At 47.8% G+C, this 143,482-nt stretch overlaps 2 protein-coding genes across 8 annotated transcripts; both read right to left on the reverse strand.

Moving 5' to 3' along the window:
• Positions 1–20,520: 20,520 nt before the first annotated feature.
• On the reverse strand, positions 20,521–36,531 carry LOC128902760 (endoplasmic reticulum aminopeptidase 1-like). Its single transcript, XM_054186259.1, has 18 exons — positions 35,882–36,531; positions 35,178–35,316; positions 33,542–33,676; positions 32,842–32,962; positions 32,334–32,488; positions 30,151–30,264; positions 29,256–29,387; positions 28,583–28,714; positions 28,351–28,434; positions 27,754–27,911; positions 27,187–27,266; positions 26,718–26,901; positions 25,127–25,283; positions 24,852–25,036; positions 23,971–24,132; positions 22,944–23,084; positions 22,755–22,836; positions 20,521–20,910 (listed from the first exon to the last, which is right to left on the reverse strand). Exons 1-18 carry the CDS (start codon positions 36,370–36,372, stop codon positions 20,764–20,766), a joined length of 2,799 nt encoding a protein of 932 aa, XP_054042234.1. The 5' UTR covers positions 36,373–36,531; the 3' UTR covers positions 20,521–20,763.
• Positions 36,532–38,253: 1,722 nt separating this feature from the next.
• CAST (calpastatin) lies at positions 38,254–105,281 on the reverse strand. Of its 7 annotated transcripts, none has more exons than XM_054185011.1 (30): positions 104,923–104,967; positions 97,773–97,838; positions 87,863–87,934; positions 68,042–68,101; positions 63,489–63,539; positions 63,095–63,151; positions 62,792–62,908; positions 61,247–61,342; positions 60,670–60,771; positions 59,807–59,887; positions 59,657–59,710; positions 58,992–59,087; positions 58,767–58,862; positions 57,998–58,096; positions 56,775–56,858; positions 55,752–55,799; positions 53,163–53,267; positions 52,724–52,825; positions 51,940–52,041; positions 50,812–50,895; positions 49,984–50,031; positions 49,723–49,818; positions 49,055–49,153; positions 47,789–47,890; positions 45,961–46,053; positions 45,059–45,112; positions 44,550–44,639; positions 42,536–42,610; positions 40,533–40,599; positions 39,374–39,512 (listed from the first exon to the last, which is right to left on the reverse strand). In XM_054185011.1, the coding sequence occupies exons 1-29, from the start codon at positions 104,950–104,952 to the stop codon at positions 40,549–40,551; spliced, it is 2,310 nt and encodes a 769-aa protein (XP_054040986.1). In that variant the 5' UTR covers positions 104,953–104,967; the 3' UTR covers positions 39,374–39,512; positions 40,533–40,548. The 7 variants fall into 7 exon arrangements, with proteins under 7 accessions (XP_054040983.1, XP_054040982.1, XP_054040987.1 ...); XM_054185010.1 differs by having other exon boundaries at positions 42,536–42,615; XM_054185008.1 differs by lacking the exons at positions 40,533–40,599; positions 104,923–104,967 and adding an exon at positions 105,129–105,281 and having other exon boundaries at positions 38,254–39,512.
• Between the last annotated feature and the right edge of the window lie 38,201 nt (positions 105,282–143,482).

Genomic DNA, 143,482 nt, shown 5'->3' on the forward strand with positions numbered 1-143,482 from the left:
TCAGCAAGCCTTCCACCTGGAGAGGCATCCAGTACACCTGGAACTGACTGCCCCAGGGGTGCAAACACAGCCCTGCTGTTAGCAAAGCACATCCCTGAAATGTTATTAGTAGCTAGGGTTGGAAGGCCTTATGGGAGTTCTCACAAATAATGAAGATTCTATCCCCGACTTTATCAGGCATGAGCTAATTAAAAGAACTCCTCATCAAGGGAGGCAAGTCGTGCATCATTCTCCAGGAAGCACGTGGAGCGTAAGGACCTTGAGGATGGTACTAATCTACGTGTTTTGAGACGTTTAGCCGACTTGTCAGGAAAGTGAAAATTCTTAGTGTCCCAAGCTGAACTACCTTCATTAGAATACTAAAAATCACGCCCATAGGTCAAGACAACCCTTGCCCAGGTGAAGACCCTTCCCTTGAGCATGTGTGGTAGCTGTAACTTGACGGTGTAACTGTATGTGAGTTACTAACCAATCAAATAGGGGTGGGAGGTACTAACGTTATAGCGATGTTGTAAAACGTGTATAAAAATCACACGGAGAGTTCTGATGGCTGTGCATGACAGGAGGAGGTATCCCCCATGCACCCGGTGCTGTAAATAAACTAATGTCGGCTTTCTAAACCCCAGAGCTGGTTTAGAGAGCGATAATTTCGTTATGGATGTAGATAACCCACTATTTGCCATGGCCCGATCCAGACGGCACTGGGGAAGGGGGGAGCTGCAGAACACCGGCAGTACGTCGATGACATCATTGTGTGGGGTAATACAGCAGAAGAGGTTTTTAAGAAAGGTAAGAAGGTAGTCAAGATTATTTTGAAAGCAAGTTTTGCTACACAAAGAGCCTGAAGTAGCCAGTTCTTAGGAATCGGGTGGCAGGATGGGTGTCGCCAGATCCCAAGGGATGCGATTAACAAAATAACATCTATGTCCCCACCTACGAACAAAAAGGAAGCACAAGCCTTTTTAGGTGTGGTGGGTTTCTGGAGAATGCACATGCCAGGTTGTAGTCAGATTGTGAAACCTCTCTGTGAAGCGACTCAAAAGAAAAAGGAGTTTACGTGGGCTCCTGAGCAACGACAGGCCTTGGAGGCAAATTCAACAAGAGACTGTGCGTGCAGTAGCCCTTGGAGCACTCCAAACAGGATGGGATGTTAAAAATGTGCTCTGTACAACAGCCAGGAACAATGGCCCTGCCTGCAGCCTCTGGCAGAAAGCACCAGGGGAGACTGGAGGTCGACCCCTAGGATTCTGGAGTCGGGGATGCAGAGGATCCGAGGCCAACCGTACCCCAACTGATGAAGAAATCTTGGCGGCATATGAAGGAGTTGGAGCTGCTTGAGGGGTAACTGGTACCGCTCCTCCTGGTGCCCCGATGATCAGTGCTGGGCTGGATGTTCAAGGCTAAAGTTCCTTCTGCTCGTCAGGCCGCTGATGCTACCTGGAGTAAGTGGGTTGCCTTAATCGCTCAGCGAGCTTGAATAGGAAACCCAAATCGCCCAGGAATCGTAGAAGTGATCACAAACTGTCCCGAAGGCAGAGACTTTGGAATGCCACCAGAGGAGGTGGTGACCCGTGCTGAGGAAGCCCCACCGTACAATGCGCTCTCAGCTAATGAGAAGGCAAGTACGCCTTGTTCACTGATGGGTCTTGTGTATTGTAGGAAAGCATCGAAGGTGGAAAGCTGCTGTGCGGAGTCCTACACGACAAGTCGCAGGAGCTGCTGAAGGACAAGGTGAATGGAGTCAATTTGCAGAGGTAAAAGCCGTCCAGCTGGCCTTAGACATTGCTGAACGAGAAAAGTGGCCGACACTCTATCTCTATGCCGACCCATAGATGGTGGCCAGTGCTCTGTGGGGACGGCTGAAACAGTGGAAGCAGAGCAACTGGCGGCGCAGAGGTAAACCCCTCTGGGCTGCTGAAGTATGGCAAGATATTGCTGACCAGCTGGGGAAACTAGTGGTGAAGGTACGTCATGTAGATGCCCATGTACCCATGAGGCGAGCCACTGAAGAACATCGAAATAATCAGCAAGTGGATCAGGCTGCTAAGATTTTCCAGACACGTTTGGACTGGGAACGTAAAGGTGAACTGTTTTTAGCTCGGTGGGCCCATGACACTTCAGGTCACCAAGGGATGCAACATACAAATGGGCTCGTGACCGAGGGGTGGATTTAACCACGGATGCTATCGCGCAGGTTACCCCTGACTGCGAAACATGCGCTGACGTCAAGCAAGCTAAACGGTTGAAGCCTTGGGGGTGTGGGGGATGATGGGTGAAATATAAATACGGGGAGGCCTGGCAAATAGACTACATCACACTCCCTCAGACCCGTCAGGGTAAGCGTTACGTGCTTCCAATGGTGGAAGCAAGCACCAGATGGTTGGAAAGCTACGCCGTGCGCCACGCCACTGCCCGCGATACCATCCTGGGCCTTGAAAGGCAAGTCTCGTGGCGACATGGTGCTCCAGAAGGAACCGAGTCAGCCAATGGGACTCATTTCAAACACAGTCTTATAAGTACTTGGGCCAAAGAACGTGGCGTTGAGTGGGTATGTCATATCCCCTGTCACGCACCAGCTTCCAGGGAAGTTGAGCGATACGATGGATTGTTAAAAACTACCTGAATGCAATGGGTGGTGGATCCTTTAAAAATTGGGACAAGCCTTTAGCACAAGCCACCTGGTTAGTTAACACCAGGGGATCCATCAATCGAGCTGCTCCAGCTCAATCAGGCCTTTTACGTATAGTAGAAGGGGATAAAGTCCCTGTGGTGCGTGAAAGGAATACGTTAGGGAAAACTGTTTGGGTTTTTCCTGCCTCAGGCCAAGGCAAACCCGTTTGTGGGACTCTTTTTGCTCAAGGACCTGGTTGCACTTGGTGGGGGATGCTGAAGAACGGAGAGGATCAATGTGTACCCCAAGGAAATTTGACCCCGGGTGGGAATACTTAATTCTGAATCGCATGATATTGTCATATGACACTAACGGTGTTCTATCAGTGTTTTTCAGGGTAACGTAGTAGTAATGAACCTGAACCAACTTCATCAAGTGTCATCCAGCAAAACTCTTTGAGATGGACATGCTACCCAGGGGCATGGCCCACAATGAATTTCATTCATCTTTCCTACCCTGAGAGTCTACTATGGTAGACGAAACGCTACAGTTATGAACTAAATGGACTCAGTGAACTTTTCTGTATAAAGTCAAGATATAACTGAGTAACCTCCGTCTGTCTGTCTGTCTATCGATCGATCTACGCGTGCGTGTAGGTTTGATAGATAAACGTATCAGTGATCTGAGCACGACGCAAATGGTATGGAATAAGGAGTGGAATGTCCTGGTTTGAGGTAAAACCAAACCAACTGTGCGTTCAGTCATTTTACTTCTGAGCTAGGCCTCTTCTCACTCTGAAATTAACAGCACGTTGTGCCGAAAACGGTTCGTTCTCGGTGCGATAAGACCAACGTTTGCAGCTTGTGCCGAGGAGCGGCACGCAGGGAGGCTCTTGCTTATACTTACTGCCGTAACACCCAAGCTCAGCTCATTTCGTTATTTGCCCCGTTGGAGGGTGGGAAGCGGAAAAGCGCAGAGGGGTCCCACCTGCGGGGAGGGGAGGAGCGGACGGGACAGGGGACCCCAAACTGGCCAACAGGGTATTCCAGCCCACCTGTCCCATGCTCAGTATGAAAGCTGAGGGATCAAAGGGTCAGCTCGCTCTCTTCAATGGGCAGCGTCCCAGCAGGGCCCTGTCTGTTCGTCGGCCTGGGATCCCCACCCGCGTGCTCCCGGCTCCGGCTCTGGAATCCAGCTCCCACCCGTCTCCGAGTCCAGTCTGGGACTTCCCCAGTGCCTGCCGGTGACGGCATCCTGGGAGCTTGGTACGGCTTTGTATATGCTGTGTCTATTTCATTATTTCCTTTTTATTTTATTATTAATATCACATTAAAGTGGTTTACTTTCTTCTAAACTCGTAAGTCTCTTTATGTCTCCTCCTCCTCTCCCTGTGCAAGACGTGGGGGGAGAGCATCTGTCGCCGGCCATCGGCCAATGTGGCCAAAACTGTGAGAGTTACCGACACCATTCCCATCCCAAACCCAAAGCACAGCGCTGCGCCAGCTGCCGCAAGAAGGTCGATTCCATCCCAAACGAAACCAGCACCCAGTAACTCGGGATATCAATAATAATAATCAGTAATTTTAATATCAGTAAACATCTAGGTATGCTCGGGTTCCTCAGGCAGTCTCGGACCTGATCCTCCCCAACGATGGGAAGGATTCATGCTCCTGGCAGAGGTCTGGACGTATTTCTGCAGGTGGGTGGTGGCAGGATGCCCTTTGACCACACAGCCGGGTTTCAGGCCTCAGGCCAAAGGGGCCGCAGAGTACTGCCTGCGGCAGGGGACGTGCGCAGAGGGACCGCAGGCTGCGGCCAGAGCCAGCGGTGGGCTGACTCCCCTGGGAGAGCCCAGGTCCCAGCGGGGGGCAGGATGGGCTGCCCCTCCCGGCAGGGGTGGCGGGTCACAATGGGCCCTTGGTGACCTACCCTTGTGACAGCTGGTGATGTCCAGCAGCATGCGCATGGCAGCCCCACAGTGTCCTGGACACTCGTGAAGAGTGGACATGGGTGATCCGGCACGTGCGAGAGTCCCTGTGCGCAGAACGCGTGTTTCCCTGCGACCCCTGCCACGTTCCCCCCCCAGGGCCAGGGTGTCCCGCAGCAGGTAGGAGTGCGGCTCTGGGCCGGGCCAGGGCCACAGGGACCCCAGGGCACCCGGGCCCGGCAGGCCCTTCCGCAGGGGCTGGGGGCAGGAGAGCCGGCGCCAGGGCCGGCTGGGCGAGGGGGGACTGCCCGCTGGAAAACGGCGTCCTGCAGGAGTTCCCCCCAGCCCTGCCCAGCCCCTGCCACCCACCACCTCCCTGCTCGGGCCAGGCCGCACCGCGCTGGGGCCGCTCGCCGTGGGCAGCCCCCTCCCCACCCTCAGCCCTCTCCTCTGTCCCGCAGGACGGCGAGCGGTTGCCCTCGGAGCAGCCCTGCACCTGAGGCGGCAGAGGACCAAAGGGCCGGGGTGGCCGCCGAGGACCATCAGCGGCCAGAAAGCCCCAGGCAACGCCGGGTGCAGAGCGAGGACTTGGGCTGCGCCAGCCTCCTCATGCTCCAAGCGGAGGAGGAGAAGAGCCCCGGCATCCCCGCCATGAGTGAGTAGCGAGAGGACCCCAGGGGACCACCTCCAGCCTCGGGGCAGAGAGCAGGGCAGGGAGAGGCCGCTGGGCCGGCGGGAGGCAGCGGTGCTGCCGGGCTGGGGCCTTTCCCGCCCTGCTGCCAGCACCATCCCGGGGGAGACGGGGCATCAGCACCCCGGGCCAGGGCTCACTGGGAGCAGGGCAGCGGGCGCAGGGCTGGAGAGGGGGCCCCTCTCTTCCCTCTGCCTCCTGCCGCGGCTACAGCTCTCCCCGCGCTTGTTCCTCATCAGGTGGAGCTGCTTCTGCCGCCAGCTGCTGGCTGAAGGGCGAGGAGAAGGAAGGCCACACCTACGTCTTGGCCTTCCTCGACGGCACCCAAAGGGTAACGGCAGCCTTTGCCAGGCAGGCTCTGCCCGCGGCTGCCGGCCGCGTGCTGCCGTGCCTGCTGCCTGCGCGCGGGCCCTAGGGGGACTGCTGGCTGTGCAGGGCTGCTCCCCCCCCCGGCCCCCTGCGCCATCGCTGCACCCCTCGAGGCCCCGCTCCTGCTGGCCCTGCTCTGGCCCTCATCCTCCCTCTCTGTCTCTCTGCTGCCTGGCTGTCAGGAAGAGGCCTCCAAGGTGAGGTTCCTGGTCTCCATCCGCATGCTCTGCACAGCCTGGCTGCAGGGCAGGTACCGGCCCAACCTCAGATCAGTGCATGAGCTGGTGGAGAAAATGGAGGTGAGGGCACCCAGCGGGGCCGAGGGAGGGGGCAGCGCTGGCTGAGCGCTGGCTGAGCGCCAGCCCAGCGGTAAAGACAGCACACGTGCCCTTGGGCACAGGGGAGGGCGAGACGGGCCTCCCTGGGCACAGCCCTGCCTGCCACGGGGCCAGTGCCACGCGAGGGGCTGCCCTGGGGGCCAGTGCCCGCCCTGCAGACTGGTGCTGGCCGCTGGCAGCCCTGCTGCTCCATCCTGCCCGTGCTCTCCCTCTCCAGGCCCTTTGGAAAAAGGAGTCTCCTCACAGCACGGATGCCGTGATGTGGCAGGAAGCCATGCTTGCCATCGCCGCAATGAGGTACCTGCCCCAGACCCTGACCTGGCCAGGGCCCCCCACGGCGTGGGCCTGCTGGCAGCAGGCATCTCCCATCCCGGCAAGACCCTGGCACCACTGCCTTTGGGCCTCTGCTCTCCCTCACGCTTGGCCCCCCATGGGTGCGCCAGATGGGAGGGCAGAGGCTGCCCGGGGGCTCCCCGCTACCTCTTAGCTCTTCCCCAGAAGGGAGAGGCAGGAGGCGGAAAGGGGCTCGGGCTCCCCCGGCCAGGACCGCCCTCTGTCCCTGCCTCAGCGGCACCGGGGAAGGAGGACGTGCCTCCAGGCATCCCTTCCCCACCTCGTACGGGTACCACCCTGGGGACTGCCAGCCCCGACGCCTGCGACCACCTTCCCGACGTGGAAACCCCGGCATCCAACCGGCACCTTCTCTCCTTGCAGCGAAGACACTGAGGGCCTGGTGCACGAGAACTTCTGCCCCTGCATCCGTGACATCTGCTGTCTTGACCCAGCAGAGAACGGGGACGGCCAAGGCGCTTCCCTGGATGCTGCGGTAAGCCCGGGTTTGAGCTACGGGGAGATCCTGCCACTCAGTCCCCGCACACGTTTTCCTAGCCGCCTCTGGCTGCAGGAAGACAACAGGGGAAGAAGGAAGAGCAGGGAGAGCCTGAGGCCTCTCCCGGGCGCAGCGGGCAGCTGAAGCCCGCCTCGGGTGGAAGGCGTTCAAGCCAGCTCCCTGCAAGGAAGAAGGGCCAGGGCAAGCGTGCCACCTGCTCTGTCCTCTTGCAGATCCTGAAGACTCTGAACGGAGTGCTGGAGGTGGTGATGTCTGGTGCTTCGCCGAGTTCCACCCTGTTGAGATTGGAGATGATCTTGCAGGTGAGGCATTTGCCAAGAGCGGGGCTCTCGGGGTCCCTTCCTTGCCCTACCCGAAAGAGAGGTGGCCTTCTGGAGTGTGCACGGCCCAGCCTGGAACCGGAGCAGTAGAAGGAGTCCCAGCATCCTTCCCCGCTCCCCTGCTCTGGCAGCTGGCGCTGCTGAGCCACTGCCCTTGCCGCCCGCCCCGTGCCTGCTCTCCTCCCCAGAGGGCAGCAGGGCAGAGAGCTGCTGGGACGTGGCCTGGTGCGAGGGGAGTCCAGCCCTGAAGCTGCGGGGGCAGAGGTGCTGGCACCTGCCTGGGGCAGGCCCCCCTGGGGGTTCCTGTCCTCCCGCAGAGGGGACACGTGGCCATCTCTGGAGGGGCGTGTGGGAAGGGGCAGAGGTGGTTGGGAGGGTGGGATCCGGCTACCTCCCTGACTGCCGCAGGTCACCAGCTGTTGGCAATGGTCCCCGAGGCTGTGAGGTGGCCGGACCCTGATCCAGGCTTCCCCCTGTGCAGGGGAAGCCTCAGCAGCACATGGTGTTAACCCAGCAGGCGCGCGGCAGAGCCACCGCTCTGGCTCGTTTCCCAAGGATGACCGTCCGCTTTTGCCTTCCCAGGTCCTGATGCCCCTCATGACATCCCCGGAGGTGGCTAGGCGCCAGAGGGCTGTGCGGAGGATTGTCAACCTCACCCAGTTCCTGACACTCTCTTGCATGCGGGAGGTAAGGGGCCTGCAGTGCAGGCGACCTCTCGGCACCCCTCACCGCGTCCTGCTGCCCCAGCGTAGCCGGTAGCGCTGGGCTCCCCGCAAGGGAAGCCTGGCCTGAGGGCAGGGTATTTGGCAATGCTCAGCCCTGCGCCAGCATCTTTGCCCTTCCCTCTGGGAGCTGCTCCCTCCCGTGCCTTTTTTCCGGGAGCCAGCTCCGTCCCAGGGCGCAGAAGCGTTTTGCAGGCCCGGCCCTGGCAGCCCTCCCTGCCTCCCTGCCTCCCCTGGGCTTCTGCCCAGCACGCTGCTCGCCCTGAGACGGCTGCCGCAGGCTGGGTCTCCACGGGGCACAGCACAGGGCAGAGCCCTCCAAAGCTCTGGCTACTGCTCCGTCCTCTCTCCCACAGGACTTGCCCTGCGGAGACAGAAGGAGGTCCTTCTTCCATAGGAAGCCTCTGCCATTCCTGGGGCAGCTGATGGGGCTCCTCACCCTGTGCTGCGCTGAGGAGGACCAGGAGATCAGCGATGGGGCTGCGCAGGCGCTGCGTGCCTTCCACAGGTTCTTCCTGCTGCGAAATGGTAAGAGAGGCCGGGGCGGGCTGGGGCCTCCCAGCCACAAGGACCCAGGCATGGCGCCACACTGCCTCGGCGCACCCCCTCTGCTAGAGGAAGGGGCAGCGAACTCCTGCGAGGCTGGAGCAGGGCAGCAGCTGGGGGCCTGTCCCGAGAACCCTTGGGCTGGAGAGCCTGTGGCAGCGGCACGCCCGGCCTTCTCTCCTCCTCCCGAGCAGAACACCAGACCCCACGCTCCTGCCCTTCTGCAGCCTAAGAGGTGGTTTCCCCTCCTCCCCTGCCACCCCGGCACACCTCCGGCTCCCCACAGAATGGAGAGCCAGGCACAGAGCTCTCCTTCAGGCCCTCGCCTGCTGTCCCCAGCTCTGCCTTGTTCTGGCCACTCATGCTCTGTTTTGCCTCCTTCCCAGCCTACCAGGCAGGAAACCTGAGCCAGAACCTGGTGCTACACGTGGAGCAGGCAACTGATGTCGCCCGCTGGGCCCCGGAGCACGTTGCCAAGGTGGTAACAAGCTCCTTCCTTGCTGGGGGTCTTGGCTGTGGGGCTGGCGGGAGGCTTGGGATGAACCCGTGCATCAGCCGCGGCGAGGGATGGCACGGCCTCCTGCCCATCAGGCTGCAGGGAGCCACCACCTCTCCGCAGGGAGCAGTCCAAGGCTTTAGCCCAGCGTCAGTGCCGCAGCTCTGGCCATTCTGGCCACCGGCGAGCTCTGGTTGCTGGCAGAGCCCACGGTCCCTGCCGCCAGGGCAGTCGGTGTGACGCCTTTCCCCTCCCTCTCTCCCTCAGCTACTTCGGAGACGCTTCCTCCCATCTGAGAAGAGCGACTTTGTCCTCACCATCTTGAAAAACATGGCGGACCCCAGGGTCTCTGACACCCTGCTGGTTGCCAGGTTTCTGGAGCTGGTCTTGAGAGGCTCGTGTTTGGATCTACTCGGGGTAGGCAGTGTGCAGCCGGGTTGCCCTGTGCGCGTGCCCTGCGGGGGCCGTTCCTTCCGCCCCGAGGCCAGGGCTTGCCGTGCCTGACAGGCGTCCCTTGAGGCCAGCAAAGGGTGGCGGGAGGGAAGCAGGTCTTGGTGGCAGTGGGGGCCATGGCTGTGCTCCAGCCCGCTGTCTCCGGCAGGTGGACGACCTTGTGGAGATCATCTATAGGCACCTGGTCTGCGTCAGCAGGCTGCTGCTCCAGGAGATCTTGACGTTCACCCTTCTCCGGCTGGCCGACATCGACAGTTATGAGGTGGTCACTGGCCTGCTGAGGGTTTCCTGGCCCTGTGACAAGTACGTGGCCCATCAGCCTCGGGGGCAGCTCAGGACCTCTGGGGCCTGCCCAGGCAGAAGGGGTGGTGGCCAAGGTGGCTCCGCTGACAGTGTGCTCTGGCTCTGCAGCACTGCCAGGGCCATGTGGAGCACGCTGGCCCATGAGCCCAGCCTCGTGGCCGACCTGCTGAGGGTGCTGATAGAGGTCAGTCACCAATGCAGCAGGCAGTACAGCATCGGGGGACACTACAGCTGCCAAGAACTCCTGGCCGTGAGTGTCTGGACGAGGCTTGCCCCGTCCCACCCAGGGCTGCACGCCCCTCTCCAGCCCCTCCGGCCCTCTCCACCCGCCCCCAAACCCGGCCCTCTCCAGGGCGTCTGGCCCAGGGCCCTCGGGCCACAGCCGGGCAGGGCAGCGCGTGCCGCTCGGCCCCGTGGTGCGCCGGCAGGCCGCCTGTCCCGGCCCTGCTGCCCGGACACCTCTGCAGTGAGAGCCGTCCCGGGCTGTTTCTGCAGGTGGCCAGTGCCATGCGCGAGATCTTCCTGGTGCCCGACAGCCAACGCCACGTGCGGCTACTTTTTGAGGAGCTCTTCATGGCAGTGCTCTTCCAGATCTCCTGCAGCCTGAACAGCTCACGGAAGGGCTGCTGCTGCATTGTCAGTGGGAGCGGGACACATCCTTCAGTGCTCAGGTGCTCCGGCACTCCTCCGGTGCCCCGACCCTGTCCCTGGTCTCTCCCCGGGCCCAGAGCCGGGACGGGGCTCCACGTGTGACCGCGCTTTGCTCTGCCCGCAGGAGCGCAGTGAGCACCATGCAAGCGCTCTTCCAGTGCCTGGGCGGTGCCTCCCTGGTTGAAGTCATCGGGAGTCAGGGGGCCTGGGACATGCTCGAGAGTGCTGAGACCTACCACAGCGGTGTCGCCATGCTGACGAGGTGAGAGCCTGCTCAGCCGCCCTTGCCTGCCCGGGCGTTTCTCCCCTGGTTGGGAAGGGCCGCCTGCACGATCCCCGTCCTCATGGGCAGTGGGACGCCCACCTCTCAGCGCGGTCCCAGAGAGGTTGCCCTGCCCAGCTCGGTGCCACCAATGCCTTCTTCCCCGGGCCAGGGTGCTGCGGCATCAAGTACCGGACTGCTGCGCCACCTTGTCTGAGCAGGCGGTCAAAGGCCTCCTCCAGAGACGGGCCGTGCAGGACGTCGGCGCCATGGTGGTCTTCGTGGAGGTGGGCCTGCTGGCACGCGCTGCCTCTCTGAGGGCAGGCGGGGGGAAGGCAGGCTGCCTGCGTGCGGCAGAGGGCAGAGGGGAGGCGGCCAGGGCCCTCTGCGGACCCTGCTGCCTCCCGCCTGGGCTGTGTCCGGCCCTGGCGCCTTGCCCCGAGCCGTCCGGGAGCTCTGCTGGCTGTGCCGGGCTCTCACTCTGCTGCCGATTGCCTTTCAGCTCCTGGAGTACACCGACTTTGAGCACGTCAATGCCCGGGTCCTGTCCCTCCTCCAGGCCCACCTGAGCAGCGAGGAGGTGCTGCTGCGCAGGCTGGCAGTCAGCAGCCTCGTCACGCTGTCCGGGAGACCCAAGAAGGTGGGCAGGGGCCGCCGGGCACAGTGCGGGTGTCCGCCTGGGGCTGGGCTGCAGGCGCGGTGCGCGCAGCGGCTTGCTCGGGCTTTGCCAGGAATCGGGAGCGGCGGGAGCGCTGCCCGCTGTCCCTGCTGCCCCGTTCAGCGGCCCGTGAGCGCTTCAGGCCAGGCCCTGGGCTGCTCCGCACGCGCAGAGACCTCTGCCCGACTGGCCCCGCACCCTCCACACGCAGCGTGGGTCGGCCGGTGCGGTCCTCGATTGCGTCACACAACACAACCACAGAATCACCGAATGATAGGGGTTGGAAGGGACCTCTGGAGACCACGTAGGCCAACCCCCCTGCCAGAGCAGGTTCACCTAGAGTGAAACGGTGTGTTTCTCGTAGGCAGCGACACTGCAAGGCCTCCTGCCAGAGGTCACACAGCGACTGCAGGACGGTGACAGCGACGTCAGGACAGGGGCTCTGACTGTCCTCGGCAACATGCTCCGCGTGCTGGACAGGCAGACGGCTGGCCCCATCGCTCTGCAGCTGCTCAGGACGCTCCCGCCCCTCTTTGAAAACGTAAGGCGGCGGGAGAGCGGAGGCTTGGATAGCATGCCCGGGGGCGCACGTGTGCCTGGCCCGGGGTGGCGCGTCCCTCTGCGCGCGTGCCCACTGGCCCGAGAGGTGTTCTCCTCACTGCAGAGGGAGAGCCACAAGCATTCGTCTCCTCACCGTGGGCTTGGAGGAGCGGGACTGAGGTCCTCCCCTCTTCCTTCTCTCCTCCTAGGAGTCCAGCGACGTGCGAGAGCACTCCATCCTCCTCTGCAGAGATGCGATGGGGGTGGCAGTCAGCAGCCACAAAAAGCAGACGAGGAAGGACGTGGGGAGGAGCCTGATGATGCCCCTGTTCTTCCACCTGCACGACAGGGACCAGAGCGTGGCTCAGGTGGGGATTTCTAAGCCCTTTGCATGTGCCGCACCTGGGGCCCTGAGGAGGGCTCCGACCCATCCCCGCCTGCAGCCGCAGAGCTGGCAGCAGCTGAGGAGGTGGGCAGGGACGTGTCCTACCCCTGCCCTGCTCGGTCCAGCGGAGCAGAGCAGCAGTGCGCGGCCACGAAGACCGAAGCACTGGAGCCCCCCTGGGCTTCCCAGGGGCGCCTGCAGGTGTCTGAGGCCAGGCCTTGGACCCCCAACCCTTGCCACCCCCCTGTCCTGCCCAGGGACCCCCTGGCAGTCCTGTCCCCTGGGCGGCAGGGCCATCTCCCACTCTCTGCTGCTCTGCAGGCCTCTCGGGAAGCCCTGCTCGGAGCGGCCAAGCTCCTGAAGCGCAGGCAGCTCAGGAAGCTGCTGGAGACGGAGCAGCCATGGAGGCTCGGCGAGTGCCTGGTAAGGGCGGCCTCGAAGCCCCACAGCCAGACTGGAGAAGCCCCTCTCCCCCCACGCGTTGGAGCTCCCAGCTGGGCCCCTGCCCGCTGCGGCGTCCTGGGCGCGCGAGCAGGGGAAGGCAGGGAAGGCCAGCCCCGGGCGCAGGGGGAGGCTCTGGGCCAACCCTGTCCCCTCCTGCTCTCTCCAGCTGGCGGAAAGCAGCCGCGGCGCGGGGGATTACCTGCGGCAGAGCCTGCCGTACCTGCGGAGCCCACAGCAGCCCTTGCGCGAGGCGGCCGTCAGATTCATCGGTGAGCCACAACCCCGCCGCGGGTCCCTCCCTGCCCCGTGGCAGCTGAGCCCCAGCCACGGCTGCTGCCGAATGCACCGGGCGCCTGCAGAGCCCCGACTGCCCCACGCGGGGCCGGGCGCCCACGGGGCTCCCTGCCGCCCTCTCCCACCCCTGCCCACGCAGGGGCAGCTGCTGGCAGCCTTGCGGGGTCCCTGGCCGCCGCCTTGGGCTTCACCCTCAGGGCACCGGCCTGGGCTCAGCCGGGCCCGAGGGCAGGCGGGCGCGTGGCCAGGCCCGTGGGGTCGGTGGGGGGCAGTTGGGCTGCTGGGGCGGGCAGGCCAGCGGGGTCTGTGACGGGCTGTGTGTGCCTAGGGCTCGCCGGGCGGCAGCTGAGGGATGGGCGCCAGGAGGAGCTCCAGGTCATCTGCGACGGTGAGCGAGGGCAGTGGGGTGTCTGCCGGGGCTGGCGGGGAGCAGGAGAGCCCCTGGTAGGGAGCTCCGGTCCCTGCCCCGGCCGGGGAGGGCTCTGCTCCCTGTGCGGGCAGAGCACTGAGACATTTCGGGGGCACGTGGGGCGCTGGTGTCCAGCACCTTCTGGCTGATGCCAGCGCCTCTGGCTCCCTCCTGGCCGTGGGAAGAGCCGGGGGGCCAAGGGGGGCCCTGGCCGGAGGGGTCCAGAGGTCTCTGTGCACCTGGGCTCTGACCTCGGCTCTCTTCCTTTCCACCCCAGCCCTTGAAGGCGCGGTGAACGACGGCAGCGCTTTCGTGTCTTCCCTGGCGGCTCAAACCCTGATGATTATGAAGGCAGTCGTGAGAGAGCCTCCCTCCAGGTTCCGCCTGCAAGCGCCGTGCTCCTGGCTCCGGAGGGCGTGGAGGAGGAGGAGCACAGCCGGCCTGCCTGCGTCTCCCAGCCATTAATAAAAAGACTGTGGAATTTCATGTGGTGTTTGGGCTCTTCTTCCCCGTCCCGCACTGCCCTGCTGCCCCCCAGGCACCCACGGGGACCTACTCTGCCGGGCCACCCCTGCACCGTGTGGAGCCCCAGCCCCCCCGAGAGCTGGAGGGGCCACATCGGGGGTGTCCAGGTGTGGAATTGGCCATGCCGGAGCCCGTTGCTTCTCCACCACGTGCTGAGCAGAGCGGCAGTTCCTGGCCCAGGCACGCTCGGGGCGCCGGGAGGGGTGGAGAGTGGCCCCACCAGTGGTGGCAGCCCCACAGGAAGGCCAGAGGTGCTGGACGTGGCGACATCCACGTGTATGTGGGCTCGCGGGTCATGTCTCTATGGATTGGCCAAGCCTGAGATAGGAGGGTGTTAATTAAAGCTTCCGCGCTGCAGTGGAATTGCTTTCTCTGAATAGAGGAATGAAAGACAAGTAAGGCCTTGACGCGTTTTAGGTCTCCATGTTCTTGGCAAGGCTAGAGCAGCATGTCGTGGTTTCACCCCGGCCAGCGACCAGGACCACGCAGCCGCTCACTCACTCCCCCCTGCTGGGGTGGGGCCCAGAATCCCAGAATCCCAGACTGGACAGGGTCGGCAGGGGCCTCTGGAGATCACCCAGTCCAACCCCTGCCAGAGCAGGGTCACCCACAGCAGGTGGCACAGGATGGCGTCTCCAGGCGGGTTTGGAGTGTCTCCGGAGCAGAGACTCCACACCTCTCTGGGCAGCCTGTGCCAGGGCTCTGCCACCCTCAAAGTAAGGAGGTTCCTCCTCATGTTGAGATGGAACTTCCCATGCTCAAGTCTGTGCCCGTTACCTCTTGTCCTGTCCCTGGGCACCACTGAGAAGAGCCTGGCCCCATCCTCCTGACACCCACCCTTTCAGTATTTGTAAGTGTTGATAAGGTCCCCCCTCAGCCGTCCTGTTTCCAGACTGAAGAGACCCAAATCCCTCAGCCTTTCCTCATCAGAGAGATGTTCCAGTCCCCTCAGCATCTTGGTAGCCCTTTGCTGTCCCCTCTCCAGCACGTTGTTCTTGAACCAGGGAGCCCAGAACTGGACCCAGCACTCCAGGTGCAGCCTCCCCAGGGCAGAGCAGAGGGGGAGGATGACCTCCCTCCACCTGCTGGCCACGCTCTGCCCAACTCTCCAGCCTGGCCAGGTCTCTCTGGATGGCGGCACGGCCTTCCGGTGTGTCAGCCACCCCCCCCAGCTTTGTGTCGTCAGCGAACCCGCTGAGGGTGCCCTCTGTCCCCTCCTCCAGGTTACTGATGAATGTATTGAAGTGACCCCTGGGGACCACCACTCGTCACTGACCTCCAACTAGACTCTGTGCCCCTAATCACAACCCTCTGAGCTCTGTCTTGCATTGCATCCAGATGCACGTTGCAATGCATCTGGATACACACGGGCTAAGAGATGGTTCCTCAATTAAAAAAAAAAAAAAAAGCCAGGGGGGTGTGTGTGTGTGTTAGAGCAAGAAGGGGCTGTGGTAGATGAGGAATAGAACTTGATTTCCCCGCAGTTGAGAAACTGAAGATGAAGCAGTAAAGGCAGAAACCAGAAACACAAATTGCTGCTTACAACAGGAAAAGAAAGGAATGTGCAAAATGACACTAATGAGGTACTTTATCTAGGCTCACGTCAACAAATTTTATTTATTATTAAATTACCTTTTCAGCTCTGAAAACATTTTAAAGCGAGCAACAGTCAACGATACCTGAAATAACAGCAGGAAATGTACGTGCGATGCACAGCCTGCTCAGAATCCCCGTTTCCTTCAATGAGCCCAGAGGCAAAAGGTGCTGGGTACATAAAGGGGTACCCTCTATATAAGGTGAGTGAGAGGAATGGTATTTTCTGTAGCATTGTGACACAGCTTTTTGCCCTCAACAGCAGAACTCGGCAGCGTTTCTGAGCTCTGATGAAGGAAGTTTCAACTGCTTGGGCAGGTCTAATTTCTAGCTGAGAGAAGAGCAAGCAAGGCACGGTCAAAAGTTCATGATGAGTTCCAGGTTATGCATTTTTCCCCCCCAAGTTTTTATCTCTGTAAAGTTTCTGTCTGCTTCAGCGTGTTCGTGAGGAAACAGACAGCTCAGAGCTGCAGAGGAAACAAACACCGTGGAATCACGGCAAGGGCACAGTTGCAAGAGCAAAGAAATCAAGTGTATTTAAAGACACGTGGTAATTAGTTGAATATTTTTTCTTTTTAAAGTTTAGCACAGAAATAAGAGTTTCCTGCAGGTAAACAGAGAAGGCCATTCCCAACTTCCTGTTAAAAACAACCCTCCACCAGAAAACCACCCACCTCCAAGATTTCAGCTTCGCTTTCTTGACTAACTGTCCCTTCTGAGCACACAGTAGTAATAATTTCTCTCCTTAGAGCAACTGGCTTACGCTGCTTAGCATAGAATCATAGGATCACAGAATCTTCATGGTTGGAAAGGACCTTTGAGATCATCGAGTCCAACCATATACACAGAAAAAACCCCTACAGTCTCTGCCACTAGAGCATGCCCTGAAGTGCCACATCTGGTCGTTTCTTAAACACCTCTAGGGATGGTGACTCAACCCCCTCCCTGGGCAGGCTGTTCCAGTGCCTGACCGCTCTTTCGGTAAAGCAATTCTTCCTAATCTCTAATCTAAACCTCCCCTGCCGCAGCTTCAGACCATTTCCTCTGGTCCTGTCATTATTCCCCTGGGAGAAGAGCCCAACACCCACCTCTCTGCACCCTCCTTTCAGGGAGCTGTAGAGGGCAATGAGGTCTCCCCTCAGCCTCCTCTTCTCCAAGCTAAACATGCCCAGCTCCCTCAGCCTCTCCTCATATGCCCTGGTCTCCAGACCCCTCACCAGCCTGGTCGCTCTCCTCTGGACACGCTCCAGCACCTCAATGTCCCTCTTGTACAGCAGGGCCCAGAGCTGAACACAGCACTCGAGGTGAGGCCTCACCAGTGCCGAGTACAGAGGCATCATCGCTTCCCTGCTCCTGCTGGCCACGCTATTCCTGATACAAGCCAGAATGCTGTTGGCCTTCTTGGCCACCTGGGCACACTGCTGGCTCGTGTTAAGCTGGCTCCACCAGCACCCTCAGGTCCTTTTCTGCCGGGCAGCTTTCCAGCCACTCTGCCCCAAGCCTGTAGCGTTGCTTGGGGTTGTTGTGACCGAAATGCAGGACCCGGCACGTGGCCTTATTAAACCTCATATGGTTGGCCTTGGCCCATGGATCCAGCCTGTCCAGGTCCCTCTGTAGAGCCTTTCCTACCCTCCAGCAGATCAACGCTCCCACCTGGTTTGGTGTCATCTGCAAACTGACTGAGGGTGCACTCAATCCCCTCATCCAGATCATTGATAAAGATATTAAACAAAACCAGCCCCAAAACTGAGCCCTGAGGGACACCACTGGTGAGCGGCCGCTGAGAGGATTTCACCCCATTAATCCCAACTCTCTGGGCACGGCCATCCAGCCAGTTTTTAACCCAGCGAAGAGTACGCTTGTCTGTGCCAGGATTCGCCAGCTTCTCCAGGAGAATGCTGTGGGGAACGGTGTCAAAGGCCTTACCAAAGTCCAGATAGACAACGTCCACAGCCTTCCCCGCATCCAGAAGGTGGGTCACATGGTCATAGGAAGAGATCAGGTTGGTTCAGCAGGACCTCCCTTTCCTAGAGCCATGCTGGCTGGCCCTGACCCCTTGGCTGCCCTGCACTTGCCGTGAGAGCTCACTCAAGATGATCCTCTCCATGATCTTCCCTGGTACTGAGGTCAGGCCGACAGGCCTGTAGTTCCCCGGATCCTCCTTCCGACCCTTCTTGTAGATGGGTGTCCCATTAGCCACCCTCCAGTCATCTGGTACCTCCCCTGTTGACCAAGACTGTTGATAACTGATGGAGAGGGGCTTGGTGAGCTCTCCCGCCAGCTCCCTGAGTACTCTTGGGTGAAGCCCATCCAGCCCCATCGACTTGTGTGCGTCTAGGTGCAGAAGCAGATCACTGACTGCTTCCTCCTGGATTATGGGTGGGCTGTTCTGCTCCCCATCCTTATCTCCCAGCTCAGGAGGCTGAGCACCCTGGGGATAGCTGGTCTGACTGTTGAAGACGGAGGCAAAGAAGCCATTAAGGATCTCAGCCTTCTCCTCATCCTTGGTTGCAACTTCCCCCCCGTTGAGCTCCAGCTGGGCTTTTGCCTTCCTAATTTTCTCTCTGTATAACCTAATGAGATCTCTGTGGTCCTCCTGAGTTGCCTGTCCCTTCTTCCAAAGGTGGTAAACCCTCCTTTTATTCCTAAGTCCCAGCAGAAGTTCCTTATTCATCCAGGCTGGCCATTTTCCCCGCCCTTTAGACTTGCGACGCTTGGGGACAGCCTGCTCCTGGGCCTTTAAGATTTCCTTCTTGAAGAGCGTCCAGCCTTCCTGGACCCCTTTGCCCTTCAGGACAAAGTCCTGAGTCCCCCAGGGGACTCTCTCAACCAGTGTCCTGAACAAGTCAAAGTCCGCCCTCCGGAAGTCCAAGGTGGAGGTTTTGCTAACCCCCCTCCTTACATCGCTACGAATTGAAAACGTGACCATTTCATGATCACTAAACCCCAGACGACCTCCGACCACCACATCTCCCACTAGTCCTTCTCTCTTTGTGAGCAGTAGGTCTAGCGAGACACCTCCCCTGGGAGGCTCCCCTACCAGTTGTGTCAGGAAGTTCTCTTCCATGCACTCGAGGAACCTCCGAGCCTGCCTGCTCTCTGCTGTGTTGTATTTCCAGCAGATACCCGGCAGGTTGAGGTCCCCAACCAGAACAAGGGCTGGCGATGGCGAGACTTCAGCCAGCTGCTTACAGAAGACTTCATCTGTCTCCTCATGCTCGTTGGGTGGTCTGTAGCATACTCCCAGCACAACATCTCCCTTATTTGCCTTCCCCTTCGTCCTTACCCATAAACACTCGACTTTACCATCGCTGGAATCTAGCTCCATACAATCAAAACATTCCCTAATGCACAGAGCCACACCCCCGCCTCTCCCTCCTTGCCTGGCCCTTCTGAAGAGCTTATAGCCATCCATCGCAGCATTCCAGTCGTGACAGTCATCCCACCACGTTTCCGTGATGGCCGCTACCTCATAGCTGTCCTGCTGCACAACGGCTTCCAGCTCATCCCGTTTGTTGCCCATGCTGCGTGCATTCGTGTAGGCGCACTTGAGCTGGGCTACCGACTTCACCCCCACCCTTGGCCCTTTATCCCTAGGCTCGTTACTAGCGGGCCTGGTTTTATCCCCTTCCCCCTTCGTTTCTAGTTTAAAGCCCCGTCCATGAGCCTTGCTAACTCTCAGCCTAGTGCCCTTTTCCCCTTTCGGGATCGGCTTTTCCCATTCTTAGCGAGCAGGCCCGGCGTCCTGCAGATCAAACTACGATCACAGAACCCAAAGCCCTGCTCGTAGCACCAGTTTCGGAGCCGGGTGTTGATCTGTCCGATTTTCTTGTTTACCCATTCGTCAGTCCCCAAACAGGAGGGACAGAGGAGAACACAGTTTGTGCTCCCGAACCCTTGACAAGCCGTCCCAAGGCCCTGAGATCTTTCTCCATTGCCCTCGGACTTCTGCTCTCCAGCTCCTCACCGTCTGCCTGTACGATCAAAAGAGGGTAATAATCGGAGGGACGTTTCAGGCCAGGAAGCTTCCCGGCGGTATCCCTAACACGGGCCCCAGGGAGGCAGCAGACCTCCCTGTGGGAAGGGTCCGGCCTGCATACGGGACCCTCCGTTCCCCTCAGAATGGACCCCCCTACGACTGTTGCCCTCCTCCTGCTCTTCACAGCAGCAGTCTTAATGCGTGGAGCTGGCTGCTTTGGCGACTCCCCGGATGGGGCTCTATCAGCATCCTTAGTTCCCTCATGGTCCGTCTCCAGAGGCCCGTATCTGTTCTGTACGGGCAGCTGGGGGGGCATGGGGGGTCTGGAGGGGACCTCCTGCTGCCCCCAGCAAGTACCCGCTTCCATTCCCCGCCTCCATTCCCCGCCCTCCTCTCCTAGTTCCCCTCCTTCTGCCTGGTGACAAGAGGGCAGGGGATCATGACCTACAGGCAAGACGTAAGGAGCGCAATGCCCGTCTGTCCTGTTGAGTGTCAATGGGTACGTGTGACAACAGTTGCATTTCGATTAGGTGAAAAAGGGATAATGAAAAGCAAAAATTCCTGCTGAAACAAACTGCTGGTTAATCATCTGAAGTATAATCCACCAACTGGTTTTTTTTTATTTTTGCACAGAAAATGTACGTACTTGTTACCTAAAAGCACAAGATATTTCCAGTGCGGGCAAAGCATCCACACCGGCAGCAGGAGGAGCCGGGCAGGACTCGGCGAGAGGGTGGCGTTACGGGCACCTCGGCAGCGTGCAGCCACCGCAATGTCCCCAGCCCTGAGACACCGCCAGAGAGCTCGCAGGGATGGGCCTCGTCGTATTTACTTTGATTGAGGCAATTTTAACTACACTTGGTACTTGGGGGTTTTTTAATTACCTGACGCTTGATCCAAGGTACAGGCTTGTCAAAATTACTCCCCTGGGAACACAAACCCTAAGGATAAAGACGCGTCCGCAACGCGGTAGGGCTGTAGCGCGTGTCAGTGTCGAGTAGCGCGGCCCATTGTACCTTTGCAGGAACGACAGCGAAGGGTCAGCACCTGCAGGTGGGAAGTTCCTCTGGGTTGTTCATCTCACAGTACCTTCGGCTTTTTCAGAAGCAATGCATTTTGCATTTCTAGCAGTCACACAACCCCCGCCCCCCCCCGCCTTAATTCACGCCACAGCATCCCCCTTCTCTCAGAAGTGTCACCTGGGGAGACACCAGCGAAAGGACCGGGTCTGTTCCCAGCAAGCCGCAACCGTGAGACAGACAAATCCTGAGCAGCAGCAGCATTAGCCCGCCTTACAGTGCCTCCCAAACAAATCTATCCAATTGAGCTGTCCCTCCAGCCCTCCTTTTTCATGCCTTTTCAGTTACTTCTGACAAAAATAAGCAAGGTGCCTTAATTTACAGATGGTTGTTTTGCAGCCATGTCTTGACTTTCTCCAAATTTCTATCCATCCATTGTATGTTGTCTTCAATGGTTTCGATAGCTTGCTGGACACAGCGAAGCTGTGCGCTTCTTTCATCCAGAGAACTGAAGAATTCTTTCACCTGTTGACAAAAAAGTGAAAGAACAGTCGATGAAGAGGCGGCCACCTCTCCGTTGCGCAGGAAGACCAGAAGAAACTTGTGATCCTCGAACCTGGCCTTGGCTCTGCCCCGCCTCCCTTCCTCCCTGCTCCCCGGCCCGCCATCCCAAGAAGAGTTTTTTGAAACGGTTTCGTAGCGGCTCGATCTCACAAGCCCGGCAAGATCACATTTCAAATTCGACCATAAAAAAACGCAGCTGCAGGAGCTGTCGTCTGGTTCCTGCTCGTTCAATAAACCCGTGTGGCCGTTTCAGCCGTGGCAGCTGCAGTGTTTCAGCGCAGACATCACCGGGGAGACTGAGCGTCCCCTGCTCTGCCCGGTGGCTGCTCTGCTCCCGAACACACCTTCCCCCGAAGCTCGGCCGGGTGCTCCTGCTGGTACGGGCGGGACAACGGTGTGGGACAGACAAGAGACCGTGCGGCTGTTACTAGAGTGGCTCAAGGAGAGCCACTGACCTTTGCCTGCCGGCAGCTCCAGACCATTTGGAGGCGCAGCAGAAGCGTAAGTGTTGATGGCAAAGCACTTTCGGAAGTTTTCCCTACACAGGGACGTCTGCACCTCCTTTCATTTTTCTAAAAAAAACCCTCCAACCTCCTCCAGTGCTTGGGGAAGCCGCTGCTCTCACCCTTGAAGCACTTGGGAAGGCAGCCACTGGAAACCTGGAGGCTGCTTCTGCTCCTTGAATTCACTGCATTCCCCGCGGCTGCTGCAAGTATTGGCAGCTGCCTCTTTCACTTTTTTTCTTTTTTTTTTTCTCTTGTTTTTTTCCCCAAGGAGGCAGTCCTGATCACAAGGCTCAGGCTTGAGCTGGCGTTAATGGCAGACGCTTTTAAAAGATACAGTGACTGTACATACTGTACAAATTAAAGACATCATTTTCTGATAATTTACCTTGATGAGTGTGATACAAGACGCAAATACTTGTACAAAGTACCACAGAGACACAAATAGGATACAAGGAAGGGAGCTGCTGGATTTTCTCCCTCAGCCTCAGAGTGACTTTGCCTGGATTCAGAGACTCGTGCCTGAGTCCCACGGATCCCCAGGGAGACACAGCCACATTTCTGGGTAGGACACGGAAATGTCCCTGCAGCCCCTGCCACTGGCCAAGATGCTGCTCGTGACAGACTGGGAGAGTCCGCTCAGATTTAAAATGAAGACCGAAGACCGTATTCTATATTCTCTCCTTTTATATTTAATATGGTTGCATTACTTAGGCCTGTGTTTTGCCGTAAAGCAGAAAAGTCTAAACTGGCAACAAAAATTGCAGCTTCTGAAAAGGCATTGTCAGGAATGCCATTATATCTGCACGTGGGCCAGTCTGGGTTTTTTACCATCGACAGGGATTGTGGATTAAGTCGACAAAATCATTATCCTCTGTGACACCCAGGAGCGTGGAGAATTTTCCCCAGAATAGAGGATACAGAACAGCGGTGTATTTCTCACTGGCCTTCAGCATTTGTCTTCTGTACAATCAGTGAACAGACCTAACGGTTTTTTCTCACTGTTCTCCAGAGTCGGCAGAAAAAACAGAGGCAGGTAAAGCACGAACGGCAGACAAACGTTGACACGCTGCACCCAGGCCCGCTGCTTAAACAAAGAACATCCTCCTCCTGGGCATTGGCTTAATGCTCTCCCTTCAGTAACCTAACTCATCACCAACACCATCGTTTCGCAAGGAAAACGCAGGGTCTTACCCTGACGCTTCATAACTGGCCGTGCTTTTACCATGTTAAGATTTAATCCCAATTTTAATTTCAGCTATACTACAGCTATGTTTTAAAACCAGAATCTGAATGGCTCACCTGTGCAAGCTGTGACCTTGTAGAGTACCGACTTGTCACTCCAGTGACGATGGTGGCTATGGAATTCGAACCAAGTTCAAATCTGGCAAAAAGAACCACCGATACTCAGAAAATGCCTATTTTTGGAGCCAGTAGAGTTTTAAAGTATCATTGGATAGAGAGAGCAGTAAAACAACTTCTGTTCCTTACTTTTCTACGAATTTCTCCCAATTTGCTTTCAAAAACGTCCAAGCCAGATGATAGCCGGCTGGGTTTTTGGAAACAAATACAATAATATGTGGAAGATCCTGAGTTCTTACGATGTCACCACGCAGACCTTGATCCATTAACCTAAGAATCAATAGCAGAGACGGAAGTTGTTTAGACCAGGAGATAAACCTGGCAAATTACTCATTTGGTACCGAGTTTTTGGTTGGAAGTTCCTTTTTCTAAAGGTCCTGACGCGTCATTTCTGCCGGGTCACTTCCGACTTCTCACAACAAACTCCTCGGCCACATCCATCTTTCCCATCGCTGTTATTTTCACAGTTACAGCTACTTGGCAGACCTGTATTCTAAATACCAAGCATAAAATCGGGGCTACAGTTTGCTCCTACTCAAAATCTCCAAATTAATGACAGTCCATCCGCCCCCTGAAAGAAAGGTATTTGTTCTACACTACGTGCCAGTGGAAAATTCGGACCTGCAAGTGCCCGAACAGCAATGCAATGCAGAGAATAAATAATGACATTACAGAAGAGCTAAAGCACGTCTCCAGTGATACGGGGACACAGCTCCATCGGTGTCGCATGCTGTCACCCCCATCAAACGGCGGAAGTCACAAAACGCGTGGTTTGCAGTTAACCCCTGAAAACCTCAGTGGTGCTCAGCTCGCTTAAAAGCAGGAAACCTCAAATTTTTATAAGAAACGTACAGCATGTGTGCCTGTAATCACAGTCACTAGTAAGGTAAATGAAGAAGTGTCTATCAAGCAAAGATCAGGTATCTTGCATTTTGTCCTAATTTGCTGCTGCAAATTCTGAGCGCGTTGACTCCTGGCACCAGAACACAGAAATGAAAAGGTGCAGCCACTTCCTCTGACCATATTACCTCTACAAAGCGTTTGATACGCCATGAAATGCAAAAGCTCTGAAACGAGACTCTGAATAATTCTATTTCCCGTTTCAATGGTCGTAAAGTTTCTCCAAACACCTTGCTCTTCCTGTGTGACTACTTACCACTGAAGCTTGTCCTTACTTCTGCTGAGGCTGAGAGCCCATTCGATGTCGTCTCTCTCTACGCTGAAGGAGTGCAGTCTGTATTTACTGAGCAGGAAATCCCAGCCTTCGGATGTTTGCGCTCCGACAGCATACACTGCTGCCTTCACGTCTGCTGGCAAGCTACAACGAGTTGAAGACCACGTTACTCTCCACGGCGTATTTAGGACCACGGGTAGAGACATAACCACGTCACCGTCGCACGTCCACTCGCACGGCGGACAACTTATTCAAAAATACTGGTCCCTGGGGGGTATCAGACAGGGACCCCTGCCGCTGTGAAACACTTAAGCGTATCAGGCTGTATCTCAGTGTTGCTCCTGCCTTGGAAACAACTCCCAGAAATTCTGGACTCATCTTTTTTTTTTTTGTCCTTTATTTTTGTATGCTCCTTTCATGGCTATGGCCAGTGAGATACCGATACGGTCCCCTTTGGCCTGCCCAGGACAATCTCTCAGAGGTACTTTGGAGGGTGTTTTAGGGAGTTCTTCCACCATGAGGAGAAACAAACATCAGGTGAAGTTCATGAACAGTAGGGAACTGGTTTTACAGCGGCTATAGGTCAGTCTTCAGACATGTAAATCGGGGAATACATGTTATCTTCGCTTTCCAGAACATCTTTACCAAGCCAAGTTGTGGAGTTCCACATGATGTATGCGCTAGTTTGGGCACATATCATGCACCAAACTGCGAAGGCGCTGGGAACGTGAAGTCTAAGTTAGAAAACCACGAAGGCTCAACTTCAGCGCACGGAAAGGACTGAAGTTTAGCTCTTTTTGTAAATTAACTCTACTGGTATTAAACAGAGTATCAGAAAAGGCAGTAATAGTTACAGAACAGACCTCAAGGTCCCGTTGGATTTCTGCCATTCTGTAAAATATCCTTTGGCTTTGTCCACGCACGGCTGGTACCTGTGCACGCAGGCGAACAGCAGCAGCGAGTGCCTAAGAAATCTCTCAGACACTGAGCCTTCATCGCTCCAAGACTGCTTGTCAATCAGGTCTTTAAACAGATTGACTATATACTCCTAAGACACGGAAACAACACAGATATATTTTAAAGTGCGTTTTATAGGGTACAGGCAGAGTTAGAACATTCTCGATTTTTAAAACCTTACCTTTAACTGTTTCTCTGTACCACCCGTATCCCTCCTCTCCACAAGCCTGTATATAGGAATCAGCTCGCTCATACCCTGGAGTACAGGCATGATTTGTCTTTCGTGTTTCAGGTACAAACTCAAATCAAAAGCTTTGGAAATCGACAATTTGTTTACGCTAAGGAAGCAGACGACAGGGGATAAAACAAGTTATAATTAAAACTTAAAAGCAAAAGCTAAGTCAAATGTTTTGCGGAAAACTATACAAATAGGAATGCCTTAAGAGTATTTTCAAATCTCTTTTTAACTCTGCTTTTGGAAGTGAAATGTTGCTCAGCAGCTACCCAAGCTATGAAACCTAACATTTAACCTTTGAACTAAGAAATGGACTGTAAGAGAATGACCTCGGAAGATCGACTTTTTCCCCGCCTCTCTCACGCGCCGAGGTTATCCCAGCAGAGCCTCTCCCTCCTGCCCTCTCCCACTATTGCTTTTGCTCTGCAAACCACACACGTACAGAAGGAATCCCACCACTGAGATGACCTCCTCGGCAAAACACCCTTCCAGCTCAACATGTAGATATTTGGCCTGCAGTAAGCCTCGAAGCTACAACGCCAACTGCTCCTTCACTGTCTTTACCTGACTCGGCAAACTCTCTCCTACCCCTGCCAGACACCTCTCAACGGTTTCTTCCAAGAGCAAATAGAGAACACCCAAGAGGTCTTTGCTCACTCCCCCTGCTCGTTTGTTCATCCTTCTGTGAATCCTTTTCTTCGGACTCCTTTCCATGTCAGCTCCCTGCACACGTTCTCATTTTGTCCTTATTCACCCGTCTCTTCTGCCTCAAAATACAAGTATGCTCTAGTCCCGCATCACAAAATGAACTCTGCTTAACTCAATTTGCATCTCTAGCTGTCCCTTCCTCCTTCGCTCTCGAAGCTCCTCGAACGTGCTGAAAATCTCGCTTCACTCTCCTCTTTCCAAACGAGAAAGACCTTTCCTCTGCTGTCCAAATGAACATCGCAACTAGGCCTGCTGACATCCCCTTCAGCTGCCAGCTCAAATTCATACGATCTTAATTATCGCCCATCTCCCTGCCACTGCCCTCTTTCTCAAACACCGGGAGCTCAGACCGGGAATTACTTCGGCCGGTTCCTTAGTTCTCTGAGCTGCGCACAAACGTTGGGAAAGCGCCTCTAGGACACAGCCTTTCCTAATGCATCCCCGGGAACCAAGATTAAGCCCGATCAGAATCACATCACGTCTTTATGACTGTAACAGCCTTGTTTCTAAACAACAAATGGCACCGGGATCTTTCCAGGTGCAAAAACATTATCCTAGTCCTTCACGCTTCACGCTTCACACTGGCATCCTTCCCTTAGCCAACAACAAATATTGAACACAACATGTTTCGCTAAATAGGGTTAGATAAATCCACTGCAACCAAGAAAAATCCTGGGCTTACACTGCTGTAAGCAGGAAAAGAATACGCTCTCCACCTTCTTAACAGATTTAAGGAATACTACGTACTTATCGGCACTTCCTTCCCCAGTGGTATATATGCAGAAACACAGAGTTTGTATTTTCTTCAGACTTGGGCAGGCGGCCATACCTCACGAGCTGGAATACGTTGTTAACCAGACTGGCTCTGTCGTTGCTGCTAATTGCTGTGTGGTTCTCTTTCAAAAGGTTAATCAGGCGATCCCATCCGTCATCTTCGTAGTGCACAATGTAATACCCATTCATGTCCACGTTGAATTTAACCCACTCCACCTCTTCCGGGAGGATAATGACATCTGGAAACGAAAATGGAACTCCTTTTTTTTTTCTTATTGATTCAAACACATCCTCGTACTACACCCAATGACAGTGTTATTCTCATTTCAGGCATTTAAAGAACACAGGAACACGGTTTCTAAATACATGAACAGATTGACGTCGTGGTATTACGGGGCTGACAAAAAATTGCTTCTCCGGTACCAGTAGTTCCAGTTCCCCGGTCCGAAAAAAACTGTGCAAAACTAAAAGGCTTGCAAACAAACGTTGAATACATTAATCTCCTATTTCGTCAAAGAAATTACCTGCTTTAGTTGTCATCAAAAATCTCTCCACCGTGTCAGATTTACTGGTAATGTAGGTTAGAGGAACGTGCCACGAGTACCTATTGCAAAACAGAAGTGCTTTGTTTAATGAAAGAACTTCACAAAAGCTTCTCCAACTTGTCCCACTCCAACCGCTGAGTAATACCTTTGCCCGCGCGGTAACGGCAACGCGCTGCACTCGCACCTCTGCGCTCAGCGCAGAGCCAGAGGCACCTAGCCAGCTTTCGTTTTGTTTGCTTGGGGGATGACTGACACTGAAGCCGCAACACTACAAACTTTCCAGCCTGGTCCCGCTGGCACGTCTCCAGCGTGGGCTCGCCCAGAGGCGCAGACACGGCAGCTCTGCAGCTTCTGCCACCGTGGCCAGGCGTGCGGGGTCCAAGGACAGGAGTGCTACCGATCCCGAGCTACACCGGGAAAGCCTCCCAGCCAAACAGCTCAGGGAGCGCTCCTCGAGAAGCAATTGTAAGAGCTCTTACTGGACATCACTGTCTGCCATAGGACAGTATTTCGGTTTGTGTGCTGAGATTGCCCCATTTTGTTTACCCTGTGGACAAGGCAGCGTCTACTCCCTTCACGTAGCGCTCCTGCTGCAGGTGGACGTTCTTTCCTCTCACTGTGACAGTTACCAGGGGAAAGCCTTTTTGCAGTGTCCAGGTGTCCATCATTGCCCTCACGTCAGGAGGTTCTCTGTTAGTCCAGTGCTGGTTTTTAGTGAGGGAAAAAGACAACACGGAGGAAGAGGAAGAAGACAGGAGTACACTGACAGTGAAACAGAAGCGGGTATGTCAGAACTCTAAAAGGCCCTCGGTATTGGTAAGCTCTACATAGGTGCGGTTAGACTGGATGACATCTCCAGCTGTTTATTTTGTGGGCGGTCTCATATAGTTAATGACATCTCATTAAGTTCTGCTGCTTTGCAATCAGCCCTGGGCACAGGAGTAGGATTTCTGTCCGATGTCAGAGAAAACAGATCTCCCGTGGAACTGAGGAAACTTTACACTCCCTAGGACCGTGCTCAAGCGGTAAAGGATGCTTTTGGAAGGGGCACGGATCAATGCCACGGCACGGAACAGTAACATCAGAGGGCACAGACACGTGCCAAACTCCTAAGCACTGGCAGGTGGAAAACCAGATACTTACTGCACTTGAAGATGACTGTTGGCTGCTTCTGCAAAAACCATCACCTTGTAGTCCATTTTTATCGTTACCTATTGTAGGGCAAATCTGAAAGGAAAAAACCCCAAAGTTTTGGGTCATCTCGCTTTGATGTCATAATCGTAAGTACTGGCCACAGTCCTCAGTAATATATTAGAGACAAAACACCAGAAGTTACGAAATTTGAAAAAAAAAAAAGAGAATAAGGAATACTTGCATTTGTCATGCTGTTCCACAAATCTTCATTTTTTGTATTCTGATAGCTGTATTTCTGCAGGTACTGGACAAGTCCAGCTTTAAACACATCAGCAGTCAGGTAGTCCCTCAGCATATTTAATACGCAAGATCCCTGAAAAAAAGAGTCACAAAGTGTTTACACAACTACCCCTTTAGCTGGCAAGGTGCTTGTTTCAGAAGAGTTCCAGCATACCACTAATCTACATAGCAGTTCACTTTTCTACGTCCCTCTGAATAAAAAAATACCCAGGTTTTATGCATATTGAAACAGTACTTTGGTCTTTTTGTGACGATTGCTCTTAAAAATATCACCGATTGAGCAAGTGATGTTATTGGTTTTTTTAATTACTATACATGCCAGCACCACACGATGCTCCAGTGAAAAACACTCCTTGGGTTAAGACCCTAAAAAAGTGGTTTAAGACTAAATTGATACAGAAGAGGTAGAAGAAGCAAAGGCTTCCTCATTTGAGAAACCGAAAACGCAACTGCCCTTTGAATCCACCCAGGTGTTTCCAACAAGGCATTATTCCAGTCATAAAACAATTAACACCGTGACTCAGGGACATCTTGTATGTAGGGGTAAAATCAGTAAAATACAATTGACTAGTACAAGCAGCACAACTGAAATCAGCAGCAGTTATGTACTTTACCTTCTCATAGGAAACGCTATCAAACATTTCTAAAATTTGAGCTGGATCTTCCACAGAAGTAGATATAGCGTGTGAGGAATTTAAGGCATCCACTGCCATGGCATCAAAACATCTCCGTAAGAAATAGTCTTCCTGATGGGAGGCAGAACCAAATATTACTACTAAATTTTGCTCGGTGACTACTGAATCCCTACGCGTTCACTTCTCAGTCCGTTCCCCATGATCTTTTAAGCCACACAAAGAAAAGACGACTCAGCTTCCTTTTTCTTCCAGAGCATAAAAATAACCTCCAACCAGCAGAACAGACAGCCAAGTGACTTCTGGTGTTTTAAACTAACTTAAATAGTTGAGCTAGTGAGACTTCAAAATAACTCCAAAAAGACACCTGCACATTCCAACAGTTTGATGACAGAGTGGTCAGTAAGCGTAAAAAAAAATTAAAAAAAAAGAAAAAAAAGGAAAAATGTGAATTTCCCTATTATCGTAGCCACGTAGGCTATGGCAAAATTCTGCCCAGATGCACCGTCCATCTGACTTCGGCAGAAAATGTCACGTATCGGGCCTCTGCTAGAGCTAGTGGAAGGATTTTGGTGTTTTCAAATCTGACCCTCTTGGAAGAAATCAGACAAAAGAATTTTTTTACATTTTTGGAAGTCTAAGTCTCTTTAAAAAAAGAATACTTTTGCACCGCAATCGTTAACTTCCGTCATCAGTTCACGAAAACATTTACATATAGTTAAATCCATATTCCTATCCTTCCCAGTTAACGTCAGATCATCCTATCAAACAGAAATTTAAAAGTGGTTCACAGCACTAATCTGTTTCATCTTTGTCCTTACTCAGTAGTGGATTTAGAAGGCAGTTATAAAACAAAAATACAGTAACAGCTGCTTACAACTCTCAGTTCTGGATGGGTAACGCTGACTGAGACGAACTCCATAAACTTCGCAAACCCTTCATTTAACCACAGGTCATTCCACCACTCCATGGTAACAAGGTTGCCAAACCACTGGGGGAAAAAAAAAAGGACTTCTGACATTAAATACACAATTTCTCACAAAGGTTGCATTGCATTGAGAGGGCTGGCAGATGTTATTGCTAGACCACTCTCCATCGTCTTTGAAAGGTCGTGGGGAACAGGAGAGGTGCCTGAGGACTGGAGGAAGGCTGACATCGCTCCAATCTTTAAAAAAGGCAAGAAGGAGGAGCCAGGGAACTACAGACCGGTTAGTCTCACCTCTGTCCCCGGGAAGGTAATGGAGCGACTCATTCTGGATGTCGTCTCCAAACACGTTGAGGAACAGGAAGTCATTGGAAGTGGTCAACATGGATTTACCAAGGGTAAATCATGCCTGACCAATCTGATAGCTTTCTATGATGTTATAACGGGTTGGCTGGATGAGGGGAGAGCCGTAGATGTCATCTACCTTGACTTTAGCAAGGCTTTTGACACTGTCTCCCACAACATCCTCATTAGGAAGCTGAGGAAGTATGGGCTAGATGAGGTGACGGTGAGGTGGATCGAGAGCTGGCTGCGCGACAGAGCTCAGAGGGTTGTGATCAGCGGCACAGAGTCCAGTTGGAGGCCTGTAACCAGTGGTGTCTCCCAGGGGTCAATACTCGGTCCAGTTTTGTTCAGTATATTCACTAATGACCGGGATGATGGGACAGAGTGTATCCTCAGCAAGTTTGCTGATGATACCAAGCTGGGAGGGGTGGCTGACACTCCAGAGGGCCGTGCTGCCATCCAGCGTGACCTGGACAGGCTGGAGAGCTGGGCAGAGAAGAACCAAATGAGGTTCAACAAAAGCAAGTGCAAGGTCCTCCACCTGGGGAGGAAGAATGCTAAGCACCAGTATAGGTTAGGGGTGGACCTGCTGGGAAGTAGTTCTGAGGAGAAGGATCTGGGGGTCCTGGTAGACAGTAAATTATCCACGAGCCAACAATGTGCCCTTGTTGCCAAAAAGGCCAACGGAATCCTGGGCTGCATAGGGAAGAGTGTGGCCAGTGGGTCGAAGGAGGTCATTCTCCCCCTCTACTCTGCACTGGTGAGGCCACAACTGGAGTACTGTGTCCAGTTTTGGGCTCCCCGGTTCAAGAGGGACAGGGAACTACTGGAGCGGGTCCAGCGCAGGGCACCTAAGATGATTGAGGGACTGGAGCATCTCCCTTATGAGGAAAGGCTGAGAGAGCTGGGACTCTTTAGCCTGGAGAAGAGAAGGCCGAGGGGAGACCTTATTATGGCATATAAGTATCTAAAGGGTGGGTTGAAGGAGGATGGTGCCAGCCTCTTTTCATTGGTTCCCAGTGACAGCACGAGGGGCAACGGGCACAAGTTAGAACACAGGAAGTTCCGTTCAAATACACGGAAAAACTTCTTTACGGTGAGGGTGACAGAGCACTGGAACAGGCTGCCCAGGGAGGCTGTGGAGTCCCCTTCTCTGGAGATTTTCAAGACCCGCCTGGATGCAGCCCTGAGGGATGTGCTCTGGGCAATCCTGCTTTGGCAGGGGAGTGGGACTAGATGATCTCTAGAGGTCCCGTCCAACTCTGAAGTTTCTGTGATTCTGTGATTTATGAAGCTGCATTTAGGGTATGTTATTGACCGCTACGGAACCTTTTGCTAGTGATACAGCTTGCTCTGGCCTCTTCCCATTGCATTCTCCTTTTAGCAGTAATACAGCAAAACATGGGCTTCTACTCACATTCCACTCACAAGAAACCTTGCAAAGAAACCCCGTTTGGCAGGGAAGCCACGTACGAAATGGCGCACCTTTCCAAACTTCCATGTTCCCATTTTGGCGGCCTAAAATTAATTTCAAGGGCTGTCAACGGTGCAAAGGCCCCACAGTGCTGGAGCTGCTGGACTGAACGCAATTGTACCTCCAGCCCTGCGCGTCGGTGCAGCCTGCCAGCACTCCTTCCCCAAAAGCAGTCCTCCTCGTTCACAGACGAGCCCTCAAGCAGAGGCCGCTTTTTTCAGCTTCCAGCTCCAAGACCCTCCTCCCCGCACAGCATCCATCAACCCTGACCCCTCTGCAGGCCCTTCTGAACTCCTTATTCTTCCCCAGATCTCACCTGATGAGCCAGCTCATGGGCTATTATCATAGTAATCCGAAGTTTAGAAGACGCCGAGGACTTTTCAGGGTCATACAACAATGCGGATTCCCGGTATGTGGTCAGTCCCCAGTTTTCCATAGCACCAGACTGAAAATCAGGAAGAGCTGCTAAATCTAGAAAAAAACATTAAAATACTACTGGTATCGTTTTCCTCAATAAAGAACTCGCTTACCTGCTCCTCCCACTTCATGACTGCTCCCACATAAGCACAGGTATCACACACACTTCTAAAGGCTCTCTTTAATGTAATTGCAAAAACATACTTTCAAAAAAAGCTCTACACAGAAGACAAGGATCTTCAGCTCCCAGTGGAGCTTTTCCTCAAGTTCTGGCAAGCAGACACTTACTCCAAAAGCCTCTGAGCCAATCTGGGCCCTGTCTTAATACTCTAAATTTCTGGTTTTGTGGTATTTTACTGTCGGTGCTTAATAATGTTCTTGAATGCATGAAATTATTTAACACTTACCTTGTTTCGGTAAAGGATATGGAATGCTGAAGTAATCCTCATAGAAGTCTAAAAGTTTCACCGCAGCATCCAACGCGTAATCAGCTTGCTTGATCTTGTCTGGCACCGTATACACAGAAATCTACGGCAGACAAGCAGGCAGCACTTCAACCCCAACATCAAAAGCTTACAGAAGTTGCTCTTTACCACAGTTACTTCGATGACCATAAAAAGGGACACTAGAGCACATGCCTATCACGTCTCGCACACGGGCTACTGAAACATTTGCAGAAAAACATTATCGGAATTAGGAAAACAAGTGTTAAAACTCACCCACGAGAACCACCACACCCCTCCAAAGACTTCGACTATTTCCAGCCCTACCACGATAGAGTCACTCAACTGACACAGGTTTCCATTAGTGCTGATACTCCATGAAAACTGGAGTTCATTTGTGTTTAATTATACAATCTTAGATGAAACAAGCTGTCACCAATGCATGTAACTGTCTAAGAAGTAAGCCCGTTACCAAAAACCCGTGAAACTCACAAAGCCCAGAATGCAAATTGATCACCCAAGTACAGAATCAATTCCTTTCTCTCTTTTCCCTCCTGTAAAACGTCGAGACATATAAATCAGATGATCTAACTGCAAAGTAAAACATTATGTATTCATACAGACTTAAATACAAAAAAGCTCTTAGAAAATGAGACAGAGTTACCTTAACTCCGCGACTGGTTATTTTGCTGACGGATTTAAAGTCCGAAACGATAAAGGCCACGAGGTACGTACTCATCTTGACAGTGGTATCAAAATGGTCCTCAACAAGCCAGGGAGTTAGATTCACAGACTTCACCTAAAAAACGAGCACAGCGCATCACCCAGTGTACTACCTGCGAGGACCCTGGCACCAGCAGTTGCTGTCTTTCTTCTCACTTTACAGATACTGCATTTTAAAGATAGATACTACGTTACAGTTTAAAGATATTACATTACTTTACAAAGACATACTGGAAAAAAGCCATCCCCGTGCCCACCCTTCCCCACAGCGAGAACGGAACTGCGCATACGTATAGACATAGGGGCACTTCCATTCAGAAGCGTTACTTACTTCTACACCGGTAAAACCAGAAAAACAAAAACGCTGTTGAGCCCACCGATGGAATTAATCTCTGCTCACACCGATGGAATTAATTAATCTCACACCGATGGAATTAATCTCACACAACTTTAGCTGATCAGCAGCTGTATAAATCTCAGCAGCCGCTGTTACACGCGAGAGAAGCGAGCTCCTCCAAATCGTGACTCAGCTACCTCGGGTGTGTGGTTTCGCATAAAATGAGGCACTGTTGGAGGTATCCATTTCCCCTCTTGGTTACAGAGAGCCCTAGCTGACCAACTTGACCGGCAACACGTTTAGCCCCACTGAACTGTAACACTGGCACTCACTCCTTAGTCATTTTTTTATCTGTTTCTCTACAAAAGAATTGATTTTTGTTACACCAACTTTCCAGACTTTTCATTTTTGAAAGGTACTTGGGTGAGGGGTGGGAAGTGCCGTTCCCTCGTATAAAGGTTAGTTTCCTTGCAAACCAGCAACTAATAGAACAGAAGAACTTACGGAGAATCTCTTACGCCCAAAGGAAGATCCAATGTACAAAACACAGTTAAGCCCATATATGCATACGTATTTATAATCACAAACAATATCTGTAGCTACTACATGTACAGCACTTTCACTCTGAGATGTTTTTTTAGAAGTCCAAAGGTTATTTTTTTTTTTCACAGAGAAAGTCCTGTTTATCTGACAATTAAGTTAAGACACATGCATCATGTATTTATTCACACACATTTCATCATTCATCTTAAAATCTAAGATCAACATGGAAAGCATTGTGTGAGTAAAAGAAAGATTTTGGAGGCTGCGCTGTGCTGATCATTCTCACACTTCTGCTGAGAAGCAGGAACCCATACGATGCATTATTTTCTTCATTCTGTTTTAACCTTGTGTCAAGACTACCAGCAATAGCACACACACGCTAATGGGAAGGGGAGGGGAGGGGAGGGGAGGGAAGCTTGGAAAGGACCTTTAAAGGCCATCTAGTCCAACCCCCCTGCCATGAGCAGGGACCTCTTCAACTAGGTCAGGTTGCTCAGAGCCCTGCCCAGCATGGCCTGGAATGTCTCCAGGGATGGAGTGTCTACCACGCCCCTGGGCAACCTGGGCCAGTGTCTCACCAAACATGTTCAGGTCATCATTCCCAATAAAAGCAACTGCCTGAATATTCTGTTCTCCTTTTGCTTTTGTGTTTCAAAGATCATCAGTCAACAGCACATCATTAAAAGTATCCACCTACAATTGGCATATTGGACAGCGCAAGGTGCTTTGGTTCCCTCCTGATCTTAATTGAGAACCTGGCTTTGAAGGCTGGTTCATCAAAACATGGGAAGGCCATTCGCGCAGCTGTCGGCTCAAACTGTGTTGCTGCAAGCACTCTAAGTGGGGGGAAAAAAAAGGGTTACGGTCAAACACCTTCATACACACAGCGATGTCTGAAAACAGAGTAATTTCACATTTACACAGTACCTACAGGTACTACCAAAAGCTTTTGCATATCACAGAATCATAGAATCACAGAATGTTTAGAGTTGGAGGGGACCTTAAAGCCCACCCAGTGGCACCCCCTGCCCTGGGCAGGGACACCTCCCACCAGCCCAGGTTGCTCCAAGCCCCGGCCAACCTGGCCTTGAACCCCTCCAGGGATGGGGCAGCCACAGCTGCTCTGGGCACCCTGGGCCAGGGGCTCACCACCTTCACAGCCAAGAACTTCTTCCTCAGATCTCACCTAAATCTCCCCTCTTCCAGTTTAAACCTGCTCCCCCTCGTCCCATGGCTCCCCTCCCTGCTCCAGAGTCCCTCCCCAGCTTTCCTGGAGCCCCTTTAGGGCCTGGAAGGGGCTGGAAGGTCTCCCCGGAGCCTTCTCTTCTCCAGGCTGAACCCCCCCAGCTCTCTCAGCCTGTCCTCACAGCAGAGGGGCTCCAGCCCTCCAAAAAGGGTTACCTGAGTTCTCCTTCCCGGGTCCTGTAGGTGCTTTTATAAAAGCCATGGAAGGACTCGGAGAGATTTGCCCGGTACTGGATGCGGAGGGTGTAGTTGTGCCCAGCCCGCAGGGGCTCAGCGGTGAGGAGTGCCACCTGCTCCAGGGCCTGGTGCTCCACCACCCGCGCCTCCTGCGCCGGGCGGCCGTGGCCAGCCTCGACGGTGGCCCTGGCGATCCCCAGGTGCTTGCTGTGCAGGACTACCGCACTGGTCTGCCAGGTGACTGTAACCTCGATGGCGGCGCTGCCGGCGAAGGTCAGGGTGGTGAGGTTGGGATGGATGACGAGGTGGTAACGCAGTGGGACAACATCCTTGGGGAGTCTCACCCCCTGCCAGGGGAAGGGCGTGCTGTCACCGCCGAGAGCCAGAGCCGCGCTCAGCAGCCCCACCAGCCCCGCCGCCACGGCCAACGACGGCCATGGGGGCGGCCCGGCCCGCCGCCGCGGCGCCATTTTACACCCGCCGCCTGAGGGAGCCGGGAAGGAACGGCGGGAATTCCCCCGCTGGGCACAGCCCTGGGGCGCGTGGCGCGGCACCGCACCGCACCGCGCCGCACCGCACCGCGCCGCGCCGCAGCCCCGGCAGCCCCCAGACTGCCTGCCGCGGCCGCCGGCCCCCGGCGCCGCCGCTGCCGCCCGTCGCGATGGCGGGAGGCAAAGCGAAAGCGAAAGCGGGGGGCCGGGCACTCCGCGCTGCCCGCCCCGGCCCGGCCTCCGCCGTGGGTGGCTGATGCCGGCGCCGCCGGGGAAGGGGAGTGGCTGAGGCGCTGCGGGTCGGTTACTGAACGGGAGCCGCCTGGGGAGAGGCTGAGAGGCGCTGGAGGCGGAGACACCCGTAGGGGACCTGCTCTGCCGGGCCCCCCCTCGCACCCCTGCGGAGCCCCGCCGCCCCCGACAGCTGGAGGGACTGCATTGGATCCCGCTTGCGGCCCCGGGGAGCCCTGCTGTTCCCCAGGCAGCTGGAGGGGCTCTGCCGGGCCCCGCGGGGAGTCCCAGGGAGCCCCGCGGCTCCCCAGGCCCCACTGGGCCTTCCGTGGGGCCCTGCGAGGCCGGGAGAAGCCCTGGGGCTCTTGGCGGGGACTGCTTGGCCCAGCTCATGCATCAAGAGGAGTGTGGCCAGCAGGTGGAGGGAGGTCATCCTTCCCCTCTAATCTGCCTTGGTGAGGCCACATCTGGAGCGCCGTGTCCAGTTCTGGGCTCCCCGGTTCAAGAAGGACGGGGAACTGCTGGAGAGGGGACAGCAAAGGGCTACCAAGATGCTGAGGGCACTGGAACACCTCTCTGATGAAGGAAGGCTGAGGGATTTGGGTCTCTTCAGTCTGGAAAAGGACGGCTGAGGGGGGAATCTCATCAACACTTACAAATACTGAAAGGGTGGGTGTCAGGAGGATGGGGCCAGGCTCTTCTCAGTGATGCCTGGGGACAGGACAAGGGGCAACGGGCACAAACTGGAACACGGGAAATCCCATCTCGACGTGAGGGAAAACTCCTTTCCTGTGAGGGTGGCAGAGCCCTGGCACAGGCTGCCCAGAGAGGTGTGGAGTCTCTGTCTCTGGAGATACTCCAAACCCGCCTGGAGACGCCATCCTGTGCCACCTGCTCTGGGTGACCCTGCTCTGGCAGGGGTTGGACTGGGTGATCTCCAGAGGCCCCTGCCGACCCCGGCCAGTCTGGGATTCTGGGATTGCAGCCCTCTCAGCAGAACAGAGCAAGCATCACTAGCAGGTACATTTTTATGTCATTTATCTCAACACAACAAATTACATTGATGGAGCTGCGTGACCTGACACTAATAAACATTTGGGCTTTTGTGCACAGAGAATCACGCGGGACTGAGGTGCTGCTGCCACAGTCCAGGAGACCCCGGCCAGGCCCAGGGACGCCGCACAGGGCTCACACGCGCCATCGCAACAGCGTTCCTTCTGTCGCCTGAACCACCGCCACTCACTCGTGTATCAGACCTGTCAACCGAAATCCTAACTGCAGTTTTTCAGCAAAACAGTAACTTCGTTTCTGAAAATCCTTGTGATTATGTCTTCATCTTTTGAATGCTTCCTGCACAGTGGGAGCCCACAAGTTAAGTTTGGTCCCTGTTAACTGCGGCAGAGCTTTGAAAACCAAAGGAAAGGGGGAAAAACAACTGTAGGCGGACCTTCATCAGACTGTGAGGGCCTTCATGAAGCATCATGGACAAGTATTTTACAGGTTTTTTAAAAGACATTCTATTCAGTTTTAATACACCAATGCTTTTTTAATTAGTTGTAGGGTTTCTTTTGTCTTTCAATAGCTATTCAGGTAACATTAGGAATAAATGAGAAGTAACAAACATCACAATGCATTCTTAAAAACTTTATTAGTGTGACACAGGTTCTCAATACAGACTGCGAAGTACAGTCAAAAGTCTAAATATCCCCAATTTAAATCTCCCGTCTGTCTCTGCCTGCGGCGCTACATACTAGAGTCAGCTTTTGGTATCAGTACAAGTGTTGGAATGACCTTCCTCCGCGAGCTAATGCTGAAGCAGTGCAAGTGTAAGGATGTGCAGAAAGATGCTCTGCGAGTCACGGAGACAGAGGAAAACACGCGGCGGCCCCTGGCACAGCTCCATTGCGACAGCGAACCTGGGAGCAGCGCCCGCTCCTGCAGAGCAGCTGAACGTGACGTTGTTCCTCGCAGCATTAACTTCTGCCCTATTTCCGCATCCCCTCCTGGGGCGTGAGGAACAGAAGCAAGGACTACAAACAGTGCAAAATTAAAAAAAAGGTCCGCCTGTTGACCTGAACTTCTCTTTGATCTCTGCTAAAGGCTCGTGCACCTTCTGTATTGACTCTTCTGTGATGGTAACGGCGTCATTGTCACACCAGGATTTGTATTTGTTCAGTCCAAGAGACTCCTGACATTACCAGATAACAGTACAGATGATTGGAAATAGGAAAAAAACCCCAAACTAAAATCCGTATCTGGTGTGTTTTTGCTGTTTTAACTACAGGTAAGGCAGCATCCGAAATACCTGTTTTATTACTAGATGCAATTGATGAAGCGGTTAATCCCCAGTTTCTCATTCTTTAGCTACCCACAGCTTATCTACAGTTTCCTACCAGGAACTGGCTTGAGGTAAGACTGCGCAGCCAGGCTGAGGTGGGCTGAGGATAACTAAAGCTCACGGCATTCCAGAATACTTAATGCATTCACTGCAATGCTAAAAATGCTAGCACATACAAATTCTTCTGAGATTTACAGGCACTATGTGGAGATTATGTGCAAAAGTCTGCAGATATTTTTTTTTGGCATTGCTATTCATTTATGAAATATATTTCTTGCAAATATAAAGCATTCTTTCCCTCTGAAAACTGAAGAAAATTACAAAAAAAGTCAAAGTATATGAGTATAATAAAATGAATCGCTAGGGGGGAAAAAAAAACCAAACCACCTTAGTCTACTACTGGGAAAAAAGAAAATATGAAAAAAGTCCAACAAGTATCACTGTACAAAAACCACCCAGAATAACCACATGGGTTTTGCATCAGCTTTTGTTCTTCAGGAATAATTATCCACCAACAGAAAGACGATGTTTTACGTGATGCACCAAGATCCTGGGAGGGAAGAAAAAGAAATTTAAAAAAAAGGTTAGAGTGCTTACCTTCTTTAACTTGGGAAAAATATTCACAAAATAAATCTGGGAAGAATTATCATAGAGATTTAAGTCTCTAGTGACAGCAAGAAACCCAGGAAGGCTAAACACCAAGAGATTAGGCACTGTTTGAAAGTGACACTGCCGTGAGCGCGGCGCTCCCCGGCACACGCAGTGATGACGCCTTCGGCCTGTGCGAGGCCGGCGGGCGGATCGTCACATGGGATTTCGCCGGGTACCGTCACTCACCCCCGCAGCGGAGCCAGGGCTGACGCTGCCGTCAGAGGGGAGAGGCTCCTCCGCCGTTTGGAATGCCAGTGCTCGGACCCTCCCGGCTGGAGCGGCCAGCGCAGGATGAGCCGCTGCCTCTTCCCTCCGCACCTAGCACTTGTGCCACGCTCCATAGCGCAGCGACCGAACATTCCATGGACTAACGATGACGGTCGCAGACCCCAATTACTCTAACGTTAAGAGCGTGCTCAAGCCAAGCACAAACAAGTACACGGTGGCAGCAGAACACGTGCACAGAGCAGAGCACCAAAACCTGCTGCAGTGGCCAGCTTCACTGCGGGAATATTTATCTGTTCTGCATGCCGTTCCAAAATTAGCCTGGTGCAGAAATAATGACATAATCTCACTGTCCTAACGACAGGAACAACCAGTTGAGATGTGCTTGGTCTTCATTTCTCTGTAACAAGGTCTTACTAGGGAAGCAGTACGTCACGTCTTGGAATCCTTAGTTACACAAACCTAAAGGAATTCCGCTACATGAAGTCATTCTGTATGAACTATATGGACAAAGGGTGCGGGGAAAAAGAAAGTAAGGCCTTTCCTGCCTAGGACAGTGAAGTTCAAGGTCATTCCAAGTGTCTGTAACCATCTCTTGCTTCAGTTAAAATTCCGTCAACGAAACCCAGCTTTAATAACACCAGCATGAGTTGTCCTTGTGGTAGTTCAGGGAATAGAGAGGAAGAAATCTCACCCAATGATGTTAACGCTTAGCTTGTTTTCTGCTTCTCAGATTTGCTGCTGGAGGACTGTCCCTTTGCCTACAGAGCAAGAGGAGCATGAGACAGTAAGAAACCGTGAAAAGCGAAAATCTGAAATAAAACAGTGAGTCATGAGGAGTCACAGTTCAGACATAAGTACGATCTGTGCTTGAAATACGGACAGTTTAGCAACGGTATTCGTAACTTGCGCTGTGTATGTATATTTTCATTTTCCCACCATCACTGACTCAGTTTCAGCTACAGAGGGCTGTGGCTGACCTGTTCATACCCTATTTCTCAACATCCTTCCACCCATGCTACTGAGCTTGTCACAACTCAGAACATTAAAAAATACATCGTTTTGAAGAGGAGTTAAAGACCGCCCCACTCCCCAGTTTTATGTTGAAAATTCTAAGTGTTGAGCAATATTAGTTGTTCAGCTTACGTAAGTTTTAATTAAACTGAATTACTTATGGTTATAACAGGGTGTGCTTATTCTGTTTGCCTAGCTTTACTTAGCACGAACGGCCAGCTTTGCTGAAGCCTTTAGGCTGCAACAGAGCTATTTGTCTTAGTAATGTTCCTAGCAGCTGGTGCAGTGCTGCGTTTAGTTTGTCACTGTAAGAAAAATGCTGGTATCACACCGAAGTGTTGGCAGTGTTTTTCCCTAAGTCTGGGACTTTTCAGGTCCCCACGTTCTGGTGGCGAGCGCAGGTGCACAAGAAGCATAAAGCAGAAGATCGGGAGGCGACAACCCCCCGCAGAAGCTGCAAATCAACAAGATCAGAGCAGCCAACGGCCGGCCTGGACACAGAAAAAGAATCCCAGAAGGTGTCAGAAGACCCCAGACCAAACACCACCACTGGGCTCAAAGACGCGCGAAGAGCGCCTGAGGGGTGGGTGGAGATCCAGGGGTATAAATGCCCGGGGGCTTCTTTGTTCAACGTCCCTCTCCGGCGGCACCAGCCCGGGCTGACCTCGCTGCTGGACCTGTCAATTCCATTACTCGTTTTTATAAAGTCAGCGTCTGAGACTCTGCTGCAGGAAACCTTGGGTGGCGCCTGAAGAACGAGGGAGCGCCTGAGAGCGTCTGTCTGTGTGTGGAGTGGGAAGGGGCCGCCCAGCAGCTATTGCGGGTTCCCTGCCGCGCAGGGACCTGGTCCCGGCAGTGACAGCCTTGGAGGGGTGACACTCTTGGGACGGGTGTCAATGCTCAGGCAGTGGCTTCTCTAACAGACAGTTCTGATGTTAGACAAAAGGCATGTGTGGCAATTTCATAATGAAGAAAAATCCCATCACTTGAAACACGAAACATGAAATTTCCAGAGCAGATGTTACCATCTGATTCATGCATCTACCGGCACGTATCCTGTGGGAGAACAACATGCTGGGGAAAGCTTCACCCTTACCTACATCCATTCTGGATGACAAAAGCAACACAACCTTTTCTAATTATTATTTTTTTAAATATAGAACGAACTGCCTTCCTTTTCTCACCAGATTAATTCTACATGCTTATTTATGTAGTATTATATGTAGGTCTTCATTCATTTTTTTAAAATGAGTTGCAATAGTAACTTGAGAAATGGACGTGTGGCTGAAGGAATACGTTCTAATCACTTTCAGAACGTTGTTACTTAAAATTGTCAAGGAAAAAGAGGTGTGATGGGGATCCCGAGGCAGCTACAGGATGTGAAGTGTGACTCAGACCAGCAAATATGGGAATGAGAAGCCTGTGGAGCACGCACTGAGCGCCCTGTAGAAGACCACACTCTCTCTGAAAGAAACATATTTTAGCCCCCAATATTGAAAATTTCCCTTGAAACAGACAGGTGCTTTTCTCCTATGTATACACTTATGAAAATGGACCAAGTTCAACATATTGATGTAAAGTTCTCCTCGAAGAAACATCCATGTAATACAAATCCAAAACCCAGTTGCCCACCTTTTGTGTTTATAGTGGTAACTATCCATACTATAATGTGTATGTTTCTACCTTTTTAGGGTCTTTGGGTTTTCCTTTATCTTTTGGGGTTGGTTTAGTGGTGATGGTTTCCTTTCCGCTTTTGTCCTACACTCCAAAGAAAAAAAAATAATTACAGTTACAAACAGAACAGAGAACTGGTGGCTCCTACTTTGACATCTGCCATAACATTATTCTAAACGTGGTTGGTAAGGTGGGAGAGAAGTCAACGCAGGACACGTGCATGTAATTACTGCCCTCAATCCACGGCAAGCTGCAATCTGGAGCCTTGCTTAATGCTGGGGAGACTAGGACACCGGAAAGCCTGCACAGATGAATACGCTGGTATAACGGGGCACATCTTGTATTTACTACAAAGTAATAATGTTGCAGCAGAAGATCTAGCTCCAAAGCTCATAACCAAATAAAACAGCACATAAAACACCAACAGTTTGTCCAAGCTGTTTGAGGATCTGGCGTCAAGGCAAGCGCTTGGGAACCAGCGCAACGGTTCAGAAGAGCTGCTTGTAAACACGGCTATTTCCTCCCAGGAATTACATCTGATTTGAACTTTAGTTTCAAACCTGCTTCTTCTCTTCCCCCCAGGAGAAGAACAAACACAGCAAAAAAGCACAATCATAGTCAACACTCTAAGTATGGACAAACTCATAATCCACTCTTGCTAACCAGGTGCCCTGCAGTATAAACTCAGGGAAGCTAATGCAGAATTCCACTTGGGAGCTGGTTATGCTTCCACAGCTGTGTCTGTCCAAGGGATTTAATCTTTCACTGCTAATACCTGGTTTGGTCAAAGATCAAAGATCTAGTACATTCAAGCTTTGTTTTTTCTTTCTCCTTGCAGGAAGCGGGCAGGACGCAACTGCAGGAGAAAGGCAGGGATGGGCCGGCAGGAGTCCGTGGCAGATGAGAGACAACGGTTCCTGCTTTCCCAGCTGAGTACAAAAGCTATTCCCCATTCAAAAAAATGTTTACGCTTCCCGCTGTCTGCAGGTGAGGCACCAGGGCATAGGATAGAACATGTCAGATACAGGATAAGAGAGCAAACAGGTAACAGGAGGGAGTTACTGGTTCTTAACCAGTTTGAGCTCTTGTAGAAAACAAAAGGAGTCCAGGATTTTCACACCAATATCCCACCAGCTGCTTCAGATGGCTCCTCTGCCAAGGAAGTGGGTAATGTGACTGCAGTGTCACAGTGGATGTCTCAAAGCCATACAAGACCTCTCCCTCTGCACAAGCTCAAGGTAACAAACTCCGGGTTCAGAGCAAGCAGAAAGCTCGTCTGACAGGGATGCTTCTCACATGTGGACTAAACCTCAGCCCCCTTCTTCACACTCCTTTCCAGCACAACCATCCTTTCTCAAACACTGTCCTCATGTTGGTGACCTCCAAATCTATGCTGCTTCCACTGCTAGTTCATTTCATATAGCCTTGCATGTGCAGCACTTTGCTGGGAAAAGTCCGACAGCTGTTTGCCAGTTGTGGTCAAGACGATATGTGACAAATAAATGCTCCATTTCTCATTACAGGACCTCTCCAGTCCATTCCTCCTTCGTCTTTCTTGTCAGCTCTACTACTTTCCCTAACACACCTAGAAATCTTTTCTACTCCTAGCGTTTCTCTCTGCAAAACAGTCCTGAACTGTTTTCTCAGTTCCAGCCTACAACTATTGCTAGGTAGCGCATGCAGTCATTGCAGAAATTCTTCTCTGCCTCTCTACATTTTTTGGACACTCAAATCTGTACAAAAACTGTCACCACAATTCTCTGCTCAACTTACTTGTCCAAGCCCATCTTACCTGTGTAAAAGACCCTATACTCCACAAACCCTCCTTCTTCCAAATATTTAGTACAAAGCAAGATACATCAAACTTCCATTACAGTCGTAAGACAACCACTGCAGCTGAACAGCATCTTCCAAAGAGGCTAGCTCTAAACCTAAACTGAGCTACTGCAAACAAAAGCGAGGAACTTTCACGAAGTAGTAAAAAACTGTTTATTTTGCAAGTTATTAGCGGAAAATGTCCTACCTTTGAGTGCTGTGGTGTGGCAGGAGCCTTTGCACAAGTATCGAAGTCACCTGATAGGGCATCGATAGCTGCAGAGTCATCAGTAGGCTTCTGCAATAACGTTAATTCTGAAGTCACACAATACGCAACACCTCCCACTGCCAAACTAATGTTTCAGAATTTATGTCTGCTTTAGTTATCCCTTTCTTAAAAAAACCCACCATAACTGAGTTCTACACATATGTTAGAACATAGAAGTCTGTTCGAAGTTTCCAAGATGGACAATTTCTTTGAATACTGGACCTGAACATTCACAGTGTAGTTGTGCATAAAAAATGGATTGACTATGAAGAGTTACTCTTCACAAAAGTTTTACTGTCCACACTGTTACTATTCCTACTGCGTTCATTAGCATTTACAAGAATTTGCAAATGAATATGAGAATGAATCGTGACTTGATACCACTTAGAAAACAAGATCAGAGCACCCAGCATGAAACCAACACAGAACAAAAATATCATAAATATTACCTTTTGTTCTTTGCGTTTCGCATCATCCTTTGCTGTTGGCTTCACTGGTTTACCCTTGGGAAGAAGAAAGATTGCATCCACGTTTTGAACTGGTCAGATTAGTTGTAAGATACAAACATGTCACTGAGAGTCTACAGGCTACAAAGATACCTGAACCATTCTGAACTGATTTCTCTATTCCTCATGCTACTTATGCAAAGTCAGTTCATGATGTACTTTCAAGCTCTGTTACTTTCACTACATCTGCGATATCATCTTTTGACCCTTGTAGTCTATTGGAAAAACAGTTTCCTGATCCAGAAAAGATGAAATCACTGTCAGAGCAGTCACTTGCTTCAGTGCAAGGCAGTTTCCCAGGCTTTAGGTATACCACCAAGGTTAAGACTTGTATATACCCTTTGTCCCCAAACTTGGAACGGAACTGCTTGGCATGAACACGCATTATTATTCACAGTTTGCAAGGATCTCCTGTTTAAAAGGAGACTATAAAGCCAAGCTTCTTCAAGGGAGACTCCCTGTTTTCCCACCTGGTTTTCTGGAGCACCTAAAATACTGAGCCAGTGTAGCTGGAATCTACACTGCTAAATTTACAGGATGTTGACTACTACTGTGTGGTTCAATGTGATTTATTTACTCAGGTTGCCCAGTTTAAAAAAAGAAAAACAAACCAATTGTTTGTTTGTCTTTTGAATTAAATGCATGCAAGGATACGCATAGCTACTCTTAAGTATATGATATTCACATGTTTAACCCTAACACATAAATAGAGCGCACACATTTACTCACTTATTCAGCTTCCCTGTTCTCCCCATAATTCCGAATTGGACAGACTGGCTCATGTGCACAAGTTTCTGGTGTTGCTACAAGACAGCTAAATAAAAAATAACAAAGCTTTTCCTTACCTGCCCACCTGACTCCAGAAGTTTTCGATAGTCAGGTGGGATAGTATCATCTCTTTCTCCAAGTTTGTCTCTGTGTTCAGATTTAGCTTTCTCCTGAAAGCATTTAACAACTTTAGTACTTATGTTAGAAACATTAGCAAACAGCAAGTCAGAGTGCTCATTGAACTTAGGACAGCTGCCTTTTTAGAATTTAAAATTTCAAAACTACCAGGAAAAAACCCATTATTCCATTATGAAGTGTGTTTCATGCCTGAAAGTTCTAAATTTAATAGCTCTCAACAAGTGTACACAGGTACTAAGTTAAATATATATATATATATATATATATACACGCACAGCAGCAGAAAAAAACCAGTTACGTCAACTTTCAGTTCTGCTTTTCAACAATACAACTAAAAGGAGTCATTCCATACTTCTTTATTTGTGATACAGTGATTTGCTTCGATACAGTGCACCAAATCTCATCCATGCACTGTATCATTGACACAAAACTGATGTTTTTGCAATGTCTCACCTGTGAATGCATCCAAGTGCCTTTAGCAAAACCCAGGACACTTCTCCACCTCACACCCAAACTGATCAAGAGTGGCCTACGCGTCCCATCAGACTTAGGAGCCAGAGTCAGTTTCAATTCCAACACAACTAGAAGGCAGAGCACCACAAGCTCCTCAAAACCACCTCAAGAAGGGATGCGTTCCTTCCACTATGTTTATTTTTCCATTTATGCTGCTTTGATTTCTCACAAAAATACCAGAAACATGCCAAATACAAGAGCTGGTTTAGATCCAAGTAGGTTTCTGAGCATATTATTGAAGAGTATTTTTGTATTTGTTAACGCAGACAGTTTGAGGCACTCTCATTTCTTTTTGAAATTTCTTCATGCGGCGTAAGCATTTTCAATGCCTTTGTAAAGACCACCACGCCACAAAGGCAGGGCTCCTACAGCTCCACTGAAGCACAGGAGCTCTGCAGATCTCGCAGTCAAGCGTTTGCTCCCTTGCTATGGCGAGGGACAACTACCCAGACTGCAGGAACCTGTTCTACAGGTTCCAGCAACCTCCGCACCCGAGCCTGGTCTGACAGTAGGAACCTCCTTCTAGATTCCAGCCTGAAGCTATTCATGGGCAGCTTATGGTGGTTTTTTTCCCCAGTAACATCCTTTACCGTAAGTATTTCAGTTTACAACTTGCTATTACTACTACTATTATGCAAAAATGCGTCTGATTTTCTTATTAGTAGAAAGGTCTTCATACAATTACACGAAGAAAGACTGAATGAAGGAAAAAAAAGTGGAAACACGCAAGTAAAAAACGGACTGATTAAATGAACGTTGTCTGTTGATGAACTTGGTACCTCTGGGGTTATAAAAGTTAAAGTCTGACAAAAAAGAAGGCCACAAAATTAATTTTAGAAAGAGGCCAGAGAAGACGCCTGAAAAATAATTAGAATAATGACAATAAAAGGTAATGAAATCGAAGTATTGCAAATTACCTGTGGTATTTCAACACCTCCAAACAGCTAAACTATCTTAAATAATTCAACATTTTTCTCCAAAACCACAAGTAATCCAGTCGACTGAAGAGTACACACTTAGAAGCAATATGCCAACATGCCATGCAACAAGTATGTTGTTTTTTTCTCATAACCTTACACCTACATCTGAAAATCACATACTGTGTACTTCTACAAGTACATAAGAAGTATGGCAGTGTACCATTTAAAAGAAATCTGCAAGAAGTTAGGCAAGTATCTCAGTTTTTGTCTGGTTTTTGTTGTGTTTTCCCCACCCCCCCCCAGACTGCACAACTTTCATAATGTCTTTTGTTACCTTTACTTTATCCACAACTGGTTTGTTCTCATCAGGGTCGGGTTCCCTCTGTCCCAGGGAATCAGACAGGAGATCCAAGGCTTCATCCATCTCTTTTCCTCCCTAACAAAGTATAAACACAGTCGTGAATGAAATCAGCTCTAAAAATAATTTAATTCATCAAGCTAATATAAGTAGTGACTAATGAACTGTCAACCTCAGTGAACAACGAACGATCAGCTCTCGCTCTGTAATTACAATGTAGTGCAATAGGTGGGGAAACATAATTTCAAGAAGGGGTTATGGAATTTTTTTTAATAGCTCTCTTTTGTTACACAGAAGCCTACTTGATCTAACGAGAACAGCTCTATGAAAAGATTGTTTTTTAGTAATTGCCATTCATTTTGCAAACATCATTATCGCTGCAGATTAGCTGCTAAGGAAGCGTCAACTTGAATTAAAACTTATTAACATTTTATCTCCACAATACGTATGGTCTTTTGCTAATTCACATCAGTTATATTCAAACACTGGTTAGAAAAAAAGCCCTTCAACCCAACTAAAACCCAGGTGGGAGGAGCTGTATGTTCCCCTCTCCAGCCAGGCTGGAAACACCAGAGGGAGCTCCCTCCGCACAGATGGAAATGGGGAAGGAGGGACACACCACCACCACGACGTGGTGCGAAGGGAAGTCCTCCTGGTACTAAAAGGAGGTCACGGCACTGCCCACTCCTCCACTAACCTTGAACTCCTCCTTTTATAGCCTTAACAGATGACTTTGCCACTATGGTAATGACTACAGTATTATTATTTTAAATGTTCTCATTGCCTAAGCAGGAAAAGAAAAGGTGTGGTTCGGTTACAGGCCCAACCCTAAAAACAAAACCATCGGCACGCAGGTAACTACCCGCATTGACCCACAGGAGGGAAACGAACCCATCCCCCGATGCCCTCAGCGACTCCGGAGCAATGGGCACCGGACGGGGCAGTTCCTCTCCCCAGCGCGGGTGAGGCCGTTCCAAAGGCAGCTGGGATACGCACTTGGACAAAGCGGGCAGACCAGTCTTCGCAGCTAGCCAAACACACAGTGCCCAGAAACTCATACTTTTTTTTTTCCCAGATGGAACACTTTCTTACCCCCCAGTAGCCTGAATTAGCAATACATTAGTTAACTTTTCAACAGTCTATATCAGACTACATTGTTACAGTAAAACTGGCCACGCTCCCACCTCTCTCCATCAGGCAGTCCTTAGTTTGAGATAAGGATGTACAGAAGAGGTTGCTTACTGAGGTAGAAGCTGGAGGAGCTGATGAGTGCACTGAAGAAACTGTAGCAGCAGAGATAACGTCTGCGGAATCTGCGGGCTTTTCACCCTCCTTAGTTTTCTGCAACAAGACACAGCATTGTTATAACACAGAGGATTAAGGGAAAAATTCGCATCAAATTCCATGCATCAAAAAGGCAATGCCCATTCAGTTTGCTTCTAGGACTTTATTTTTCTTGGAAGCTCTACCTATTTCAGATTGAAGCCCCTTCCTGAGAAGCACTGGCAACACTTTTGCGTCTCAGTTTGTTCACGTTCCATCTTCCATCTCAACTGCTGGGTTAAACCCTGGCATAGCTTAAGTCACGGGCAGGTTCAATGTGCCTTCAGAGGAGCTAAGATTTCACCAAGCCCACCTATATTCCCAAGTAACACCTAATACTCTCAACTGCAAAGCATTACTTATGCAAGTAATTGGTAAAAAGCTATGACAACTAACTTACCTAGTTTTTTTTCTTATTATTAAAGTCTTGCTCTTCTATTAATTTATTGCAAAAAATATTTTAAAATTTTAGTTATTGAATTTTATTTAAGAAAGTTTACATAAACTTTAAGGGAAACAAATTACATATCAAGATTATTGAAACAATTTGAAAATAAAACAGATCTTCAGAAATCAAATATAATCACCTTTATTACAGTTGGTGTAGGTAATGGTGCAGATGGGGATGGAGAACAGGAAAATCCTTCTGTCAAACCCTCTAAAAGATCATTTTCACTCATAGGCTATAATTAACAAGAAAAAAAGAGGCTTATGTAAGCTTTTCATCTATTAAAAAGTGATCAGGTAACACAATAAATCTCCATTTTTAAACTGAAGAATGAAACCTTACCGACATTTGAGTAATTAATTAATGAATGGAACATTCATCTGAATATTGACTTTTTTACCTGAGACTTTTCTTCAGGTTTTGGTAAGAGTGGTTTTCCATCTGTAGCCTACAACAGAAAAAGCCCCTTATATTAAACCAAACTGTCCTTAAATGACCGTGCAATACAAGTACTCTCAGAGGATTTGCTGAGCAACAGGCAGTATTACACAAGAAAATGATCCAACTAGTTACCTCTAGCCTCTACTGCTGTTACTCAGGGTGTCATTTAAAAATCCAGGTCCTGTCACTCAGAAACATCCGAGTGCTGAGAAGTGATTCAGTGTGTGGGATTCTGAGCTTCCCTATTTCATGTTTCAGTTTCCATGGAAACAGCACAATTAACAGATAAAATCCCAAGTTCCAGGCGGGTAACAATGTTCCTGGATGCAGCGTCTACAGAGGCTGCACCTTTTCACACTGGCAGCTGTGGCAGGTGTTGTGCAAGTCCTGGCTATACCTAATCAACCCGTTTCTGTCAAATGAGTTGTCTGGTGATGTCTATAAAAATACCACCTTGCAGTGTTTGGGCTTTTTAACAGGTTTGACCAATAACAATTTATTAAAGTTCTAAAATACAAAAAGCTAATGAAAGACTGCAGTGCACTGAACTCAGCCAAAATTATTCATGTGTAGGTAGCTGTCTCTAAACCACTTCTGTGCCTACGCAGGCATCTAATGACAGGCATCTAATGACAGATTCAGGAACTACAAACTGGAATTTTTATACACTATAAGAATGTCTGAATTAAACATCAACATTTCAAAATGAAATGGGGCTTCAGTTTCATCCATGTACTCTGAGGAATGAAAGGACAGTAGGTCTGAAACGGCACATTAAATAAATTACTTTTGCTTCTGTTAATCTGTACTCTGGAGGAATTGTTTCTTCGTCTTCACCCAGTTTTTTGCGTTCTTCCTGTTTGGTTTTCTCCTACAAAGGCAAAATAAAAATAATATTAATAAAACCAAGTAACTACATCCCAACAGAAATGCATTTGAGCAAGCTCTCAGGTCTTCAGTCTAGTGAAGTCTTTCAATACAACTAGCAGATAAAAACCTCATGCAAATTAAAAGAAAGCCTCTTCTCTTGAGAAAGCCTTAATTTCTCTGCCTGTTTCTTCCTGTGTGTATCAGAAGTAGCTCTAACTGTTTCGATGAAGATCAACAGACTTAAGTAAAGAGACAAGCATGGACCAACAACAAAATAGCATTATACCTCCAGGTCTTAGTTCTTGACTTTTTCTTGACATCCACTCAACAGCTATCTGGGCTGCATGCAAAGGAAGGCTGAACGCAGAAATCAGTGGCCAACTTCAAAAAGGACCTCCCCCCATACAAGTTATGTTGGAAGATGACAACTAAGAAAAGGTAGTAAAGCCAGCCCTGATAAGTTTTGTTTGGTAAAAGCTCCAGCACACCAGAAGAGGTGTCCTCTCTATTTTTGGCTCCAGTCAACAGTCAGTACCATCTGGGCCATGGTTTGGGGTGGCAAATGGGGGCATTCAGACTGTGACGATGAACAGCATTCCCTTAGGCAGAACACACGTTTCAGTGACTTACTTAAGGCTCCCTGTTAAAATAAGATCAGCGACAACCCCCAAAGTTTTATGTATCATTTATTTAAACAACTCATCATAAATTTGGTTCCTTTTGAAAAATGATCATACTGGATGCCACCTCTGATGTGCATGTTAGTTCAGCTTTGGCTCAGCAGTAACACACTAAGGTAATGCGGTTTTCAGAAGCTGAGGGAACTACTGTACTGTAATACGCAAAATGATTAAGAAAGTGTACTTACCGTGTTGAAATCCTACTAGTGCTTCCTAAGCAGAACACAACTGGTTTCACAAGTAAATTTTGTTTTTAAAAAAAGTGAAAATATTATCTCAAAATTGTTTCTAGCCTGAGGAAATACAATCATGCTGAAGATAATTATATCAACAGTCCATTTTTTGAGGTCTGATTGTTTCTCTACCTTAACTTTGTCCACCACAGGTTTCTTTTCATCTGGGTCAGGCTCTCTCTTTCCTAGGCTACTGGACAAGGCTTCCAGTGCTTCATCTGCCACATGACCAACCTGTAAGGGTATCAGTACAGTGAAGCACAGTCCATAGTTTGGAGGTCAGCTGCAACTGAAGAAACCTCTTCATATACTACCACAACCAGCCACATATTACTTAAAGGAAAAATTGAGAAGTAAACTAAAAAGACGTAACGCCTTTCTCCCTAATTGTCTTCCCATACTTGGGATCTGCTGCGTTCAAGGCGTAAGGAAACTTTGACAGAGGTTGCGCTGTAAGCAGGCTTCTCCTTTCCAAAGACTTATTCACAGATAAAATGTTCCACAGGGAGGGTTGTTTGTTTTGGTTTATAATAGAAGCACATGTATTCTGATAAGAGGTGCAAGAATGTCAGCCATTAACGCATATCTTCTGAATTATTCAGTAGGATGATTATGACTTTTTGTAGAATTTGTCTTTTCCCGCACTATCTACTAAGTTCACAAGCAGCATCCCCTTTAGAGCATTAAGTGCCAGAGTAGAACACAAGAACTGTCAGTTTGATTTCCTCTATTAAGAAGGTCACTGGGCTGAGAAGAAGGTTTGTGCTTCACTTGATTTTATTTTTTTTTTGAAAGCACTTAGCCTTTGCGGCTTACCTCTACAGAGGAAGAATATGCCATAGTGAAGTATGCATCTGGGCAATATGCTATACCACCGCTTAAATGAAGCACTTTAGCTTCAGCCGACACTACTCACTGAAGACACAGCTGATGGAGCTGAAGACTGCACAGTGCACGCTGTTGCACGAGGGACTGCTTCCTCCTCAGTAGTTTTTGCAGACACAGGAGCTGACGGCTTCTGAAACAGAACAATTACACCGCGTTTCACCCAAGATGCTCGGAAACCCAAAATGTACCTCTTAAGTGGCCTAAGTGGCCTTTTTTTTTTTTTTTTTAAATGAAGTGCAAAACAAGAAAGAAAATTCTAAATTTAAAGGTAGGAGTCAGGAGTCCTTTAGTTAAGGATTAAGTGCCAATAGTGCATGTTCCACTGAAGGCAACAGGGGGAGAGGGAGAAGCTGGGGGGGGGGGGGGAATGGGCGGGCAACAGAACAGTATTTTTCTTGAAAGAACAACAGCATTGTCCAGTCTTAGCAAAACTATCAGAGTCACTTCAGAGAACTGGAAAGACATACTTTGGATGTAGTGCTGGGCTTCGATGGTTTGGATTGTACTGCAGGCTGCACAGGGCAGGCAAAGTCTTTTGAAAATTCGTCAACAAGATCAGATTCACTCAAAGGCTGCAAAAAAGACATAAATGCTACAGGTGACTCACTGCCTGTTTTTATTTTTTCAAGAATTATATTTCAGCTACTCAAAAAGCAGAGAAACTTTTGTAGCCTACATTGAAATAACCTTTCACATTCACGTGCAACAAAACGGCATGAATTTCACAGCACACAAAATTCAGAAAACCACTTCTCAGAGTGAGTCAGTTGCTTTGTTATCAAAAGTCAACATAATGTAGAGAACGTTACGTTTAATACTGCTTACGGGGCTACTGAAAAGGAAAGTGCAACTTCTTAATTAGAAAAAAAAAGAATGCTAATATTTACTAGATTGTGTTTAATATAACCGCATCATGTTGTTATACTACTTCAAGTATAAATTACATATAGGTAGTGGAAAGCAGCGCTGTCAGATTATGATTCTTTTTTCTTTTTTCCCCGGCAGCAGGAGAGCTCCCTCAGCAGCAGTGCCACCTGGAGCTTCTCTTGGCTTGGGCACTGACTGCTGACACCCACTGGCGTTCACTGCTCACGTTTTAGGGAAAAGTGAATAAAATGCAGTTTTAGTTCCCCACCATGTGATCTGTTACAATCTGCTGATACTACGTGATCTAGTACTATGTGACCTATATACTTCTGTGACCTATTACTAATGCTCCTGGGATCCTTCAAACTACTGCTTAGACCTAAATGTTTAAATCTTTGCTAGCAGCGATCACCATTCACGTGCTATGCCCAGCCTAATTGGTTAGGGCTCATTTGGTCAAGTTCATCATATGTAAAATGAAATTTCTCAAGAACAGTTCTTATTTTCCCTCCCACTTTCCTTCCTTTGTGGATCAGTGACCCTAAGCCTATAAAATGCCTCATTGCATAAGGCCCCACTTTCCACAACAACTGAATTCCTCTTTCAATCACGAAATCACAAAAACACCTAGGCAATAGCAACGTTTTTCACAAAGGTAATGCCACTACTTATGCCTACGGGTATGCAGAACAGAAGCACAAAGTAACAGAAGCTCTAGCTGAAATCATGAAGGAAGAAGAACTTCACATTCACCAGGAATCGAGGAAGAACTGTAAGTGACTGAAGGTTTTTCAGATACTGACATAACTTTTTTGATTTGCTGGTTTTGGTTTCACAGGTCTAAATTACCGATAATACCACAGGAATACTGGTGAGCACGTGTTGCTCAAAATCGCCTTCTTTAAATTACAAAGAGTGAAATAGTGCCGAGAAAAATATGGCAACGTACGACTTCGATACCTGTGTGATTCACTTAGAGAACAACTAGTCAATCATATTTGTGTCTCTGACTGATAGCGGTGGAGGAGCATAGGAATTCTTATTCTTCTACTAAACCACTTAATTCTTTTGGCATAAGACCTCATGATTGTGAGCTCACCTTCTGCTTTGGTTTTGTACTGGACTTTAGACAAGCTATGAACCAACCTCCCTTAACTCACGCCATGTTCCTTTCCCGGAGCTTTTCTTTTTTTGGTGTGCCACCTCTTTTGTGCTCCCTGTGAGGCAGGAAGGCTTGTCTCCTAACATCAATGCCTGGTCCCCTCAGACCATGGCTGCTCTCTTTTTTTCCTTATGGCATCTCAGCAGGTGTTCCTTCTGTGCAGCTCTCGCACATCTCCCTCTGAAGACGATTACATGTCTAAGACCTGACATGAAAATTTTTACAGATGTGAAGTCTTTTCATTGCTGCCTTTGCGTTCCTCCATAATTCAAGCTCGAATAATACAAATGACTTCACATTTCAGCTAAAAAGGCACAGTGTCACTCTTGTTTAGATTGGTCCTGACTTTCACACTCATTTCAGAAGAATGGAGTTTCCTGTACTTTTCCAATTTTGGCAGCACTCCTCAACTCACAGTATTTCCAAAGTGAAGCCCTCAGTGTCTTCAGTGCTCAGTTCCTTTGCTCTTCCTAATCTTTCCTTTCTTCCTGGTCATTTTAAATTAACCTTTGTAACTTTCAGTCTTTTTGTTCTATCTTGCGCTTTCTAGGACACAATGGATGCTTTTTCACAAAGTACAAGTTGTTCTTTGTGATTAGGAAAACGTCCACAGCAGCTTTTTCCTTCTTCCCAGTCATGTTCCTTTATATTTGATGACCAGTGAGAGGAAACTGTCAAGAAAACACAAGATTTTCCTGCCTCGCCCCTCTCTGTCATTTAAGAGCTCCAACAGACTTCTGCAGAATCCCTTACACTAACTCCCCATACAGTTTTCCTTTGTGTCAGCAGTTATTTCTGTAACTCTCTCCTATCTTCATAATCTCTAAACCTTTTTCTTGCTATGAGCTCTACATCTAGAGCCAGTGAATTTCAATAAAACCAACATTCACTTGACAAGGTTTTGTGCAAGGAAGTAAACACGCAAGCAGACCAAGAGACTTACATAATGGCACAGGGAGAAGTGATGACAGAGGGGGAGAAAACAGGGTATCTATTCACACTCCTACAATATTGTCAGTTTTCTAACCTTAGGTTTTTCTTCAGGCTTTGGCAATATTGGTTTTCCATCTTTATCCTAAAAGTAAAACAAGTATTATTGACATTTTCTATCATTATAACAAGTGCCATCCTCCATAATCACCAGCAAAATAAATGATACACAACAAGATGAAATCAGTGACACAGCAACAGGAATTCCCCTAGACAGGGGGAATTCTTACATGGCCAGGTAAGTGGATAAAAAAAGCAAATGTGTTGTCAGCAGAATACAAATGGGCCAAGACACTGAAAAGTGCTCCTTCCTATCAATATGCGGCAGGAATTAACTCCACAGTAAACCATCAGGAATTCATCCAGTAACAAAACAACCATTGAGTGCAGAAGACAAACTTTTGCACTTGAACAAATAGGGAGTTTAATCCCGGGTCTGTAGTCAATCAGTCTTTTAATCCCTTAAAAGAAGGGTAAAACTGCTCCACTGCTCCTTTCAAAAGAGAAACGTTACCATTCAGCTCCAGCAAGGCCAGTTTATACAGCAACCTCATTAACACCAGTTATACCACTAATCATCACAAGAACTTTAAATTCAGAACTTTATGGCAAACACATCTCAGTTCTAGTGTTATTTTCCTTAACCTTGAACAAATCTCAATCAGCTGAAGTAACAATCTGAAAGACTGAGTTAATTTTCATACCACTTTAAAATAGTGTTTTCAAGGTTACCTTACAGAAGGATACGCACGAGCACTTCTGTAAAGGGATGGAATTTACAGCACTGCGGTTTAGTATCAGAAACAAGTAAGACCACTCTTGGAGAAGGAATGAGTGACCTGGGAAGATCAGATCTTTGCTCAGAATGCCTGAAAAACCCAGTCATGCTGGGCAAAGGAAGGGAAGGAAACTATAGATAACAGAAATCACCAACAGGAGAAAGTCATCGACTGAATACTACTATTGCTTGTTTTCCCCATGTTTTTTCCCTATCTGTGATGAAAGAAAGTGTCAGAGGCAGTGCCCTATTTACAAAGCAATAAAGAGATGACAAGCTTACCAACTCTGGTGTTAGCCTGTATTCTGGAGGTATCGTATCATCACGTTCTCCAGCCTTTTTTTCTTTTTTCTCTTTAGCTTTTACCTTAAAAAGAAAGAACAAAAGTGTCACTAATAGAAATTAATGTAAAAAACCAAAGTACACTAAACTTCACTATCATGATTCTTCAGTGTACTGTTTGAAGAAGTACTAGCATCAGATAGAGTTATTCCATGTATCAAGATAGTAAAATTCCTCAATTTATTCCTATCAAATTTCTGTGGTAAAATTGTCATGGCTTAAGAATCAATGTCATATGTGAATATGGCTATATTATTTTAATTCCTAAAAAACTTCAGACACTATTCAGAGCCGTCACTTTGTGAATTTTAGAATCTTTGGGGCGTACAAAATCCTCATGTTTCCTTGGATTTCATCACTCTGATTATACAAGCCATATTCTGTATCTTTTCTCATCACTGTTACTGAAACACAGCTTTTAATTCTCTGGACCTCCTTCATGAAGCAATGCATCCACTAAGTTATTTGAGTGAATCTGCAATACGGCATGCTCTTTTTTGCCAAAATTGAGTTCCAACATCTTCTCTCAGCAACAAAGGATTTTCTGCACCTTCCCTGTCATTTGTTTGCTCTGAGCTGTAAGTGAAGACAGCGGAAAATAATTGATACTAGTAGGCTTAGAGGCAGAGTTTGCAAAACTAAATTAAGAAGTCAAAGTTTAACGTGCAAACACAGGGCTACTGTTAAAATCTAACTGTTGAAGAAAAACAAGATTAGAAGACACAGTGAAAGGCAAGACCCAAATCAGAAAGACAATGGAGTCTGATGGAAAAAGGAGTACCTGCACCAAAACGCCAAAAAGTTAATTAAAAATTGAACAGCAAATACATGCAGAACAAAAGCTTGCTACAAATTGTACCCAGTGCTTGGGGAAAAAACAGAGCAACTATAGCTAATACAGGGAAAAGTGTATGTATGGAGGCTTCTACAGCCAAATGATACCATTCTGCAGGCCATCCTACTATATTGTATTCTACCTGAATCCACTCAGGATTTCGTCATTTCTTACTTTTCTTAATCATGTAAGACTCAGACATTGCTTAGGCCTTTGATATGAAGCCCACTTTGTTGCTGTTCTACACATTTGTACAGTATCTAACACAGAGGACTTTGGATTCCACTGCAGCGTCTGAAAGCTGTTGTAAAAAGGAGTAAGATCATACCTCTGACACCTCTACAACAGGGGTAAGATCTTTTTCAGGCTCAGGTTCAGGTCCACCAAGAGTATCAAGAAGAGCTTCCATTGCATCATCTTTAATTTCCTGTATTTAAGAAAATATGCAAATCACTTCTTTATTTCTTTAAATTGGCACAGGTTTTATCTTGCGTATCTTTTATGCTGTATATAAAGCAAACACCCAGCACCGGACCGCTCGTTTCTGTTTGGCTTTACCTGGTGGTAAGATTAGCACAGCCTAATCAACACGTATCTCCTCTTAAGGAGGGGGGAAAGTTAAAAAAAAAAAAAAAAAAGGGAAAGCAAAAAAAAGCCAGTATCACGTAACACAATTGCCATATGCTTTGACATGGCAAACCCAGAAAGTGTAAGGTCACACTTCCTCTCTACAGAAGGAAAGAAAAATTTGTAAAACATGAGGAAATTACATCATATTCAAGTTTTAAACACACCTCACATAGCTAAGAAAAAACATACACTTTTCTAGTCCATTGCCTCTAGTCAGAAGAACCGCAGTTATTTTGTAGAAGAATCCAAAAGGAAAATCATCCGACCTACTTGTGCCAGATCTTTAAGGTACAGTAAAGTCTGAGCAATGGCAATTCATATTATTCCTAAACTTTCTATGACAGACTGAATCTACAACTGAAAACGAGGGTGATGAGCATCTTTACAAGATCAGGCACACATAAAATATGACATGTGCTAGTAAATTTTAATTAGAAGTTAACTAGTCAAAGAATGACTATGTATACCTCTTTTGATTTTGTTTTCTTCTCCTTTGGAGGAACTGAGGTCTTGACTGAACTTGCTGCTTGTGCTTGCACGATTTCCCCTTCCTTACTTGGTTTCTACGAGAGATACAAAATTACAGGCAAATTCACAACAATAAAAAGAAGGGGGAAAATGTCAAGACCATTTTAAATTGAAATATTAAGATAATAATGGCAATATTTCATTTCAATAAAGGCATGCAATACCTCTGTCAGACTTGTCTTCTTTTCTTCACCCGACGCAGTAGGACAGGTAAAGTCAGATGACAGGGCCTCTGCAAGCTCATCATCTGTCATTGGCTTCTGAGCAAGAAATTGCAAACTAGGTTATGATTATTAAAGTTCAAACACCAACGCTGTCAAACTCAGTTTGAAATCTGAGTGTGCTCCATGCTTACTCACCCAATGACCTCATAAGCACATGTTGCTGTCACAGAAAAAAAGATATCTCCCCTCACTGGTTGATTCATTATTGATAAGCTTTTATTTTTATATGTTAAACTTATATAAGCTGGTTTATGGAATTCTCTTGCCAAGTATAGAAATTCAAGTAATCTTCGATAATGACATTAGGAAGAGACTGCTGCATGCACAGCCACTCCTTCCTCCCTTTGGTATTATTATGACCAATATCTCTATGAGCGTTTATTTTACTTGTTTCAGCTTCAGTCAGTGTCCTGAAAATTTCTATTTCTTTATTAAAAACATCCATGTCAAATTCTGTTTAGTCTTACCAGTATCTATGTTATCTCTCACCCCACAGCCCTCTCCCGCTTCCTGGGATTTTTGGAAGACAGGCAACATTTAAATTTAAATGATAATTGGGTTATTTTCAACCTTCCAATATTTAAAAAAAAAAAAAAAGTTCTTACTTCATCTCGTTTGTCTACTTTTGGTGGGACTCCATCTTTGCCATCCCCTTTACTCTAAAACGAGAATTAATTTTGTAGTAAATGGGAAACAAAACCACACAATATGAAAGCAAACATGCCTGAAGAGTATCTTTCTTTTAACTCACTAACCTTCAACAATTTAACGTACTCTGGAGGGAGACTACCTTCCCGTTTACCCATTTCTTCCAAGTATCTTGAAGATATATCTTCCTATGGAAAGAATGCACACATTAGTGTTTTTGTACTATTGTTTCTTGAAATACATTTCTAATGTAGAGCTATCTACAGTGATACTTGTGGAAAGAAAACGCGAGGGTTGGCTAGATGAGAGGGCCAGTCCTGGACCACAGCTCTCCAGTGTCTTTCAGAACCCAGTGTCAGGCACCTGCATCTCACGTAGCTTCAACAGCGCACGTCACCTGGCAAAACTCTGCATCTCCACTGCCAGATTCCTTCTGCATGAACAACGGCCATTTCAGTGTCTCAGACCATAGAATGCATTGCTGTACCTAGACTGAATTATAATTATTTATTTTCCAAAATTTTTATCACGGCTGAGCACTGCACTAAGCCGTTCACTTTGTAATCTTAATCCCTCTTAAATTACTCTCCCATTCTAGCTCAGAAAAGTACACGTTTTTCCCCAAATTCTCAATGTTTTTCTCAAGTAGAAATGAAATCTCCCAGGTTGCTTACACGCTCTTATACCTCTATCACTGCCTTTTGTAAATCCAGTGCAGGCTATGCTTGGAAATCAGTTCCAAAAGCAACAAACTTTCATTGTTGACAATTTTTTGTTTTCTACCGCAACACACGCGTAACCGTTTCATTTCTGTATTACTGAAAACAACACTAAAATGCAACTGCGACAACTTTATTTTACCTGTTAGCGGATCAAAGTGACAATTACTGGATCAACATAGTAATGTGCAACTACAGACATACTTTAGAGATTACTCCTCTAAAAAATAAAAATAAAAAATTTTAAATACCGTAACTTCTGGACCAGTGTAAACGGGACTAGGAGGCACATCTTCTTCAGGTCCCCCTAGGGTATCTATTAGGCTATCTAGTGCCGACTCATCCATGCCAGGCTAAAAAATAAGCAGACAATTATAGAAGTTACCAAATGGTACAGAGGAAAAAAACCCCAACATCTAAATCATCTAGTGGATATGTAGAAAAATCCTGGATACCAAACCAAAAGCTTTCTTTCAGTAGGTCCTGCACTTGCCAAACTTTTCAGTGAGAACTGTTCTTAAACTCATCCCACAAAATGAGGAACAAGATCGTATACAAACATAATTGAAGACAGAGAGTAATTAATTTTATGCTAGTTGTGGTAAAAGTGATTCTAAATAGGTCCTATCTGACAAAGCACAAATGACACACCACTAGGTTGTGACCTCTTCTGTCAGACAGTCCTTCACCACCATGCATTACTACTACATAGCAATACTTCAGCAGTTACCCATTTATTTTTTCTGAAACTGAAGTGTTTCTGAGAGAGAAATACGCTCTCAGACATTTTTACAAGGGAAGAATTTGTCTGGGACTGCGTTTACCAACCTCAGTACTTGACTCATCAGCTGCAGTAACCACACTTGCACTGGCTGCACCTGCACCAGGTGGACTAGCCGCTATGGACATCTTCTCAGGCTTAGGCTGGAGAAATAAGAGACAAATTAAGAGACAGCTTGATTACATGGCCCGATGTTACAAATCCTAGAGAGAACAAGGTAAAACAGAGACGTTCTACTCAGGCACGCTTATCTGTTGTCCCTCTTCATCTACACTTGCAATAAAGATAAGCTGGTTCTACGTGCTGGCTGAGTGGTCGGAAAGTTGAGTAGCTGCAGCTTGCATGGTACTAAGCCCAGCCTTCTGAGGTTGCACGTATTTTTTTGGACTCAGCAACTGGCTAACACACCTGCAGAGCATCCAAATCCTTGGGCATAGCATCTGCCTGCAATGCTACGCAGACATACTCTCTTTCCACTGTGACTTGGCTGTGAGAAAGCAAGCATGCAACTTTAAGTACTTTTCTTCTTTCTTTTACTTTCCATTTTGGAGGCTTTCACCTACAACTGATAGTTCTCAATACACCATTAGCACCAGCAGCAAATAGTGCTCAAATAGGTAGGGTGAAAACTGCTTCAGGGAGTTAGGTGCAGGAGCAACGCCAACTCTGTTGCTGTTCATGTCACCCTGGCCTTGTCACCCAGGCACATGTAGACCAGAAGACCAAGAAGATCTAGATCCTGACTTTACTACACAGTTTTGCTCCAGCTTCTTCTCCACTTGCCCCTCTGAAATGACCCCTCCCCAGCTTCTTCCCCAACCTTTCTCTTCCTAGGTTTTTTTTGAGTCTTGCAGTCAGGTGTACGGGTTGCCCTACTGAAAATGCATCACCTGCTGACCTGCTGCATTTGGAGCCAACACTGCTACTACAAACACACCTGGAAGTCCACAGGTGAAGGAGATCCATGATGGCACTGCTCATATGAAGAAAGCATTTGCTTGACTGACCAGGCGGCCCCTTCTGTTCACGGGGCAAGGGAAGAGACTGACAAAGAACTAATTACACCCACGTAGCTGCAAGGAACTTGCACAAAGCTTGCACAAATGACAGAGGAACCCCAGACACCTAACACACGGGAAGAGGCCTACAATCGTGATAATGTCGCTTGCTTAGATAACAGCTGGAGTGTGTGGGACCATGAAAACAGATGTATGAACAGGACAACAAAAGGTGGATGCATACTGGGATCACAAAAGGAGCAGCACGAACTACCAATACCGCCGGGCTGGGCTGCTCTATCTGCAGCTGATGGTTATCCATTAATGCTGTCACGGGTTAGCTGGAAGTGGTATATTCAGGATGTTGTTTAAGTTAATTAGTGGGTAAAGTGTACAGTTTCTAAGTCCTAGATTTTAAAGCAGGACAAGGAGGTTTTCATAGAAACCTTTAGACACAAGACAGCTTTTGAGCTTTTCTACATAGTGATTTTTGGGGCCCCAGTCTTGCTTTACAATATTCATTATAAGAATCCATCTTGATGTGAATTTTTAACCCCTACAATAACACAAATAATATTGCTACTTCTGCTATACCTTTGCTGTCTCTGTGGAGGTTGCTGGTGGAGGCTGATCAGCTTGTGCTGTAGTTACTTTTCCGGTATTATTTGGTTTAGAAGCTGTTGTCACAGAAGGTGAGGTTTGGCTTTTTGCCTGTGTAGAGATAAACTATTATCATTAGATAAGAAAATACATATGGGCTGGTTTTGTTTGGTTTGGTTTTTTTAATTATTTTTTTTAAACGAAAGAAAGAAGAGAAATACCACAAGAAGCCCCGGGGTGGAGGAAAGGGAGGACAGAAGGAGGGGGAGGGAGAGAGAGATAAATCATACAACTTACATCACGGGGTTCCTTTTGCCTCTCTTCAGAAGCCTGTTTATTTTGAGAGTCTGTTGGCTGTCATGAAATAAAAAAATCGAGATCATTTAGCGTTACCACCATTCAGTGCTATGGAACACGATCTACAGCAGTTCAAATAAGCCCAAGATACATTTAAAGATGGTTACCAGAACACTTCTTAAGCTGTTTTGAAGCAATAAAGCATCCTGACTGTTCCCCCAAAACACTGCATTTGCAGACCTGCCAGCTCCTCGCTCTTTTGCGCACAGGTATGTTACTCATCTCACGGCAGTTTCATGTGGCGCAGTGGCAGACAAGACTTTAGCCTCTTTTTTCAAAGTTAGTCAAAGGCCAAAGCACAACAACTCACCAAAGGTCGAAGATATGCATTTACCTTGGTTGACTGTGCGGTTTTTCCAGGTTCTGTTTTGGTTGTTGGTGCGGGCTGAAATAGAAGCAATATACATTCAGACAGAGATTAATATGCCTGGTTATTTCTACAGAGTCAGCTTATTCAAAGAAGAATATCGGACAGGTTCACACTTGTGAGCACAGATCCTGTGTAACTAATAGACAGTGCCTTGACCTTGCACAGATCTCCACTCCAGCGACTGAAGAGCACTCAAATGTGTGCAAACACACACCCTCACACACACACTCTCCTCATATGAAGGACTGAAAAGAGAAGGAAAGAAGATACTAAACAAACACAATGAACAGCTGGGTTTACACCTGAAAATTTTCTGCAGCCATGCCACGAAATTGACTCCTGTGATTCAACTCAAGTTGAAGTACAGTAAGCAATAAATGAATACTGGTAGAAACGTGTAAGAACAAACACTGAAAAATTAATGAATGGTTATATTTGGTAAGAAGAAATAAAAATGAAAATGCCAGCCTCCTCACCGTATTTTTATTTGTTTTAGCTGCCAAACATTAATTACCATTTAGATATATCCAGCTTCTGTTTGCTAGCTGACCACACAGAGAAATGTGCTACCTTTTTCTACCATTTGTTGTGCAAGTATGCACACCCCCACACTAAACCACAGACACTTGGTTGGGAAATCCCAAACATGCATAAAAACGTAGGTGTCTGGGCATAAGCCTGGCAAAGGTGTCGAAGCTGCAGACCACAGTAAAGAACACCCCACCACAAGCAAGTCAGTCACAAAAGGCAAAATACTGATAGAGAAGGAAGACGAAAATTTCCCAAACACCAAAGTGGGGACAAAATTAAAAATAAAACATTTCAAAAAATGAAAATAATCACTTAGCCTCTCAGATTCCCCCTGTTGGATTTTCTCTTGATGTCTAACGTGATTGAAACACAGTATGTCTCAGGTTCAGTCATACCGTATATGCTTCCACTTGCACATCGTGGTTACATGACTACCATATGGCAAATACACACATCCATTTGTGTACCTGTACACTAAATAATCCTATATTGAAAAGGTAATCCTGACTTTTCACAGTTTTTAAGCTAAAAAAAGTTGAGCGTGTTTAGGTATCATCTAAAGCACAGAGTCATTCAGAGAGGGGATGTCCTTCGGCAGCAAGGCTGCCAAGAAGCATAACACAAGCGCAGGCGTGAGGTTCAAGGAACATACAGTTTGACTTTTCCTGCTGTGGGACTGCTGCCTGCTCGGCACTTTAAGTACCCTGCTGCTAAGAAACAAATTCAGGTTTTCCTTACGTGCTTTTCGGAAGAAAAGTAAACACACCTTTTTTGCAGGACAATAAAATATGTTTACTTGCATTTCTGTCAACACTCGACAACACCTGTACAAAACACAAATTCAAATTCTCAGCCTGCCAAACCAGTTATCAGCAACTGCATGCCTTTTTTAGTATTGTAAATATTGTTTTACTAAATACTTAATGTCTTTTTTGTGTATGCGTTATTCATTATCCTTGTACATCTTTTAGAATGTGCAGCATTGCTCATACCATAGATTTATCTATGACAATGCTGAAGAGCATGTCCAATGCTGGACCCATATGGGCAATGCTTTCATTCAAGACTTAAACACAGATGAGGATGATGAAGCCACATTAAAACACATGATCATGAGCACATACAGGCTCTCATACACGCAGAGACATATCTATTTACATAGGCTTTAGCAATAACAAAGTTCAAATCCAATTTTAAAAAAAAATATTAGCAGGCAAGTCAAACCAACCATTTTAGTATAAGACCATACTTTCAAAGGCAACTATTCACTCATCCTTTAAACTGTGTCAGCTGTGAGCAGTCACAGCCTGAAGCCATGGCATGTTTACAGCGAACACCGAACTCCTACAGAGAAAAAGATGTTCCACCTCCCCTTCTGCTGCCTGCTTCCACCTGCTCTGTGCCACCGCCTCAGAGGCTGCCACCGAAACCGACTCGGGAAACTGAAAAATAGCCTACGAAAGAGAACCAGTATTTTTTAACTCCTTCCGCAGTTTACAGTGGAGCTGCACAAATGTGTGCAAGAGGCAGAAAGCCGAATGGGGTGTGTTTCTGCGGTGGCAGCACCCCGATTCCTGCAGCAGGAGGCGGGGGGCTCCAGCCCTCTCTCCAGCCTCCCCAGCGCCCCGGCCTCCCGCCCAGCGACAGCTCCCACGTTCCCTCCCGCAGCAACTCACAGCTCTCTCAGACGGGCGCAACACTGAGGGTTGAGACAGAGGATTCACGTACACAGACCCGAAAGCTGAAAGGGGTTCAGAGCACGTTTAAAAGTAGTTGCACACTACGGCGATTCTAAGACAAATGAGGTGTGGTTATAGCAGGCAAATGGGAAAGAGTTGTTAATTTGCAGGGAATTGAGGGCTAGAAATGAAAAGTGACTCAGCAACCTTATTTCTTCCCAAAGGAGCCTACTGTTGAAATGCAGACGGCTTTGCTTCATCCAGCAGGAGGAAGGCATTAATAATGCATCAGACACTGAAGTAAAACACTGACTGTCTTACACATTGTCCTGGTTTCAGCTGGGACACAGTTAATTTTCTTCTCAGCAGCTGGTACAGTGCTGTGGTTTGGATTTAGTAGGAGAATAATATTGATAACGCATTCACGTTTTAGGTGTTGCCAAGGACTTTTTGCCAGCGAGGAGGCTGGGGGTGCACCAGGAGCTGGGAGGGGGCACAGCCAGGATGGCTACCGGCTACCCAAACTGGCCACAGGCATTTCCCGCACCAGATGGCGTCATGCTCAGCACGTAAATGGGGGGGTTGGCGGGGGGTGGCTGTTGCTGCTCGGGCACAGGCTGGGCATCAGTCGGTGGGTGCTGAGCAGCTGTTCTCCACCTGCGTCACTCCTCCTCCTTGGGTTTTACATCTCTCTCTTTTGGTTATTTTCCTTTCCATTACATTTTTTTATTACTCTTATTATTTTACTTTAATTATTAAACTCTTCTTATCTCAACCCATGGGTCTTCCCATTTTCACTTTCCCGATTCTCCCAGGGAGAGGGGTGGCGAGCTGCCTGGTGCTCGGCTGAGGGCTGGGGTTGAGCCGCGACACATGTCCGTGCAAAGGCAGGACTCTGGTTCAAAGGGGCTGTTGTTTACCAGTCTCACAGCACTGGCGTATGCCTCTCCTACTCTATTTTTGCCTCATCTTGCAACACCAGTTTTAAAGATCTGATTAGAAATTTACCACATTCTTCTAGAGTTATTTCAAATTTCAAGCAGGGAAAGACCGTAACTATTTTTAGATAGCTGGCTGCGTTCAGCCATATGGAGAACAGCACCAGTAATGAACGTGACACAGATGAGTTTGCTCACAAACATAACTGGAAGATGAAACCGGAGACTTGCTGACACCTTCCTATGTGAGTGACGATGGACATGTACAAATGGAAATGGTTTAATTGTTGCCCAGCTCACTGCTACCAGTCTAAGTATTACATGTGTGCGTGGAGAAAAAGGGTTTTAAAAGGCTAAGGGGAATGTAAGGGCTAACTTCAGATACAGAGGAGATGGACCGAGACTCTTCTCCCAGATGCACAGTAAAATGACAACAGGCAACAGATACAAGTTGCAGCAAAGGAACTTCCCATTTGATACAAGGAAAAAAATCATCATAATGACGGTACTCAAACATCGGAACTGTCTACCCAGGGATGCTGCATCATCCGCACCCTTGCAGACATTCCAAGTTTGCCCAGCAAGGCCTCCAGCAGCCTGACCTACCTGCCTGGGGCAAGGGCCGGACCAGACAAGCTCCAGAGCCTCAGGACTCTAAGCGTTCTCTCCTGACCTCACCGCTCTAAGTGTTCCCTCGGTTGTACTTACAAAAGGTGCAGGCAGACCTAAGCTTTGCCGCTGCACAAGTCCCTGCCGGTCTACTTTGGTATACGGTATTTTTGTTGGTTTCACTGTTACGATTACGGAAAATGAAGCAGGGAGAAAATCATTAATCATTTGTTTAAATAACACATGTAAATTCTGTTAGGCAACAGAGGCATACGTGAGGATTATGACTCTATTCTAACAAGTAAAGTACGTGATTGATGACACAGCTTCGACACTACAGAAGTGCTAGTCATGAGACAAGACAGAACAGGCATAAAGGACAAAGGCAAGGAAGCTCTCAGATGGACAAAGATATGAGATTAATGAGACGATGCAACTGTACGCACACTCAAAGCTGAAACTTGTCCTGAATTCTTTGAATACGTGAAAAATTATCACTACATAAATAACCCTGTAATTACACTGGGGGGAGCTATATACATGTCACAAAATGTGACTGAGCTAAAATTAAAATTAGTATTGCTGTCATGAAGTCTGAGTACTTTGTATAGCATTTTTTAGATGCTTTTTGAAGAGGAAACTAAGCTGCAGGGAAGAAATATGCAAAATAAAGTTACTCAGTATCAGTATTAAAAAAGAAATTCCATTGCTTCATATGTTTGTGCTTAACTGCAAGCTTGAGTTTCTCAAGAACTCGTACCTTTGTCTCAGATGGCTTCATAATTTCTGGTTTTGATGCATCTGCAGAGGGGGACTGCTTCTGAGAGAAAAAAAAAGGAAATTGATTAATTTCACCTTTGTTACACATACAACTATTAAGCTAGCATAAGCAACCTGAATTCAGCTAAAAAAAAAAATTAAGAATAAATTATTAGTGAAAATTAGAGTTATCAGTTTAGGTCTTGTGTCTTGCCTGTATTCCTACAGTAGAAGTATGGAGGATTTTGACAGCATGATGCCCATAGATCTTCTCACATTTTTTTTCCCTCTGACATGTACTGACAGCAAATTTCGTATCAAGTATCAAAATAACTCAAAATCCTGCTCTGATACTGAAGCATATATACTTATTGTGGATTATTCTTCTACATGATTTTTTTAACAAAAATTGTACTTTTTGGATTTACTAGTTTTCCACACAAAATACTTAATACTGTATTAGAAAACTCAAATATGCTGACATAAAAAGGAATAGTTAATCTGTATGTAACACACAGACAAGTGCTCCTGCATATCACCACTTGCGGAAAAGCTGCAAATGACACGGCCTGTTTTCCTACCTTCAGTGATGTTAATCTGCATGTTTTAATTCTGCTGTGACTGTATCAAACTTCAAAGCCCAGAAATTAATATTCTAATTGTCTCATCAATACTTTATACGGATGTAATGCTACCTTTCTTTCCTGCTTCGTGTTTCTCTGCTGAAGGCTGTTATTTTCCCCCTTGATCACAGCAACAAACTTACAGTTTACATTTAAACGAACAGCACAAGTTATCAATTCTTCTAGATTTCTTCACGTTTTCCATGCCACTCGCTATATTTAAACCTGTCTTGTCTGAACGAACTCAGAAGCCACATTACTATTCCATACCTGGGGTGACTTCTTACTTCCACATGGAAAACTTTCTCAATCCCAGAACTTTTCATAGCACAAGCATTTCTCAACACTAAGACGAAAGTTGTACAGAATTAGAAGCTCCACTGCGGCAATGACAGTGTGCTCTCCCTGCCAGCGTACCCGGCGTCTTCCACACCTCAGTAAGAGGTTTGACTACTCCAAATATATACTAGAGAGAATTTGCAACTGTCACACTACAGAAATCTAAGCAAATAATATCTGCTTCCATATACGTATATACCTATACATACTAGATGGGAACTTCTGTATGGGTGGAGACGTACACGGGAATGTACAGAGCCTCCCACATCAGGACAGGGAACAAAAGTTTTTAAAAAATCTTTTTATACATTTCCACTACCACCATCAGGTAATCTGTAGGTAACACCATATTTTTCTTAATTTGTCCTTTGAAAGTTTTTTCCGTTCCTTTTCTTTTCCATTAAATTAATCTGAATTCCTTCACATGACTAACAAGTAGGTGTCTGTTCTACACCTTTGTGTTAGTCACCCTCATCCCTGGCCATTTAATAAAAACACGTTTATCTGAGCCCTTCTCCCTTCCTCCCTTCTGAAAACTCCTACCGAGCCTTTCTCTTACAGTACATCGAAAAATTCTTTCCCAAGTTCCAGCACAACAGCTGCACTACAACTGGCAGAGATGAGCGAAAACCTCCCAAAGAAACCAGCTGCTGCTTCTTTCTACCCCATCCAGCTGGATGGCAGTAACACCAGCAACTGAGAGATGAGGCGTTCAAATACTCATGGAGGAAGAAGAGTAGTTTGTGGATAAAACGCAGTTTAATGCATGGCTGCTGATGAGCAGCTACACAGGATGCCAAGCCATCCTCCCTGAAAACGCTCAGGGTTGATCTGGAGAAACAAAATGCTGTGATGGAGGGGGGAGCAGGAAGGATGGTGGAGAGCAGAGGGCACCCTCCCGCAGACCACCGCAGTGACCTTCTGGCTCTCTCGGGGCCACGGTGTGCCCCCCCTCACTTAACAGCAGTTTTTGCCTCAATTCCCCACTATTCCGGGCCTCCAATTTTCCACTCTCTCCCCAAAAAGACCCACTACAAGCAGGGGTCCTTGTCCTTCCTAGCCCTTTAGTGCCCTGGGTCTGCAACCACGCTGAGCTTTGCAGACTGACAGCACACGAAGCTGCCAGGGTCCAACCCCTCGCCTGGTGGCCACCAGGCAGACGGTCACCACCAGCCTGGCTCTGGGGGGCTCCTTTTTACTGTGGGTTGTTCCACTTTCCCTCTTCCAAGGACCAGTGTCTGACTGTGCCTGGCTGCTCACCGTCCACATCTGCTGCAGCCCGACCGACGGACTGCAGAAGGGGCGAAGCAACAGTCGGACGCGTGTCAGGCGCGGAGGTAAATATTAAAACGCTGCCTAGCAACCAGCATAACAACCGCCTGACGCACCGCCGCGGCCCGGGCAGGCACACCCTGCTCCCACCCCGGCTGGTGAAACACCCCCTCACAAAGGGAACTGCGAGAACGGGCAGAGTCCGGCCTGCCCCGGAGCTTGGGGCTCGGCAGAGAAAGCCAGGCAGGTGTTCCTGCAGAGAGCAAAGTTTTTGTTGTGTTGTCAGGGACGCCCCGAAGGGCAGAGACGGCAGCGGGTGGAAAAATGAGCATCACGGGCGCTGACGCCTGTTCCTCCTGAGGCTGCACCTGGGGGTCCTGCCCAGACAGAGCACTGGGCCGGGGGGTGCCGAGCTGGCCCCGGTCCCGACCCAGCTGGTGGGGAAGGTCCCCGGGGAGCGAGGGGCAGCCAGGGGTCCTGGCTGGGGGGCGGCTGCTGCACGGCTCTGCCAGCTGGGAGAGCAGGTGAGCTCCAGGGCAGAGCGGCCACCAGCAGGGAGCATGCGGAGATGGTTCCTGCAGGGCAGCCCATGGACAGCACGAGACCGCCACGACCACCACAGAAGGGGCTTGAAAGACAGAGGAGAGGTTACAGGTTGACACTGATTAAGCACAAACTGGTACCTGATAATTACCCTGGATGCTGCCGGGTGACAGGCAGCATCCCAGGCTGAGGTGTCACCGGCCCGGCCAGCAGGCAGGACAGGTATGGACGGACAGACAGACAGACACAGGAACCCACCCACAGACCTCAGACGCTCCTGGCCACCAGTTAGATGATGGCTTTCCAGGGAGGGCTGACGGAGAGACTGGGGATCTGTCACAGATGGGGATATTTGACACAGTTATGATTTAGCAGCGATTCAAAATTTATTAATGATTTGAGATAGATCAAGAGGTTGAATTTTAGCCACGCTTAATCATTAACCAATTTAAAGGCTTACAAAGTTATTTAACAAAATAATTGAACAACAACTTAACTTCGAAGATGACAAGATTGACACTGACTTACTATAAAGTATCCCAAATCAATACACAGATATGTGAGCAAAAGCACAGATCTCAAACTAATGCATATACACATGAGCAAAGCATAGGAGTGCGCACGCGCGCGCACACACACACACTCCCCGTCCTCTATAATCACCGAGATCAAGATCCCTCAGTATCGCACACCTCTAACGAGCTGGCTGGTACCCCTTTCAGCTCCTACGTGTGCACATCCACATGAAGAGGAACATCCACATCCACAAGGCTAATGTGTGTATCACAAACATAGAGGTGGAGAGGTGGGTGACCGAGAGGCTAGCCTATAGTCAAACTTCCCTTTTCCTGAGTTGAGAGCGCACGTTCACACCGCATCGGCATTCCTCAATGGGCAGTAACTGAGACTCAAGAGGGGCTGACTCACCCTGGCCTTCTAATTCTCGAGGTGTTTGCCTCAGGGGCGTCCCAGCCCAGGAGAGATACTAACAACAGCCCCCTGTGATCCCGGAGAGCCCAAAGGGTCCCCTAGAATCACTATTTACAGGATCTGAGATAATTGACTTTCATCAGGTACACTGTGGCCCAGCTGGGACAACGGAATATTCCAGCATTTTCCACCGGTTACGCAAGCCCAGAACTCGCTAGGTCTTGGGGTCCTGGTATCCCGCCTTCTGTGGCCACGATCCATATGTTGTCAGGAGTGATCAATTATAGTTATTATTTAGAAACGGTAGGAGCCATAGGTACACTAAAGGGTTGCCATAGTGTTCTGGTCCATTGCTCTCCACCTTTCCGTTCTTTCACGTTAGACCATTATGTATCGTTCTGGTCCATTGTATTATTATGTGGCAACAAAACCGTGCCAAGGAACAAGGTGGTGGTGGTGGGGTTGCACCACCACAGGATCTAACTTGGTAAGAGAAGGAATACCCTTAGGAACTCATTTGTCAAATTAGGGGGACAATCTTCAGGCTACTGTTGGAACAGAACAATCACAGAAGCCAGAAGTGGGTTAGTAAAACAAGACAAAAAAAATAGCCTATCAAGAATTGGTTATCACAGTGCGTGTACCCCACAAATGCAGAAGTAAAAGGGAAAGTGCAACGGGAGAAGAAAATGAAAGTAAAGGTGACAAACACAGAAAGAAAGTAATTCTAGCTATTCAGGGAACTGGCTGAAAATGCATATTTGGAAAAGTCAAACAGCAAGTGATGAAATCCATGAGAGCTCTAAGTTATGGAAAGACGGAAGTCATTGAAACTACCCCATAGGCAATGCAGCAAAGGCTATCGTCAACTAATACTATAAATTTTGGAAATTCATGGAGAAGATTCATCAGACTACAGAAGGTCACTGCCGACCCTCAGAAAAGAGGACAACGCACCAGTTGTATTCCTTCAAAACCAGCAGAGATGCTGAAAACATTTACCAAGCAACCAATACAGAAACACTTAGATGATAACGAGAGTAAGTAAGAATCAACAGATTGGTGAAGAATAAAGTACGTAAAAAGACAACGCAACACTGAATACACTCAAACACGGAAATAAGTCTGGTGAATAAGAACAAACAAACCTCCAGAGTAGGACATGTTGCCACTGCAACTTCTCACAGTACTTGAGGTGACATTTTCTCGAATGAAATGGGGAGGTTAGAGTTTAACACTGGGTTACAAGCTTCCTTTCAGCCAGCTTCTAGCCTAAACATTTCAGGGAGTTCCCAAAGGGATCTCCAACAGGCTGGTGGTAGGTTGAAGGATATCAGATGCAACAACACAAGAATCCAAAAGCTAGGCAGGCAGCAATACTGAGAAAAGCATATAAAGTTACAATGCCACAGGCTGAGATACCCTTGCCAAAAACAACCCAGGAAAGAGGAATTCAAGATAAAAAATTGTTCCCATGCGAACACAAATATAAATGTAAAATATGGGAACAACTTCATCTTTTTGGCTTGAGCCTCTCTAGGTCAAGTGTAAGACAGTTCTCGCCATCACAGTACAGTACAGACGAATCATCTGCAGTACAGACAAATAAAGAAAGATCTGAGGACAGCTTTAGGTGGGAAAAAAAATAAGGAAGAAAAAGTGGGTAAGAGGGAATTAGTGTCAAGAAAAGCAAGATGGCACTTGATGTTTTGTCCTCTGGTCAGGGAGCTAAGGCAACGGTAAAAGAAGAAGAAACTGACTTTTTGTATAGCAAAGAATCCCTCAAGTCAGAGCTCACAGATCTCCCTTCCTGGGAGAAGAGCTGCTCCGTGGCAGAGGGTGCCCAGATGAACCTGGCACTTCCAGCCCCAGCAGCCTTGGGCCAGCTTACCTAAGTATTTTCTGACTGACCTAGCTGTGCCGATCGAGGACAGCGGACTGAAGACCCACCTGGGTCCTCGTTTGGGCTTACACACCTTACACATGAATGAGTCGGGACTGTTTCGCGGGCTGAAAGTGAACAGCAAGTTCATTATTTCAGTGTTACTAACTTACAGGGTTACATCAACACAGCTGTGTAATGCAAGGCAAAACTTCACCTACCTGGATACAAACGGTGGCTTCTCTACAGGAATGGTTGTGTTACTAAACTTTAATTAATAACGTTTGTAAGATGTGGGCAACAAATGCTCTTTAGGGAACTATTGTGGAAAATAATGGGCTATTTCACTTCAGCGTAAAATACCGCGTGAGCTGCTGCAGGTTAAATGTCTCGCTTGCTTTGGTGGCGCGTGGTAAGAAAAGGGCAGCGCAGCCCTCACCCCCCAGAGAGACAGCGGCTGTCGTCGGGCAGGAGGCAAGGCAAGGATGGCACCGAGCACACCCCAGCACCCGCTGCGGGCTCTCACACCGCTCGCAAAGCAAGGCACGTTCCACACACGCTGGCCGTGAAGAGTCAATATTGTCATCTGCAGCATAAACACAATTCCACTAATGTTCCAACGAGTCAGCTGGAGGTGCAAGGCACAATCTCAGTCAATATCCATGTGTGCATCCATATGTACAAATTTCTATATAAAAATATATAGACATATATATTTAAAGCTACATGGCAGCTAAGATATGCAGCGATTTAAAACTGGAAGAAGTGTACCACTGAAATTGCCTCTTTACATAAATTTTATTATGACAGTATCTATAACAGCCGAGTTAAAAATTACAAGTTTGAGTGCTTCTGTGCCATTTTCCATCCTAAGTAATTCTGGAAATATCCTATTACTTTGCAGTTACTGTTCTTATACGTAGTTCCCCTATTAAGTTGTTTTAACATGTTTTTAAGAGAAAGGTAATAAAAAACCACACACACAACCAAGAGAACAATATTTTTTTCCAAGATTTCAGACTCTCCGTTAATTTTGTGGAGGCTTAATATTAAAAACTTAATGAAATGTAATAGCAGGATATAGGTTTCCTCTTAGTACCTGCATATTATCCAGACGCTGATGTATTTACATAAAACATTCCTGCCGTGTATGCCGCTATGTCGTCCTGTTGTGATAAGTTTCTTTGTAGAAGTAATCAGCATGATTTCCTTTCTAAACAACTCACATTGCAAGTTCTAATGACTGACTTTGCCACATGTGACTACTGGCATGCCTCTTTCATTTCTAAAGCCTATTATCAGTGTTGAAATTCACTAACACTGCATGTTATAAACAAAGCCTACTGCCCGTGCCAGTAACTGAGGCGGGTGGGGAAGAAATCCTTGGGGGAAAGCTACTTTTTCTGTAACTAAATTCTAATTCAATGTAAAATTCTTTGTTGGTGTTGTTACTGTGATAGCACGGAGCTCTTTACAGCCCTGACTCAGCAAAGCCCCCCAGCTTTGCACCGGTTGCCGTAAAGCGAACAAAACCAAAGCAGGATTTAATATGTAAGTATTAAAGTTCATTTGAATAGGCAGTTTGTTGAATTAATGCTTTTGTGGTTCAGTTCTTCAATACACATGGTTTAAAATATCCATTTAAAAAAAAAAACACAACCAAAAATGAGAAAAAAACCACCCATCTCTGTACTTCTGTGCTTTTAACATGGTATGAACATAACTTAAAAAAATGTAAAAACTATTACTATTTTGCTAGTTTAAATTTCCACAACCTGACAAAGGTAACAAGAAAAATAATTTTAGAGATAAACCCACTCCCCCTTAGAGCTCAGAAACTTAGATCTAGATTTTGTCTGTTCAAATACGCACCCACAGTTCAGAGCGAACCCGAAGAATAAAGTGAAGTAGAGCTAAAGTATTCCCTCTGCAGAGGACAGACAAACCCAGCAGGTAAGTCTGCTGGGCGTCAAAATGAAACTGCTGCCTGGGGAGGGGCCGGCATGCGAGGAGATGCGTGGGAGGAAGACTACGCACGCAACTCAACCATCAGGAGCCTCATCTGGACATTCTCATCTCAGGAGCGCCCCAGAAGTGCATTTGCCACCTGACAGCCTCTCAGCGCCACGCGCCCCCTCCTCCTAAATAACAGCAAAACTAATGACAAACAGTAGGATTGCGCCGGTGCTTCTTTTCCAGATCGGAAAGTTGACGGGGATGAGTCAGAGAGACAAAACCCAAAGACCACTGGTAGAACAGGACCCTGCCTCTCTGCAAAACCCAATTCAAAAGATGATCCATATCACTACTTTAGAAAAGATTAATCCTCGAATTTTATTCTTCTGCAATTTTCTCATCACATACAATAAGTATTTGCAACAAAGATTAATCTATACCCAAGAGCAAGATCAACCATCATTTAGAGATGCTCAAAGAGCACACAGGAAATAAACAAATCCATTTTCTCATGAAACAAAAACATGACTATTTTTTTAAAGAGAAATTTTTCAAGAAATTGAAAAGCTTATTAGCTCATGAAGCATTCTTACAGCCTCGAGTGCTGCTAAATTTATCGGGGATCGCAGCACACTGAGACAGACAACTTTCATACGACAGACTCACACTTACTGTTTTCTGCTGTTTTGACTACTAAAATAAAATCTCTGCCACTTCGGCACAGAAAAAAAAAAAAAGAAAAAACTTATTAGTACTTTTTTAATCTATCTGCCAAAGCTGATCAACCATACTACTCAAATTTAAAGTAACAGGTTTTTAAGCAGCGTTTTTTGAGATAACCTGTTTCCATTTGAATTGTGTCACACTGAATCAAGCGTTATCAAGCACAATCTGTGAATAAGATCAGTATTATATTTAGCACAGTGTCAAAAAGGCTTCATACACCTAGGAACTAATTGATGCATCAAACCACCTTTAGGTTAGATGTCTGCTTTAGGCTTTCTGGATTTCAGTAGCCTATGTCCAGTCCAACGCTTAATACTGCTATGTTTGTTCTTCTTTATTTTAGTAACTATTAAGTCACTGTTAAGACTCTGAAACACCTTTATGTTTGAACAAGAGGCAACCAAGGGCAGTGAATGACAATTGACTTTGAACAATTTTTGTACCATTTGACTCTTTTCTTCACCTTTCAACACCTCAGTTTATGCTTACTTATATGCAGGAAGTTAGGGATATGCACAAAAATTTATAACTATCCCACAGTTGCTGGTAAGAAGCTCTGTGCATTCATTTGTCAATCTCTCCTACTTGAGTCTAATGTTTTCACAGGGTCGTTTACTGTGTTTGGGGGCAGGGGAAAAGAGTTTGCTAGGTGGTCACACAGCAGGCACAGTACTTGAACGCAAAGAACCTCTACCTACACACAGTTCAGTTTGTGGGCCAAAGAAATTAGACTTAAGTAATGGCTTAGAGCATGGCTACTGCTCTATAACCTTTGCAACTCCTGGTTAACATCCTTTCACGACTATTGCAAGTGATCTGGAAAGAAAGCCAGTGCATGCCAAGCAGGGTAACAGAGTTCACCTGCTGCCTTCAGATTCTGCCCGTATGCAAACAGACCACCACCTTAATATCACAGGCTAAACACTCCTTGTTTCTTTTAAATTGAGTTAAAAGCGAAGACTGCAAGAAAGCTTTGGTTCTGTATCCAGATTATACCACACCAGCACCAAACGGAGACTTTGTTTCACTGGAAAAGTTTTTCAACTCACAGCTTCAGGCAAGTAAAACCATTTTATTTTCAAAATTACTTTTCTTTGTCAAAGATGTTCATTTTATTGCCATTGAGATGAGGAGTTATCTCAGTATTTCCACTTGATCACAGAATGGGTTACCTAACTTGAAAGTGCCCCCAGCTACACATTGAGAAACACTCAGAAAAGCCAAACGTGTGAGCACTGGGTGAAACCTGCTCGCTGGGCATACAGTAGTGTCACGAAAAGAGTTCTGACACCAACAGTTTGCTTTAAACTCCCCATTCTTATTTCTTCTTAAAATGTACTCTTTGATTACCTGCTTTTGGAAACTGTTTCCCTCACAATGTTGTCCCAACCCTGGGCTCTTCACCCGGGATGCAAAGAGCCGATCCACCCCCAGAGCCCAGATCCGTGTTTCCTGATGTCTGCGCGGAGCTGGGCACTGGGGGAAGCTCCACAAAGCCAGCACACCTTGGCTTATGCATTGTAAGCTTTGATATTTTACAAAAATCCACTCATTGCCATGCTACGCTTCTCTCTGGCGGCTCATGATTTCACAAGAAGCGCCTGTTGGCGACTGGTATTCTCCCTTCGATTAAAGATATAGAACCTTCCTGAATCTCTGCACGAGCCCGGAGAGTGGGGGTCTCGTCTAGGAGGCGTGGAGCTTCAGAGGTGGAGGTGTGGTGGGCACGTTGTAATGAGCGCGGTTCACCTGAAGGGCACATACTGTTTGTTTTCACCACTTTGTACAACCACAACCGTGCGGTTTTAGGGGAATGCCCCAGTTCTCCCGAGTTGTGTTCCTTGTGTCTTTTTGCTGTCTACAGCCGGACACAATACATCTGTTCTCTTTGACTGCCCGAGGTCTCGTCTTCCTTAGTAACATCCTGTCTGCTCTGCCTTCATCAACAATAAATGCTACGAGTTGGCACAGACTGGAATTTCATTTTCATTCAGTCATATTCAAAGATTAGAAGCAGTGCATTAGTCCTGTCACCGCTCTTCTCCGGTTCCCACTCTGCACAACAGAGTATTACAGTGACGTACCAGCTGGTCACTGTAGCAGGGCTCTCCTTTTTGTACATAGCTCAAAAATCCTCTTTTCAGTTCTACACCCTGCAGAAGGTTAGTATTCAGCTGTAATTACTACAGGTGTTTCCATTTCTGCGTGTTGTTTTAAACACCAGAAGGCTCCAAAGTGATCTGCAGCAGCAAACTGCACACTGATAAGAAAACACCAGGAAAACAGGCGATTAGGTGCCAGCCACATGCCACAGCGAGCTGCTGAGCTCAGTTAGGATTTGTGTCACTTGGTCTGCGGTGTCGCCGGGGGAAGCACGCGGAGCCCTCCTCTGCACAGACGGAACGGAGAATTACAGACAGAACCAGCCTTCTTTAAAGTGGCGTTTAAAAAGACAGAAACGTTCTGTGAGAGAGGACTTCACCTTAAGACGGAAGATCTCTGAAACGATGAGCCCGGGTATTTTTATTACAATAATCAAACTAGGCAATACTCAAAATGGGTGGCTGCCAGTCAGAAGAGCTAGTGAGCAATACTCTGAATTAGAAACTGGATTTTTCACCCCCAGGATGCAGAAACAAAGTCTTATTCACAAAGCCACATGATCTGATACACACACTGTCACAGCGGTGTTAGTTACCAGAAAATAAGATACGAGGGTAAATAAAAATCACCAAGTCAAGGAATCTTAATAGAACTTTGCTGTTAAAATATCATCTGAGCACAACACTGCACAAACTCAGGGGGAGGTGGTGTTGGGATGTTTTTTCTTAGATAATTTTACAAAAACTTTTAGTAAAACATTGTTTTACTATTCCTGCTTAAAAAGAGCCAGATTGGGACATTTCTTGCTTCAGCACTGGCTCTTAACTCAGGATCTCTCAAAATTGCTTCATAAGGGCCCTCTGCATGTTCTGGAGGAATAAGCACATCATTGTTCAATTAAAAAACACAAAATCTCCAGCTTCATGAAGCCTTGTCCTGCTTCACACAGGCTTCCTTCCTGGGGATCAAAAATGGGAGTATTCCAGTCAGTTCAAGCACTTCTACTGAGTCAGGCAGAAAGGCAGGCGCAGAGCTGACTTCTTTGAGAAGAGGGAAGGTTTCCGAGCCTTAAAGAGCTCCGGAGAAGCTCACAGGGCCACTGCCTCCCTGCCAGGTTCTCACTTTGGCAGAAGACGCTCTGGACGAAGTCCCAGGTTTTTGTGAGTGCAGGTTTTTTCTACCCCTCAGGAAAACAAGAGTAGAAACGAGAATGAACACACTGAAGACAAACTCACTGAAAGAAGCGGTTCCTTTCCTTTCTGTAGACAGAGATTTCTCCTCTAGCCCCATTCGCAGTCCTCCAAGAGCCACCAACTTCTGGACAGTACAGCTGTGCCGAGATTTCAAACTGGGAGTGTCCGCTTAAGGTGCAGAGCTCCAGAACTAGAGCTGTGAGAAATACTGGCTGAGGGACACTCCATGACACTCCAAGATTAGGAACGGAATTTTCTGCAAGCTCTACATAGCTCAATGTATCTAATCACTCCCATAAAAAAACAAAAAAAGCACTGTTTTATACAAGACACTGTCACTAACAAGTACGCTAGTCCACGAAAGAAAATGCCTTACACAGGAGAAAGTACTATCCAGTATGTTTTGTATCAATTAAAAAAAAAAAAAAACCAAACCAACGTTGAGAAAACTAGTTGTCAAAAGAAGATAACAGATCAAGAACTCAGCAGAGGTCGCTGCAATGTTCAAGAACTCCACGTTATTTAACTCACTATTCTTACTTTCTCCAAAGAAGAAAAGAGAAGGAGCAAGAATACTAGAAACAATAATCAAATAGCGGCTACCCTAAGCAACACCTACCTATCTAATTTCTACTACTACAGAAAGAGCAATAATACACAATTCATTGAAAAGTATTTCTTTTCCCATATGTTTGTTGTATCTGGTATTTTAGCATATTATAGGTATCAAGTATAATAAATTCTTGTCAGTAAGATGTTGATACCTAAGCACACTTCAACCAAGAAGTCGCTCTTACGTATCCCCATACCCTGCCTACACAATATTCTCTACGTGCCGCAGGCATATGAAGCTCTGCATTTGTTTGCAAAAAAAACTACATCAGGTTTTGAAGCAAGAACAGTGTGGGCTGTGAGCAATGAAGAAAAAAAAAAAAAACAACAAAAAACCACACCAACCCAAAACCAAAAATATAAATACAGAACAACTTAGACGCTACTTTAAAAGTCTGCTCGTCCTTATCCGTCTCTTCTTCAAGACTGCTTATGTCATGTAAACCACTTGTTGTGTAATGTGCAAAACATGCAGTTTTACACAGTGTCTAAAAAGACTGTTCCCACCACCTTACAATGATTTTAAAAGCCAATTCACCACACACAGCTAGCTCTGGAGCACTTCGAGCCTGACAACGACGGGATCACGCTGGAAGCGCTGGAAGTCAGCAGCTTGTGTTGTTTCAGCCCACAAAATTCCCGGGGGAAGGGGGCGGGGGGGTTAGAACCGAACCTTGTAAATTAGCCTAAAGCAGAGTCGGCGGGAAAGCAAAGCCATCACGAATAGCTAACTTACCTGGTACTCGTGCGTCCTCTGCTTCCAGCAGGAACGCCAGGATATGGCTGGTTTTCGTCCCGGTGTCAGGATACGGCCGGTTTCCGCCGCGGTGCGGCGCAGGCTGTGGTTTCGGTTTTTTGGGAGGTGCTGGCCCAGCCCTGGGCGAGCCGGTGTGCCGAGCGGGCGCCGCGCTCCCCGCCCAGCCCCGGCGCGGCCCCCGCCGAGGCTCGGCCCCCGCCCCGCCCCGGCCCCCGCCGAGGCTCGGCCCCCGCCCGGCCCCGGCCCCCGCCGAGGCTCGGCCCCCGCCCGGCCCCGGCCCCCGCCGAGGCTCGGCCCCCGCCCGGCCCCGGCCCCCGCCGAGGCTCGGCCCCCGCCCAGCCCCGGCCGGGCGCCCCCAGCAGACGGGGCTGTCTCCGAGCTGACGGCACAGAGAGTGACGCGCCAAGAGCAGGGACGAAACGGCCGCCAGGGCGGCACAACTCCCGGCTCCGGGAAAGCAGCGTTCGTCTCCCACCTTCCGAGCCAGCAGCGCCGGTGCGGGCGGACGGAACCTACTCATCTGCCCCGCACAACACCGATACTTTTATGAGAAGCTTATGGGACACTTCCTCCCTAAATTTGGACTGATTATCCAGACTCCCTAAGTACATAGGTGTTATTAATCTAAAGAAATCGAGATGGTTGGACCAGTTAAAGCCACTGGAACTTGCCCAATGAGGACTATTTTTAAGCGTCACAAATTCCAAATAATTTATATTAATTTAGAAATTAAAAGATGCTTCTTGAAATACCAACAGTGACCAGCTCTTGACTTTTTAATTATTTTTTTTTGCTATAGAATCAAATTATCAATATCGGAGCGGGGGGCAGGGGGAAGAGGTGTACGTTTTATGTTTTTTAAGAAAAAGCCCCCATATCACTAACAAACCCTTCAGCCATTTTTTTTGTAATAGCCTCCATGCTGCCCTTTATCTCAAGGGAACAAGAAACAGAAGTCAGCCCTAGAAGGGAAGTAGGAAGGGGAAAACGCCCAAAGATGTGACACGGACTGATGAGGAAAATATCCCATTTTTGAGTGAAGTACAGAACACGTATTGTGAAATGATCGTATTATTCTGACCCCCGCATAGCTTTACAAATTGCAACTTCCGCAGCAGTCTCCAGATTAGAGGCTTCTTTTGCAGCCCCACTTTTCAAACGCAGAGATGACCTCGGGTGATGGACGCCACATCCCATGACCTTACACAAAGGCAGCTCTCCCACACAGGAGGCAGCTTCTGTACTCCTGCAGCTTCCAATTTTTCATCTTCTGGTCTATTTTTAGCATGCCTCTGCCACCAAGAAAACCAGCAGTGTTCTCCACAGGGACACGGCTCTCATGGTTTCCACGTGCTGGGCTCCGTGCTGGCAACAGCTCTGAGGGCAACTTGCAGCAACAGCCCCGTGCTTTGCCACAGTCTTGCTGCAAAACACCGATAAACTGGGGATTTGTGCACCATGACACAAGCTTACTCAAAGGAGAACATGAAAAGGAAGTTCTCAGATACCTCATTTAAGTATTTTTTCTGAATAACCTCAAAATTTAGAGATAGCCTTTACAACCTTCATAATATGACTGGTAACATGGAAATAGATTTACGCATTTCTGTGGACGTTCCAAATCAGTATTGTAAAGTCAGAGGTCTTCTACTCAAAAATGCCTTCCTTCGCAGTAAGATGCCTGTGCAAAGCCCACAGAATAAAAATTTAGTGACAGCTAAAGTAAGGCATGTAGCAGAAAAAAAACATCCCAGCAAATACACTGACAGTAGGAATCACTTCTGATGACAATCCACGTAAAGTTGTGACAGAATTTCCAGTCTGCTGCAGAAATAGTAGGGGCTTTACTCAAAGATATTTAGTAATTGCTCTTTTTTTCCTTCTTGCTTTTCTCTCTGTCGCACAAGCAGATTGAATCCCCCTTTAAAACTGTTACTTTGGATGCCAGCTGAAAGTAACTAACCTTAAATTTCTTAAATCATTAAGATCAAGAAGTTTCCTTTGAAAATATTCAAGATCAGTCAACTCTGAAACAAAAATAATTCTTACGGAATTTCCACTGTTGCTGAACTCTTCCAGCACTGCTTCAATAAATTGTCCATGCAAGTAATATGGACAAGCATTCTGACTTCAGTAAACTACAGCAGCCAGCAACAAAAAGAAAATTATTACTCATTAACAACCCATTAAGATCAATGCCAAAAACCTGTTACATAAGGAGCAGCAAAACTTTGTTTGGTATCAATAGAATTACCATATAAGAACACAAAGATCCAAGACAAATAGCTGGATCCAGCTGTGTTCAAATATTAGTGCCTTCTATTAATAGCTATGATTGAACACTGGGCTAGAAATTGGCTTTCCTGTTGGCCATGCAACTGGCAAAAACAATTTAAAAGGCTGTAAAAGAAAACACAGCAGTGCTGGTAGGGTACCTTCTGCACAGGAAGGACGTTAGTTCATTTTTTCCTCCCCACTGCTGCCTGCTAATCACGGTAGCGATGACCTCCTGGTTTATGCACCTTAATGTATACATTGAGTGTGTGTTTCTGCAGCTAATGTATACATGGAAGAGGCCGCACATGAGCAACCACTAAATACTCACCATGATCATAACCTTACCCAAATCTTAACTTTTCACTCCATTTATCTAGCAGGGTACAAGGCATGTGCTTCCTGAAAACACCCTGGTACAAAATAATAGTCGAACAGGATTTCACATCAAAAAAGGAAAGTAAGCCTTGTGATCGACAGAAAGAAGTCAGAACATCTGTTTCAGTTAAATATCTTTACATTATTAATTTAGATTTGAGTCGTACACAAACTAGGCACATGAAGGTTGCTAATTAAACTTCCTAGGTGCCCTTAACACAGAGAACACAAAAGCTGTACAGATAGAGAGGAGACAAGAGAGGCAGCGCTTATTCCCTACACCACATGGACACACATGCAGCCGGATAAAATCCCTGTAAGACGACACTGAGCAGAAGCAGCGAGTAAATGCTGGCTGCAATGCCAGGAAATTCAGAATGAAACAAAAAAGAGGCCGCGGATAAAATTAATACACAAAGAACAGCAGTTCAGATACACAGTGCTGAAAACAAAGCCAGAGAGACAAGCGCTTGCTCTTAGGAGTAGTCGACGTCACAAGATACCATCACAGGAAAATTAAACTACCCACGCATTAGGCAGGCATTAAGCAATGACAAGCATTCATCACACCCAAGTTCCTGTATCTTAAACTCAGAAATACAGGCAACCCAACCAGAACACAAGCCATCAGTTATCATTACTTACTAACTGAAGGAAAAATTACTTAGGCCATAATATAGAAGCAAAAAACCCTCTGGGTATTCAATTTAGAGCAAGTAATTTCACCATTGGGTAAGAGTAGGTTAAAAAACTGAACAGCTCTAGCTGTAGCAACTTAACTGCCTCACCTCACCTGACTCCTCAAAGAAGTTAGAAATTTATCTGGGATAAGGTATATTAATGAAAAGTATTATTGACCAACAAAATGATTAAGGAATGAAAAGATATTTTGCACACAGGACACATTAAAGCTACAGCAAGGAAAAAAATTAAAGGAAGAAAAAGCAGTTCCAACGTTGTCTAAAAACTGGTGGAATATTTTTCATTTCATCAAAGGATTTTATCTATTTTTGCAGCAAAAGAGAAAAGGCTGCCCTGCCTTTTCAAGAACTACTTCCTTTCCTGTAAAATTCCTGTTAAAAAAAAAAAATCCCTACAAATCCCTACAAAATTTTTCTTTTGAATAGCTATTTTTAAAGTAAAAAAAAAAGGGCAGAAAAGAACACAGCTAGCCAAATGGCTTAAAAAAAGTACAGGTGGCACAAGCTACAAGAACAGAACAATAAATCTCCGAGTTCTGCTCTACTTTAAATAACACTACAGGATTGCAGGAGATTGTTACAATTAGAAGATATAATTAAGAGAAGGTTTAGTCTAACTAAGAAAGGTAGTCGTGGACAAGAGGGAAGTAAAAAGGTTAAACTTAAAATAGCTATTAAGAGTCAAAATTAGACAGCATCAGGTAAGTATTTTTAGTACATATCTTTAATAGTAAATATTTTGGAATGCCACAGAAACTGGAAAAGCACCAAGTACTGAATAAAATACACAGCCAAAGTTGCCACAACCTAATATAAAGCAATTCCTGGTGAGTACATTACGTCACATTTTCCTCATGACACTACCTTCCAGTTCTTACGCTTAACAGCATTACCAGAAATTGTATCTTGTCCACTTAACATAAAAGATGCACTTACAATAGAAAGAACACAAACAGAGAAAAAGACTTAAAGATGCCTTAGTTCGCAAATTAGATGTGAGCTTCCACAGGACTATGCAGCTGGTGACTGATACGCAGAAATACTATACTCGAGACCACCCCACATTGCAGAGCTGTCATGGGAACTACATATGGACGACTACATCCACCTTAACTAGCAGGAGAAATGCCCTGGCAAACTGCAAGGAATAGAAACAAAAGCAACAAAAACGTTGGGCTGTCTAGTGACAGGGAAAAGCACTGAAAGAAAGGGACAAAGAAAGTGCAGCCCTGAGGAGAAGGGGGTGTTGTTGGGTGAGAAGCTCAACACGCCCCAGCAACCTACGCTGGCAGCCCAGGAACCCCCCGCAGCCTGGGCTGCATCCCCAGCAGCGTGGGCAGGGGGGTGAGGGGGGGATTCTGCCCCTCTGCTCCGCTCTGTGAGACCCCCCTGCAGTGCTGCCTCCAGCGCTGGGGCACCAACAGCAGAAGGACACGGAGCTGTTGGAGCGGGGCCAGAGGAGGCCCCGGAGATGCTGGGAGGGCTGGAGCCCCTCTGCTGGGAGGACAGGCTGAGAGAGCTGGGGGGGTTCAGCCTGGAGAAGAGAAGGCTCCGGGGAGACCTTCCAGCCCCTTCCAGGCCCTAAAGGGGCTCCGGGAAAGCTGGGGAGGGACTCTGGAGCAGGGAGGGGAACCATGGGACGGGGGGGGATGGTTTTACACTGAAAGGGGGGAGATTTGGATGAGATCTGAGGAAGAAATTGTTGGCTGTGAGGGTGGTGAGCCCCTGGCCCAGGTTGCCCAGAGAAGCTGTGGCTGCCCCATCCCTGGAGGGGTTCAAGGCCAGGTTGGACGAGGCTTGGAGCAACCTGGTCGGGTGGGAGGTGTCCCTGCCCAGGGCAGGGGGTGCCACTGGGTGGCCTTTACAGGTCCCTTCCCACCCAAACCGTTCTATGAGTCTGTGATAACAGGATTTATATCCTTGTGTCCTCCTTCACTGAGTAGAAAGGCAAAATAATTACTTAGGTAGCACAGAGATATCTTTAGGAGTATTACTTTACAAAAGCAGTGATTCGCCATACTTTGGTTCAGGCTCGCTAAGGAGCAACCAGCCTCATGTCCCGGGGCTGAAATGGCGAGCCGGAAAGCCCCTGGCTCATATGCAAGGGAGTGAAGGTGTCTTGAAAAATATTTCGAAAGGTTTGAAATTTCGAAAATATTTGAAACCCAAAATGCAAGACAAGCGAAGTACAGGACAAGATACCGGAACTAAAACGAAGACATGTATCTTGTCCATACTATTGACTATCAGCCAACTATTTCACCCTAAATATTGCCATCAGGCTGGGCCCAGTTGGAGCTCTCCCTGAACTGCAGCTGGACTGCAGGCCGGGTGACTCCCCCCTTGAGAAGATCCCTCTCAAGGCTTGAGATTGCTTACATGAGACTAAGAGATCCTCCCGTACCCGAGGCAGAGAGATCCCCTACCTGCGACAGATCACCTGTGTACTCGATAGCACGCCATATTAATGCTATGAACCGTCACTAACCCATAGAGTTAATATGATTCTAAACATTGTATGGATGAGTCCTTTAGACATAAACCACTGTTCAAGTCTGAGACTCAGATTGGACCCAGCCACACCAGGGCTCCAAAAACAGAGCTGGGGGGGGTCCACTCTGAACCCTGTATCTCAACGGCAAGGCCCTCTTTACTCTGCCCCTCTGGTCTCTGTGTGAACCACTCTAGCTCGAGTCGAACTCAATTTTCCTTTGTATGTTTCCTCCATGCGGTAATTAATAAGGTGAACCTTGCCACCAAACTTATTGAACCACTGTTACCCTTTGTTAAATTCCATCAAACTTACTCAATTGTCAAATTATTATTTTACCTTAATAAAACATATTGCGTCTTCTCTCTTTCGAGTGAGGTGCATTCCACTCATCCGTGACAAATACGCACCTAAGAGTGATTCCCAACTACAGCCATCAGTTCATGTGTGACCACCATCAGACACCGTATTTTCAACACTCTATTTCAATATTCTGCAAGACCTGAGCACGCTTAATGTAATCACTGCTTCTCTTCAGGGAATATGGACTGCACTCCTATGCAAGTCATCTTCATAACGCTTCTTATGCTAACTTCCTGAATGACTGAACTGCTCCAGAGGCTATGAAAGCAAAGACACTTACCAGTGCTTCACTCTCACCACGTCCCATGGAGTAAACAGAATACAAACACACAAACAAAAACTAAGAGTAAAAAAAGGGCCATATCCCTGTAAGTCAAATGAAATTTGCCACTGATATCAATGGGACTGTGTTTTTTTTAAAATAACTAGGAGACTAACAAAGAGCACGTGACAGGGGAAAATGTTACCAAGTCTATTTCCTCACGAAGTCAATGCTAGCATTCCACAGGCTTGGGTTCCCCTTTCACTTCAATTCACCACGATTCCTAGTAGACCTGAAGAGCATCATAGCGTTGCCGAATGCAGGCAAACAAACTATTTTCTATTCCATTGCAGGGGATGAAGTCACAGCACATCCTCTTCAGTTTTAAAAGAGACCATTTCCTTAAGTACGCATTACCTTAACAGCAGAAGGTGCTCCACTTGTCTGAGTTTTGGGGGGCTGGCTGACATTAGCACTTCCTGGTTTCTTCTACAAAATACAAAACATAATAAGTGTCAGAAGTGTTGCTGAAGAAAAAGAAAAGCCAAGTAAAAATGTAAACCAAAAAGAAAGGTATTAAAAAAAAAGGTACCCCCCCCAAAAAAAAAAGTCCATTAGAACATTTTATACTAGGCAAGTTATCCAAAAATAAATTCTCCTATGTAACTTTTAACTCGTGCAGACTCATTTCAAACAGTATTGCCCAGCCCAGAATAGGCTGAGTTCTCTCATACTGTTTTACGGAGAATATATAAATCTGTGCTATTTCCTGTGGCAGAATGACTCTGTTTTAATCAACAGTTAAAGCAACAGTAACCATATACACTTCAATGAAAAGTACCAATGAAAATAAATGGGTGAGCTATGGATGTACAGACATAACTTGAATGACAACAGAGAAGGTAACACTACAGCTCAGGCAGGGAAGTAAAGATACAAAGCTAAGGGCAAAATGATGGCTCTTCTAGTTAATAAATATTCTTGCAACTGAAACAAAACCATGACATCCCCTTTGAACCTCCAGGTTTTGGCCAATGTAATGTCTTTATTAGCAAGTACCATTGAGTACCACTGCAATAACTCAGCGATACGTGAAATCACATCTAACGAAGACTGGGAAAATAAGCTGTTATTAATGAACATAGCAAAAAGCATCTGATTTTTGCAGACGTTTGGGACCTATTAATTTTCTGTGATAAGTGGAAGCTCAAGACTCACAGCTCTACTAAAGCCATCACACTTTAATTACTCTCTACAAGCAGGGAAGTCTGCACAATGACCAGAGATTCAATCAGCAAGCTTGGATGCAAACTCAGAAGCACCAGTTTTCAGTTGATGGGACACTAGGTACAGTAACAGACCGGGAGGCTGAGAAACCTCTATCACTAAGGTAATTTTCACCTCCTGTTCCCTTTCTGATTCAGCTCCAAACACTAGGAGAGCATCTCGAGTAAACAAAGCTGCACCTCCAACAGTCAACCTCCAGTCAGAGCCTGGGGCAGCAGGCCACCCTCTGTGGCCATTTACATAAGATTAACATCACAAAAATGTGGCCTGATGGCACAGACTGACACAAAATGGGATATTTACATCAAGGATTTCACACTTAGTAACGGCCACGCTGGAGACATCCACTTAAGACTGCACAGTATGTTGCAAAAACCATCTGTAATAGTGATTTTTCCTGTTAAAGGGATGTTAGGAGTGTGGCTGCCTCCACCAGCCGCTCCGGCACTGGACCCTGCTCCGGCACGGCTGCTGAAGTTCAGTGCTGCCCAGCATAGACCAGCACTACCCAGTATGGACCTGCCCAGCTGCTGGAGCCCAGCCCAGTGCCTGCCCAGCCAGGCCTGCCCAGGCTGAGGGATGTGGTTGCAAGTTCAAACAGCAGCAAAGCCAAGCACATGTCCCAGAGACACACAGACAGACAGACACAGGACGCCGACACCGCTGCTGTCAGCAGCGCCCACAGGCAGGACGCCCATCACACCCCAGCACCCCCAGGCCCATCCCCTCCGCTGGGGATGGCCAAGGCAGCAGGTCACTACTACAAGAAGACATTTGGTACTCGCTGGGATCATGAGCAGATGATGCGCACTCGGGTCCCCCAAGCATCAGCACGGCCCCTCTGTCTCCCCAGCACCCCGGCCCGCAATGAAGGCAGAGCAGACAGGATGTTACTAAGGAAGACGAGACCTCGGGCAGTCAAAGAGAACAGATGTATTGTGTCCGGCTGTAGACAGCAAAAAGACACAAGGAACACAACTCGGGAGAACTGGGGCATTCCCCTAAAACCGCAAGGTTGTGGTTGTACAAAGTGGTGAAAACAAACAGTATGTGCCCTTCAGGTGAACCGCGCTCATTACAACGTGCCCACCACACCTCCACCTCTGAAGCTCCACGCCTCCTAGACGAGACCCCCACTCTCCGGGCTCGTGCAGAGATTCAGGAAGGTTCTATATCTTTAATCGAAGGGAGAATACCAGTCGCCAACAGGCGCTTCTTGTGAAATCGTGAGCCGCCAGAGAGAAGCGTAGCATGGCAATGAGTGGATTTTTGTAAAATATCAAAGCTTACAATGCATAAGCCAAGGTGTGCCGGCTTTGTGGAGCTTCCCCCAGCGCCCAGCTCCGCGCAGACATCAGGAAACACGGATCTGGGCTCTGGGGGTGGATCGGCTCTTTGCATCCCGGGTGAAGAGCCCAGGGTTGGGACAACACCTGGACCCTGGCGCTCGGACCCGCCCAAGCTCCCCTGCTCACTGGCTGGCCCAGCTCAGTGCTCGCTGCCAACACACAGCACTCACACATACGTCCCACACGCACCCCACACTCGTGGGTCCCCCCAAAACCAGCACGGACCCTCTGCCCGCCTGACACCCTGCCCAGACCCAGGGTCCCCACTCACCTGCTGGTCCCGCTTCAGCTTTGCCAGTGAATACACACGCACACCCGTTTTGGGGAGGACACACACCCTCGCCCTCCCGGCACCAGGCTGTGACCTGCACATCGCCCCACCAGCTAGCACCGTCCCACCAAACCCCTCCAAATATCCTGGAGCCTCCGGCTTCCAGCCTCACCAGTTACAAAGTCACGGTTTGCTGCATTTTCCAGAGAGCCCATCCACTAGTGTGGCTTACCAGGTTTGTTTCTGGTTGTTGTCTTCATTGACACTAATTTCTCAGGTTTTAGGTCTCCGCGCATCTGTCTCCCTCCCCTTCCTTATCCACCCAGTTGAAAAGATAAACATCACAGACTCATAGAATCATTTAGGTTGGAAAAGACCCTTGGGACCATCGAGTCCAACCATCATCTCCACTCTACAAAGTTCTCCCTTACACCATATCCCTTAACACCACATCTAAACGACTCTTAAACACATCCAGGGATGGTGACTCCACCGCCTCCCTGGGCAGCCTATTCCAGTGTCTGACCACTCTTTCTGGGAAGAATTTTTTCCTAATGTCCAGCCTAAACCTCCCCTGCTGCAGCTTGAACCCATTCCCTCTCGTTCTATCACTAATTACCTGTGAGAAGAGACCAGCACCAACCTCTCTACAATGGCCTTTCAAGTAGTTGTAGAGAGCAATGAGGTCTCCCCTCAGCCTCCTCTTCCTCAAGCTAAACAGTCCCAGCTCCTTCAATCGCTCCTCATCAGATTTATTCTCCAGGCCCTTCACCAGCTTCGTTGCCCTCCTCTGTGCTCGCTCCAGCACCTCAAGATCTCTCTCATATTCACACTCCACATGTCCAACTGGTGCCACTGACCAGGTTTCCTCTTGTCACAGCCTCCCTCATCACGTCGGTCAGGTTTGTCTCCGAATTTTCTTCTTATGGCTCCTTTGACCAGACACACTTTAAAGGGCCGACACTCTCCTTTCACATACCCTTCAACCCCCATCACAATGAACATTTTTAATTAAAGCATCGGTCTTCCAGCCCCAGGTGACAATGCTCCTGAAGGCAGGTGACAAAGGTGTGATGCATTACAGTTTCGTAGGGACAATGCTGAGATGCAGAATGCCTTAGGTTTTGTCTCTGATGTAGTGCATTAAAAGCTCGGTAATAAGCATCATCCACCAACGCTTCAACTTTTAAATAACTTACTAGGTTGCTGAAGAAACACAAAATTTTAAGTGCTACCTTTCTATTTTCAAAAAGAAAAGGAAAAAAAAAATCAAAAATTCTGGGTTAGTATTCTGGGTATGCCTTCAGCATCACAGCTCTTGATTTCTAGTGCAGGCTCAGCCCTTGGTTCAGGACCTCATGGTGTTCAGGACCTACCTTTGGTACCTAAACTATGTCTAACATAATTGTGAAGCTCTGAAAATCCACAAATAATGTACTGTTGTGCAGAATGAGTTTTTATGACAGCTACCAACATACTCAAAAATTTCAGGCACAAGGCTAGCTGTTTTTTCCCCCCCCCAGTCTGAACTAGAAAAAAAAACCTAATACTAGACTTAAATAAATCCTTGTTCTGAGCATGAACTTATGTTAATCTATTAAACAGTATAAAGAAAAAAAATGTTAACACAAACATCTCTCTGTTTCACTGTAAGTGGAACAGCAGGCTCCACTGCTGTACATGTAGAAGACAGAAAAGAAGCAAATAAATTATTCTCTAGAGTAGAGAAAGACTTCCTGGAGATAAGCTACATGGAGAGTTAAGCCACAACACCACATCAGTATTCTTTAGCGAATGCTGACCATGATAGGCTAAGTACAGTAATATATTTCAGTTCCCAGGGTCACCTTTCAATAGTAACTTCTTTGATATCTACCCCTTAATACATTTGTAAAAGCATAAAAATTGGCCACATCATGCTACTCGGTTCATCCTTCTTTTAAGCTTATTAAAATAATGATGTTATGTATTTCCCAGCATCCTCCACACAATGCTCCCTCCAGGCAAACCAGCTCCGACACTTTATGAACAAATCCATCGGAGCCGTTGACACCTTCTCCCCCTTCAAGAAGCGGATGAGTTTTTCTGTGACAGTCTGACACAATCAGCTGAAGAATCACCTTGAAGCTGTACTCACACCTTGCTTCCCAACCTGATAATGACAGAGCTAATGAATTATCAAAGCATAGCTTCCTTACGAAATGAATTAGAATAATCAAGAACCCATACAGAATTGCATGTGAAGGAATAAAAGCTGTGGCATACAGGTACCCATAATCTACTTTTCATTATTAGCAGTGGCTTCAAAACAAAAACCCAAAACACTGTTTCAGAGTGGAATATTACTTTCCCCATGTTTAATAAAGGGAAGATAAAATACATATCCCTTTGATATTTAGATTTTCCAAGTAAAGACATGCCTTAAGACTGGTGTCTAGGAATATTGGACTATAACATCAAGTGTTCATTATACTATTGCAATGAGAATGCATATGGTACAGGTGTTTTAAGGAAAAAAAAAAAAAAAAGTACCACATGAGGAAAGAACATGCAATCTCTGTTCTGGAAATGCTTTTGACAACCATAAGCAGCATTTCAGCCTCCAGCTTTCAATCTTTCATTCAAGAATTGCTTGGGCAGCAATCACACTCTATTTCTTCCTATGGCAGGAAGAGCCTCACGTCACAACAGCTCCCAACGAGTATTAAAATTTAACTGAAATAATGTTATTTTTGCATCGTAGCTGAAGAAGAACCAAAACAGAAAAGGAAGACAGGCAAGAAAGCCAGTGCTGTACCCCGCAGAACACCTCTGCTCCTCCACCGGTGCCCCCGGCATGTCTGGGCAGACACATCTGCCGGACACCTGTGCAGGGGGAAAAAAATAAACAAACAAACAATGCACTTTAAAATAAATAATTTGGTACCAAAGCAGAAAGAAACCTCACAAAGGCTCTAATCAAAGTTACTTATGCACGTCCGCAATTCAGACACATAGTGGATACCCCAACAGATTTTTACCAGTCATCATGTCTTTACTCACCATTATGCCCCTGGACTCCGAGTAACTCTAATGCTTTTTCTGGATAAGGAATCCTGCATCACAAGCATCAGGATTACAAGTTATCACAGAAATCCTGATGTTAGAGCAAAGAATGAATTCTAAAAGGATAGTAATGCTTCGACGCCAATTATCACTGTCATCAACTAAAAGTAAAGAATGTATTTCCTGTTAAATAAAGAATAATGAGCTGAGTAAGCAGCAAATATTTTGTCTGGACTGCTGTAAAGCATGACTTGAAATGGCAGGACGCACTAGGGAGTGTCTTGTTTCATTCCCTACCTGGTAAAACATGGCCCCACTCTAAACTGAGGCTTCAAATTCCTAGAATATATGGCTCCATCCTCCTTTTAAACTACATTTTTACATTCAGACACCAGCAGTACGAAGGCTAGATTTTTAGACTGATACAGAAGCTCTCCTTGGTATTTCCCTCTACAACAGTAAAACAAGAATAGGTCTTACTATAGAATGCAGTTAATAACACAAGCATGAATCAATTCAAAACAGAGTTATGTGGTTTTCAGAGGAGAATGAGTGTCTGGTCTGCATCAATCTTATGTGCCCTCAAGGGCAGCCCTCTGAAGGGGCAATACTGAACACAGCATTCAAGAAGAGGGCAGCAGGACCATACAACTCACTACAACACAAGACCCATCTTACTGAGGCGGGCCAAAGTGTCACATATGCCATTCCCCTGTCCCTAGCAGTAGCCAACAGCAGATATAAAAGAATACAAAAACAGTGATGTAGAAATAGGTTAGGTACATGTTAACCCTCTTACAAACAATTTGTGGTCCAGGGACTTCTTAACTATCTCTTATCTTTTAGCACCCAAAAGCTTCTAGAGCACTAATGCCTTGATGGCACACAAAGTCCGAACTGATCTCAAATTGCTGGAAGGACACATTAAGCTGAAGTTGATGTGAAGATGAGAGGTAAAGGAAAACCCCTCCAGCTGTGTCTCACATGCTAACCCTTTAAATACAAAATTGCTAAAAGCCTTGGAACATCAGGAGGGAAGGAGAAGAAAGGAAATTTCCTATCGCATACACTTTGCAATGGCATGCTGCAAACATGTTGACTCACGACCACAATGTCAAAACACAGCGAGAAAACAGAGGAAGAGATGGGAAAACAGCAGCACATCACTCACTTCTACTGGGTGGCAGGTGCATCCCAGCTGCAAACATATGCAGCAGCTTCAAGTGCATGAGCAACCACCAATTCCAGCAACCATCATTTCTTTTCTGTTAACATCCACGACACACACATCCACAAAGAATGAAAACATTTCATTAAAGCTGATTTAGATTCTCAAGAAGTGTCTGATTCTCCTCAGAATGTGAATTCATCAGATGTAAGGTTCTGAAACCCAAGACACAAAGACTTAAGGTATATCCTTGTGACTTGAACCTTTGTCCTTGAACAGTGCCCAATACAACCATAGCACACACACACTTTCACTGTCAACTACACTGATAAAGAACTGCCTGATCTTTCAATTATGTATTCTAACACACCTGCAGTTTCCAGTTCTGTCCCTCCAGCTAATCTTTTGCCTATTTCTACAAGACACCATGTACAGATACACCTTCAGTTGCTCATCATTAGACTGACAGATTACGTGCACCTCAACCTAAAGCTGACCATTCGTATAGCAAGTAAGTCCCCCAGCCTGTCTAGACCTGAAGTCTGAGAAGCGCTGCTGAAATGAGGCAAACCACTGACAGTATCTTTCCTTTGACAACATACATTAAGTACTGAAGTGGAGGAGATTCACCTTTCCAAGCACAACATGGCCCTGTAAAGCAGGGTATCACAGTCCTATCCCTTCTGAAACACCTCTCTCCTGTGCTAGATGCAATGGCACCGAGTACTAGTGCAACCAAAGGGCTTCCAAGTGACTACCACAGGCTACTGTGAAGGATGAGAGTTAAAGTAAAATGGGCATATAGCCTTAAGGACACATCTTAGCTTTTGTTTTCAGAAACTGAACAGGCTAAATTCAGTATTCTAGAAGGAAGAGAAGCATCAGTCGGAACCTCAGTACTGTGGTAAGCTTTACGTTTCTGGCCACTGAGGAGAAGAGGTGAGAGTGGACCCTTGGGAAGAGAAGCAGGGAAGGACTGTATGCGCCCTTTACATCCAAGCAAGACAGGCGGTTGAACTCACCTGCTGTCTGCCTCTTCCAGCAAGTTCTAGCTGTGGGACCAGTGTCAGCCTCTCCAGTGTTTTTTTCAATCTAGTTTTAAGTTTCCAAGAAGGAAAGGTTTAAGAAGCCTATTGTACACCTTAACAGCACTTGTTTTGAGTTCTCCTTGATGCTGTGGCTAACTAGTGTCTTCTACTCAAACCTGTGTCAGACCTTTCCTACCTTTACTTCTCAAAGCTTTACTCACCTTCTCTCACTCCTTCGGGACTATGTACTCAAAGAATTTGAGAGACAGAGTCGTTTATTGTTATTTTTAGCTAAACAATGAGCACAAGGGCTTTTGCAATTTTCCCTTCAATATGAATATGAACTCTTCAAAGACCTTTGTATTTCCTTGTCATTTTTATAATGCATTACTAAACCTTTTCTAGTAGGCAGATGCACAAACTCAATATTCTAGGCAAGGCTGTCCACAGCCACCTACAGGCGGATTATCAATTTCTGCTTCAAAAACTGAAGACTACAGAAATAACCTTAAACTTTTAAACAAAAATATAACATTGAAGACTCTTGGGAAATCTGCACAAAGATTTTGAGTTGCTACCTCAACTGCTTAAAATATCAGAGTGTTTTGGAGGTTGATGTGAACCGTGGCGGCCCTAATGCTGTTCAATGGGCCTACGCAAAAGTGTTTTGATCTACTTTCACTTTTAAGCATTGTAAAGCCAATGAAACAACTCAAACATATCAAGAAATTCACAAGAGGAAATATACACGCAGTATTCTAAGGACTCATAAAGTATTGTCCTGATGCTTTTAAACTTAGTGACAGCCTTCTTTTGCTAGCTAGAAGCAGATCTTCTCAGTGAGAGGTCAGAAACAGCAACTCCACAACCCAAACTACAGGCTTCAACTCCCACCCTTCCCACAAGGAAGTCAGCACTTCTATATTAAGAGCTACAACCTGCAGTCAAAGAATTTGGCATTAAACTAACAACTAAACTGAACTAAAAGAATAATGCTATTTAAGAAAAAAAATAAACTGTCTAGAGAGGAAAGGAGGAACGTGCTCCCAGGCCAGCCAAGCCTTTCTTGGTATTGGGACCAGGAAAGAAAGGTAATTGCTCTAATCATCTCCTTCAGAGGACAGTAATAAAAACATTCACAGGTGTTGATCTGCAGTGCAGTTAAACACACCACAGTTTAGACATTGTCCAAATAGCTTCTGCTATTAACAAGGTATCAGGCACAACTATTTCTGGCTCCCATGTATCAGTGATTGACATTTGAAGCCAACAAGTAGACAACTAGTAACAGACATCACTACAAATTCTTCTCTTCCCGAACCTGCTGTTAGCCTTCCCTGGGGAAGCACTGCTCCTGCTTGCCACGGCAGAGGCTGTTGGTGAACTAACGAGCAGTACTGGCGCTCGCGTCCTGGTGTGGACAACACCTTCTCTTTGCAATACCAGCCCGACTCGCTGCAGCACACAGGGACCTACCTCTGAGTGGCTGACAGGGCTTGGAGCTGCTGGGAGAGAGGAGGCCCTTCAAGGTACTGACCCTAACACTGCCCACAACCCATATGGCTTATGATTGTTAACAACAGCCACAGCTGCTACGCTCAGACTATGAAGTCATTTGTGTAAACTCAATGTTATAACCCAGCAGGGACCCTTGAACTGTAAATACCAGTTCCTGAGGAGGCAGTATCTCAAAAAATAAGTATTTTTTTCTAAAATACAGTACTGACCACATATTTGCAGGTGTGTCAGGAGATGGCCCAGACAAGCAACATATATGTATGAATTTGGATTTGCATTTTTGGAAGAAAAGCCAGGGTGCCGACAAGGTGGAAAGCATCACAGTGTACTCATTTCATCCGTACTTCTGTACAACCGAAAAACCAGGACCACCAGACGTGTCCCAAAGGGTGCCTGCACTGCAGAATAGACACACCCACTCAGATCATTTCCACCAATACTAACATGAAGTATTTGTGAAAGGATGAGCAAAGAAAAATTTTCAGTAGGCTGCTCAGCAGCACAAGACAAAACTATACATTCCTGGAATGAATAATGAGTGACTACAGTCACCGGCTGATTACCTGAAAACTACCACTTTGCCATCAAAAGACAAAGGTCTGTATAGGGGAAAATTCACTATCAACTTTTCTTTTTCATATGTTCAAACACTTGAATTTACCTCTGCTGCTTCTCCTTTATTCTCTCCTGATGTGGAAGAAGCTCCACTTGCCTTCTTGTCACCATGCTGTAAGTAGAGAAAATAAGATGTGTAGTTAATAAGATCCCAAATTACACCTTCTACGTAGAGAATACCCCAAATATCTTAGTGCATGTGTGATTCCTTCCACCTACTACAATACAACAGAAGGGAACATTATAAGTTTTCTTTCTCAGTATTGGACAGGATTTCTACATGACCTGCTGTATAACTTCAGGTGAAATCAGTCAGGAAGTCATGACTTTCAGGGCAGCACATGTAACTTGACTGTTCTTGTGAAAAGTGCTGGAAGATATTACGCTTGTCATTCATTCCTCACCAGCACAGCCCTCTCCAATACCTGCTTCATAAACACTGTCAGTCCCACAGGCTTCAGCAGAAACAGAACAGCTCTGAGAGATCAACACAACGTGTGCAATTACAAGCATCCGCTCCAACATCTGACCTTTCCTCAGACACGTTAAAATGCTCACGATGCCCAGCCCTCCTAACCTGAAAGAAAGCTATTACTACGATTTCTAGAATTCAGCTGCTCATATACAAGAACCAAATGCTGTAATAGTTCAGACACAGGTGCACATTAGGAAATACAGTTCTTCCAGGTTCCCCAAACCTCCCGCCTCTTTGATCCCCTCCAAGACTTTAAAGCTCTTGCTTTCACATAACCTGATGTGCAATCCCACTTGCTCCCCACATATGGCAACGTACAGTTTCTTCAGCATGCACACTGGCATCCAGCGCACATTTTAGTCTCTGCGTCTCTCAGAATTAGTTAATACTGTCCCTCAACAAATCTTTTTCAAAAGCATATTGTTTAATCTTCAGAATAAAAAAAAAAGTTAAAAGCAAGAAATTTTACCATGAATATAAACGGCAACATAATAGAGATATTATCTAATATCTCAGCTGGTGTAACTTCCCACAGAAACAGAGACATCTGGGAATGAGGATTCATGTCTGGTTTGTTTTAAGTAAAGACAGGAGATGATTTGAGGCCGATTTATTCCCTTCTGTTTTGAGGACTGAGCAGCAGGAGGTAAAGTTTGCTAACTCACTGAAGTAATGAGTTCCCGCAGATTTTTCTTTACATGGCTATAGGGAGAAAGTAATGATCCATGTACCACTGCACTATCAGCAACAGGAACGTGCTCGAGCACGTCAGCAGACAGGCTGCGAAAATACTACAGCTGAATGAAAATTTAAAACTAAACATAAAAAAAATAGCATGTCTCTAATCTGATTCCATTATGGTGGTACCTGACAAAAATTTCAAAAATTATTTTAGACAACCTCTAATAATTCAAGTTTCTAAAATGAGTTTGGGCATTACTAAGACACTTGACAAGTTTTAAAATTGAAAGTGCTATTCTCATATTCCAATTGTGCCTCTTCAGAGGAAAAACAAGTCCCATAGGTTGGCTTTTCAGGTAAGAGATGAATTGACTCACTGCCCCGTAATAGCACTTTCAGTATAGACACAATTAACCCAGTTACCTGTGCTTTTTACTGTTACCATAAAAGCACACCATATACATACCAGTAAACGCAATGTCAGTGAGTGTGCTCCTGATGACAAAGTGAAACTCCAGAGACAGCACTGCTATGAGGCTCAGGAGCTACAGCTCCCGCACAGCAAAACTCTGTTGTGCAGCCAGGCTCTCTTCCTAAACAAATGCTCTTGGCATCACAACACTCTAAAAGCCAAGTGCTACCCTTAATCCAGCTAATACAGCAAGCATGTCTTTCTATACACTGCATGTATTTTATTGCTTTTATTGACTTGCTGTTTCAAATTTGGACATAGCTTAAAAAGCAGCAACACCAATTAAAGCCCAGATTTTTTTTGTTGTTTTATTAAACCACGTCAAAGAACGGAGAAGCCTTACTTAGTTCCTACTGAGTGCGACAGACTTTTACCAGGGTCAAATCTGGTGTTACCCTTCCTCCCTAAGTCCACCTCCTCATCTTCACACCAAGGAAAGCTGTACCAGACAGACAGAGCATCAATAAGACGCCCAGTCCCAGGACTATTCAGGGGGAATATACACAGTGTCTGAGCGGGCGGATGGAGCTCAGAGTGTCCCCTCCTGCGTGTCAAGGCTTCTGCTTTTGCCTGCCTCAGCAGACACTTCTGTTTTCTCAGACCAGGCAGTCAGGTACAGCAGCCTGCACTGCCTGCAGAGACAGGAGGTCAAGGGGGCTGGCAGGATTCCCTCAACCTCCCTTCAAGCAGAATATCAATTCCACGTCCCTGAGGCACCCCAGGGTGGCTTCACTGGCCAGAAAGGACAAGAAACGGAACAGGACAAGGACCACAACTTTGCCACCCTAAACTCAAGTTGGAGAGAAATTAAATGCATGCCATCTTCTCTCCAAAAGGTTATGTCAAACAGCACCACTAACAATGAGACTTTGACTTAAAAGCCAAAGACTGCTTATTTTAACCACAGGAACAAGGCACATATGGGCCCAACCAAAGTAATTTTTTTATCCAGCGAGCTGGCCTCACACACTGTGTAACATCAAGTGCTGATACGCTCTGGCCTCAGATAATAAAACAGTCTATGAAAGTATTACCTCACTTGAAAGTCTGCCATCCTGAGGAGGTAAGCTTGGAAAGCACAACTTCCTAATACACCTTCTGAGAAGATTATGCTGCTTCCCTGAACAGCAGATGCTTAAGACATGAGAAGGGACCCTGTTTCAAACATGCCCTTCAACACCTCTATTTTGCTCTGTATCTCCAAACTTTGAACCTTCTAGTAAAAAGTTAAATATAAAAATGAAATAAAGCAAATAAATCAGTTTGCTTACAGGAGACTACACTCCGGTTTTCTTAGACAGTATGCATGCATTGCTCCTTTACATTCCCAAGTGGATGACAAAGTTGACTTCTCCTTTGGGCACTCTTTAACACTCATCTTTCCTTCCAATGCCAAAGAAACATATCCACAACCAAGACAGTGGACAAGAGAAGCTCCAGCTCTGTCACACAAATAGTGGGTGAACAGCTGAAGTTACATTTCTAGCTTAACTAACGAGCTAACAACCATTCCTTATAGTTGTTAAGTTGGCCCAAATTATTTTCAAACTTTACTAAACACGCAAACCTACCCATAATCACGTCTCCACAAAATACACAGAGAAGTACCATGAAGAAGAAAGATTATCCTGAGATCTTCATCCTGTTCTACAGTGAACGAAAATACCATGACACTACTCATAGAATCACAGAATCATAGAATTGTTTTGGTTGGAAGAGGCCTTTAAGATCACCAAGTCCAACCATTAACCCAGCACTGCCATGTTACCACTACGCCATGTCCCTCAGCACCACGTCTGCCCGGCTTTTAAATCCCTGCAGGGATGGCGACGCCACCACTGCCCTGGGCAGCCTCTTCCAATGCTTGACTACCCTTTCCGTGAAGACATTTTTCCTAATATCCATCTAAACCTCCCCTGGCACAACTTGAGGCCGTTTCCTCTTGTCCCATCGCCTGTTCCTTGGGAGAAGAGACCGACCCCCCCCGGCTACCCCCTCCTTGCAGGGAGCTGTAGAGAGCGAGAAGGTCTCCCCTCAGCCTCCTCTTCTCCAGGCTGAACATCCCCAGCTCCCTCAGCCGCTCCTCACAGGACTTGTGCTCCAGACCCCTCACCAGCTCCACTGCCCTTCTCTGGACTCGCTCCAGCACCTCAATGTCCCTCCTGCGGTGAGGGGCCCAAAACTGAACACAGTATTTGAGGTGCAGCCTCACCAGTGCCGAGTACAGGGGGACCGTGGTCACTGCCCCAGTCCTGCTGGCCACACTATTCCTGACACAAGCCAGGGTGCTGTTGGCCTTCTTGGCCCCCTGGGCACACTGCTGGCTCCTATTCAGCCGTCAGTTGACCAACACCCCCAGGTCCTTTTCTGCCAGGCAGCTCTCCAGCCACTCTTCCCACAGCCTGTAGCATTCATGAGGTTGTTGTGACCCAAGCGCAGGACCTGGCACTTGGCCTTGTTGAACCTCGCACTATTGGCCTTGGCCCATCCATCCAGCCTGTCCAGATCCCTCTGTAGAGCCTTCCTGCCCTCCAGCAGACGAACACTCTTGCCCAACTTGGAGTCCTCTGCAAACTTACTGAGGGTGCACTTGATCCTCTCATCCAGGTCATTGATACAGATATTAAAGAGAACTGGCCCCAGTACTAAGCCCTGGGGAACACCACTCATCACTGGCCCCTGACTGGAGTTAACTCCATTCACCACCACCCTCTGGGCCTGGACAGACAGCCAGTCTTTCACCCAGCGAAGTGTATGTTCATCCAAGCCATGGGCAGCCAGCTTCTCCAGGATAATGCTGTGGGAAACCATGTCAAAGGCTTCACTAAAGTCTAGGGAGACAACATCCACAGCCTTTCCCTCTCCACTAAGCAGATCAGGTTTGTCAAGCAGGACCTGCCTTTCATAAACCATGCTGACTGTGCTCGATGGCCTGGTTGTCCTGTATGTGCCGTGTGACAGCACTCAAGATGATCTGCTCCATAACCTTCCTCTGCACTGAGGTCAGACTGACAGGCCTGAAGTTCCCCAGATCCTCCTTGTGACCCTTCTTGTGGATGGGCATCACATTTGCTAACCTCCAGTCAATTGGGACCTCCCTGGTTTGCCAAGACTGCTGGTAAATGACGGTAAGTGGCTTGGTGAGCGTATGGGGTGGATGCCATCCGGCCCCACAGACTTACGTGTATCTAAGTGATGTAGCAGGTCCCTCACCATTTCCTCTTGGATTATGGGGGGTTCATTCTGTTCCTTGTCCCTATTGTCCAGCTCAGGGGCTAGGTACCCAGAGAACAACTGGTCTTACTATTAAAGTCGTCTGAGGCAGAGAAGGAATTAAGTGCCTCAGCCTCTTCCTCATCCTTGGTCACTATGTTTCCCCCCACATCCAATAAAGGATGGAAATTTTCCTTAGTCCTCCTTATAGAAACGTTTTTAATTGTCTTTTACAGCAGTAGCCAGATTACATTCTAGTTGGGCTTTGGCCCTTCTGATTTTCTACCTGCACAGCCTCATGTAATCTTCATACTCTTCCTCAGTGCCATGTCCCTTCTTCCAGAGGCCATAAACTTTTCTGAGTTCCAGCCAGAGCTCTTGTTTGAGCCAGGCCGGTCTTCTTCCCCACTGGCTGATCTTATGGCACATGGGGATGGCCAGCTCCTGCACCTTAAAGATTTCCCTCTTGAAAAATGTCCAGCCTTCCTGGACTCCTTTGTCCTTCATATATATTATTTTACAGACAGACCTTTTAACTTCTGAGTCAAAGAACATTCATAAAGTAACTGGCCTAGGTCAAAAGCACAAAATACTAAGAACTGAACATACAATTGCATTCTCAGCCTGTGCTTGCAATAGTCAGACCTCAGCTAAAGTTCTTGCTTCAAAAAATTCCTTCTAAACCTCGGGAGCCCCATCAGCATTAATGAGCCTTTGGTTCAAAGCCATTGCACAACATCTCAGAGGACTGCAGTGACAACATGCTCAGCAACTAGGTGAGAAGGGAAGCCTCCTTGCAAGATTCTCCGCTGAAGTCAACCAACTTTGCATTACAGATACTAAAGGAGATATGCTTTTATGTGGATAGGAGTTTGGCCTTCATTTTCAGCTGAAATTGGGAAGACGGAGATATCTGATGCTGCTCAGAAAACTGCCAGCGGAAAGAGGTTTCGGGGGAACTAAAATCAAGCAATGTAAAGAATGGAAAGGTGAAAACTAGATTCATCTTACAGACATTCTGTTCTCCTTTAAATACACTAGCCAGTAAAAACCTTGGTAGAGCAACCAGTAAATCACTTTTGCATCTGTTCCTCCTTCCCACTTTTTCTGCTTTGCTTACTCATCCTTTAGGCCACAAGGTCTTCCAGGCAGAAACTGTCCTGTGTGACACACGTGCATGAGACAAGAGGACGCATGTCTCACGTGGAGGCCCACAGGTCCTACGCTGCTGCCAACACCTGCGACAATGGGTTTCCAATGGATCACGTGGAGGAGAGATTTCCTTACCTGATCAAAGGTAGTCACGTTGCCTTAGTATTTTTTTTTACCCTAGATTCAGTGACCCGGGACTATCGAGGCATTTAACATTTGTGTCATCACTTAATGCAGCAGTTCCCAAACTTTCCTCCTTGCGACTTTGTGTCACCTCCATCACTGATCTGACTTGACAGAAGGAACGGTACTTGAAAACATTAGTAAACACTGATCCGAGCTACTTAGAGCAATTTAAAAGCACAATCATAGATTCAACAGATTTAATCTACCTGATTATCTATTTAGTAAACACATTAAAGTGATATTTTCTCTGAAAGCCACCTTACACAATGCATACTTTCTGTAAAACTTTAACAGAACACAAACTTCTATTCACCACTCCATAGTGCGACCAACCGTTTCCTCATATGACTAATAAATCACAAAGAAGACTTTTTAAGGCAACTGCAGGTTCGTCATGGTAATTTAGAGTAGCGACCTAAGACCAGCCAAACCACACGGAGCCATCAGAGGGCTGTGGTTTACTCAGGGAGTCGCTGGCAAACGAGGACTATTCCTGGCAACTCCACCACCTACCTGCAGTTAAGAACATGTTGCTGAAAAAAGGCACACTGCGGAGTTTTTTCCATAGCCAAAACAATCCCATACAAATTGGGACTTATATAGAAATTCTCCCTTAAGTTGCAAATGGCTGTGTGGTAGTTTCATCAGCTCGCGCGCTTGCAGTATTCAGAAAATTACGAAAACAGCCAACAGCACGAAAAAGCAGATTTTCCAGAGTCGCCTGTAAAAGACGGCACAGGGATTACGGAAGCAGCGCCAGAGAACACCAAGTTCTCATCTGACCTGAAACTCTACTGCGCGAGCGTTTAAAAAAAGCGCTGATTTGCCGCCAGTCACCACAAAATCCTTTTCCTTATCCCTTCTTAAGCCTTGCCCCCGGAGCGGGGAGGGAGCCTGCGGGCCACCCCGCCCGCGGAGCCCCCCACTCCCGGCCGCCCCCCGGCCGCCCCCCGGCTTCCCCGCGCGGCCCGGCCTCACCCCCGGTCCCGGTCCCACGGCCGCAGCCCCCCTATTTACCATGGCGTACCACCACCGCGCGAAGGCCATGGCGCTGCCCGCCGCTCCTCAACCGCCCGCGCCGCCCGGCCCGGGCCGCGCCCCGGCAGCCGCCACCGCCCCAGGGCGGCACCCGCCCCTCCGCCAGGCCCCGCCGCCCCACAGCCCCGGCGGGACCAGTGCCCGCGGCCCGCCATCCCCCACACACGCCCGCACCCCCGCCCTACCGCCGCTCCGGGCTGCGACATGGCGGCGGGCTCCCTGCCGCCTGCCCCCGGCGTTGCTGCGGGCCCCGGGGAAGGCGGGCGGGGGGGCTGCCGGTGGTGGCGAGCAGTCGTCCCGGCGCCGCAGCCCTGCCGTCCCGCTCGGCGGCCGGTCCCTCCCCTTCCGGCCGGGGCCGGGGGGGCCGGCGGGGGGGCGCGCTTCGGACGGCGGCAGGGCCCGGGCTGAGGCGGTCGGGAGGGGGCCGGGCTGGAGCGGCGGCCCCCGGCGCCCCGCGCCCTGCCAGCGCCGGTGGCGGGACAACGCTTGGCCGAAACAAGAGCGGCTTTTCTTTAAAAAAAGGGTGTTTTGTGGTAAAAAAATGCACAGACGCCTTCCTTTTCCTCACGAAAGTCGGACCCTCAGCCTTTCCCCTCGGGAAAGCGTTGGGTATGGACGCGCGGCCCTCGGGTTGGGGCTGAGGCAGCTCCCGGCAGGGATCCTGCCCTCTCAGGGCACCCTCGGCGACGGAGCTGGGCAGCAGCGCCTGCGGCTCCTCTGGCTCCCTGACATCCCGGCTCTTCCACCAGCCTCCGGCCTTGGCTGTCACCTCGGCCTGAAATGGCACAGAAGGCAAGGGACGCCATCCCGACATGCCAGCACCCTCGGTCTCCCTGTGGGTCACGCATCCTGTGGGTCGATGTGTTAACGCTCACGTCAGGAGGATGTACCGCAGCTCGGGTTATTCAGTGGAAAAGCTTTCAAGGTCTGATGGTTTTTTGAGAGCGGGTCCCGAATGTCCCTGTCCGTGTGAGCCTTCGAGCCTTCACACAAATGAGCTGCCTGGGATGTACCGACGGCTCTTCCAAAACACCGCCGGAACAGACAGTGGTCGGTCAAAGCTTGTAATAAATAGCCAGATCCCTTAAACAGAAATGGCACTTATTTTATTATAGGGACAAAGCCAATAAAGCAAAAGCACAGCGCTGGGTGCATGACTCAAGTCAGAGGCACACCAGCTAACACTTCAACCATGTCTTATATACATTCAATATTGCATACGTATTCCCTCTTTTAGACAGAGTAATTGTTGATAAGGATTGATTATTATTAGTCCCTTTTCTCTTCTATGTGTGTGTTTCCTTCTGAATTGTTTCTGAGGATCCATGATCTTCAGTTCCCCTTTCCCATGCAGCTGTTTCCTTCTGTTAATCACTCGTGGAGTCTTTTGGAGAAGTTCTCTTTTGTTTCTCTCGGATGTTTTTCTTCATGATGTTTTTCTTCATAGTTGCTGTTAGTTGTTATCTTTGAGGTTTCTCATGTTTCCTAATTTACTAAAGGTTAGTTATCCTTATAAGTCAAAGATTTATAGCCTTGTTATTATGGCGAAAGCCAACAATACCTTTGCTATTTTTCACAGAGCTGAAGGAAGATTCAGCATGGCCAAACCTCCCTCATCAACAGCTGGAAAATCCTCCATAAGTAGGAATGGTTTGGGCAAGGCTCCTGTTTGTGTGGATATATAGCTGGCATGAAAAATTAATCTTTTACCAAAAGAGGTTCTCCGAGGCCACCTTGGTAAAGAAATGAACTGTGACTGAGTAGTATGGCAAATATTCTTGAAGCATTATGGCAAGAACGATGTGGTTAATGACATGAAGTCAACCTGCAGTGGAAGGGGTTCAAAGTGCAGTAGCTGCCAAGCCGTGTGTAGCGCTCACACACGGGGGTTGTGTGCAGGAACTGGCACGGTTCACCAGATTTGTCTCACCCAGGTCTTGCTTGCGCGCAGCTCAAGTAAAATAGGTGTTCAGGGTGTTCTGTGCCAGGGGATCCCAGGCTCAGGCTGGCTGGGTGGCACAGCGTTGGGTGGGTGCTATTACTCCGAAGAGGTCCCAGCAGTGGCGGTTCCTGGACATGGGCACATGCGAGGAGGCCACGTCTATGAGCAGGAGGAAGGAAAAGTATCCGAGTCTCTAGGGAATGCTCACCACCTAAGCAACTACTCCCTGCTTCCTCCGGAGAAGAAGCAGAAGGACTAAGTCACTTGGTGGGAAGTCTATAAACCTAATTAGTGCTCACGCCCTGTGCTGTCTGACGGAGAGAAGGAGACGAGTGGGCGAGGGTGAACCCCTCGAGGCCGTGGAGAACGGCTTTAATCTCCAGAGAGGAAGGACAGGTTAAAGCTGTCCCTGCTTTTCCTTTCTGAGTAGCTCCACGCAGATTTATGGCTGGCCTTTGAAGTGTTTCAGTCTGTGACATGTATGGGTTTGGCATTCCACTCGAAGGGTGACTTGCCTAAAATTTTAAGTACACAGCCTTTACCGAAGCTCTGTATTGCATCTGGCCATGGAATTGTAAAGGAGTTACATGGGACCAGCTTATAACGCCATCCATCTCGGCAGGGTGCTCCGGAGGAGAGGAAGGCAAGGGACGTGCTTAATGCATGACTTTCACACGAGGCTCTTGTGTGCTGTTTTACCTGGGGTCACTCTGACAGGTCTAACAGATTGTTCTGCATTCCTCGGCTGCAGGCAGCAGACCCTCCCTGCTGGCACGCTGCGCTGGGAAGCCTTTGCTCTGCTTCACCACTCTGGCTGCTGCGTGCCTGGTGACAAGCAACTGGAGCTGACAGTAATTGGAATTGTGGAGCTGCACAGTAACGAGGCAGTAATACATGAAATCCTTGGTGATGTCGGTCTGTATCACGCTGGGTGTTGAGGGTTCTGCTGATCCAGAAACACATCATCAATTCTAAGCTCTCCTTGTAAGAAGTTAGGCATATAGATGAGATTTGAGCACGGCATAATGGCAGACTGGAGCCATCCAGCCACGTACTCCGGTTCCCACAGCCACTGCGTGCTTCTGCAGTGTTCTGGAAACCAACTGGGCTCCAGCCTTGCAAGGAAATCTTGCTTCGGGGCAAAGGTGTTGGCACTGTTGTTTCTATTAGAAGGTTCCTCCAGTTTGCCACTGCTTGAAGAAACCATTGTTTATTGGCAACTTCTGCATAAATTTTTTCTTAACTGGTTTAGATTACTTTTATACATAAAGGATGTAGACAGCACACATTTACCAGGGGAATGAAAAGCAGGTACTTGTTCCCCTAACGCAAGTGATCTCAGCTGTTGGGTGCCTGAGTCAGCTCTTGAACTGCTGCAGGCCTAAACACCACTCCAACAGTTTGCTCGTTTGTGTAAGGATTTGGGCATCCGAGTGGCGGAGGTGCTACCAATTATCCAAGTCAGTCGGACACTTACTATCTTTAATCAGGAAAAGGTAAGTTTTTCCTGCAGCTTTCAGTAGCATGCAGGTGTGTAATTTCAAAGTCATACTGTATTTTCTGTTGCCTATTCTACTTATTCCTTCACAGCACCTGCAAGTGAACACACCCGCTAAAGCCTACTGCGATTTTACGTGTCGCTGGTAGCGGAGTTCTGCACAGGGCTGGTCAGAAACAGGTGCAGGAGACGATGGATAGTCCAGACCTATGTTTGTTCCATGTGTATGGGTTGGAGCAACAGCAGGTGGCCTTGTCAGGAGCGCAGGTTCCTTACTGTGATAATGTGTAATGTAAACAAGTATTTTAAAACATTTGGTATGCTTTTAATAGCCATTTAGAGAGATGTTTCACAGATACATTTACATGTAATCCAAGGTATTGGGAGTCTAAAAATGGAATCCAGAATCACAGACTCATTTTTCCCTACCGTACTCTGTCTCCAAAGGGCATCAGTTGACGTCAAATGCCTCTGAATAAAAAGGTTCTCAAAATTCTGGCAAGATTGGATGAAATTTTTGCCAAGCATACATATTTTATTAGTATAACTTGCATAATAGTACTACTGCAAGCTTATGAGTCATTCACCAAATTTACAAAATAAAGTACAAAATCTCTTGTGTAATTGGATTTTTATCTAGGGTAGTTTTAGAAAAGTCTAAAAGTAAGGATAAAAACCAGTCAAACAAGTTCTTTGTTTAATCTCTTTCCTCCTCTTCTTCTGGTCTACCAAGAAAATTCTAACAAGTTTTCTTTCTGTTCTCTTCCTCCCAAAACCATCAGGATTTACTTTTTTTTTTAATCTGATGCATGCAGTCCCACCCTGTTTTAACACACCAACAATAACAAAGACAGACAAGTACATTTCATTTCTTCTTCTACTGTTTTTGTTCACAAACTGCTTAGTAAATGGAAATTGGAGTTTTCAGTTACGGAAATTCTATTTCTTGGTAAGAGCAAACAGTTTGGTAACCTCCTTGCTTTATAAAGCAATAATTCAAATCCTCACTATTGAAAAGAAAGGCTTATTTACGTGTATATTGATACCCATATTTTTGTACATATTATAAACATGTTCTCTTTTATCATATAAATGGTATGCCCTCTGATTGTTTAGTGTGGTTTGAAGATTTCCTGTTGGACTCCATCCCACTGCTGAATGGAAATTTCCTTTCCACACACAGAATTCCCAAGCTTTGACACCAAACAAGAGAAAATCAGTGTTTTCCTTGGGTTTTGTTATTTTGTAAATCCCTAAATACAGAGTTGGGCCTTCATTAAAAAACCCAAACAAACAAAAAAAAACCCACCAACAACAAAAAAAACCCTTTGAAATTAACTTTGAATAATTACTGGTGCTGAATTTGGGTGATAGGTACAAAAGCTTTTATTTATCTAGGTGTTCTGCTTCATTACACTGAAATAGGGCAAATCCCAAAGCTTCAGCAGAATGTATCAGACACAACCGTCAGTGAAAAAAAAATAAAGTTGTAGCCTTCATCATACAGGACTTTGTTCTGCCTCCTCGTGTTTGGTGCTCTCTTGCCTCCACAGACAGTTTCTACTGGGGAAGCCAAACAGTGCTGTCAGCTTGGGGAGTCGGCAGAGATTCAAGGCAGCTGAGGTGAGACCACTGTATCCCCAGAACAGTTCTAGCTGTTGATTTGGAACCAGTTTGAGAACGTGTGCTTCGAATCATTGGTTTGTTTCAGTATAAATTCAGCTTTTAGCAAATCACAGGCATTTCTCTGGCCTGGATACAGGCACAAACAGTCGAGGTTATGACTCCAAAGCGAGCCCAAGAGGAAGTACAGCACGATGAGCTAGGCGTTACCCCAGTGAATGTCAAACATCGCAGCTATGTGGGAGTGGCAAACCTGCAGCTCCTTTCTGTCTGCTGGATTTGTCTCAGAAGAGCTTGCCTGAGATGAGGTATATTCTCTCAAGTGTACGCTAATTTATGAAATTACAGCAAAATGTCCTCGAACCAGGACACCTAGACATTTCTGATTTTTATAAACCTGGAAGAACTCTGCTGAATGCAAGATTTATACATGTGGAAATGACAATACCATTTCTCTCAGGTTCTCAAACTGTAGGCTTAGATTAGTCTATAACTAGAAACCGCAGATAAGGAGAACTTTGTAGAGCTGCATGTGAGGTGAAATGAAAAAAAATCTCTGTTTAGAAGTAAATTTTGAAGTCTTTATACAATAGAAAGTTTCAAAATCAGCAGAAAATCACGCTAATAAAATAAAATAAATAGCTTTTAAACACAGTTTACGTTTTCAACGTGCAGAAAACAATGCAAAATGTTTTTATTTGTGTCAATGCTGTATCTTGCAAATCATACAACCCATGCAGGAGATTAAAACTTCAGTGTGCTTCTTGGGCATTTTCTCACTTAATCTCCATTTGCCACAGAAACAATGATTTCCTTGAGAGTAATAGGGTTCCCTCCAGTGCAACACTGCACTTATCTGCAGTCATCAAGGTTCTCAGTGGCCCCCTCAGGGCAATGCTCTCCTTCAGATGAAATTAATCCTGGGATTCTTGGTTTTAACAGAGACTTCGCAGGGGACAGGCTATGAAAAATAGCTGTGGTTTTCTAAAACGCGTTCTGTAAAACACGGTAAAAATTGTTTCTATTGGTTTGTAAAGACGCAGTAAATCACTTATGTGGGTGACTTTCGATGAGTCATCCCAGGGTAATGAAGAAAAGGTTTTGCGTGATACCACATCTCTTTTTCTATTTTATGTTTTCTTTTTCTCACTGTCTTACCCATGCACAGATACACATGCAATTAGGGCTGAAGAAGCCCAAGACAGATTAAAGTAAGTACAGTTTACAACTAATCCAAAAGCAAAAATAAAACCAACACTTGACTGCTTTATATATAGTATGTATATAGATTTATACAAACATATTTGTATGTCCGTCTCGCAACTATTTTGTACATGATGTAATGCACTGTATCCCTAACCAATATTCCCATGATTCCCAGGTAAAATAAAAGACTAATGACTGAACATTAACCAATAATAATTTAAAGCAAAACAGCACTGAAAGATATAATTTACCCTGGACTTACACAACAAAATATTGAGCTTAAGATAGAATTTGGATAGAAACCTCAGAGAATCTCTAGGGCCAGGAAAGGGAGAAAAATATCTCTGCCACCTGCCTCCACTCAGCCTTCGTAAGCAGTAGCCACAGCACAAGCCTTCAGTTGGGTATCAGCTGTAGTTACCAGTGACACCGGCAGCACACAGCGGCCATCGCTCTCTTAATACTGCAAATGACAGTCATTTCTGTGGCTGCTCCTTGGGCACTTATAGGAGCGTGCTGCTGGCAGAGTACTGGGCACTGCCACTTGTTAGACAACACGAAACGCTGTTTTGCCAACGCTGCTAAATGTCTTTTTTCCTTCCCACTGGTGGTTTGTAAATTTTTCCCCGATGCTGTGTTGGCTGGGCAGTGACGCCTCTTCTCATACACTTTCATCAGCTGCCCATGAAACAAGACATCAGTAATTACAAGAGTACTTCCATAGTATTTCCCTCTGCACTTGTGAGAGGTTGTGAAAAAACCTCTGGCAAACAAGAAATTCCTGTTGAGAGAGAAGGAAATTATAGTGCTGGCCTCTGGCAGCTCTCATGACTTGTAACACATCCCCAAATCCTGCAGAGTTCGAGGACCCCAGGCTTTCGTTCACATTTCTGGGGGAGGCCGTTGTGTTTGGTGCTGGTAAACTGAGGCTCAGAAGGACTGAGGAGCGTCCAGGGTCACACAGGGTGTTTGTCGTGGATAAGGGCATTGACCCCGAGGTTTGTTTATGCACAGTCCTTTTGGTCACACCACATTTCTGTTCTGATTATCAAGCTTAAAAACCAGACTGTATCAACAACGAAGAAAAGTTATTATATAGCTTGTCCTCTCCAGTGTGCCAGCCGCGAGAAACCTAACTCTGGTTTTCATCTAACCATGCAGCCACGTGTAATGGCATAACGATGTCTGCAAGACATATTTGTATGCAGATGCACACATTCATGTAATCATGTACACATTTTAAATATATACACACACAAACAATTTATTAAGGACACTCTAGAGTTAGAAAAAAGACATTGTCGAATACTTTGCCAATCACAGTTGCATGATATGCCCAGAAACAGGGGAAAGAGCGGACAATGCTGTTCCTCAGGAGAGCACCATGTTGCTGAATAGCTGCAGGTCGGCTCAATGAAGGTTGGTGGATGCTGTGCATTTAGCAGCCTATTAGCGTCTGGTTCATCCTGCACTTAACTTGGTTGACTAGTGCCTCATCTGAAAGTCAGACTAACATGTTAAAAGCTGCATTAATATTAATAACCAAATCTTCAAAAAAGAGCTCTGCTTACAGTGTGACATCCCGGAATCCGTCGTAGCCATCTACTGCTTTGCCATTACTTCCCTGCTCTGATCTTTTCTCAGTTGCATGGCTCAAGCTCTTCTTCACCACTGGCGACGGTGTGCTCCCTGCAGGACTGAGTCTCACGGGCCTCTTAGATTAATATACAATTGCTGCTTTTTAAGAGGCACAACTTGCAGTCAGATCAGCAGAAAGGAAGTCAAAGTAAGTACAGGCTGGTACATAAATGTTTTATGGAAAATTGCGACGCTGCTTTGCAGGAAATTCCTTCCTGTTCCAGAAGTGTGAGAAAATATGAAACTGGGATTGCTCTGAAGGGAAACATGTATAAAGTGGAAAATATTTTACAGCTATGTGCTGTTTTGAAGGCAGTATACATTTTTGACAATTAAAAAAGAAAGCAAATTGAACTAACATTGAGCAGAACCAGATACAAGTGTGCACCTGGAAACAGGACCATGACACTCAGTGCAGCCTGGCTTGACATTTAATTAAAAGCGAGTGGAAAAAACAACTCTCACCTTTTGCTTGTTTCAGTGCGTGCTGAGCAGGTCGCTCCCACCTTGGTAACCGAATGCAGCTGCAAAACAGCACAATAATATAAATATTCGCCTGAGCGGCCAAGCAACAGCGTCAGGGCGAGAGCCTCTGCGGTGCATTGCTGGGGGACATCCCTGCTTGCAGCTCACGCTCCTCTGAAAGCATTCGGCGTTAATGGAGCCAAAGTGCAGATAGCTCCCTCTCAGCACACGCTGCTCTCTCTGGGGAGCACTTCTCCTTTCTATTTTAAGCTGTGCGTTAGTTTCACGCTTGTCCTGAGATGGGGTAGCCCTGCATTGCAGCAGGACCCGTTTCCCCCCGTCTCCAGGACCAGGCGTCAGCGTGGGAGTGCGGAGGACTTGGTTTGCAGTAAAACTGCTTGGTAGAGCAGCTCAGCACAATCTTGGTCCAGCTGATGTGCAAATCATTATGAGAGGTACCAGGTTGCAAGTGCATCACAAAACCTCAAACCTGTCATTTCTCCCCAGAGGAATGTGCTGCTCCTGCACGCCAGCCAGCCCTGTCAGCCCAGGCGATGCTCCTGTCCCTCCGGGCAGCGGCCATCCCAACACCGCGTGCCGGTGTCCAGGTGTCCCTTGCCATGCAGCACAGGCTCCCCCGGCCTCGGGACAGTGACTGCAAATACACAGTGCTTGCCGCAGGTGTGTGTGGGCAGTACGCGTACAGGGGCTGTGAGAGGAGACACGCAGGAACTCACATTTTGTAAACATCAACACCACAAAACCCCACGTACTTCTTGCCACCATCGGGCATCAAAAAAACTCCACATACTTCATGCCACCATCGGGCAGGAGAGCAGTAACATCTGAGGGGAAGTACTCCGCCTGAGGAGATGCATTTGTTTGGTGTGGAGCGACTTGCGATGCCACTGCCCAGGACAGCCACACCGTGCCCGGGCTTGTCCTGCTGAAGCCAGCCTGGCCACCCCGGCTCACGGTGCTCTGTCCCCTCCCCAGCACCGGAAGCACACCCCTGCCCCCTTTCCAAAACCTAAGACAACCCGGCTGCCTCCCGATTCCCGAGACAAGGGGCAGGGAAGGCCCTTGGCAGGGGAGCGGGTCGTCCATGTCGGGAGGAGGATGGCACCCTCGCCGTGCCCGCTGCTCCCCTCCTGCCTCTGCCATGACTCACCGCTGGCGAGCAGATGACAAATCCATCCTGCTCTGCTCTCCCGAGGCCGCAGGCCAGTGGCACAGCAGCTTCAGGGTGGAGTAATCAGCTAAAGAATTAAAGTGTAATTATTAAATGTGGCAAAAATAATGGCCTCAAGTGAGAAAATACACGCTCCCTGCTGTAAGACCCTGAAGACTCAGAGGAGATTTTTGCAAACAGCACATGAGCAGCGGTGCCCACCTCCTACGCCAGGCACGGGGGAAGTGAAAATCCTCCTCCGCTACTCAGAATTTGGCGTAACCGGAGGAAATGTGGTCAGTTGTGCTTGCCAGGGGCCTGCCACAAACCTCATTGCAAATACTGGTTTCACACTGCCCCAAGTGAGTTTTAGATCAGGTCTAAAAATCATTATTTCTGCAACATTAAAGTATGGAGATGGTACTTTACATGAGCCAGGTCCAGATATCTGCATGTGTGAAAATCCCCTTCTCCCTGTAGGGTAAGGATTGGAAAAAAGTGTATGTATCCCGACACCAAAGTCCATTATCCTTTTCAACAAGACTCTGGAAAGCTCTGGGAGCATTGCATACTGCTGTCAGAAGAGACTGGATCCTTTTTAATTGACCAGTTACACCCAAAACTGCTGTCAGCAGCTTGCTGGTGTGACGATACTTGTGGTGAACAAATAGTTAAGTGCCAGTGTGCCGCTGTGCCTGCGTCTGTGCCGTGATGCCAGTGCAGGCATTTCCTCCACATCCTCTGCCTCTGCTGCCAAAGCGCGTGGTTTGCAGCTAGAGGCAGGGGACATGTTTCACATGCCAAAGAGAGATAATCCCTGACACCCCGGGGAAAAAAATAAATACAGCCCATAAAGCTGGAAGTGGGAAAGGGAGTGCCAAAGCGCAGGAGGGCTTGGAGAAACTAGGACAGTGGTCTGAGACGTGGGGCAATGTTGCCCAGAGATGTGTCCCAGCCCTGCTCTCGCAGGGCAGTGGCACGTCTCTGGGGAGCAGCTTGTTTGTGCCCCGTTTCCAGGGTGTGCTGGAGTTGGTGCGTGGCCGCCGGCTGATTTTCTTCCCTCGGACCCCAGTCCTGCCATTCTCCTCTGCCCCTCTCAGTCTGCGCTCTGGTGTGTTTACTGGCAGCAGGGCTGTCGACCAGATCTTTAAGAGATGCACAAAGCATGAGTCACTCGCGCCGAGGAGGAGACTATCGCGGTGCTGGTTGTTAAACCCAAACCTTCACTCCCTTACCCTGACTCTTCTGTGTGAACCCATCAACGTGACTGTGCTTGTACTCCGTGTTTTTCTTGTTCGTCCTCACCAAAATGTTGTATGGAAAGATTTGCAGGAGTCATTCTGGGTTGGCTCTGATCTTCCGAGCACAGAGTGACAGCGTATTTGGGGTGAATCAGACACTGCTGGCTTGCACTGCTGGGGAGGGATCTCCGCCCCTTGGTGGGGCTGCGCTGCCTCCGGTCTCCGCCATCTCCCTGCCTTGTCCACCAGGGCTCTGCCAACCGCCCGAAGAGCCGCCGGCTGCACCACTGACCCAGGAAACCTGAGATACCAGGTTTTGTACCCTCCACTTTCACGGTGGCAGCTGTGTGTTAAGACCCTTCTAGCCTTTGCCAAAGAAACTTTACCACAGCGCTTTTCACCTCCTTTTGGACTACTGGCTGCTTAAAAATGCCCTGCCAGAAGTGCAGGCTCTTTCAAGGTGACACATACCTAGGTTAACGTTTGCTGTACGCGGGCTTGCTTCTCAGACCTTAAGTCCTTCAGAAGTGGTCTGTGAAGCGTCCTGGTTTCAACCGCTCTGACGGGGAATCAAAACAGCATCAACTAAGCATCATTTATTTATTTGGTTAAACAATATTATTCACCGTTTTTTTTCTGATGCTCTGATGGCATCTGGGAGTCTCAAGCACCCCCCACGTACAAAGAAATATTCAGAGATCTGGCAGAAAGGCAGAATCTGAGGAGTTTAAGCTGTGAGACCTAGACACCCCTTTCTGTTGCTTAAAATGGCTCCGAACATCAGTTGCATGATGGCACTGGTCTTTCCTCATCCCGTGGTCTGTTTGGCTCCTGCTCAGCTCTCCTCCTCTTCAGGATGCCCCAGTCAGAAACAGGCTTTGATTTTTGCTGCCTCTTCTCTTGGGAGCTCCCTTCGCCCCCCTGGGCCGTGACTCATTTCCTCCCATGGCTCATCTCATCCTCTCTGCTGCCGGAGCTCTGCCCCTCTGCAGCAGCAAAAAATTCTTGAAAAAACAAGCAAAGCTGTCACGTTGTCAGAAATCATGGCTTTGTTTCCGCAGCACGCAGAGAGCCTTGCTGTAGGCACCTCGGTGAGGCTCCGTATACCGCCTGATACGTAAGGAAAGGTGGGGAAAAAACGCAGTTACGTGCCCACAGTGCCAGTTTATATTCCCGCTGTGCAAACATGCAGAGAGGTACTGGCCGTAATAACTCAAAAACGTGAAGTAACCTCAAACTTCAGTATCAAGATCTCGGTATAAATTAACGCCCTCAGCGGCAGGGTGAAGGCAGGATCGCCGGGCTGGCAGTGCCACCTGCTGGGGTCCCACCCGTCCCCAGAGCGAGCTGACGGGCACCTGGGGTGCACATCGTCCTGCTCTGCCTGCCAGGCGCCACTCCCGCACACAGGCACCGCACGGCGGAAATCCCACTCTACATTTTTCGGGATATGTGATCCTTTTTCCACCAAAGAAACCAATCCTTTCTGGGACTGAAAACAAGACATTTTTAGTTATCCTTCTGCCTTTCTTCGCTTAATTTTCCCCTATCACTCAGATACAGTTTTGTCATTATTTATATCAATTTTAGGACAGAAGGCAATGAAACCTCAGTGGTAGAAATCTTAAAATTATGCAGTCTCCCTTTAGCATAACAGAACTCTGGGATTTGGCTTCCTACCACTATAGGGGAAAATAAGAATTTTTAGGGTGGATTTTTTTTCAATTCCTCCTCTATTTGAGTGGCCCGCTGATGATGTGCCAATGATTTTTCGGTGCTTCCGTGAGAGATTAAAAGACCTTGCCGCATGCCCGGCGGTGCGTTCACGGACGCTGCAGCTGGCATCGAAGGAGTGCTGCCTGTGGCGCTGGGTCTGATGCACGACACGGCAGGGTGGGGAAAGGGGACAGGAGTGGAAGTCAGGCTGCAAAGGCAGTGGCCAGGCTGACCACGGGCCGCGTGGAGAGAGAGACGGTTAGTAACTCCTTGCCCTATGGATTTGCATCTGAGAAGCAGCAAACTGCTCTTGACTCTATCAAATGCATCCTATTTTTTTCAGAGTCTTCAATTCAGTTTTAACAGATAAAACATGGCAATAGAGCAGTGGTCGTTCAGTGCTATGAACAAAACCACCAGAGATGTGGTCAGATGTGAGGCTGAAGCGGTGTGAGCTGCCATACCGTGCTTCCGCATGTGTGCGTCTGTGTAATTTTGTGCTGCCTGGGAGAATTAAAACTTCCCAACGGGAACACAGGGCACTGTGCACCTCACTTCTTCAGGAATCATCCAGATAAATCAATGAGACTCCAGGGTGCTTTGGAGGTAAATGAAGTGAATAACGTCTGACCAGAAGCAGAGGAGTGTTTCTCAAGGTTGAAAACTCCTTGGAGGAGAGGTTTGTGCTAGCGTTTTTATCTGCAGGGTTCCAGCTTCAAGACTGATTGCAATTAAAATCTGATGCACAGAGAGAGGCAGTTCTCCCAGTGTACACGAGAGGACACAGATGAAATGTCAGTAATGCACAGCTCATTTCATTTTTTTTAGTGCATTTACTACTAATTATAAACAGGATCCAAACTGGCAGAAGAGAGATTAGGTCATGTTGGCAAAATCTGTTGGTTCATTCCTTATTTTCTCTTGAAAGACTGAAACTTGTGCCATCTGGTGAGGTCATGGGGTTTGTTTGCTTTTATTCCTTTTATGTCTTTATTTTTTCTTTTTTTTTTCCTTCCCCCCCCCTCCTTTTCTGGGACATGGCAAACAGCTAAAAACTAATCCATGGCCAAGAGATTCCTATGTTTGTGCACACTCTTCATCCCTAACGCGATGCTTTCAGTTCCTTGCTGACGAAATCCAAGACAAGCGTTGAGGCAGACGTGCGCTCCAGAGGCGGGGAAAGGCTGAGCCTGGGGAGCGAGGCCGAGCTGCGGCTGGGGCCCAGGGAGACCCTTGCTGTGCTTCTGCTCTTGTGGTGCAAGCTGGTGAGGCCAGGCACCGCTCTTCGGTGCCAGGTGCTGGCCAGGGAAGAGTCCATCTCCACAGCTGGGACGAGAGCCCTCCAAAGACAATCTAGTCTGGTTTAAAGAAATGCTCAGTTCTTTCTCTCTTTGCGTAGTAGCCGTGGAGGACTTCCATTAAAACCTGTATTTCCTTCAGAATGGCAGCTAAGACATATCCAAACGTTGTCCCCACTTTTGGGTGGAGGACGTCCTGGTCCCCCAATCCAAATAAAAGCAGTCATTGTGTCACCGGACAGACCTTTTCATACCGACCTGATCGTTCTCAGTTACCACATTAGAAATGTGGCGTTATACTCTGATCCTTTTTTTTTGAACTAATCACTGCTTCAGGCTGAAGTTGAGTGATGGGGTCTGCTAATAGCTGCACCATGTAATCAATGAAGAAAAGACCTTGTGGATTACTATTGTTATTATTATTAGCTGTTGACATTCTGTGTCAGGTTGAGAAGCACAGCAGAGAGTGGTCTTTTCTAAAGAGCCTGTGCTTATAGAATATCCTTAAAGGTAAAAAGATTATTAAAAGACTAAAACTGAAAAAAGCTTATTTTCAATCCATTTAAAAATACATGTGGTTTGTGTCAGTTGTGTGAATTCCTAGGCAGTATGGCAATAAGGAATATTTTTTCAGCACCATGCCTTCTGGTGTGATTGACAGCCCATTTTGAACATATTGCTGAGGTGGCCATCAGCACTGGAAACCCTCTGACCACAACGTCCTTCATCTCTGTGTGCCTGGAGAACTTCTGGGGTTACATTCCCTGGGCCCTTTGCAATGCAATAATCAGAGTTTCTCCACCATTCTTTACCAATAGGTTGGGGGGAAACTGGCCACGCCCAGGACCTGCCACCCATAGCAGCCACAAGCTGTCCTGCAATGAAGGTATGGCCAAAGGATTTTCAGACGCAAATGAGCCAAGAGGCGTCTGGCTGAACTGCCAACTCGTGCAAGCCCAAGCCAGGCAGTGACGCAGAGCGTGAGTGTTTTGCTGTGATGCTTTGTCAAAAGCAGCAGAGTGCTGTGCCCAAACCTTGTCCCGCCTGACTATTAGAGGAGTAGCGGCAGGGAGTGTCTACGTGACGTGAATAAAGGTTCATGGTGGAAAAATCCTCTAGAAAAATGCCTGTTTAGAGGGGAAAAAAGTCTTCTTGTCTTAGCTTAGTGTCAGACCCCCCTGGTTCTCCTACTGTCTCCATTTTTGGCATTGTTTCTGTTTGATGGTGTGCAGGAGAACATCTACCCTGGGTCAGTTACCGCGCTGCCGTATGAGCCATGGGGTCCTCAAGGTCTGGGAGAAAACGAGCCTAGGGAAGCATGGGATGCGGGATGGGGGTGCATGAGCTGCCAGCTCCTCCAGTGCTGGGGAAACGGGTGGCCGGGGCAGGAGAGATGCAGCTGTAGCATCTCCTCCTAGACCCATCTCCTCCTGCCCTGGACCCAGACAGCGCTCTGTGACTGCAGCCGCACGCACTCCCAGGGTCACACGCCTGTACCGGCGACCACCCAGCCGGTGAGAGCCTCGCAACCTGCAGAACAGCGGGGCAGGGTGAGAAATGCGTGTTTTGCATCACTTGCCATCCCCGCTTCGCCTGCAGCAATGTGTCTGTCACCTGCCTGCTCTGTACTCAGCCTTAATTAATTTCTAGTAAAATGAAAATTAAACACACATTGCAAAAAAGCTCGAGCGTGAAACAAATCTTTGTAGACTTTAATTTGACACATCATAAAGTTTTTCAGGCAAGACCAGGAAGACAGCATCTGATTAATCTAATATGCAAATATAGGCCTGTTAGCAATTCATGCTATCAAATATGAATAAGACAGTGACAAAGCGGAGGTTTATTCCTGGGTGATGTGAAGTAATCCATCTCAGTCCTTAAGAAATATTCAGGGAGGCGCTGGCTCTGCTGCAGAAAGACTTTGAGAGGGGTTTTCAGAGGGGAATCTCAGGGTTTACAAAGAGAATATTTAAAGACAGCGCATCCTCACTCACGATGCTCCAGTAACGGAGCAAGAAAATAAATGTCTGTGGGCGTAGGAGGGATCTTTGCTTCCACCCTGAACGGAGGTGGGTGCTCTAGGAGAACCAGGTTCCAAATAGCTCCTGGTTAGGAAAAAAAGAGAGGAAAAAGAAAAAAGGGATTGAAAAGCTGATATGGCATCATAGCCTTTTCCATTGCATTTTCCTTCATCAGATGAAAAGATTTCCTGAAGTTTTGCCTCGGTTTTATTGCTGACTGGTGGATGTTAGTCCTGAAGTCTTTCCCTCCAACAGGTTTGAGTGCCCGCTGTTGTGATCTTGGTATCTTCATACTGCCCCACTTTCTGCTGCTTGCCCGCAAGGCAGCGGCAGTGGTCTTGCGTTGCTACACTCCGTCAGGGGCCAAAATTCCTGCCAGGAGCCCTGGGTCAGTTTGTGCTGCTTTGTGGTGGGGTCTGGGCTCCCTGCGTTCAACCCCGTACCAAAAAGTGCTTGATGTGAGAGACTGGGGTGCTCCGGGAAGGAGCTGAGGCATGGAGAGGAAGGGTAGCCCATGGAGCCCAATGGAAAAATACTGCATGGTCTTCAGTCCAGGTGAACCACAGGGATTTTACTGAACTTTGCTAGGAGTGGCAAAAGTGGCATTTTTTCATTTGCAGTCCATTGGCACTAATGGTGTTTTACGTTCAGCCATGCTCTGTCCCACACACTGGGTGTTTCAGCCCGTTCTGTACTGAAAGACTCCGTGTGAATGCCTGCCATGGCAGTTTTTGTGGCACTCAAAGTATTTAAAAATGCAATGTTTAAAAAAAACAAAACCACAACAATCTTGAGCATGTGCATTGCTGGAGAGTCAGCAACATACAAGGCCTGGACACCCAGCGCAGGGCAGGAGCAGGCTTTTTGCTGCCTTGAGACACAAGGGCTGTTTTCCCCTATTTGTAGCACAAATTGTAGTGTTTGCTGTGAGGAAGGTCGTGTGGGGTCTCCTTGTTGGCATAAGCTTTCCTCCTCCCTTGTTAACTAAGTTTGAAAGGCGAAGGAGTGCACGTGAAGGAATGGCAAAATGAACTGGTCATATTTGAATTGCTTATTTTTTCCCAGGGCTCCCTCGGCGTGTGGAAATTCATATTTGACAGGAAAAGCTGGGAGCCCTGGCGCCAGCAGCAGCTTTTCAAGGGGTCGGAGCTTCTCCTGCCCTTGTCTGCCCCACACAAGGTATGGCTGCGGCTCCGGCTGGCAGGCAGGGCAGGCTGCCGACTGGCAGCCCTGCCAGAGTTCATCTTTTCCTTTTTTTCCCCCAAAGTGACTCACCTTGTAGCCATGGCAACTTGCTGCCAGGCGCAGGCAGGCCTCAGAGCTGGCACTGCCTGCGGCTTCCTGCCCGCGGCAAGCTGCAGCATCCCCTCGGGAGCCGCAGCATCCCCTGGAGAGATGCAGCATCTCCTCAAGGGCTGCAGCATCCCTCCATGGACCGCAGCATCCTATCCTGGGCTGCTCCCACACTCGCACATGGGGCTGGAGATGCTGGACGAGATGCCTGATTAAATCTGAGCAGGGGAGTGGGATTGCTCTCGGAAGGGCCATTACCAACATTTGGGCTTGCTGCTGTCACAGACAGCCCTGTGCCACCGTGCATATCCTCTCTGTCTCAAAAAACCTCCTGTTAAGATGTATATTCTGGGTTGAAAAAGGGATTTGGTACTGCACCAGCAGCAAGCTTAAAGGCTTTAAAGGGATGGAGTCATGCAGCTTGGGATTTTGCTTCTAGGCTTTTTGCAGTTGTTTGTTATTACAGACATTTGTTATACCCCGCACTAGGCGTGTTGTCCTATAAGACACCTTCTCCTTATGGCAGCAACCTTCCTTAGTGAAGATTTCTTAATGAAAACCATTACTTAAGGTATCTGATAGGTTTCTCTTCTTCATTTATATGGGCGGCCCAGACCCTTTCCTTTTGTTGCCTTGAGGAGTCCTCCTCCTCAGGGCCTGAGGAAATAGAGGACGAAAGAGAAAAGCAAATTCCCATGCTCTCTTGGCCCAGACAGCACCTTCTCAGGGCTGCCAGGGGAAGTGGGGGCAGTTCCCCCCAGGAGACCTGAGGTGACAGGTGGAAATCACAGGGTCACCCTGACCCGAGCCAGCGCAGAGCCGCCTGGAGCGAGGCACAGCTCCGTCCCTGCCGCACGCCTCCTGCGATTCGGCTCCTGCTAGCCGAAAGCATCGCTGTCATTGGGAGCTGCAGCTCCAGAAGTCTCCGCATTGCTCTCTGGGGAGCCGTTCCGCCTCTGCTGGAGGAGGCACCGCCGAGAAACGCTTCCCAAAAGCCAGCAAAAGGGCTGCACAGGAGCCTCATCTCTGCGTGCTCAGCCTGCAGCAGATACCTCTGTGTGCCTGCAGACCCACCCCGGGTTTCACAGCCACCTCTGTTTCTGCTGAAGTGATATCCCCAAGAAAAGGCGAATCTCCAGCTCCACGTGTCCGTTACAACAGTGGAGATGGGAAGGGGAGACTGGACTGGCTGAAACGGAGATACGCTTGTAAAACAGATAGCAATCCATAGGATGACCTTATAGTCCAACGAGGGGAGCCTGTGGACAGGTTACCGGTGACTCCGTGTAGAGCAGAAGGGGTTTATGCCATCTGCTGTGGCTCTGTTTGTATCTTGTGAAGGTGGACAAATGAACTGCCATGTATCTGCGGCTGTGCTACCCATGCACTAGTATTAAAAATATTTTGTAACTATATCATGCCGGGAAACGAAGTCCAGTCTCCACTTAGCATAGAATAACTTTCTTTAAAATCATCAGCGAGCTGATCCTTTTCATAATTTACCAGTAATTTCCTTTACAGTCCTAGACTTTCTGTGGCATTACTTCTATTCAGTGACCATTAAGAGATGTATCTGCTCAATGTTACGCAACAGCAAAGAGGAAGAAATTGTAACCGCTTTTCCAGTGTGAATATACTGGTTCAATTTCAAAGACCAGTGTTCAAAAATCACATGAAAGTCTGCATTTTCCCTCAGAGGCATTTGAGCTCAGTGGGTACAAACACCATGCCAATCAACATTGGTCTTTAATATAAAAACGGAATTACCTCCTAAACCAAAACCTCACAAGATGTTTGTTTTGCGAATAGTTCAAAGTAATTTAAATGAGATAGTTTCTCAGGCATTTTTTCTTGATGAACAGAGTAGAAAAGAGCTGCAGTGATGAACAGCCGCGTATGTCGTCAATACTAGGTGGTACCAACACATGGCTGTACCACACAGGCTGTTCCCCCACAGAGACTGTAAGTCTGTCTCTCACCACAGTTCTCCTCATTCCACTTGTCAATGCATTGACACAAAATTTGCATCTGATTTGCATGAAACAAATTGCCTGCAGTGATGAAACTGATTTTTTCATTCTGATTATTTGGTGGTTACAGTGGAAACACCGATGTCACTGGAAGTGAGACGCCTGGACCCAGTGGATGCACGGCAGCTGCATTGGGTCCTGGTTATACCCCAACATTTTCAGTGTTGGTCTTCCTTGAAATCTATAATGATATCTAATCTTTAAGACATGCTACAGGCTTTTATTGCATCTATTTGGATGCTTTGAGGGCAAGGAAGTGTCGGTAAGGACTTTTGAGCTCTTATTCCAGTGTTTGCATACTCTCCTGGAGAGGAGAACAGCCGGAGGAGCGCGAGCCAGCCAGTGATAAGGAAGGTCAGATTCCAACGTGAAGGCCTTCCCGCTACGCAGCTGGTTCATAGCCCTTTCTAGCGCCTTACAAATGCAACCTCGCAGCGTCACACGCGGAGCAAGGGTGACACTCTGTGATAACCCAGGAGAAGTACAGGGGCTTTTGTTTGGTTTGGCTGTTATCTCCACACGGGTCAGGATCGCTACAAACCCAGGATCGATGGACTTTGCTCATTGTGGCTCAGGGCCAGGTGATTGTCCTCCTCCCTGTGTCGGTGACTGCCCAGGCAGCTGTCGGCACTTCGGCGGCAATAAGCAAGTGAGAAGGCAACACATTGGCCAAAGCACAAGCTCTCTTCATCTTAGTGACGCTGTGTGCTCTCTCAAGGGACAGAAAAAGCAATTTTAAAATTTAAGGCAAATTTTCCTTAAAAACTTTCCCAAAATCCAGTAAAACAAGTTGCTCCATGATCCTGGTAGTGGAAGGTGCCTTATTATCTGCAAAATTGTGCCTTCTAGTTGATGCTTTCCTACTGACTTACAATAAGGTTGCAGCACAAGGACACACCTTGTTAGATATTTTAGGATGTATATGCTGAAGGTACCATGAGATGCATCTGGAGAGGCGTCAGCCTTTTAAATACCAAAATGCCTTTCTGAACATCAAAAAGAAAGTTAGGAGAGAAGCTAAGCAGAAGGTCCTCTAGTGCCTAGCAAATCACGAACTCAGACAGAAGTTTTCTGTTCAACTAATACCAGTTATAATGACAACTGAGAGCAGCCCGGCGCTATTCCTCGTATGGACAGTCTGTATGGCCTCCTGTAGCTGCATCTGTTGTACTTCTTGTACAACTAGAAAAAAAAAACTCAAAACAGGATTTCACAGGATTCAAAGTTCTTCAGGAAACTAGGCTAAAACATGAGCTAGAATTTTCTTTAGGAAAATAATACCTCTGAAACCAGATATATTTGGTAATTATTAGGATCTTGGACAAGATTCATCTGGTTCCAGCATTGCTTTGGGTATAGGCTGTGCTCTGGAGGAGGCTTTAACTGGCATTTTTGCCGTAGGGGAGCTCTCTGCATCTTTAAACATAGCAGGCTGTGGAACATGGCTTCTGTGGCCAAAGGGTTGGGCTGTACTGAATCCCAGAATCCCAGACTGGCCGGGGTCGGCAGGGGCCTCTGGAGATCACCCAGTCCAACCCCTGCCAGAGCAGGGTCACCCAGAGCAGGTGGCACAGGAACGCGTCCAGGCGGGTTTGGGGTATCTCCAGAGCAGGAGACTCCACACCTCTCTGGGCAGCCTGTGCCAGGGCTTCATTGCCTTCAAAAACACCGCTGGAAGCTCAACAGCTCCCTCACCCTGAGGGTGTGGGCAGTGTGTGCCCCTGAATGGGCCGTGCCACTTCTCAGCATCCTTGCTGCAAAAAAGCCGCCGAGCAGCTACAGGTGGATGAAGACGAAGTTAAGCTGCCCGTCTCTCAGAGCAACACGCACCTGATGTCTCTCCTGGAGCTACAGCTGAATGATGTTACCTGATTTCTAACATTTGCAGAAATTCTGAGGTCTTTTGACTGAAAGAGGGCATCAACATGTGGGAACTACTTCGCTTCCATAAACTTAATTTTTGAGAGATTTTCCTCACATCAGGATGTGAAATCTGGAATCATTTCTCACCATGCCTCCCCATGAAGAGCAGAGGCTTTCCCAAGCAACGTGACGTCCATACTGACCGCTCAGATAACTGCTGTGCCTTTACTGTGTACCGGCTTCGCATTAGTAACCCATTGCAGGTTTTATTGTGAAGCTTCATTGATGATTTGCATCTTACAGAAGCAACACAACTGGAGACTAAAGGAATTTCACCACTGGGTCTGCAACTGATTTGCATTTTGCAGCTATTGGGACAGGAGCGCAGAATAAATTCTGTCCTGAAAGCCTGTCCTCAGGGCTCCCCACTGTTAACGGTTCCTTTATATCTTTCAGCAGCAAATATCTTGTTGAACAATCCCAGCTGATATCATACCATATTTCCTTTGCAACTTCTCCTGCACTTTTAAAATCTCCCATTCTGTATTACTATTTTGAGTGGTCGATGCCAAAATGTAAAAATTTTTCTTTATCCTGCCCTGGACCTTCGCAAACGCTCCACACTGTTGTGGGAAATACACCTTAAACTATTCATGTTTTATAGATTCACCTTTTATAGACGTTGTTATCCTGGGGGATGGAAGCTATTACCTCCCTGCTGTCATATCTTTGGAAAGACGATCATTTTGCTGAGTAGGAGAAGAACAATCTGTTCTACTCACCGGTCTTTTTAATCAGCGGGTCGGTTCATGGCTCGTTAGCAGAGCCCTGGCTGCCTCTCAGTGGTTTCTTCCCCAGCCCTTTCCCTAAACAGCGGTGGGAGAGCTGTTAATTAGAGCGGCCGGCTGTCCCGGAGGGTACATGATGAACTTCTCTGCTGCCTGTAAGTCAAAGGACGCGGCTGTTTCACAGGGATTGTGGCAGCCCTGGGTACAGCCCTGATGATGTGCAAACAGCTTTTCTGTTAAAAAGGGTGCTGCATTTCCTTCCCTCCCGTTACGCCAGCATCCGAACCTCTGAACGTGAATCAGAGGGATGAGTGGAATTTGAGCGGCCGGCAGGGAGCGTGGGTGAGGTGGGGGCAGCCCTGCACTAAGGGCCGGCGTCACCCTGGATCCACAGGTGCAGCGCTGCCGAGGTTCGGGGGGAACTCGTGCGCCGCGGGGGGACCTGGAGAAGCCCAGGGTGCAGTTACGTGGGGTTTGGTCCCCCCACCTCTGGAGTCAGTGTGAGTACAAGCACCAAGCAGTCCCGACGGCCATGGCTGCATCCGGCCCTGATAAAAGGGTACCATGAAATTCAATTTCTCCATGCTGAGGACAACTTCCCAAGCCTCATTTTTCTTCTAGCTAACCCTAGTTCAAAAAGGGAGTCCTGGCCTGATGGAAGCCAGTGGAAGGTTTGCTTCTGGACTCGTAGAGGCAGGATTTTAACAACATCCTTCAGACCCCTGAGAAACGCCTTCCAGCTCTGCCTATCGCCTCTGCTGCTCTTCTGTTAATACGCCTTTTACCCCAGTTTCATTTCAGGTTTGTTCCCCTCTGTGCAGAAAATGTTTCTGACCGGTAATCCTATTTCATAATCCCTTCCATGCCTGTTTGATTTATACGGCTTCGAATCTCCCATGATCTTCTGCAAAGCAGCGGTCAGACATCTGCCGGCTTGTCCAACCCCATTCTCCCTTCTGTCAAGCTGCAAACATCTCAAAAACACCCGTGTCCTTTCCTGCCCTTTCCAGATACGGTTCAGACAGAGCTACACAATCTTACAGAGTACAGCCAAATTACACCTGTGCCATGGAAAGGATGCCCAGGGCTGGCCACTGGGTTGTAAATCTGGAGTAAAAGTGGCTCCGTGAAATCCGTAACGCACATCCATCGCCTTTAGGAGGACCCGGAGGACCCAACAGGAATTGCTGGTGCATTTCTGTTTACGTTTTCTCAACATTGCCTCTGAGGCATGGTACTGAAGGACAGTTTTTAGTGTTTTATAAAAATATCTATAGAAAATTAGGTGAGGAAAGTATTCTCTGTACACTCTGTTTGTGAAGGTACCACTGCAGCATGGTGAAGAACCTGGACAGAAAGGACTGAATTGTTTTACAGTCACTGATTTTCCTGGTTTGTGCCTCATCAGCCCAGAGAAGCTGTTGGAGCCATCCTTCCTGCCTGGACTCTCTCCGGAGCAGGAGGAGCATCATCCGAGGAGCTGTACACCCCTCTCTGGCCCCAGCCCCAGCCCTTCGGCCCCATCCCGGGGAAGGGGCTGCAAATCCGGCTCCCGAGAGCCTTGCCGTGCTCCCCGCTGCAGCGGAAGGGATCCTGCCTCATCTGAATAATGGGTTAATTAACTCTCTTGTATTTAAAATTGCTCCTTGTCCATCAGAGTCTTGCGTGAAAGCCTTGTCATGTGCTTCATGGGGATTGCGAGGAGGCATTATTTTTATATATGTATATTTATATATGTATATTTTTATTTGTATTTTGAGAATTTATACATGTATTTTTGGGCCTTATTTTCTCTCCTAGCCCTAGACAGCACCATGGCAGGACCCAGCTCCATGAGAGGATGCACTGGGCTTGTTGCACAAAGGCTGGGGTAACCTGGGAGAAGGATAACCACCATTACCCTCTCACAGGGCAGGTGGATGCCGTCAGGAAACATCTGGCAGGTGGGTGGATGGCTCTGTGACTTTGTTCTGCAGCAGCTTCAGCAGGAGAGGAGGAGGAGGAGGAGGGGGAGGAGGAGCTCTGTTCGGAGGAATGCTGAGGGTGGTGGGGAGAGCACATCTCCATTTTTTTTCCCTGAGAAATAAGTGGAAATAAGTAATTCAGCAAAAGACAAACTATAGAGAGCTGAATTTGTCACCATTCCTTGTAGGGCAGGCTTTTAAAACACACAGTGCTTTCTGCTGGGACTGGGTGAACACTTGCTGTCTAAATGCATGGAAACACTACTAAGAGTCCAAGCAGATGTACTTCTTGTCCAAACAGCGTTTCTTCCCATGAAAATAATTGTGAGGGGAGTCAATAACATAGAATCATAGCATTGTCTAGGTTGGAAGGGTCATTTCAGGTCATCGAGTCCAACCATTAACCGAACACTGCCAAGTTACCACTACCCCATGTCCCTCAGCACCACGTCTGCCCGGCTTTTAAATCCCTGCAGGGATGGCGACTCCACCACTGCCCTGGGCAGCCTCTTCCAATCCTTGACAACCCTTTCCGTGAAGACATTTTCCCTAATGTCCATCTAAACCTCCCCTGGCACAACTTAAGGCCGTTTCCTCTTGTCCCATCACCTGTTCCTTGGGAGAAGAGCCCGACCCCCCCTGGCTACCCCCTCCTTTCAGGGAGCTGTAGAGAGCGAGAAGGTCTCCCCTCAGCCTCCTCTTCTCCAGGCTGAACACCCCCAGCTCCCTCAGCTGCTCCTCACAGGACTTGTGCTCCAGACCCCTCATAGAATCATAGAATAGAATCACAGAATCTTCATAGTTGGAAAGGACCTTTGAGATCATTCCAACCAAACAACCTACAATCTCTGCCACTAGAGCCTGCCCTGAAGTGCCACATCTGGTCGTTTCTTAAACACCTCTAGGGATGGTGACTTAACCCCCTCCCTGGGCAGGCTGTTCCAGTGCCTGACCACTCTTTCGGTAAAGTAATTCTTCCTAATCTCTAATCTAAACCTCCCCTGCCGCAACTTCAGACCATTTCCTCTGGTCCTGTCGTTATTCACCTGGGAGAAGAGGCCAACCCCCACCTCTCTGCACCCTCCTTTCAGGGAGTTGTAGAGGGCAATGAGGTCTCCCCTCAGCCTCCTCTTCTCCAAGCTAAACATGCCCAGCTCCCTCAGCCTCTCCTCATATGCCCTGGTCTCCAGACCCCTCACCAGCCTGGTCGCTCTCCTCTGGACCCAGTCCAGCACCTCAATGTCCCTCTTGTACAGAGGGGCCTAGAACTGAACACAGGACTCGAGGTGAGGCCTCACCAGTGCCGAGTACAGAGGCACCATCGCTTCCCTGCTCCTGCTGGCCACGCTATTCCTGATACAAGCCAGAATGCTGTTGGCCTTCTTGGCCCCCTGGGCACACTGCTGGCTCATGTTAAGCTCTCCAGCTCCATTGCCCTTCTCTGGACTCGTTCCAGCACCTCGAGGTCTTTCTGGTTGTGAGGGGCCCAAAACTGGACACAGGACCCGAGGTGGGGCCTCACCAGTGCTGAGTACAGGGCGAGAATCACTGCCCCAGTCCTGCTGGCCACACTGTTCCTGACGCAGGCTGGGATGCTGCTGGGCTTTTTGGCTACCTGGGCATATGTTATGCTTCAGAAGAGATCTTGTGAAGTTATTGCATAAATGAGGTTAATTCAACCTGGACACATGTGGGCCTTGCTGCAAGTACAGGGTCCATGGGCACCCCCAGACCCCCCATACCTCCGCTGGCAGTGCGGGCTCTGCGAGACAGGGAACAAGAAGGAGTGCAGGGGATAGGTCTGAGGAGCAAAGGGCTCATCTGGAGGCACTAACAGAGAACCCAATATTTGTAAACACAGATAATTATTTGTTGGAGTCTATTGACCACTGCCAGGAGCACCTCTATCAGTGTGAGCACTCCCAACGTGCACACTGGGCATTCACTGTAAAACCCACGCACGCAGCAGCTCCGTGCTTGGCTTGGTGTGTAGGCAGCACAGCTCCACTGGGATTTGTGGGGGCCACCGGCAAAGACAAGAGAAGGTGCTGGGTGTTGAATACCTTTGGGTCCCTCTTGCACCAAAGCCCAGGTCAGCACCCTTGCACCAAAGAGTGAGTGTTGTTGTCAGATAATCTGGTGTTAAGCCAGAACATCAAAAGCTGCAGCTAATTTGTCTTTTCTAGCCCATCTATGACATTTCAGTGGAACAGAAGGACTTTGCAAAAGTACCCTGGCACCATTTCTTTTAAAAAAAATTGCTCTTGAGCAGGGGAATAACAGCAAGGTCTAGGGCCAGATAGATAGAAATTACCTATGTTCCCAGGTATCATCCTGCTTCAGCATCTGATTATCACCTTTGCTATTCCCTTTTACACCTAGGCTACATACTACGCAAACTATCCAGGAAGTTTGTCATGAGAGCAGATGTCCACTGGCAAAAAGATAAGCGTACCTAAGTGCTTTCTAGGGGCTTTCCTCTTTATTCAGCTCATTTACAGGTGGCCTTACAAACCCGCTCATGTGGTCACAGCTGCAGCTGTACTTACACGGAATAGTTACAGCATGAGGAAGCAGGAACACTCGGGAAAACTCTTGGTTTTTCCAGAGCATGGGACTGCCCAAGCTTTCTTGACGGCTCCCTCCTTTCCTGGCTGTGTCATGGATGCCGACGTTGGTCCCAGCACTAAGCAGCATCTTCTGCAGCGCTGGACGGTGTGGTGGGACCCTGGGCTGAAGCCCGCTGCCGAGCCGGGAGGACAAGCCTATCAACGGAACAAGAGGTGTGGGAGCACATCAGCCATCGAACCCCCTTGACACGGGGTCGGTAACACGGGGATGATCTCAGACAACAGCAACTTCCATTACCTTGAAAACCCTGAACTGCCAGTCTGAGGCGTAATTCCTTGTTTGCAGAGATAATGTCAATGATTGGAATAATCATCCACCTGATCCAGCTGGAAAAGTAAACACTTTATTTCCATGGCTCGAGCTGTGTTTGCTGAGCAGTAGCACCTGTGACACACTGGAGGATGAGCTCACACCCGTGAAATATTTCTGTTCCCACTTCTATTGTCCTTTGCAACGGAAGCTCTCACCTTTGTTTTTACTATAAATCCCTTGTAGGAGAGAGATCATCTGCAGTTCTGACTCAGACCATTAAGAGCATATTGAGAAATAACTTAGGTTTCCCAGAAGGCTAATTTACGTCAGCAAGCAAAAAGATAATCACAGTCATAAATCTTTGTCCATGTCCGTACCTCCTGATTGCTTTGAAAATATCAGGACACTACTTCCTATACCTTAACCAAATGCAGCAATTTCACTTGTTTTTCCTAACATCTGCAGTGCGTGGTAGTTATGCTGTTTTATAGCAGCCTCGTTTCCAGCATGCTGGAATTAAACATGGTCTGTAAATTATGCATGACTTTTTAACATTCATGAATCCCATCATTTTACTTTATTGATCAGTTCTTTCCCATAATTGGCAACAACCCACGAGGAAATGAATGTTCTACATCAGGCAAATGGGAATTTTATTGATGTAACATTGGGAAAGCAATAGACATGCTTAGCAAGCTAAAATGTTACTGTCCTTTACATTCGTTTGAGAGCAGTATCTGTGTCCTCCTGCCTGCACTTTACCTGGGGTCTTCATGGGAGTTAAAAAAGCTGCTCTATTTAATATTTATAGGGAAGCTAGGAAATCTACCTACCCCTCTATTGCCATTAATATTAACGAAGGTAACATCTACCTTCCTTTCCTTCTATTAATATTAATAAAAATGAACACATGTGTCAGTGTAGGGATTCTAAAGTTTTTCATTACACCTTTTTTCTTAGGGCTGGCAGTCAACCTTTCCTGCTCCCGCTCCCCCCATCTTCACTCCACGTGTTCCCAGTTGACTTGCTTGGCCAACCGCAACACAAGGCTCTGCTGCTGGCCCCCTGCCCCCCAGGCACAGCAGTTCCTTTCACTTTAGCATAAACAAACCTACCATGAATAATCTGGTTAATAAAGGCTGAGATACGGCATTTGCCCTTGTGTCAGTTATAAAGCATGAGACACAAGATGCATTGACAGAGACAAAAGGCGATGGCTGGAGAGGAGCCACAGCCGTACCTCTGCCGTGCTTTTGTTCAGATCGCGGGAGAAGGGAAACCAATCCCTTCCTATCCAGGGCAAACCCAGCCCTTAATAAGGTAAATCAGCTTCATATAAAAATGGTTACTTGTTGGACATGACGGCACCAAACCCCTTATTGTTCTTAACAGGCAGCCAGCCTTCCTGGAGGGCCACCTAGTAGGTGTTTTTGGTGGTCCCACGGGGCCCCCAAAGAACAGCCACGATAACAAAACAGCTCCCCACACTGATCGTGATCGCTCGTGACTCCATTCGCCTACCTTTGGAAATACAGACTCACAGTTCGAGGGCAGTTAAAGTAAATTTAATTCTCTACCTGCACCTCCTAAATCATGTAAATGTATGATTTGCATTCCTTGCATTATTCTTTGGGGAAACGCCTGATTCCATTGTACACTTTGATAAAAGTGATTAGTGCAAGAGGGCCGATTCTGCGTCAGTTATTGGGTGTACGAAATGAGATCAATTCGCCCATTTGGTTTCCTGCTCATCAAGGAACTTTAAGCTTGTTGAGTGATAGTGAATTTGCCTCCACCAGGAAAATGAAGAGATTTAGATTTATTCTAATAAAATCTTGTACCAAGACGACATTAACCTGCAGACAAAAATGAGTGCTGCTCTAAAACATATTAGTTTGAAGTGTCCATGTAGCAAAAATGTTCCGTGTTAAAGCATAACTTGCCTTTTACTCTTCATTTTTCTCCAGAGTGCACAGTATAAGAAATAGAAAGACCTTAGGGCTTTTTTTTTCAGAAACAGCTTCAAAATAGTTGAAAAAAACTTCTTTGTGCTCTCAGAAGGTCTCACTTAAGCCTCATAAGAAGTATAAGTATGAGTAGTCCATATTAAAATAATTAAAAAGTTACTGGGGGAAAAGAAAAAAAGCCATCCCCCACAAATAATCCTAAAAGGAAAGTACAGGTGCATCTAGTAGCCACGATGGCAGAGAGGGCTGATGTTATGTATCAGATGAAGAGTTGCCCCAAAGATCCTGGAAACCCACAATATAGCAGATTATAACCCTAGCAATAAAGTAAAATGGCAAAAAAGAGTATAGTTTCTAACAGGTGAAAAAAACCTTTGTACTCTAAGATATTTTAGCAAATAAAGCCTATGATCCAGAGACAGAGGAAGGCTACAAAGAAAACAAACCAAAAATCCACCTCTGAGTTTTGAGGTTTGCACGCAGTTGTTGGTAGTCTCATTTGGCAACCTGTGACCGCGCAATGACCACGTACAGCCCCGGGCACGAGGTCTCTGGTCAGCAGCCTTGTGAAAGCAGCATTCACGGGGGGGCTTTTGGGGAGCCAAATCAAATATAACTTTGGCTTAGGAGAAAGTGATTCTTTGTTACAGGCCACATGTGAAAACATGTGTCTCGATCCTTGAATTTTTGGGTAATCAGGGAGTGGAACTGCCATCTAAACGAGTTACGGACCATCCTCTTGGATATGGGGAGCTAAAACAAGTCATACTTGAGGGATACCCGTTTTTCAGTAGGACTACCTGACATTACACAATGTGCCCTCACCACGCTGCACACTTTTTCCACCATGTTTGATCTTTAGAATAACTTTGCGACTGTGCAGAGCTCTTCATAAATATTTAATTCAAATTATTCTGCAGACAAAGGCACCAGGGGAGAGTCAGAAAGTGACTCACTGTTTCTCAATCAGGGATGAGTGACGAGGCAGCTCTGGCGTCGCAGTGGGAGAGGGTTATCGGTGCTGATTCAATCAGCTGAGGATGGATCCCATGTGAGCTCGGGGGCCGCATCCCGGCGCGAGCAGGTGGCTGGACGCACCGTGGTGGTGTGCGCCGGGCATCAGGGACCTCCCTGCTGCAGTTCTGGAGCAAAATCCATCATTTGTCTTGTTCTTTGTATGCAAGGCTGTGTGATTTTTAAAACTTTTTTTTTTTTTTTTGCCACAGCAGCAGCCGAACCCCTCAGTTCTGGCATGGAAAAAGAGCAAGAATATGGGCGACTTCTTTCTAGTGCAGCATTTGCATGAGATAAACGCATATAGGTCAGAGCACCGTAGGTTCAAGCTGTCTTTAGAGTCAACATCTGACTCCGCAAGGCACTTTGCCATTGATGCTCAAGCGCCAGACTGCCCACCTTCTAGGCACGTGGTTCCCCGAGTGCAATCCACAGACTCACACCAGAGAGAGGGCTCACGTCTGTTTAGGAAACAGAAATGCATTTAATTCAAAAAAATCTTCTGGGAGAGAAAAAAAAGTATTTCTTGTGCCATCAGCTAGAGTATTTGCGAGAAAACAAGCACAACTTGTATAGTCTAAGCTAGCACAAATCACCTTAGCGGTAAAATAATGGTAAAACCCAGTAGGAGTAATTTATTTCAGCTTTCAAGAGCTTTAACCGTTATATCATGGGTGGAAATAAGAAATAAAAAGTGATCACACATCAAAATAATTGATAGCTCATGAAACACTTTGTGTGAGGTGCAGCCGTTCCTGTGTTCTTCTGGTACAATTTAATTGACTTCTGTTTATGCTCACATTTTTCTGGAATTTGTTTTCATTGATTTGGTGGCCTATAGTAAATTTATCATATTCAGTTAATTGCAGGAAGGTTTTAAAATAATATCAAGCATTAGGTTTAGCTTTTGAGCTTAGACAGTCAAATGAGAGCAGGAAAACTAACGGCTACAGAGGTCCTGCAGAAAAAGTGGGTGAAAAGACGTTTTCCTGATTCCAGCTACAGCTCCTCTGAGGTCGGGTTGTCCACAGCCTCCTGGAGGAAGCTGGCTCGCCCAGAGACCAGCTTCTGCTTGCAGCTGTGAGAAGCCCAGCTTTGTCCGTTCTTTCTTTGGTTGCCCACGTGTGCATGCTGGCGTTTGTGTCCTGGGGGTGAGGGAGGGATCTGGGCTGCAGCTGGCGTCAACCTGCAGCGACGCTGCAGAGCTCCTCGCCCACATCGGCTGCGGTGGTTTCTTTGCATATGCAATTTCCCCAAGGGTGGACATGTCTGATGTACTCATGGCCACCTGGACTGCTCCAGAGTTTCTATAACAGGTGGAGTTTCCTCAGGACACAGGGCTTTATGTCCCTTTGGATGTACCTGGCATTGCTCTGCTCCCACTGAGAGGACACCAAAGCCGGCACGAGGGCTCCCATCCCATCCCATCCCATCCCGTCCCATCCCATCCCATCCCATGCCGTCCCACGAGTGAGAAGGTTGCAGCTCACATTCACTTGAACCAGCTGCAGAGATGGCTAAGCTGTCTGTGAAACTGCTTGGGAAACACTGCCCTTACTATTAATTATAAAGTAAGCAGGAAGCCACTTTTTTTGGCCTTAAAATACGTGTCTGCAAGTGGCAGCAGTTCAGGGAGTGCGGCAGGACATCAGCCACCACTGCAGGGACAGTGAGCCATCCCCATTCAATGCCTTGTCTTGTGAATCATCCTTTAAACATTCTTGAAAATGGCTTTAAGATGGTTTTAGCCATCTTTTCCTGTAGTTTGTGAAAGTTTCCACTCTGTAACACAATAAAGATTTTATTGAAAAAATAGCTATGTAAAGGACAGCTGAAAAATGACTGATCATCGTTACGTCAGTCTCCTTGGCGTATCCTCATTGCATGACACTTACCTTTCCTGCATATGAAGATTTTCTCTGCTTTGCATACTCCTGTATCAGACTCTGCCTTCAAGCAAAAGTTTGAGCAACAGCCCAGGAAATAAATGAAAATATGACCAGGTGAACCTTGCTAGAGTAACCATATATTTCTATTTTCAGATAAGCTACATTTTTGGGTTGCAGCACTACCCTGGAAGTTATGGCTGTTGGGTGACAGTTATTGTTATGAATTGCTTTCGCAGGTCTTTCAAGCCTGCAGGATGATATCAATCCTCAGGGGAAGTGCTGAAGGGTAAATTCAAAATCAGTTCCCATTTTAATTTTAAATTAAAAGCATCTTCAGTGTGCAGAACTGCACACCTAATGACCTTCCGCCATCTCAGGAAAAACACCCTGTTGCTCCCACTTCTTGTTGGTCCTACCATCATTTCTCCTGCACCAAGAGCAGGCCACAGGCCGTGCCCAAGAGTTGACCCATTGGCTGGAGGGTCCACCACCGCGCCGCTCGGGGTGATTCAAGTGCCCATCGCAGGGATGCTCCTGGCTTCAGGAGGAAGGAGCTGGTGTCCCCTTGCCCAGGCACAGGGTCTCCTGCCTGTTGGTGCCCAGTGTCACATTGCTCTGTCACGGCCATGCCGCGCGTCCCGTGTTCCCACCAATGGCATCAGCTGGGCCTGCGCCCATCCCGGGGAGCACAGGGAGTGCCGGGGAGGGAGCCGCAGGGCGACCAACACACCCGCCAGCCCCGGGAGCCTCCTCAGGCACCTCCAGTCACCCTGTGGCTGGAACCTCCATGACACCCACCACACAAAAATCCCCCAGTGCTTTATGGAGAAAACCTCTTATTTTTGGTGTGCAGTGCTCCTGTTGAGGTGGGGTCACTCGTGTGCCGTCTTGGCGTGTTTTATAGCCCCACTGGGCCACTAAGGACGAATCCGCAAACCAGGAAAAACCTTCAGAAATAAACTATCCATATCCCTTCCAAAACATATCAAAAATTGTCATGCTATGGTTTATGAATGTAACTAGTATTTTATGACCCTGTCATTAACGCTTATGGCTAGTATATCTTCAGGCTACCATAACAACTCACATGGTGCATAAAGAAAAGTGCAAACCCTTCCGTGTGGATTAATTCTTCACATGCAAATTAGTCCTTCATTTGTTTTATATCTGCTAAAATCCTTATTCAGTTTGATGCTGTAATTTCACCAAGGCTCATTATATACTGCTCTATGACCTTGCTATATACTGCTATGTGACCTTGATGGAGTGGCCACGGGAATCAAAAGAACATTGCCCATGTTGGATGCATTGAAAATATGCACATTTCCTTTCCTCATAACATTTCCGGACGTTGTTGGACTGGCCATGAGGGTGGCAGCTTTGGGGACAGACAGGTGTATCGCCTTCTGAGGGGCTGTGCCACCGCGAGGGACGATTGCTGGCAGCAGGACCAGGCCGGCAGAAACTTCGCATCTGATTTGTAAAACTCCTCTTTGGCTCAGGGAAGGGCAAACGCTGAGAAGGAGGCGGATTTTGACCAGTGACTTTGCTCCGGCGTGGCCTGAAGCGAGGACAAGGGTTCCCCAAGCATCCCGGCGACACCTCCGTGCCCGCCCCGGCGCCTGCGGCCGCGCTGCTGCCCAGGGGATGGAAATGGCTTTAATTGTCCTGTGGTAAAGCGCCCTGTCCGCCTCTTGTCTCACGCACATTCAGGTTTCAAAGCTCTGCCAGATCCAAAGCAAGAAAGTAAGATATAAAGTGAAGATTCTGCGCCTCTGTTCCCCGAGTCATGCCGAAGCGGGGGAAAAAGGGGGTTATAAATAGCTGCAGGCAGAGGAGAAGGCTGTTGTGCTCAATGCCAGTTTTATGATGCCTAGGTGAAGCTGGTATGAGTCACTCCTATAACTTACATGGGCATGACACAGGCTTTTGACATTCAGTATTTTCCTTTTCACTTACCAAAAGTTATAATTAACCCTTGAAAGCTTGGATACGCTTTCTTTTCCTACCACGTAGTCCCTTTACGTTTGGCACTTTGCCATTTTCCCGACGCGTGTGGTCCATCTGGGCGCTTTCCTGGCCCTTATTGCTCTCGTGGCTGAGTGCTCGATTTATGGATTTTGTTCACTCCGTATCTCGTAATGTCCTCGGCAATTAGAGACCGGGGGAGCCGATGTGGCGGGTCACGGTCACACAGACGCGGCAGCAGCAGCCTCACAGGAGGCGTATGCTGTATTCTGGGATCAAGTCCAGGATTAAGCTTAAATTCCTTTTCAACCCAACCTGCTCGGTTAAAAAGGAACCGTGATGCTTAAGAGATCTCAAAAGCAGAGTGGAGGAGAAAAGCTGGGCTTCTTTCACCTGTAAAGTGTACCCTGTCCTGTCCCTACGGCTTGATAACTTTTCTAAGTCTTAAAAGTAGGGCTGCCTAATTTTATTATAATGGCCAGTTCAAACAAGCCAAAGCGCAAGCAAGGAAAAATATTTTTTATTCTTCCTTTTTTTATTTTCCCCACAAACCTCATCCTTCTTTTCATACAAAACCTTGCAAAAGAAAATGATACTTGCTGGGGTATTTTTGCTTTCTTTCTGTGGGTGCACGTGTATACCTGCGCATGCACACGCATGCACACGCAAACATGTAGATTTTTGCAGTGGCACATAGCATGGTCCGTGCGGAGGTGGGGTGCGTGGGTCTCCAGCGGGGCAGGACAGGAGTGGGTGGGATGTGGCACAGCACCGGCCGGCACAGGGGGCTCTGTCCTCACCCACCGTGTGGGGACACAGCCCCGCGCTGCTGCCACCCACGTTCCCTGCCCGGGCACCCCACTGCCGCCTGCCCCAGCCCCGCAGAGGCGGGGGACGGTGAATGTGGGGAGACAAGTGACAGGACGCCACTGGGAACAAAGCCCTCTGGTCACTCCTGGTTTCAGCGGGGCACCGTGACCCCAGTGAATCGGCCTGGGGAGGGTTCCACAGGCTCGGGACCATGGGCTGGGTTCTCATGTCCTTTGAGGACCCTTATGTCCCCATAAAAAATGTGTTTCCCCCACTTTAAGTGTGTTTACTTTACCGGGGAGGTGTTCACTTGGTGCCAAAGAGATGAAGATTTGCAATTCCTGAGCTCAGAGTTGCCTCCCTACCGCCTGCTCTGGGCACAGAGGGTCCCGGCCCAGCCGCAGCACCCGGCTGCTGCTTCTCTCCCAAGGAAACAGCAGGAAGAGTCAACTGGAGAGAACAGCAGTTTTTTACCGTGCGTGGAAACTCAGAATATTTCACTTACCTTGTCAGCCTTGAAGACTAAGCTTTCCAGCAAGAAAATATCACTGGTCATGAGGCAGCGCTTGATTACCAACAAATTGCGTGTGGGTACCCCGTGCCTGGGCTCTGTGTTGCTTTAAAAAATCGCTTTGAAAAATGGTTTTGTGAAGGGATGTTGTCCTCGAGAGAATCACACCCTGCGCTCTGGCCGACGAAGCTTCATCCCCTTCTGCTGGTGAGCCCGACCGGCGCTGGGCCCAGGCTTGGGGCAGAGGCGGCTTGGACAGACACTGCTTTCCATCCGCTGGGGTGGGCGATCTTCATCCCACACCGTCACTCGGCAGCCCCGGGCGGCTCCGGAGACCCTGGGGTTTATTCTCCCGTGGGAGCGGGCAGAGCGGGCAGCGCTGCCGGGTTTTGCTGCGCTCCGCATCAGATGCCTGGCACGGCATCAGCTGGTGTTCCGGCAGCGCAGGCAAAGGTGTCAGTAATAAATGGTGAAGCAGCTCATTTCAGGTGTGTGTGTCCTGGTGGGCAGAATCCACAAGATGGACAGCTCAGGGGATGGGCTTTGGCAGATCAGCTCAGTTTTCTCTGCCTCTTTATCCATGAATGATGGACAAAGAAATATAGTTCTTTTGTAAAATGCCTTGTAATGCCCATTACTAGTAATACCTGTTACTATAAAATGCTCTGTGAGAAGCATGGCGTCCTGCTATCTATGGTCCTTTTTTACCTAGGACTTTCACGATAATTTTGCATTCAAAATAACGCTGCCTATTTTAAAGGACTGCCTATTTTAAAGGACATTTAAAAGCTTCTTTTTCTCATTCTCTATAGAATCATCCTTTTGAAATGCTTCTTTCCTTACAACAGGGTACTAGAGTGCTGTGTGCATCAAGGATGCTATTGACATATTCAGCGGGGTATTTTTAGCATAGTGGAAAAAAAATGAAATCTTGAGAAAGGTCAGTTCTTTCACTGTGCTAATTAAATTGCTGTGGAAGGAGATTATATCACGATGGTGACCAGGAGGCTCGCCAGAACATCGCGCGGCAGCCGGTCGCCTTTGTGAGAGGGCTGGCAGAGGTGGACAACCAGGCTGACAGATCCCCTTGAGTCATCCGGCACAAGATTTCTTCCTTTGATGTTTTCATTTCAGAAAGCAGGGCATGCAGACGGACCTCTTCAAAAGACATCATTTTCGTCCTCTTTTTGTCACATCTCCTGCTCGCTACGTGCGGGGTTGTTCAGGTGCCCTGTGTTAGCAGAGCGTGCTGACAAAGGGGCGCCTGCCGGGTGATGCCAGCTGGCCGCAGCCACCAGCGAGCTGGGGCTGAGGGGCAGCTGCCACCAGCACGGCTTCTGGAGCACCGATAAACGAGGAGACGGTGGTTTGCCCCTCTGGTGTCTCACGGCCTGTCGGCGGCTCACAAGAGCTGGATGAGTCCATGCGTGTTCCCATACCACAGCTTTCCCGAGCTTACTGGGTGGTAGCACACCCAGCTTCCAGCTGCTCACCGCTCAACTGGTTTTCTTCCCTCTGCCGCCCACCTCGCTGCCCCCACCATCTTACCTTGCCAGAACGCCCGGGAAAAGCCCAGGTTTGGGGTTTTCATCTTCTATCACGTGGGGCCCTGGTTGGCGGCTGGCAGCCTCTCGGGAAGCGCCGCAGCCGGAGAGCAAAGGCAGCGGCTCTGCGGCCAGCGCTGGTGGGTCCGGTCACCCGCGGTCCAACCGGCCCCAGCCGGTGGCAGTGCCAGGCTTTGGGTCGTCTCTGCCATCCTCCCTGCTCCTATACATAGAATCACAGAATCTTCATGGTTGGAAAGGACCTTTGAGATCATCGAGTCCAACCATACACACACACACAAAAAAAAAGTACCATCTCTTTCCCAAACTCTCTGCAACCCTGCCCAGCCACCTTCCCACCCCCGCGCCCACCAGCGACTTCTCCAACATCCCTCCCCTGGTGCTGCTGCGGCCGCCTGCGCCAGCACAGACCTCCTCACGGCCTCTGGACGGGGACCGAGCACAGACTCGTTTTTCCCAACATGTTCGCTGACCTCCCGCAGAGCCCGGACATAGTTTAGCGAAGAGCTCTGTGGCTAATGCCGATTTTGGTTGGTGGCCAGCCAGTGGCACGAGGGCTGTCCACCCGCCCAGCCGGCAACTGCTGCCTTCCGACAAGAGTGAGCTCGTCTTGGCGCTTCCATGGGCGGACGGCGCAGGTTGGCGGGGGTGTGTCTGTTCTGGCGGGGGGGTGTCTGTTCTGCCACCCTCCGGGGTGGCACTGTCACCGTCTTTCAAGACACGGATTTTAATAAATACCCACACGAAGCATTTCAACTCTAAACTGAATTACTGCTTTAAATATAGCCATTAAGAAGATGAAGGGGGGAGGGTAGCCCGGAGCTCACGTTAAGTGTCATACGCTTCACGAGCGTTCCCGGGGTGGGTGTGATGAACCCACGAGCAAATGGGTCTGTAGAGAAGAGACCAACAGAGTCAAACCCAAGTGCGATGGTGACAGTCCCAGCAAAGGGAGGTTACGGGTGGGGATCCCAAAGGGATTGACTGGGACTTCCTCTGGCAACATTAGACTTAGGTCGTTAATTACTTATAAAATCCTTGAACACATTATATTTAAATACATATTAGTTGCCCCAATTTGCTGCTGGTTTTCAGAGCTGCTGACAGTGCGTCTTCACCCTCCTGGGCACAGGCATGGAGGAGGCTTCTGAAGGAAATGTCTACGGGTGAGCTTTTGCCCCTCAAACCGGGGAGCATCGCTCCCAGCGTCACGCCGGTGGCCTCTGTCCCCTCCAGACATCCTCTCTCAGACTTCCTGCATGGGATGCGCAGAAGAATCACAGCCCGGCATTTCTGAGAACGTTTCGCAGCAGCGATAATTACATGGTGAAATGCAAACTAACAAGCTGCATCTACTCGGTATTAAGGATTAATGATCTGAGCTTTAGTCCTTGCTTCCCTGCAGGGCAGCAAATTTCACCAAAATCATGCTGCTATAAATGCAAAAAGTGTGATATACAGCCTGTGCAGAGTGTGCATATGAAAATAAGGTTCTTATTCTTCTTCCCTGTTGTCTGAGACTGGACTCAACACTCCGTATCTTCACTTGCCTGGAGCAAAACAAAGATGCAGACTTGCCACCACCTGTGGTACAAACCGGGCTCTGCTCTGCCCAGCGGGGTTTATCCCCACTTCAACCCCTCTTTCCCACCATCCTTCCTATGTTTTTCATATGGGTGAGACGATGCTCCCTGGACTCTGTGAGCCACACCGTGCAGAGGACTCGCATCCCAACTCCTTGTGAATCCCCTCTGTGGTGCTGCTTCTCACTGCAAAGACATGGTGCTTGATGAACCCTTGGTCCTGACCAGCCATCTCTGATGGGACCTTCCCCCTGAGCCGTAATGCACTGGGATACCCTGGCTACCCGCTCTTCTGACCTCGTTGGCACCCGTCTCATCTGCCCATTGTGGGCGGGCTCCTCTCGAGCTCCCTGGGGCGGTCAGATGGGTGGCAGAAGGCAACAAGCTGAAACGTCGGATGCAGGCAGGGATGTGGCTGGCCAGCCTGCTTCAGTCCAGCTCAGTTTATCTCCACATCCCGGTTGTGAGCCTTCTGCAAAGGCTCAAAGGACGATCCCTCAGGGGCACTCAGAGCTCCTGACCTTGGCGTGCTTCCAACTCAGTGGACCTTTTCAACAGGCATGAATAGAGTCCTGGGCAGTCTCCTCAA

Source organism: Rissa tridactyla, chromosome Z, assembly GCF_028500815.1.
Source record: "Rissa tridactyla isolate bRisTri1 chromosome Z, bRisTri1.patW.cur.20221130, whole genome shotgun sequence".
Lineage (NCBI taxonomy): Eukaryota > Metazoa > Chordata > Aves > Charadriiformes > Laridae > Rissa > Rissa tridactyla.

Coding starts and splice junctions, on each gene's coding strand:
- CAST (XM_054185007.1), bottom strand. CDS start 104,952: ATGGCCTTCGCGCGGTGGTGGTACGCCATG. Junction 58,097..58,766: donor AGAAAACAAAATCAAAAGAG/GTATACATAGTC, acceptor TCTTAAATACAG/GAAATTAAAGATGATGCAAT. Junction 50,032..50,811: donor ACAGATTAACAGAAGCAAAA/GTAATTTATTTA, acceptor TTTCTGTTGTAG/GCTACAGATGGAAAACCACT.
- LOC128902760 (XM_054186259.1), bottom strand. CDS start 36,372: ATGGCGCCGCGGCGGCGGGCCGGGCCGCCCCCATGGCCGTCGTTGGCC. Junction 28,435..28,582: donor TGTGGAACAGCATGACAAAT/GCAAGTATTCCT, acceptor TTTTCCTTTCAG/ATTTGCCCTACAATAGGTAA. Junction 27,267..27,753: donor GACGCTGCCTTGTCCACAGG/GTAAACAAAATG, acceptor GTTTTGCAATAG/GTACTCGTGGCACGTTCCTC.